Source organism: Mya arenaria, chromosome 4, assembly GCF_026914265.1.
Source record: "Mya arenaria isolate MELC-2E11 chromosome 4, ASM2691426v1".
Taxonomy (NCBI): domain Eukaryota; kingdom Metazoa; phylum Mollusca; class Bivalvia; order Myida; family Myidae; genus Mya; species Mya arenaria.
Genome location: NC_069125.1, coordinates 35,523,114 through 35,634,297, shown reverse-complemented (window position 1 = coordinate 35,634,297; position 111,184 = coordinate 35,523,114). Strand labels below are relative to the sequence as shown.

At 33.8% G+C, this 111,184-nt stretch overlaps 2 protein-coding genes and 1 long non-coding RNA gene across 3 annotated transcripts; 1 reads left to right on the top strand and 2 right to left on the bottom strand.

Moving 5' to 3' along the window:
- Positions 1 to 48,718: 48,718 nt before the first annotated feature.
- LOC128230775 (tenascin-X-like) lies at positions 48,719 to 82,586 on the bottom strand. The gene is made up of 9 exons (XM_052943217.1): positions 82,487 to 82,586; positions 68,008 to 68,148; positions 64,803 to 64,925; positions 63,756 to 63,878; positions 56,071 to 56,199; positions 53,883 to 54,005; positions 51,228 to 51,371; positions 50,552 to 50,677; positions 48,719 to 49,624 (listed from the first exon to the last, which is right to left on the bottom strand). Exons 1-9 carry the CDS (start codon positions 82,584 to 82,586, stop codon positions 49,551 to 49,553), a joined length of 1,083 nt encoding a protein of 360 aa, XP_052799177.1. The 3' UTR covers positions 48,719 to 49,550.
- On the top strand, positions 56,667 to 59,354 carry LOC128229623 (uncharacterized). Its single transcript, XR_008260109.1, has 3 exons — positions 56,667 to 57,227; positions 57,763 to 57,864; positions 58,480 to 59,354. It is a non-coding gene; the product is annotated as an uncharacterized LOC128229623 (long non-coding RNA).
- An 11,979-nt stretch (positions 82,587 to 94,565) lies between the features above and the next one.
- LOC128230774 (uncharacterized) lies at positions 94,566 to 102,210 on the bottom strand. Its single transcript, XM_052943216.1, has 8 exons — positions 102,118 to 102,210; positions 101,781 to 101,906; positions 101,230 to 101,361; positions 99,612 to 99,702; positions 96,885 to 97,016; positions 95,524 to 95,649; positions 95,030 to 95,149; positions 94,566 to 94,639 (listed from the first exon to the last, which is right to left on the bottom strand). The coding sequence occupies exons 2-8, from the start codon at positions 101,802 to 101,804 to the stop codon at positions 94,566 to 94,568; spliced, it is 699 nt and encodes a 232-aa protein (XP_052799176.1). The 5' UTR covers positions 101,805 to 101,906; positions 102,118 to 102,210.
- Positions 102,211 to 111,184: the final 8,974 nt, after the last annotated feature.

Here is a 111,184-nt window from a genome sequence, read left to right as displayed (position 1 = left end):
GTCCGCCATGGTTGGATGCACAAAAATCAGAAAAATTTAGCCTTTTCTTATGTACCTATATTCGAACTGTATTTTATTCCTTTTTATCTCCTTTATTGAAATAAAAAGTAAATTTGGACGGTATAAGGGATCCGATTGGCCCGCAACCCCTTCTCCAACACACCTTATCTCCACCAACCACACATTTCTTTACGCATAATAACAACTTTATTTTATTTTATTTAATGAAGGCTACATACTAAGTGTACAATCATTACAGACATACTACTTATTTCCAGCATGGCCTTTACACAAAAAGTATTACAAAAACACATATACTAACTTACATATTAAGCAACATACAAAACATACAATCACACTATCACTATCATACTTTTCTCATGTAATTCAACATAATTATACATGTATTCAACATTTCTTCGACAAACACAACTCAGTTTAATATGATGATTATAAATTACAATAAATTCATCCTGTAAATAATGTAGATATATTCAGTAAAACCACATTTTATCAATATATTTTCAACATTTACACATTTGGTAGTATCCATTACAAGTTGTTGCAAGAATGTCATGTACGTACATTAACACAATTCATGTAAACAATGAACTTTTAATTATAATGTGAATTAAATAAAGTGTCAAGATTTTTTTTTCATAAGTGATAATATTATTCTGCCAATAAGTAGCCTTTTAATGCATCGTGTATCTGACACTTGTTGTCAACTCTATCTCTATGTAGTACTATTTCTGATACTAGTTATCCACTCCATCTCTATTTAGTACTATGTCTGATACTAGTTGTCAACACAATCTTCATGTAGTTCTATGTCGTATACTATTTGTCAACTCCATCTCTATTTTGTTCTATGTCTGACACTAGTTTTCTACTCCATCTCTATTTAGTACTATGGCTGACACAAGTTGTCTACTCCATCTCTATTTAGTACTATGTCTGACACAAGTTGTCTACTCCATCTCTATTTTGTTCTATGTCTGACACAAGTTGTCCACTCCATCTCTATTTAGAACTATGTCTGACATTATTTGTTTACTCCATCTCTATAAAGTACTATATCTGAGACTAGTTGTTTACTCCATCTCTATTTAGGACGATGTCTGACACTGGTTGTCTACTCCATCTCTATTTAGTACTATGTCTGACACTAGTTGTCTACTCCATCTCTATTTAGTATTATGTCTGACACTAGTTGTCTACTCCATATCTATTTAGTACTATGTCTGACACTGGTTGTCTACTCCATCTCAATTGAGTAATATGTCTGACACTAGTTGTCTACTCAATCTCTATTTAGAACTATTTCGGATACTAGTTGCCCACTCCATCTCCATTTTGTACTTTGTCTGACACTAGTTGTCTACTCCATCTCCATGTAGTAATATGTCGGATACTAGTTGTCTACTCCATCTCTATTAAGTACTTTGTCTGACTCTAGTTGTATACTCCATCTCCATGTAGTACTATATTGGATACTAGTTGTATACTCCATCTCCATGTAGTACTATGTCTGACAATAGTTGTCTACTCCATCTCTTTTTAGTACTATGTCTGAAACTAGTTATCCACTCCATCTCTATTTAGTACTATGTCTGACACTAGTTGTCTACTCCATTTCTATTTTGTACTATGTCTGACACTAATTGTCTACTCTTTCACTATTTAGTACTATGTCTGACAATATTTTTCTACTCCATCTCTATTTAATACTATGTCTGACACTGGTTGTCCACTCCATCTCTATTTAATACTATGTCTGACACTAGTTTTCACTCCATCTCTATTTAGTACTATGTCTGGCTCTAGTTTTCTACTACATCTCTATTAAGTACCATGTCTGACACTTGTTGTCCATTTCATCTCTATTAAGTACTATGTCTGACACAAGATGTCTACTCCATCTCTGTTTAGTAATATGTCTGACACTAGTTGTATACTCCATGTCTATTTAGTACTATGTCTGACACTAGTCGTCTATTCCATCTTTATTTAGTACTATGTATGACACTATTTTTCTTCTCCATCTCTATTTAGTACTATGTCTTACACTGTTTGTCCACTCCATCACTATTTAGTACTATGCCTGACACTAGTTGTCCTCTCCTTCTTTATTTAGTACTATGCCTGACAATTTTTTCTACTCCATCTCTATTAAGGACTTTGTCTGACACTGGTTGTCCACTCCATCTTTATTTAGTACTATGTCTGACACTAGTTGTATACTCCATGTCTATTAAGTACTATGTCTGACACTAGTTGTCTATTCCATCTCTATTTAGTACTATGTCTGACACTATTTTTCTACTCCATCTCTATTAAGTACTATGTCTGACACTAGTTGTCTACTCCATCTCTTTTTAGTACTATGTCTGACACTAGTTGTCCACTCCATCTCTATTTAGTACTATGTTTGACACTAGTTGTCTACTCCATTTATATTTTGTACTATGTCTGACACTAATTGTCTACTCCATCACTATTTAGTATTATGTCTGACAATATATTTCTACTCCATCTCTATTTAATACTATTTCTGACACTGGTTGTCAACTCCATCTCTATTTAGTACTATGTCTGACACTAGTTTTTACTCCATCTCTATTTATTACTATGTCTGACTCTAGTTTTCTACTACATCTCTATTAAGTACCATGTCTGACACTTGTTGTCCATTTCATCTCTATTAAGTACTATGTCTGACACAAGACGTCTACTCCATCTCTATTTAGTAATATGTCTGACACTAGTTGTATACTCCATGTCTATTTAGTACTATGTCTGACACTAGTTGTCTATTCCATCTCTATTTAATACTATGTATGACACAATTTTTCTTCTCCATCTCTATTTAGTATTATGTCTAACACTGTTTGTCCACTCCATCTCTATTTAGTACTATGCCTGACACTAGTTGTCCCCTCCTTCTTTATTTAGTTCTATGTCTGACACTTTTTTCTACTCCATCTCTATTAAGTACTTTGTCTGACACTGGTTGTCCACTCCATCTCTATTTAGTACTATGTCCGACACTAGTTGTATACTCCATGTCTATTACGTACTATGTCTGACACTAGTTGTCTATTCCATCTCTATTTAGTACTATGTCTGACACTATTTTTCTACTCCATTTCTATTTAGTACTAAGTCTGACACTGGTTGTCCACTCCATCACTATGTAGTACCATGCCTGACATTAGTTGTCCTCTCCATCTCTTTTTAGTACTATGTCTGCCACTTGTTGTCTACTCCATCTCTATTAAATACTATGTCTGACATTGGTTATCCACTCCATCTCTATTTATTACTATGTCTGACACTGGCTGTCCACTCCATCTCTATTAAGTACTATGTCTGACACTGGTTGTCCACTCCATCTCTATTTAGTACTATGTTTGACACTCGTTTTCCACTTTATCTCTATTTAGTACTTTGTTTGACACTAGTTGTCTACTCCATCTCTATTAAGTACTATCTCCTACTTTGGTTGTCCACTCCATTTCTATTTAGTACTATGTCTGACACTAGTTGTATACTCCATTTCTAAATAGTACTATGTCTGACACTAGTTGTCTACCACATCTGTATGTAATGCTATGTCGGTCACTGGTTGTCCACTTCATCTCTACTTAGTATTATGTTTGACACTTGTTGTCCACTCCATGTCTATTTAGTACTATGTCTGACACTAGTTGTCCACTCCATCTCTATTTAGTACTATGTCTGACACTGGTTCTGAACTTCATCTCTATTTAGTACTATGTCTGACACTGGTTGTCCACTCCATCTCTATTTAGTACTATGTCTGACACTGGTTGTCCACTCCATCTCTCTTTAGTACTATGTCTGACACTAGTTGTCTAGAAGAATTTAATTGATGCAGTCATGAATGCTGAAAGCTTTTACAGCACCAACTCAGGGGTTTTCCTAACGATTTGACTTTCACTTGCCCCGGGGGCAAGTCAATTTGAACATCTACTTGCCCCCTGTGAAATTGGGTTGCCCGAACTTTGATAATGTTTATAAAATTATGTATACCATTTTAGTCAATCTGTATTTAAGGCAATGATATTTATTAATAAACACAAAAAATAAATTAAGATTTTAACTGCTACATTTTATTTTCAAACAAGCATCATCCAACAACAGTTACACCATAGCCTCACTGTTTAAAAGCATGAGGAATTCATTATTATGCCTTTTTTGCTAATATTAGGCTGTCTTCATACTGAATTCTTTTTTCAAATAGTTTTCTTCACACTGTTGATTCTTCTTCATAAAAGTCACAGTCACTGCTGTAATACATCATCATCCATCACTATTTCTTCAGTACTATTATCATCAGTTTGCCTGCCTTGGCATGTATAACATGGTATTGGAGAGTCACCACCAACTGATTTACTTTTCTTCTCTGACTCATTGTTATTAGCATCATTGTTGATTTCATCATTGTTATTTTCATCTGAGCTATTGTTCAGTTTCGGCCTGTTTATCTCCGTCCGCCATCTTGCCATGTCCGACGAACGCTATATGTTACAATTCGTTTGATTGGCTTTCTAAACTCCAATAACCAATCAAAATAAGTTTATCTTTCACTCGTTAGGAAATATTTTAACCCAAAGAAAAATAAAAAGAAAACTACCAGAAAGCGTTCACAATGAAAGCTCACTTGCCCGGCGGGCTACCTGCTTTGAAAAATCACTTGCCCGCGGCGATTTTAACCCGGCGGGGGCAAGCGGGCGTCCGCTTAAGAAAACCCCTGCCAACTTTTGTCTAACTTTTTTCACCGGCATTAGAACGGGAACCATCAGGCTGCAAAACCACCTATGTACAACCTGACACAATAAATATAAAAAAAAATGTTGGAGATTCGACATTGTCCTCCGTGAACTCGCGTATCACTTAACGTTGATAGGCGGTAATCCCATCATATATCTGTAAATCTATTTAGACGACCGTCTGTGGTGTCTGTATTCGAATATATGTTTGCCTCGTGGTCATTGTTGTTTGGGTTAGTGCGTTTTGTCCTCAAACAGGGTTTATTTTTATGTTTGACTACTGCTTATGCTTATCCCTGTATATTTTATTGTATTATTTGCATGATGTGTTACATGCACACTTATTTGCTTTGAAATTATTTCGATTTTGGTTGGCAGCTGCCGAGATTCACCCTATATAACATGTACAAAAACGTAGAAAAACAATGTTTTGTCTTGGTTTCAAAATAGACAAAAATAAATATAGAAGATGTAAAAAGTGTATATTCATGAACGGGTTTTTATTTTTTTTAAACAGTTTTTTGAAAATTTGATTAATCAGGTTGTGAAGTGTATTTTTGTGACAAACTACATAAACAATAAACTAGTGTTTGAAACGAACAAACCAATTGTATGTGATTATCATTTTAGAAAAGGTGTCACAGCACTTACTTTTAATTTGCCGTAATCCTCTCCGGAAATGTCAAAACACCCGGTTCAACATCCTCTATGCCGTTCTCTTTCTCTTCGTGTGGCTTCATCAAACGTTGATGGATGCTTAAAAATTGTCAACTATAATGTTCAACTTCAATTGTAAAAAAACATTTTGAATGCCGAATAACGTAAAAGTGACATTTTAGCTGTAAAGGGACACAATATAGGTGGATGCAAAAAGAAATGTTAATTTTAATACATTAACAACTTTAAATAGTCTGTCAACGTTAAAAATGGCTGACACAGTTGGTGCTTTTCTCAACAACAGAAGAAAAGAGAGTATTAAATTATTTCTTTCGATCCACATGAAAGTGTTGACTTAGAAATGCGATGCCGCTACTGTTTTGATATCAATGAATTAATTGTACAGCTGCTTGCCGAAGACTTTCAACGTAAGACTTATTGGTCAGAGCAGTGTCAGCACGGGAGCGAGCAAGTGTGGTTCTGAGGTGGTGAATTGATATTTACCTGCATAAATGACCCTGAGGTGAAATATCTCCATGATGACAGATTGGGCTTCCACAAATGCACTGTCAATGTGACAAGTGTGGTAGACCACTCACTTTCCTATTTCCATAGAGGAAGCCACTACAAGAACAGTTTTAAATCCAATTTATCTAATTAAAAAATATTTTCTTCCACTGTTTACATCATCCGAACGCTTGAAATTACGACACAGATAAGTCGGTAAATTAGAAACGGTCGGACGCTTCACCCCACTAATAAATCGCCCCTTTTATGGATCAACCTGTTTCACTTCAATTAACAGGTTAACAGTTTATCTTATCAAAATACAAATAAGCCTGAATATTGCATTAGAATCACCAGCTTTGAACAACATAATTGTGAAAATGCAACATGAAAGTATTGCAAAATTATATTTGAGGAGGTTCCAGTTAAAACTCCCCATACCTGTTTAATAAAGCCTAATATTTTCCATTTCTGTTGTGATCCCCATTTTTATATCATGTTCTGTTTATATATGTAAAGCATGTTTTTGCTCCAATGTTGACATATTTTACAAATTAAGTTTTTTAAGCTGCCCTTTGTGGTATAAATATTGCACATGGGTGCACAAGTTTGGTCTTAAAGCACTGTATATCCCCTGTTTGGTCTATTTAATCGAACACCATTTAAGTGTTTATACTTATCACGCAGATTAAATTAAAGCATTAATCCACTTTACATTTGATAAGTCAATGCAAAGTTAACTAGATTCTTATACTAGTAATATAAAAAAAAATCAATAATAGGACGGTATTAAAAAAGCTGAACTGATATCCTAGTTAAGGGCAAGTAGTTCAGTCAACATGAATATTTAGTGTAATGTAACCTCAAATCATTTTTTCCCCATTTTTTTTCGTTGTGGTTAAAACATGGCCTTGACATTCATGAAAAAACAACAACGGATTTTTAGAAGCAGTTGTAGAATTTTGGTAATATATATAGATATACCAGTGTATATATATCATGTTATATATGCCTTTACGTATAACGGTTGGTTTACAAAACAAAACGCATCCTTAATTTTTATATCATTATTCATTTAATATTGACTAAAAAATAGCAAAGTGATGAAATGAATAATGAAATACACCACTGCCTGTGACTTAGTTATACAAGTTTAACATTTTAAGTGGATTTACCCTTCAAGTGGACAGGGTAAGTGTAATTGTAATTTCGCCGCATCAGACCACAGAAATTGTAAAGGATTATGGAAATACAAACAGGAAGTGAGCTTAACGCTGGTGTTAACGCCAACACGTAAGCGTTACATCAATGTTAGCTAACGCTTACGCCTATAGATTTTTGAATAACAGGATAACGCTGATGGCGTTAGTTAACGTTAACGCTAACGGTTAACGCTAACATGTCAGCATAAGCGTAAGTAATTTAACGAGAGTTTTGAACAACCGGGCCAATAACGTTTAACTCATTTAACTTTATTGATCAATATATAACAAAATATGTGATTTGTGAACAGCTAAAACATAATATTTACACCTCAACTTCCATTTCTTAAATGAACTGGTCCCGTAAAATATAAATCAACATTTTAGAAAGTGCTAAGTTATTATATTTGAAACGTTTTGTTGCCAAAAGTGTTTCAATTTTACGTTTAAAAGTGATTTCAAGTGGTTGATCTTTTCCCGCATTATTGTGACCTCATTTGAAAAAAAAAATTGTTTCCGGTAATAGTCGGGTCGTCCTATTTACAGAATGGGTAAGAAAGGATTACTGAAAGGTAATCCGAAATGAAATGAAATGAAGTGTTTTTTAACGTGTCTTGAATAAAATAATGAACTATTGGTGTAAATATAAGGAATGAATTGCGGGGTTGATGTCATTATCGGGGATATGAACGCAATTGGGCTGATCAAAGTATGCGTGGAGTCATCAACCCCGCAATTCATTCCTTAAACAATATCATTATGTTCACAGGTCAGTAAATTATTTTTGTTTTGATCATTGAAGTCAAATGAGTTAAACATTATAATTCATCTAAATTAAAATATGTCATTTATCCGGTGTAACCTATAGTATGCCCCTGATTTCTGATTTCATGTTCCTTATTTAGACTGACCAACGTGGGGGCATTTTGTTTACAGTAAGTTCGACATATTTGTTTTATAATAAAGTTCCTTTGGCTTTAAATAAAAATGAAAAATGACAACAACTGCCCGTGCCTTGATACTGGCGCCTTAATTTCAAATCGTATAATTAAATTGGAATGCATTCACAATTTTAAATAATTGGTGATTGATACTGGTTATCAAGACTGCAGTCATCTCAAAGTATTTAAACCTTAATATTTACAGTAGTATTTCGAGGAAAATTTTGTTTGTTGTTGTTTGGGGGTTTGTGGTGGAAGGGGGAGGGGCACGTTAGCGAGACGAGCGGTTATAGACAAAAGATGGACAAAGCAAATATAAAAATGCATGGTTAAAATGGCACCCTATTGTATTCCTCCCGATATATTTTAAATCATAACAAAGTTCTGTTCAAATCACACTTCAGCACCACCACTACTCAAAAATGCCAAAACAAGAGCAACAGCGCCACTTTTATAAAAATGTGCATTTTTCCTTTTTAAAAACGACTTGTTAGTTCTTATGTGTGCCGGCGTATGTACTGTACGCAGCAGTTTTATTTGCATGCACTAGAACGTTCCAACGGCCTGGCTATGCAGCAATGTGTAGTTGAAAGTCTCGTATATCTCAAAATATGAATAATTCGGTATCTGGAGAAAAGCTCCTGGCACCTCAGTTCGTAAAATATTAAAACGAAATCGTCGCAAATCTTTTGTAGAGTTTTTACACGGCACCACATTCTCGGATTGTCGCAAGATATCAATTTAATAAAAGATATCAGATAAAAGACAAGTCAAACTAACGTGTGCACAAATAAACAGAAGGCACAGCTCCACCGCGGAAGTGTCGGCTCGTTTTGTTTGGAACGCTGAGAAGTGGTGGAGCTGTTGTTTAGTAAGTGTGGTTCTGTTCTGGTTATTTGTTGCTTCTCAATTTTATAGAACTTTATTCTAATGAATTTGCTTGCACCAATATTCGAGAAATTTCAAGTCATTGGTTTATTTGGTAATAAAATGCCACGGATGCAAACGGCTAAAACACGGTATTTGTCCACCTAAGTGTCTCACCAAGGTGGAAAAATGAACTTCCATGCAGGGCCATGAAATTTTGTCCATTTTTAGTTTAAAGTTTCAGTCATTGGAAATGATATTTGTTTTCCTACAGTCGCTTTTATAAATTTATTTTTTTGGCGACTTTTACATACAGGTCAGTGTAAGGTTACAGACACTACAACAGGCATATAACAACAAAGATTTTAATGGAAACAAGTCTGTATTATTCAGGTTAACACAGAAAACTAACAATTAGAATGTTAACAAACAAATGCATAAAATCTCTGCTTGAGATAAGCATAAAAAAAACATATTTCATCCCAGTTGCGATGAACTCTAAAAATTGACAAAAATGATCACACAACTTTAACTGTAACTTTTAAAGTTTGTAGAACCAAGTGCCCCAAGCACATTGTTTTTCTAAAATAAACACTTTTCCTATCAAGTATAGTCAGTTTCTGCTGTTTATATCAATAGAACATATTTTTGTATGAGATAGAAATAGACTGCACTACGGTTACGGACTCTACACATTGTAAGAACCAACACATGCTCAACATTTTCTATTTGAAATACACATGTTTGTGTATTTTCAACAGATTAACTTTAACTTTGCTGAGTTCCTGTGTATTGAATTTAAAATGACCTCTTTCATTGACAAGTTCAGGAGCTTCTAGCTTTGAAATGATATGTTCTGTTGGCTCCTGAGAAACGTCTGACTTCTCAGGCCACACATATGCGTTTCCAGCTTTCTTCATATATTTAAGCCCATATTCTGTTTCAGATTTACTTGTAATTTCAGCAACGTAAACACTTATGGGTCTTTTTCTCGGTTTGAGCCCAACGGTAACAAAATCACCAGGTTGAAAGGCTGTATCTTGTTGGGATGTTGTTGCTGCTGTCTCTTCTATTTTTCTCCTCTTGGCTTTTGGTTGCTTGGTCTCCGATTTTCTTTTCAAAGTTGTTTGTTTCTGTCCTTTTGTTAGTTCTTTGCAGGTTGCTTTAGGCTGCTCCTTGTTAGATGGTTGTTTCTTCTTTACATTTAGTTTTTCTTGGACTTTACTAATAACATCAAGGTTTCTTTTCTCCCACTTATTAACTATGTCTACATTCTCACATTTTGATGTTACACCATTCACACAAGCATCACAGTAACAACTAAGTTTCCTTGAGTTCAGCTCATAGTCTTTACCAACAGACTTAACAGAGTGCAGCTTCCGTGTTCCAGTTAATGTTTGTACATTTGTTTCTGGTCGGTTTCTATTCACATTTTCAACAAATACAAATTCTCTTCTCGACAGAGTGCTTTTTACAGTGTCCACTACTTCCATATTCAGAGTTTCTTGACAAAATTGGTAAACGTCTTCAGCATTACCAAGAACTTTCCTGTTACTTATTACAGCACGATAACAAGCATTCTTTACAGTTGCACCCAACCCATCACAGACATTCTTTCCATGAGACGTTTCAAAGTAGTTTCGAGTCATTTTGGGCTGCTTTCTGAGACTGATATCAGCAAACGCCTTTTTCCCCTTGTACTGGGCTGCACACCCATCAGTCCACTCGTGGAGTTCACCAATCTTCACCCCTCTGCTTTCTAGTAATTTAATGGCTTGATTCTCGAAGACAATTGCTAAATCCGCATCATGTTTGGTTTCTTCACTTATTCCAATGATGGCATGTTTTACTGTAACATCTTTGTCATCAAGACTTTCTTTATAGTAGCACATCATTGGATGTACAGTTAGCTGGTTTCTATCAAAGAACCCTGACTGCACTTCACTTTGGAAGACACATGCATAGTTCTCACTGAAATCCATTACCATGGCTACAGATCCCTTTGTTAATTTCTCTACACATACACCCATTTGTTTCTGTTGCCAGGATGCTCTAAATGCATGCTCTGGGTACACCATCATGTCTTTCTCTAAAGCTGTCAAAAACACTTTGAAATCAGCTTCTTTGGGCACACAAGAAACGCAGCGTTTTACTTTGTCATATTTCTTTATTTCAATGCTTTCCCATTGATACCATGACACCATCCCATCTCTGTTCTTTTCTTCCATAGTCGCCAAATACTTTTGAAGGCCTTGTACTCCACATTTTTCACAATTTCTTGACACACATTTTAAAGATGGCTCTTGTTCATAGCTGCAGAATGTTGCATCACTCAGACTCTTCTTATCAATCTTAATGTCTTCTGTCATGTCAGTCTCTTTTACAACTCGTTTCAATGTTGTAAGTGCTTCTACTTTCAGGGCTACATTACAACAAGTCTGGCACAGGCATGACCGTCTGCTTGTCTCGGACACTTTCTTTACATTAACTGGTTTTAGTTTGCTGAATGATGTAAGTCCTATTTTATGATTGGGGTTTCTTGTTTTGTAAAACTTGTGTGCTTCTTCTAGTGTCATTGTCATCACATGTTTCTGTAGTGTTTCTTTCATACCAGTCTGAGTTTTGATTCTAACAACATCACGTTTGGATGGCACCTCTCTGCTAATTTCAGCACTCAGGTAGAACTCTTTCACTGATTGTTTCATATGATCACTTATCACATCACATCTTGTTTTTCTCTGTTTCTTTTTCCACCATTCATTTCTCATCTTCCTTGTCTTGTAAGACACATTGAAATATTTACTAACTGTGATCTTTTTGTATTTCCTTAGTACTGATTCACGTATTACATCATATGCATGTTTCTTTTCTCTGTCTTTTCGAACACCAATGTTTACTTCGGAAATACTTTCTTTCAAGGAATTCACTATAGCATCTGCTACTTCAAGTTTCTTCTTACAAGCTGGTGTCATTGTTACTCCTTGGTCAGAAAGTACTTTGGATGTTGAATGTGACTCAATAAGCTTCTTTAAAATGGCGGCTTTCTTCTTTGGTGTCCTAGGCAGAATGCCTTTCACCATTTGCGCTCGTCTGTATACTGTTGCACGGGATAAGTTACTTTTGTTCTGTCTGCTTTCTCCATGACTGTCATTTTCATCAACTGTGTTAACAATTGGAATTGTAGGAGACTTAAGTTTAATTCGCATTCTCCAGGCTTGTGTTCGCTTCACAGCTTTTTTCTTTTTTTCTTCCAGAGCCGGTTTCTTACTCTTTTTAACACCAGGATCTTCAGAAGAACATGTTGTTTTCATCTTTTTTCTCTGTCTGTATCTTTTCATTTCTTCAGCTTTTTTCTTTCTTAAGGAGGCTTTTAATTCAGGATCTGAATTGGCCATGAGTTTCACTTTCATCTGAGCTTCCTTCTTTCTTTCTGTGTCTTTCTTTTTGATTTCAGAATATTTTGTGGAGTTTTCTGTTTTCTGACGCATTCTCCATGCCTTGACTTTCAGCCTGTTTTTCTCCTTTTGCTTCTTTTCTATGTCTTCATTCTTTTCAGCATTCATTTCAGCATTTTTTTCAAATTTCCGGGATCGCAGTGATGATTTTCGGCTCTCTTCTGTAAAAAGACATTCTGAATATTAATTAACCTTAAACGGTTGGGTTCAATGTATACCTTAGAATATTAATATATATGGTATATAAATCTTCATATAAAGACAGGTTTTGTGAAAAGAAAAACCTCAAAAGGTATAAATGTCCCTATATGGTTCAATTGTATTGTTTCTGTTCATAAAAATGTATTTGAACATACTTACAGTAGACTTAGAAACAAGTGGCCGTATTTGTAGAGTCTGTAACCTGAGTACAAGTACAAATCAAATATTACTTAAGCTTCAATTCTGTACATTTAACAAGTATCCACTGTGTCTGTGATCTGTATATTATAACACTGATTGTATTCATTGGCATACACGCCAATCTTTATGTAAAAATATTTCATCTCGGCTCCGTAATAGGCTACACAAAATGAAATTGTGTGTCATACTGTCATAGGATTTCCATTAAACAACCTGTTAAGACCATTTTAGTTTGTTATATGTTGGGCATGGCAATTTCAACAAATAAGCATCACAACATGTGCATTTCATGTGGACAATTGCATTAATTCAGGGCATCATGTACAGACATATGGTTTTGGTTACGGACCCTACGTAACATAGCATGGAATGTTTAGATAAGGATAATACATACCTAGAGCATCACTGGAACCAACACCTTTAGTGTTTTCCATTTGAAAGGACTTCTTGCTGGAATCTGACCGACTATTACCCAAAATAAGCCATTTTCTTAGCTGATTCCATCATTACAGCTGGACTGTTGTATTTCTTAGAAAGGCGGTTGTTTTGGATGATGCAATAATTCATCACAAATATTGTTGCATCAGCCGTTTTATTGGTATTTTCCAATAGTTAAAAGATGATGCAATATTGCACAATAAAAAAATTGCTTTTACCATGAAAAAATAAGGAAATATGCTATTGAAAACAATGGAAATTTCAAATCAAAATTTGAAGGCAGATTTTGTAGTGTCCGTAACATTAAATATGTAAAAAAATGCAACTTAAAATCAAAATATTCCAAAAATATTTCAGCCATTATACATACTCATACAGAGGTTTTTATTTGTGGAATGCCACATTTCTGTCATTAATACATATGTAGATACAAACCCATGGTTACGGACTCTACAGATTTTTTAACCCTGAAAATCTTACAGGTGAACCTCCTTCTTTTTAAGAATGTGAATCATGAATGCCCAAAGCAACAAAAAATTGGAAGTTTGATTAATAATCAGTCTTACAAAACAGTTATCACTTGTAAATGGGTGAATTTTCAATGTTTTTCATGCATATAACAAGGGATACTTATTGTGATTTTGAAAAATTGGCAAAAGCACCACTTTATGTTAATAAGTCATATTTTCTGTAATAATTTGTCTATTTTCTTGATTTACCCACCAAAATTTAGCACTTGAAATTTTCTATAAGCTGAGGTAATGCATTTTTTCCAAATCATCATGCAAAATAGATATATAACAGTTTGAATATATAAAAAAATCAAATGAGACAGCATAACGCTTGAAAATGGCCATTTTTGGGATATGTTTTTTGCTGTTACTCGAATACAAATTGATATTTTCACTTGAAATTTGGAGGCCAGCAGGAGTGGACTAGGTTACATGCTTTGGCTGCAAAGAATTAAGTTTGAAATCACACACTTTCCTTCAATCTATGTATAACAACCAAAAAATATAAAATGGACAAATACCGTGTTTTAGCCGAAACTAAATAGCATACACATGACAAATTTGCAACACGGGAATGCACCAATACAAGCATGTTATATATATTTTACATGCTGTCTTCCCTTAAAAGATGTACTAGTATATAAAATAAGTTTAATGAGTATTGTGTACGTTCATCACTTAAACAGAACTATGTCGATAATCGTGATAATACACGCATACAATAACTTACCTTAGGGTATCATTAAGTCTGCAAACCTCAGATGGTAGTTCATCAGTTGAATATCGAAATTTACACTTTTAGTAGATAATATTCAACATTTAACATAAATTAAAAATGTCTCTAATACAAACATCCACTAGAATTGATTAAAGATTCGTGCCAGTTTTGAATTAAAACAATCACAAAGTCGCTGTTTAAAGAAATGATGTATTATATCTTAACCACCAACGTCTTGAAATATCCTTTTATTAAAACCATACATTATTAAGGGCATGTTTTTAACAGTTGTCAGTAACCCAACAATTTCGTCAAACTTAAGCATCTAATGGCTGTATTATCAACACAGTTCCACTAGCTTTGTGAATGAAATATAAATATATGCAACTTGTCGTGTTATACAAATCTTAACAGGAAATTTAAGATACAAATGCTCAAGTTAGTACAAACACTGATTATTTCCACTAAAATTCCGTGCCCTACAAACACATTTTTTTATTATTTAAAGGGACTCGCTCATGTTTTGGCCCCAAAAATTAATTTCCCGGTAAGCATCTGAAAACAATTAGGTTACATTTTTTAACTCTTTGAATCAGTGTTTGCAGAAAAAAATAATGTAAAGTGGGGATCAAACCCGTAAAAAGTGCTTTCTCCAACCCATGATCGAGCCGCTTTAAGAACTTGATACTTGTCATTGTGCCAATCTTCCTTTTTACTTTTATCGAATTCCATATCTTTCTGTGAGAATAAACGGTTTTGCACCCAACGCGCAATCACTTTCAAGCTTTTCGGCTGATTCAAAAGTGCTTTGTTCCTACTTGAATTTTCCTTTTTCATGCATTACTTCCGGTGGTAAATGGCATACTGTGTCGATTTGGCCTTTTTCTCAGCGTCACGTTCGCAAAGTTCGTAGTCATTCACCCTATGTTCATTAAACTGAGGAATCTTTTACCTGATCTTTCTATCAAAGTGCAGTTCATAGTAGACTGCGGAGTTGTCGTATACGTTTGGCCCATAATGGCAAACTGTGTCTAAGGGTTATGCCATTTCATGCCTAGATAAGTTTTCAGTGGAGAAATACGCCTCGTTGTCAACTTGAAATGATTCGGACAGGCCATTTCTACTAAACATTTTCTTGAGAATAACCAAAAGGTTTCTCTGACGTCACGCACCTTAAAAACACAATACTATAGGCACATATTGATATTCATCTGACGGTCCTATGGCCTTCAAAAGATTACACACTATGTATTATCACGGTGTTGATGGTACTTCAGTTCTGACAATTTGACAACAAAGACAATGTTTTACATTTCTTCCTTGAGTATTGTTCATATTCGTGTATAAAGTAACTGTTTCATTTCAATATCCGAATCTAATACTTTAGCCCGTACTACTTTCGAAACTACAAGTCGGGTGCCTCTCAAAACAAAAATCCTACAGCTGCGAATTTATCCGTCACAGTATCATAATTTTTAGAGTACATATTCTGCCATTGGTTAAGCAATCTCGAATTGCAAATTTTGTTTAGCAATGAATCACGACGTTCAATATATGACAAATTGCGACTAATGTACCTTACAACCCTGTATTGCTCTCCTTGTGTCTGAATTAAAATAGCTGATAGACCTCCGGGGCATGCGTTGCAATAAATTTGCGTCGGCAAAATTGATCATAACTTGGAGCTTCTGAACTAGCGAGGGCATTATTAAACCTTCGAATGACTCCTGTTTTTTGTGACCCCAATTTAACTTTTTTATTTCTTATCGTAAGCCTGCGAGATTGCGAGATCTTGCCTAAAGCGTGAATTGAAATACACTTACTAAAGATTACTTACTTAAGATTAAGAAATTTGACGTCAAAGTTGAAAATTAGGCTAAACGTTTTATTGATTTGAATGTTTAATTGAAAGTGTTTTTTTTTTATTTTTATATGCATTGAAATGATTGTGGTTACTTCTTCACATTGTCATTTATACTTTCATAATATCAGGACAAAGCCTGAGAACTCTTAGATCCAGAGAGGTTTCTGAAAAAACACCGCACACACCTCGAGATATTCTAATAAAATTTGTTTCACATTTCTAAAAACACAAAAGACGAGCGTTGTCGTTCGCTTCACAGCACTCTTGTTAGGTAGGAGGTTAGAGGGTGATGGATCGGAAGTGATTGGTTTCAGTTTATAACAAGTTTTGTGGTGATGAGGGCCAATGCTGTTATGCAAGATACAATTCAATTATATAAGCTTTATGAACTTAGTTTGAACAGCTTTGGTTATATTGCTGCTTACTATGAAAAATATAAAAGTGACAATACTGAAGGTGTTCGCGTTCAAGTTTAAAATTAAAGTAGTCCCGTGCGCTCCGGCAGCGCAATAGCAGAATTTTCAACATGTTAAAATCTTCATACCATCAGCGGCCGTTGTTATTATTATTGTTGATGTTCTGACGATGTCCTGATGATTTACTACCGTTACTGACGATGTGATACTAATGCGCACTAGTACTGATATCCGAAAATAGCCAAGTTTGTGCTCCGGTGTAGCTCCGTTGAAACTAATCCGCAAGGTCTGACAGGCCCTTAGTATAGTCTTCTGTCAAGGAGAGAGTGCTTTTAAGGTTACAGTCTTACTGGGAAAATATTGTTCTCCATTAACAGCTGTTTTAACTCATAATTTGTTTTTTTGTAGAATCTAATCACTAGCTGGATGATGGTATTCATTTGTTCTATTCTTGACATTGATGAGAAACAACTTATTTCAAATATGTTTCAATAGCTCTCATTCGGTCAAGGTTGCCTTCTCATATTTACTCATTGTTGTATGTTAACTATCAAACGCCACTAGACGAGGTTGGTAGACTAATGTTTCTATAAAAGGGTAAAGTGTTAACCCCCTGATTTGGTTAACTCCACAATCTAATGTGAAGTAGAAGAATTGTTTCAACTGTCGTTCTGCTGTCACTCTGTGAAACTGACCTTCTTTTATTTTACTTGTTAGTACTATCGTATTTCAGTAATAAGTATTACCATTTCTTTGTTTATTATCTTATAAATTTGATGACACTCATGTTTCTATGTTTATTTCATGTTTAAATACAACAATTTTAATTTCATGTTCCATCTGATTTGCCTTTATAAAACCGGAACTCTTTATGTTAAACATCTATATTTTTATTTGTAAGAATAAAGGGCCATATTTTCACTGACATCAGGTCGACTGTTTCAACAGGCTTTGGGCATTACTTGCATGATATATTTCCGATTACCTAAGTATGTCACTGATTCGTTTTTAAAACATCATCCTCTACCAATAGTCTTCAAGGGACTCCCAGATTGTATTTCAGGCGTGAGTTATACTTGTATCCCTTTCCATTGGAAGTGCGGCTATCTGTACGAATGCCGATGAATGTTTTCCCCTCGAGATTATTCCTACTTTTAAGAGAATCTCCAGATATTATAATGATCTTAAAGTTGTCCATATTTTAGCCAATGGAACAAGCATGATAATTGGGCCGATTGTTTTGAACTTTGTTAAAGTTAACAACGTGATTAACGTGATCGATCGTTGTTAACATTTAAGCGTGATTTATTTCATGATAAGCTTATATATTTTGATAAAGCAGGTACTGTGAAATAGTTGGCTCAATCTAGAAAAAAAATACTGCAGATCACAGGTGTAGTCATTAAACTTCAAGAGCAGTTAAGATTTCAAAGTTAACAACGTTGTTAACTGCAATTGAATTCTGAATTATAGACATAATATTGTTTCGACAAATGAATAAAAAATGCCCTATAGTGCACCAAAATGTCAGTACTTATTTAGTAATTGGTTTTGTGTTGATTTCATATAATAAATTTAAAAATGTTCAAACAGTGTTAATGAATTGGACTTTTCTCAATAGCGAATAGTTCGGATGTAAATAAAACGTGAAACTACGTTTGGCTAGCGGTATTTTAGCGCTTGTTTAGTGCAGTTTAATGACGACATTATATTGATGAGATTGCGCTTGTTTGTGGTACAGTGAAATCCAAATAGTAAAAAGGAATGAGAAATAACAACTGATGTTTGGTTGGATCATTTAATTGTAAGCTTTAACAAAAAACATATAAATATGCCTAATGGAATATATTTTGAGGTGTTTTTCGTTTAGATCAAAGAAATAAAATATATACATGTACTAGTAATTCAACATACATTCCTAATTTTCACCAACTTCCAAATTTAAAATGAGTTTTTGTACATCATCAACAATTCGACATGTTATCATTTGAAACAATAACCACAGTTATATGTTTATAACACAACTGTTGAAGCACACACACCGCACACAAGAATAAAGAAGGAACACCATCCACGATTCGGGAACATCGGTGTTAACCTGAGCTCGACCAAATCTGAACAATGAAAGTGTAGAACTCTCCAGACTCGATATATCATGACATTCCTTAGCCTTTTGATAATGAAGCCGATGTTTTACTATGCAGGGTATCAGTTGTAAAAAGTGAAGATCTAGTTATTTGTGTTGAAATGAGATGACAGTTGTTTGTCTTTGTTTCAATTTGTTTCACTTAATCGAAACTTTTCAATAAAGTTTTTAACATAGCGGTTTCCTTACGATCATATATGTCATATGTATGATGCGTCTTCTTACAAAGTTGAACAGCGGATGAGCTGTTGGATAAATACATAAATCCCATTTAAAATTTAAATAGAAAACAAAAATATGTTTTAAGTTTACAGATGTTGACCAGAAGCATCAAATGACAACTTTTCTCACGCAGGAATCCCACTTACTTTTGAATTAAAACACGCTTTATTTTATTTATCACATTTTATGAAATGCACGTATATCTGTTTGAAAAGTGTGTCCACAGATAGTCCATTAATCATGTTATTCGTAATCCATAAACGTTGTCGATGTTCAGTGCACCGGAGAAGGAAACTGTGTAGCATTTTAATGCTGTAGAACACTGACTAGCAGGCTCATCAGCATGACAGCGATCGATGCCGTGATCGCATTGCTGCCGCCTATATGAAAAAGATGAACATTTAAAAAAAGATAATAACTATGGAAGGAATGCAGCATCAAAACGATTTGTGTGACTTCTACTATTAATTATGTTTTGATCAACGATAAATTAACTACCTTATGTATTTTGAATCATAAACTAACGAGTCTTTATTCGTTATATTCCAGTGTGTATTATATTTGTATTATACGCCAAATAGATTGAAGGAAAAGAAGTCACTGTAATAGAATTAACATCTTTCCAGCATTAAGATGTTCATAAGCTTGGCATACCATGGTTTCTTTACTTTCTGTTTGACGTTTTCCATATATTTTGTTTTTGTGAACCGATGTAAATATGATTTCAAATTCAAAGCTTGAACGCAAATAATAGAAATAAACCCATTACCTGTCGCAACACACGATTTTGATGTTCTAACAAGTGCGTAGCCTGATTTGCACACACATATGTCCTTTATGCATTCCGAGTTAGCGTCAAGTGTTGTACAGGTTGTATCCGCAGTACAGCCTGGTGTTAATGTGAACATCAACATTAAAACGGGGAGAACAAGTATGTTTTGAATATGAAAAAATATATATTTATTGAGTTTTTTGCGGATAGCGTACACTACGATTAAACAATGGCTTTGGAAATTGAATAAAATGTATTTGAATTTAAGTACTTATACTTTTAAATTTGTCAAGCTACTTTTTTCTAATTTATACGACAATTTATTTTGCTTTTATCTAACCGTCATCGTATTTAATAAACCAATTAAATAGTAGCACATGTGCTTAAAACTGTATGCATGACCCATATAATTGGTTAACCACAACTTAAATTTGATTTAAAATGCAAAGTAACTGTACCAGATGTAAAACAAAACTGATAGGTTATTACTTTTTGTTTCACACATAGTTCCAATAGCCTGCATAATATCGGCACAAGCGCAGACTGTTGTTTCACAATATCCTCCCAGCAGGTACTGACATTCACTTCCTGATGCCGTACAGGTAGCACCAACACCTTGAGTAAAACAGAAAACTTTAGGTACTTCACATAAGGGCAAAACTTCAAAAAAAGATTTTTATTTGGCATCAGTTAGGATATAAAATTTATTGCTTTCATCTTTCACATTTCACAAAATTAACATTAGATGTGATTTTCATAGATTCAAACAATAACTGCATCATATCTTTGAAACTTTTTGCATTAGTTACTCGAAATTGTTTCCTTCGCCTACAGATAAAGTCGGGAGCCCTAATCATAGAAGTATTTGGGGTTTACCTATTAGTTTATTATTATATGTATTATTTTTAAGTTTCCTCAAGTTAATGCATACTTTGATAAGATTTACCATTTGCTTTTATACTTTTTTCAGGATTGTTGGCATAAGAGTGAGGTTATGCACACAAACTGGTTTAAACCCCCAGTAAACATTTGCATTTTACTGACCGGTACCTAACAATCCTTGATAAACACACCTAGTTTTAAAGATAGTAAATTTGTACGGTGTTTTTTGTGGAGTTTTGTTGTTCCATGTGTCTGTCTTGTAAATATGTTTGTGTGTGTGTTGTATGCCTTTGGCGTTTACCCTTTGCTATTAAAACGGGGTTCATGTTTAAACTTTCAGCTACTAAGCTTGTTTCTGTTGCTATAAATATTATTATATCAGTAGTTTATATATTGTTATCAGATTGTTTCAACACGTATTGGATATTATACTATAGTTGATGATTTGCAATGTTACTACCTTCATATCTGAATTATAATATTTCTTTGATATCGCTTACTACATTAAATAATTGTTATGTTGATATATATGTGAATACTGTATATGTAAAGCTTTTACGTGATATCAAATATGAAATGTTATATTTTGTTCTGTTCATTAAAATTTTAATACAATTATTTATTAGAACACCTTGGTAGCTCAATATAATCACTGACTTACAGAAGTTATCAGCGGAAAATCTTTCACTTATTCTAAAGGAACGTACTTAATTGTGTTATATCAGATATCAGTATACTCAAACTTGAAGAAAAATGCTTTTTAATGTTAACTAATAAGAAGTTATTACTGAAAATTAATTGATAGCATAGCTCATATTTTGAGGTTTTTGTATAGGGCTTTTGTACAGGCCTTCGCACAGGTTATCGAATATAGTGGGCCAATCGTTCAGAAATCTGTTCGATTTTACAACAATGGCAATGGCAAAGTTGTAAAAATAAGGGTCATCTTTTTATGATATGCAGCTATATTTAGATCATCGAGAACAGCTGACACATTTATCTAAAAATTTATACAAGTACTGCGGGTTGTCCGTTAAACTTCAAGACTAGTCAAGTTGTGCAAGTTAACAACGATAATGTTAACAAGAACAATCATCTCAATTTTCCTTAGTTCTTTATATTGATTATTATAATTTCCATTACACAAGCTCCTATTGTTATTTAATTAACAACTATACGGTTTCATGCCGTACTGAAAATATTTTCTTTTAGCGTAAAATAGTACTTAATACCTGGCTGACAGTCGCCGCTTATTCCACCTGGAGATATGCCATAGGTCGCTTTACAGGCACATTCAGTAGTTGTTGCATCGCACACAGAGTTGGGGTCCAGCGTTGTACAATCGCCATTGCCGTTGGGACACGCTAAAATGTAAATGTAAAAAGTATAAATTAACATTAAATTGATGTGAATTAAATTAAACTTATACTATATGCTGCCGGGCCACCTCTGACCTCAAATGACATATACTATAACTGTCTTCAAGATGTTTTGATAATAAAAATGCATTGATATGAAAACGATAAGAATATCTACAAATGGTAAACCAATCTTGAAGACATGTACTTGAATACGTTCTTTTAATAATTGGCCTATTATATTGTACACATCCTGCGTTGCTTGAGAAATAAGACCGATCTAATGACACTGTCATTTCACAAACCTTCATTTACCTTCTCAAACACTTTCAAACTACTACCACATGGAAACTGATTCCAGATATTACCAGTCTAGTGATATTTTGTGGAAAGTCAGTTCGTATGATGAAAGGAATAATAAGCGTTTCCGGGCAACCAGTAGCAACAACCTTTTTCTCCCACCTCAGATAAGTAGATCCAATAATTTAACCATGCTAGATATTCTTATCTTGCCCACGGGCGTAGATAAAATGCCCGTATGGAACTCCTTTTACCACATTGTAATTACCTCCCTTGTTGAAGACTGTCGTCAGTAGCATCGAGGAAATCTTGTCTTATGGTAATATTTAGAACGCTAATTAATTATTTCTCGCTTCAAATGTCACCATAAAACAGTTTTCAGGCACCATTCAAGAAATAATGATTCATTCTCCTTAGAACTATTTAAAAATACTGATTTGACTATTAACATTAACTGGATCACTGCGCGTATATCCATGGCAACCACGTGCTAGCGCATATCCATACGCAATTATTTTCACTAAGCAAAAAAGAGTTCCAGCAAAAAATACATTTTCACTTAATTTCGTTTAACTGAGGCGGGAGAAAAAGCATCTACCATAGCCGCTCGTATAAGATAGGTTCATCCCGACCCCCGCGAAAGGTGTTTTACGGAAACTCGGTAAACCTCGTTTCCGCAAAACACCCTACGCTTGGGTCGGAATGAACCTATCTTACACTCTCGGCCATGGAAGATACTTATAATCCAAAGAATGATGATTACGTGTGAGAACTTGATCCATAGGCATAATACCATATCGTCTTAATAACAATGTGGCCTTCTAAAATAGCATTCACACAAAACAATGACACTAAAAGAAGTGATGCAATAATAATCAAACACATATGAGTGAACACATTTCACTACTGCAAAAATACATATTGTTAAAAAGCATCATTACATTTTGCTTAGAATGAAAACGTTAGCATATATTTATGTTATTTCAAAATGGAACTCATTATAAATATAATACGAAAACATAAAGAAACATGAATATAATACATCAGTTTAACGCATCAGTACCTAACAATACATCAATTTGTACCTTAATGTATACAATGAATTTCATTAAAATTAATGAACTGAGTAAGTAGGACAGTCACACATGTATTAACGCCTTACCCGACATATACATAATGTAATAATGTATGGAATAATGTATACGATTCTTAGAACAATTTTTGCAATTGCTAACGTAAAAATAACTCCTTGCAGCAGACTTTAAATGTCTTTTCGTTGTTAGATTTACGTATTCCTTCTGGTAAAAAGTTCAAACTTTGCCACTGTACGCGTGTTTATTGTAATGTGTTTTAGGTTAAATGTGAGCAATGTCTTGTCGGGTAGAAAATAGTAACCATAGATTGTATTGTTAGATATCTTAATAATGTTTCTTATGTAACACGGTGTAAGATTGTTTATATATTATTATTAAATATTTATATATTTATATACCATAACAGCCGTTTGATATTTGCAACGGTATTCAAATTGAAGCCATTTTATTTATTTTTTAGATAATTCATGTGGTGGCGTTCTTATAGTCTTAAAGAGAATACTTTTTGCAGCTCTTTTTTTGAACCAGTGTTATTCGTTTCATATGCGTTTGCTTACTTTCCACCCAAACACTACAGCAATAGTCAAGCATAAGAGGTATATACGATTTATAAAACAATTGTCTCATTTGATCCGTTAAAAAGTCATTGAGTCTTTTTAAAAGGGTTATCTTTGCATTTACTTTCTTGCAGACAAAGTCAACTTGCAGGTTCAATGAAATGCTGAATCAATAACGATTCCAAGCAATTTCTTCGAAATAACATTTTCAATATGTACTTCGTCTAAGAATAATTTCAGTGCACATGCATTTCTTAACTTTGCATTTGAACCCAGCAACATGCAATTCGTTTTTAGTGGATGTATTGCAATATTGTTTATTTTGCACCACTCCGATTCCATATCTAATTTATTTGCAACGCACGTTCAATTTCCTGCGTATTTGAACTTTTTGCATAAAGTGTAGTAGCATCAGCATTTAAGTCAATGACATATTTGTCAATGTCAAAGGTAATGTCATTTATGTATAAGAAAAAAAATAGAACCAAGAATGAATCATTGACGAACTCCAGTATACTCCAGTAACTAAATATTATATCCTTAGCAGTGCATGTACCAGTGACATCCCTCTGTATCAAGTACAATGTATCAAATTTAAATGATTGTGTTTTTCTTTTATCATTTTGTACTGAACAAGGAGTTTTTACCAATTCCAACACAACCAGTCAAGGTGTATACTGCTCCACACGCACATACGGATGTCGTCCCTGAAGTATCGCAGAAGGCAGATCCAGCAGCGATGCATTCATACCCATCTCTTGTACATGTGTCCCCCTCCACTGAAGAAATAGGTGTATTGTGTGTAAGGGTTAGATGCATACCTGATCTATGCAAAATATAAGTACAATACATTATTCTTGTTTGTGTGAAAAACTATTGCGCAGCATAGATGACGTCATCATAAGGTTGCGCGGTCAAAGCACGTAGGTGTAACGAACTAGGCAGATCTTGGTTTCAAGACTGAATTAACTTTAAAACGTGTACGACAAGGAACGTTTGTCATGAACGGCAACGGTTCCAGTGTTATTGATGTATAGTCGAACCCCGTTCGCTCGAACAGCCAGGGACCGGCGAAAATACTTCGAACCTCAGAAAATTCTAGCCAAGCGGAAACGTTTACCTTTAGAATAAAGAACTCGATCCTTTACATCTAGTTCGAGCAAACGAGGAATTCGAGTCAAGCGACTGTACAAAATATATTTTTGTTCATTTTGTTAATTGCAAGTTATAGAAATTTAGAATAGTGTTGCCCTGAAAGTTGAGGTATGATTTCAAATTGCTGCATAATTCAGAATTATACAAATAGAACTTGCACTTCAGGAAATAGTCAATTTCTATAACATTGATAACTTTTAAAGCATTTTTCCACTAAATTTGTCTGCAACATATGTTAACGTAAAATTTAACGGACACATATTAATGTAAAACATCAAAATATGTTTATGGAAAGGTTATCTTCCTTCGTCAACATTAGGTACATTTTATGTATAACAAATTAAACCTTATTTTAAGGGAGCGACACTTCACGTATACATTTGAGCATATCAATGGATATCAAAGGATATTCCTTGTCACTTTTCTTTATAAACAAACGTATTTGAAAGTATAGAAAATGATTATTTATGAATAAAGAGCAAAAGGCAAACAAAAGCTAGCTTACAAATTTACCAACCTCATATAAGAATTCATATCTACAAATGATTAACCGAAGGAGAAATTTCATAGTCAGATTATTAATGTTGAAATTGATTTAATATAATGATTTATTCTTTTGTAAGATAAAAAAGGTAATTATCGAGGGCGGCCTTTTCATTGGTATATTAGTTATGCATTTTATAATAGTTTGGCGTCAGATCAGTTATAAGATACGCCGATTATGTTTATCGCACGCTTTATAAATATAAAACAAATGAAACGCCCAGCCTCTAATATGTCGTCTTCTAACGATACTATTCATGCTTTCATTGTTTTGTCTTCCAATATGCAAAATTGTATAAAAGAGTGCTAGTGCCACAGTGCATACTGTTTTAATGACTTATCTATAATGTGGAGTTAACCCTTAGACATTACTAGTAGATTTATATCTTATAATAATGAGATCGTATCTCGTTCTAACTCGTTAGTAGGAGAAACTAGGTCCAGAGTAGGAGATACTATGAAATAATTATGAGAAATGTAGTCCAAATTAGGAAATAAAGTCTCGTATTCAAGAGATTCGTACTAAGTTCTTATTACGAGATATCATATCATTACAAAATAATCCATTAAGACATTCCATCAGATTAAAATTAACTAAATATCATACCATTAGCAGTGCATGTGCCGCTGGAATCCTTATAACCGAGGGCACATGCGCACACCGGACTGGCCAATGTATTGTCGCATACTTGGCCAGGTGTAACGGAACACTCTCCCAATGCGCAAGTTACGCCGACAGCTGAAATATAAAATTGTGGTAACAGGCTAATTTAGTGTTTTTTTAAAAAAGTATCAAGATTTTCACTGTTATAGGAAACTAATAATCATGTGGCTAAGTTTTATAAATAGTTATTGTACAAACGCTGACAGCTTAAGTAGACATCACATTTAGTGTGTTTTTGTACAATTTGAATTAACTGCAGTACTTTACATGAAACGATTGTGTTTAAAATACATTCACAAGTATACATTCACAAGTAGTACTTAGTACCTATATGACAATAGGCCCAAACAAATGAATATTTAAGGTACATTGATGATACATAGCATTCACTAAATGCGTTAATAAAACAGATTGCTGGTGTTAGGATCATTGATATATGAATACATACCTTTGGCAACACATGTCGTCACATCGTCAGCGCCGTCGAGATAGTATGAATCCGTACACGTACACGAACCGGCGGTACATTTAGAATTGGCATCTAATGTTGTGCATTCACCATCATTGGCACAAGCTGCAAAACATATTAATAATCATACCAAAATCAATAATAACTAAAACTAGCATTATAGCCACCTATTTTCTTAAACGTTTTGCAATTTTAAACGGAAGTAATTGTTAATAAATTCGCTGTTTCCGACGAAAGAGGATAAAACAGTTATCAACTAGTTCCCAAATAAATCGTTTATTGACATTGTTCAAACATGTTTACCTGTTGGGGTGCATGTGCCACTTGAAACAGGGGCTATTGCGGCGCATGTGCAGGTGGTTGTCGATGTATCACAGTACGAATACGCGGTAGTAGCACATTCGTTATTTCCAGCTGAACAGGTAACTGTTGAACGTAAATAATTAGTATTCAAACATAAGTGCAAATACTGATACATTCGTATCATCCGATTCGCTTTTTGAATGATTCATACCCCTTTTCATAAAGATTGTTTGCATCAGATGAATACACCAATCATTACACAAATACTGTCATATTAACTAATGAAGTTGCAATCTTAGATGGTGCTTTTTGAATCATTATTATATTAATTTGGCCTTAAATCATCACCCATTTCCGCTTCACCAAACAAATATTTTCCATCATGCCTAAACGTGTTTGACTATTACACTTTGTTCAATTTAAATTAAATGATCGCTGAATTCAAATTTACATTACAATATTCAGAATGGTTGGATGTCTTCAAAGTCTGATTGCTTTCGTCTAAAGGAGGGTACGACAACAATATGAATATACTGCGGACGAACTAACACATATTTTATAACGCGTTTCAAGTTTGCGGTTTAAAGTTTTTTTATGGTTTTAATCATGAAAGTTTCTATTAAGCTATCCGACGCACAACTTAACAGTAATGTCCATTTGTGATGCCTGGAAAGCCAAGAACTAATTTGATGTCATTTTAAAAGTAATTGCTTGCTAATTTCTTAAATATGAAATAAATGAGCGCAAATACAAAAATCTAAAATAATTGAACGCATAAGCTCAATTACTTTCATTGCATTTTTTTTTTAAATTTTAATTGATATCGGACATAAAGTGACCAATTCTACAATCTTTCAAGGCCAGAAGGGATTGTTGTAATATTATTTTTTCGATATCATGTTTACATATTTGTATACTCATCAAACCCTTTCACATGATACCAAAACAATATATTGGGTCACCAAGCATTGAAAATCCACATTATTGTTCAAAATTATTCAAACAAGTACACGCTTTATTTCCAAAATTCGGTACAACGCCTCCTATCTCCATCGTACCTTGGACCCACCTCCCCTACGTCAGCAGAATGCACTGTAGTTATATAGGATTGATAAGGTTTAGGTTTTGACAATGTTGACCGTAATTCATGCATGAAAAAATACTTGATATGTTTAAACATACCTGCGTCCACTCCAGTTCTTGCCACCAGAAAGTAAACAAGCGTTAAAAGCGTTGCCCGAAGCTGAAACATTGAAGCATTGTTTTATAAACGATAAGACAGTTTTACTTCTATACAAGTATTTGCATTACTCCTAGTTTTGTATTAATCCGTCTTTTAAGCCGATTTTAGCGTGCAAATTCTCATTATAAAAGATGAAAATCAAAGTGACTTATTTGGAAATGAATTTGTTGCTTATTGCTCTAAAACGCATAATAGGGTCAGATATGAAATGCCGAATTTTTGAAACCTTTTGGTCAGATAAAGTACATTGAGGGCAACACTTTCATATGATGCGTATACAGCAATTATACAAATGTAACTATATATTGTTACAATTTACTTTAGAAATTCGCTCCCGCAAAATATGATTATCACTTGAGGGTGATTTGAGCAGAATTTCACGACGAAGAAGAGCACTTGCATCATGACGACATTTCCACGAAATAATTTTGCCGGCGGATACCTGGTAAGCAAAAACTTACACAAGCAAAGATTTTGAAGTGCTTAAACGGAGCTATTGGTGCAAGGAAAATCAAATTAGATTTACCATTAATGAAACCTTTCCTCCGTGTTTCAGTAACGAATACTTCTGGGAATCGCAGTACCGGAAATTTTCGTATTGTGACAAGGAAGTGTTTTGTTGAAAAGTTTGTTTTTGACTTACTTTGCTAAGAACAGTTAATTATTCAAGCGAAATGGCTAGCTAAGGGTCATTCAAGCCAAGATTCTTTTGAAACCGTGCCTAGGCTTGACATGCCCTAACTGAGTTAACATAGTGAAATGAACGTCATAGTCAGCCGTTGTAAAAATGAAATATTTAAAAAATGGAAATATTGCCCTCTTATTCCGAAAACACACGAGAAAATATTTGCTATTTCAATTTCAAATTATTTGCTATTTTAATAGCTCATGTTATTTAAAGCCAATTTGTTCTGGTTCATAGTTTTACCTTGTAGTCTTCATGCTTATCAAAGCCTCTATTATTGAATAATATTATTTTCAAAACCTGTTGAAGTAACTGACTAATGACAAAACATATGTATCCTTGTTATATTGGTATTATAAGTTTTCATTAGACCAAGTATGTTTATAAAATTGTTGAAATATGAAAATAAAAATAATAAATTGTCCATATATATTAAAGAATCCGTAAAACAAAGAAGTTATCTAACTTATGAAAATTAGTATAATATGCTCATCCTCACATTATGTATGTACGTGCATTTATTTGCAGTTTCTCATGACAACTTATCTATTTCCATTTGTATTCAACCTACATCGGCTCTGTATTATGTGACTTGTTGAATTCATATTTGTAAATGTGTTTGCTATTATTTTATTTTTAAACTTTCTTATTTTTTTATTATTATGATTTCGGAAACCACACACTTTAACCAGCCAAACTTTGTTAATACCCCTATAATGACATTATTATTATTATTATTATTATTATTATTATTATTATTATTAGTAGTAGTAGTAGTAGTAGTAGTAGTAGTAGTAGTAGTATTATTTCGGACTTTAAACACTTCAACCAGTCCATTTTCGTTCATACCGAGATAATGACATCAATTACGTAATTCTTTCCGTAAATATTGTAATAAGATAAATGATGAGGATGTTCTCTCTTCAGTTATGTTTAATTGTATATGGAGTGCGAATAAAATATAAACAACCAATGAGGTTCAAGTAATAAAGGTTTACATTTAACAAAGAAACAAAATGTAAAAAAGTTTAAATGAACAATATCCATTGTTTGAAGTTATTCTAGGCACCTTGGAATTAGAAAAAAAACATGGGTTTGTTTCAATCAAATTCAGGGGTTTTCTTTAAGGATTTCTCAGTCTTCCATAAATGATACTTTTTACATGTAATACTTTATTGAAAGGATCACAGTGGAACTTTAACTAAACTTTCAAAATTCATCTAAGTGTAATGACAGTATGACGATAGTTCCTTTTGGCATTTGAATACATTTAAGTCACTACGGAACACACTGCGCGGTTACGCTTATTGGTGCGAAGAGGCCTTGAAAAACAATGTAAGGAATCATTCTATAATTCATTCCTTTACGTATGTGTGGTAGATGGCAACATTATTTTGCCTGATCAAAATAGTAGTGTTCACAATTTTCGATAAGTTATTATTTAAATCAAAGACAAACGGAAGAGTTTTAAATTAAAAGACATTTACAAAGCTTATAGTAATAGAATTTAAAACATGGATATCATCTTTTTTCATATTTTTTTATCTAAATAAAATTACGATTAGTCATAAAATTATTTGCATACAAAATCCGATTTTTATATTTTATTAGATATTTTCCTAAAATAAGTTACCAAAAAAAGAAAACAAACATACCAATGCACCAATTACATCATCATATCAAGAAAGTTTCATCGCAAAATATATTTCTAATGTTCTTTTCCTGCACACCGGAGATACATTTCCCTAGGCAATGCTTGAAACTCCCACTTGGCAAACCCAATGTCAGATTAGTGACGCGCAACAACTTCTTCTTTTTTATTGAATGGTTCATAAAAACTAAATTATGTCATTTCAATTAAGCAAAATTAAATATTTAAGTATTCAAACGTTTTGATTAAAATTAATAATCTTCAAAATTACAATACGCGAGCCTTCGGTCGGATGTTTCTATCCGGACCGAAGCACATGATATATATTATTAATCTTCGCCTGCTTTTGATAGAATAGTATGCAATGCAAATTGGCCACTTTTTTAAAATTTGAACAGAATTGTTAAATTGTAAACGTGAAATATTTGATGATGTACCGACATTTTTCTCAAATCTTATTAGAGATATAAAACTGTCATGGAAGTTAAATCGATACGTTAAATGGATACACGATTTGAACGTTAGCTGTAACGTTAATAACGTTGTTACTTTTACAAAGTTCTGAACAATCGGTCCTTCCTAGTGTACTTCCTTTCTGTTGATAAATGCATTAATGGTTGAATTGCTACAGACAATTTTGCTATTAAACGTCAATATTTCATAATTTTGATTAAAATTAATATATTTTTGCACCATTTATATGGTTTAAAGTGACACTCTTATTCCAAATCAATGCATACACATATATAACAAACATAAATTTTGAGTGATTAACCTTTAACTACTTATTAAACAATGAATTTGTTAAAAAAGTATTGATTACTGATAACAGTACTGTAACCATGTATTTTATAGCCGAAAACGCACAAATATTAAATGATTTATGAGTCCTTAAACATCTACAGTGATCAACTATCGTCTCATACGGTAGAAATACCATGTTTTCTGCACCCTTCTTTCAAATTTAACTCGGTGTCCTTCACAAGAACCATGGTTTTCGATACTTATTCATCCTTTTTGATATATTAAAACAATTGTATTAACTGTGATAAATCTTATTTGGGAGCAAAATCACATCTTTAAGTTTTTATATTTGTTTGAATTATTTTCAGTTCAGTGACATAATGACGATGTTAATAGTTTAGAATATGTGTTTTTTTTGTTCTGATTAACATGAGAAAATATTTCTTTTTCAGTTTCATCCGAATGTCGTATGTTAGTGGATGTCGTATGTTAGAATCAGTATATAATTCATTTAAAGATACAGTTTATGATAATATTTTTTTTTTCTGAAATCTAAATTTTAAAGAATCCAGTTTGTAACACCTGCAATGCGTTCAGTAGGCTGAGCGTTAACCTCACGTTTACAAACTGTTTTGTCTTGTATTCCTGTTGCAACTTAGCGCATACACTTTGATTAGATAACCAAACATCAAACGTTTACCGCAAACGCGTTTAATGACTCCATAGCTGTTTTGTCTATGGTCCAAATGGTATCAAATTTCGCGGAAATATTTCAAAGCTAAAATCACTTTATATGGCTAAAACACCATTGACTCTGGTTTTGTTCTTTTAGGAAAGTATTTTTAATAGTAAAAATTCAATGATTCCAGACGCAATTTTTTAATACTCTGTGAAAAAAATATTTCTGCAAACCGGACAGCACAAAGCCATACCGTTTTCAGGTTGGTACTATCTGTTGCATTTTTATTACAAATAATTATTTAACATTTTTTAAGTGTTGTCGTTTTTCGAGAATCGGGGTTTCGTTAAAATCCGTATAAACCAACATGACTTTATCTGATGCATAAGAAAAGAAGTAGAGACCCTGATTTTATTACAAAATTTGAATAACAATGTGTATTTTTTGTTCTGAAGTATCTGAAAGAAACAATATACGAATCCCAAGTAGTTTCGTAAATATTTCACAGGTTTTCAAAAGTTATAACATTTTAGAAAATTTAGAAAAGAGAATTGAAATAAATTAAATTATGTTGATTTTTCTTCTTTTCGGCTTTATTTATTTATTAAGTTTTTTTTTAAAAATAATTTTTTAATCTTTATGCCACAAAGCAAAGAATGGTTGCATATGCCAACCAGTTTTCAACACAATGAGTAATAAACAGTTATTCATAAAGAAAACAAAAATGCATTTCCTTACCATTGTAGAAAATTTGAAATTTAAATGTTATCCAAAGTGTATCCAAAAAAGTTATGATAATTTTTGAAGCGGGTGCCTTATTTGATGGGTGCCGGGGTATTTATACCCCTTTGGTTATTGTAGCTATTGCCATGGCTATTCAATCGATTACGAATTTTGAAAAGAGTTCCGAATCTTGCCTAACTTTAAACAAGGCCAAGTCTCTCGAATAGAAACTAACGTGAGCTTCCAAATATTAACGAACTTTCGTCGCATATTGTAACTCACTTGTTACGGCAAACACAAGGTGCATGTTCTGTTTGTATACAGTGTCATTGCATTATTTATTGCGTCCATGTACAAATAATCGCTGGGATGGTCTATCTTTTGAAGTATTTTTACTATTATGTAAATAGTGTCTGCGCGTCTGAAATGAACTCAGCTTTGCAAAATGTTTGCAATGCAGATCATTCTTCGGGTTATGTCAAACAAGTATCAACGTGAATGATGAATCATAAAAAAAATAATCATCGAATTTTTTTCACACCAGTGATAATGCAAGCTGTGCAGTTTATACTCGGACAAAACATTTTAAGAACAAAGACACGAAGGCTTAAGACATGCTTTTAAATCGTGGTTTATCGTTAGATACATGACTTATGTCCTTGAAGAGTTGATTTAAATCTGATATGAAGCATGCGCACTTAATGTTTAAGGTTTTTCTCAATGTTTGTCCACATTTAACGATTTAAGTTCAAAATAGAAATCACAAATAAGTAGTATAATGACCACATCAAAAGTGAAGATATAAATAACAAAATCGATATACTTGGACCTGCTAAAAAGAAAGACGGTTCATATAATTAACGCTCATGTAACGGAACGTAACAAACGCCTTGAAAACAATAGATGCAAAAGATCATACTAAATGAAGAAGTCTGGAGCAAAGATCACCAATAGTCTCAAGTTTGGAATCAGACGCAAAAACAGCAAATTTTAAAATGTTTAAAAATCGTTTATATTCCATTCTAGATTGTTAATTATATATTGTATCTATATGCAAGTTGTATTTGTTGGCTGTTCTTTTATATTATATATAGAAAAGGTTATCAATTACAGTTAGACCGTAACTGTAATTTAAAATAATGCTGTAGCTATAAAATACAGCTGCAACAATACATTTACAGCTGAAGCTATATGTTTTACTGTTGTTCACTTTTGAGTCACTTGGTACACCATAGGGTTTGGCATCTATAAATTTTTCTGACCCTGTCGTCAACATATCTCACGGATGATCACGGATAAACGTAGATCGAACATGTTTGAACCGATTACAATAAAACATGCGAGCTCAAAACCATTCCGGTTGCAAACATGTTTTCTATGACGTTCATTACATATTAAAGGTATGAAGAACGTATTTTGCAAAATGCAATGAAAGATTTGACCAAATATGGTAATAACAGGCTTCATAATCACGTATCGACGTAGACGCAATTTGATTGGTTAGGAGTAATCAACTATCGATATGAGGACAACGCGCACTCTCTTGGATAAAGCGTTTGGTTTAAGACGAATTTACGATTGCAATAAACAGTTTTATACTGTTTAAATATGTGATAAAGTTTTGTTTTGAGCTATTGAAAAATTGTTTTAAGAATTTACCTATGGATACTGGAAAGGATTCCATGAAGGCTTAATAATTTGACGGCAAAGAATTATAAAAATATGTCCTTACTGTCGAAATGTACACGCATTTAAATAAACTGGACCACGTCAATTTAATTTCAGAAAGATTGACTTAAACGGTGTCAGAGGTAAGATCTTTTTATGTTCAATAAACCAACGGTAATCTTGCATTTTATGTTTATATGTTTCGAATAACTTAATAAATAGTGTGCTCCTGTCAAATAATTATTCACAAAAACCATGCTTTTTACTGTTCATGTCAAAAAAAGACATGCATGTGCGTTATTAATTTCAGGATGTTCTTTACAAGATTGGTAATAAAAATTGAAATCATATAATGTAATATGTAAAAAGAATATGAAGTATTCCATAACGGCAATGTTCTCTTAGGCTCGAATAACTAATTAAATAGTGTGCTCCTGTCAAAAGATTATTTCTAAAAATAACATGCTGTTTACTTTTCATGTCAAAATGAGACGTGCATATGCTGTATTAATTTAAAGATGTTCCTTACAAGATTGGTAGTAAGAAATGAAACATTAAATGCAATTTTTAAAAAGAATATGAAGTTTTCATAACAGTAATGTTTTCTATCATTTCTATATAATTGGCAATATCTCACAAAATTTCTGTAAGGCCTTGTATTTTTAAATAGGAATTTTGTAACTAGCTTTTCCCCAGAAGTTTTAAATACATTATGTGTATGATTTTGTATGCAAACGTTTTCTCAAAACATGCTTTATTTTAAAACCGTTCCATTTGAACAATCTCTAGCACGTTTCTAAAAAGCAGGTGAAAAAACAAAAACGACGTGTCTTCTATTCTTGATGTGAATATGTATAGGATAGACAATAAGTGGACGTATTTATGACATATATACCCGAGCGTAGCGAGGGTATATTTGTCGTAGATACGTCCATGAGGTGTCTATCATACTTAGACCACGTGAAATAAAGCTAAAGCGAGGAGGTTTGGTTCTTGTTCTTCAATATAAAGACTCATAAAATCCAAATACCATTTAACTTTGTATACCGCAAACAATGCGTATTTGGGTTTGGCTCAATCACTCAAATTGCTATGGTTAGATAATTAATGTTTAACATACACATTGCAAGGAAGGGATTTTAACCTATTTGCCAGAACTGGAATTGCTGTATCGAAATTCCGTTAAGAGTCTAAGGAACGGGTGGTCGAAAAACTAAATTGAATATTATTTTCTGCATAAATATAATTGATATGTAGATCGACATAAAACGTGTCTGTATTTTTTTTACATCAGCAAGGGTTCATGTTTGTTCATGTTATGGCTTTACAAATAAATGCACTATTAGTTTGATTTGTAACTTGTGGGAAATTTTTCATTATTATTAATTGTTGTTTGGATGTATAATTATCGCCATTGAACTAGTTACCAACGCTAGTGCCTGCTAATAGAGATAAGTCAAAAATATCTAAAATGAGAACAGCGTCATGCACAAGTCAGTGTTTTTTTTTAAATATGGCACAGTGGTTTTTGCAGTGGGAGGGGTGTCTTTTGGTGATAAAGTTGACTTGAAATTTATACATCGGACGATACATCCACATTCGGGGCTGAGAACGCCATCCTTGAACTTTCTGTATGAAACAGATACCTACTGATGAACGGTCAAACCATAATGGTGATGAGGACTTGAACCGTAATCGCGTTTATTTTCGCATGGGAACATCCGCAATTCATTATCGGGGACGAATCGGTTAGTTTGAACCATTGGGCTGCGAATACAGTTACGAGTTTTCCCCCTTTCACTTCCGGTTTCAGAATTTCCAAGATTTACTTTCGTTCTCTTGCAAAATTGATAGCAGAGCGCCTGGTTTCAACTCTTCTGACGGTGCCCACCTGTCCCAAGTTGGTTGTCGAATGTATCTTGTCACAATACAGGCAGCTTTAATCAAGTTCCTCAATGATCCTTTGGCAGTCAATTATGTTGAAATTTAGGGTAGAATTTTGGGGGACAAATTTGTTTTGAAGAGCTCCCACAAATTTGCTGAAAATTCTGGGCGGCATGTTTCTGACTTGTGTTGCCATTCATATGATGGTCTTAACTGTGGATAAACCTAGCAAGATTAATCATTCTAGTAATCTATTTAAGGATTTATCTCCCTTGACCATGGAGTTGAACCTGGGTTGGGAGGATGGATCGTGCAGCGGAATATATCCATTAAATGCTGTTGGTTACACTTGCAAAATTTGGAATGTAATTAGGGGCCAGAGTTAAGCCCAAATAGTTGAACATTAGGTTTCTCCCTATTTCTTTGGCTATTTAATAGGAATTTGCGGAATTTGAAGTTTGCGGAAATTGTGAAGGATATAGATAAAGGATATAATTACGGAAACCATTATCGTAACCACAGCATTAGGCATAAGCATTTATTTGGTTAACGCATGTCGTTTGCGTGCCGCTTGGGGTCGTTCCTCCTATTTGCTGACTACGGCATAACCTAGCAGAGTAACATTGTGATCAAATATCTCCACATTATAGTTTCTATGAGTTGTCCCTTTGTATCGATTTACTATTGTAATGTGCCTTGCAAACATAATATGTTTGTAATAGAATGTACCATGCCATTATTATGAACATTGCAGTATTTTTGTATAATGTTTATAAAATATATACAGAGGCGGTAATCACGTGGTACATTGTTTTGATACCAAGCACTAAAAAATGCTGCGCCCAGTGAGACGGTATGTATTTTTATTTATTTTCTCTCAATAATTATACAATCAAATTTCCTAACATCAACCATGTTCCAGCGCCCAATTTCCCCTGTAATATGGTACCTTCATTTTGTCAGACAGTTCTGTGGTCTACTTGGAATGCGTGTCACAAGTTTTCAATCGAGGCGAAATGTGCTGAGGAAATCTTTGAACCAAGCATGAACTGTCCTTTTTTTCTAAATTTTGTCATTTATATACGCAATTTCGTTTACAGAGCTATTTATGAACACTGCATGTAGCCCTGTCGATATCCCCTAAGTTATGTTACGAGAGCAACGCACGCATTTTGCGATAATAACGCTACAACCGTTTTTCGAACAAAGCATTTTCGAAATATTATTCGAACCAAGCACTATATAATTTATGTATTGTTACAGTATATGTTATGCCGACATTGTGGGAAATCATACAAGACCAAATGCGCATTAAGTATACATTAAAGAAAACATACATGCTCAGCACCATACAGATGCTGTGAGCTTATGTTCTTTAGCCAAAGCCACTCAAAACGCCACAGGTAAACTATCCGTTTCAGATTGCCATATTTCGAAGTCGTTACATTTATGTTTATGCATATAAAATATTAACTTAAATATAAATAAATATTTTAAATGTTACCATTTGCAAATACAGGATACAAATATTCTTAAAATAGTTATTAAATCATATTTCAGAGGTTGTGCCTATAGTGAGGAAATGCAGAGCCAGTTTACCGACTGTGACAAAGCGTTCGCCACAAATGGGGATGGTTAAACCATCGGACAATGGTACATACAGACGACCAGATCGAATGTGAAATTTGTGGTGCTAAATACCACATTTGACGAGATCTGGTGGTTCATTTGTTATCCCACCGAGGGGAGGAAATGTAGCTGTGGTAAAGAATACGCTTCACGTTCCGGCCTAAGCTACTATAGAAGCGTCCAGAAGTGCACAAAATAAGTGATTGAGTGAACTGTTTTTTATATTCTTTAAACAGACTAATGTTATCATCTGCTTGCGATGATCGGTTCTTAGCCCAATTGAATGTTCTATCATTCTGTGATAATCTTCAGTTTATGTTTGCGATTTGTTGTTACTATGTTAATGATACAGTTCTCAATTTTTGTTTAATTGCTGTAATATGTTCATGGTTGTATGTATTTGCATAAGTCAGAGTATAATTATACAATATGTATAACATGAATATAGCATGTTCATGTTAACAATGGTTTATACACATTCTATACATACACTCATACTCTTACGTTAGTTATGTGTGTTGTTTTCACACTGCATGCTTTTGTCATAAAAAAAATTGAAAATAATAAACATTTATTCGAATTGATTGTTTGTTCCTCATCCATTTCTCGAAACTAATACTCTTAAAGTATAAGAAATTTATAAGCTAACTGTTATTTGATATAGTTTTGATGCTATAAAATACAATAGTTTAAGGTATGCATATCAATAAGAGACACTTCGACAGACGCATACAATGTTAAGAGCTAAAATGTATAACAACATATATTCTCTTGGTTTATTTTAAACGTTAAAATATGCGAAAATATTGTACTCAGTAGGGATACAATGTACAATGATGTTCAGTACACTTCACAATGAATAAATACTATGGTAAATAGTTATTTATTCCAAGCCTATCCTTTTTGTAGTTACCACTTTCGAGTCATTTCTACTGGCTTTCTCCCAACGCACACCCTGATTGCCCTTTAGCGAGGCGTTTCTATCCCTTGAAACAGCCGTATATTTTCCGGCCTGGCAACCTTTTCCGTGCTGATTAGTCAAATGCATGATACCTGTTAATTAAAAATACATGAGTTTAGTTATGAGTTAAAATAAATGATCACAACAAAATAGTACTTAGGAATGAATTGTTGTGACGTATACAAAGAAATGGCCATTATATTATACGAGTTAATGTATAGACGAAAATAAAATACCGCCAACATGGTGCAGTCATTGCAGAAACATTTTCTGATATATATTTTTTTATATAACTTCAAATCCATATCTTCGACGAATGTTTTAATAGATCATGATTTCCAAATAACTCTGAGCGGAGAAATTGTGTTATAATGTTTTTAAATAAGAGTTTTACCATAAAATAACGATGCTCGGACTGTAAAATAAAATTCTTCTTGAAATTAAATGGTATAGTACATACTTTATAAGAATACATATACAACCTTTATAGTACTATGCTACAGGAGTAGTTTGCGTTTCCAGCTGTTGAACGGCTTGTTTATCAGCCTGAAAAAGAAATATATTAAGCGTATAAAATGATGAAGTGCTTGGTTCGAATAATATTTCGTGAGTGCTTGGTTCGGAAAATGTAGCGTTATATCCGCAAAATGCGTACGTTGCTATGGAAACATAACTTAGGGCTTAGCGATAGGTGTACGGCAATGTTTATGAATAGTTATGTAAACGAAATTGCGTATATTATGGACGAAATTTTGAAAAAAATGGACAGTTGATGCTTGGTTCAAAGATTTCCGCAGCACATTTTGCCTCGATTGAAAACTTGTGACACGCATTCCACGTAAACTACAGAACTGTCTGACAAAATGAAGGTACAATATTACAGGGAGAATTGGGCGCTGGAACATGGTCGATTTTAGGAAATTAAATTGTTTAATTATGGATGGAAATTAAACAAAAATACATACCGTCTCACTGGGCGCAGCCATTTTATAGTGCTTGGTATCAAAACAATGTACCATGTGATTACCGCCTCTGATATATGTCTAGTCAATTAATTATTTTTATGGAAAATGTTAATAAATTTATGTCTAGTTATTTTTTGTTATTTCTCATGTGGTAAAATAGAAATTGAAAACTGTCTAAAGTTTTCATTGTCAGCTTATAAATAAATCAATACAATTGAGGAATGTGACCTGTACGAACTATAATGTAAATCTTGATTAAAAGTATACAGCATTAAACCTTTTTTGAATATGACCTAACCCTCAAGAGGTAACAACTAAATTTAAGCGACCTAAAAAGTGGAAAAACCAACTGAAAATAATGTTTAGATACTCTGGTTCCACTGAATTCGCTTCTTTATATCTCATTTTAGTTTTTGTTCCAGTATGAAAGAGTGTTTCCAGTTTGCTTTTAAAGTATATTCAATGATTATTATTAGATCATGAAAGAAGTTTTAAAAATAGGTGCCTGATCAATTACAGGTCATTTTTCTTGGCCTAAGAATACAGTTTCTTGCTTAACTTCATCGAATGTGATCCATTTTGCCTCGAGGCAAGCATGATTTAGGAGTTGTATATATACTTCTGATAGTATGACATGTATATTAGAAATGGAGTAATGAAATAGCGAATGCCGATTGGTTGGATTAGAGTGAGCGTTGTCTTATTCTATTTCAATTCAAATAGACCACGTAATGGCGCCGGATAACCCGTTGTTTTAAAAAGAATAAGTCCGACTTAACAAAAAGTAAATGCCACCACGTGGGTTAGTTGTTCATTGATTCTGCATGGGACCTATACAAGATCAAATAATTCCATGTAAGTAGTAAGCCATTGTTTTTTATATGTCAAATGTACGATATTCAGAAATGTTTGCTATAGACGTTCTGAATACTATAGTGAACTGTTTATTTTAGCAAACATCAACGCAAACTGCTTCCGTATAAACGGAAGACAGCGTACATGATTCGAGACTGGGCTTTTGTAACTTTTCAAAAAAGATGTAGAGCATTGCGCACTGTATTTATTTAAATGCATTTATTTCTTTATTGCCATTGTCATATTTCCTGTCTTTCATACGCCCTTGTTTTTGTATGCTAACTGGATGTTAAAATGAACATGTTTCAGTTTGAGTTAAAAACCAACTTAATAATAAGCAGAATATCAGAGGTCACGATACCACACGTTGCTCGTATACAAAACATACAGAAATGTGCGTGAAACAGGGGCAAAACGTTAAACTAAGATGTCTGGTTTCTGTCCCTTCGTGTAGGTAGAGTTTGGCTTTTCACCTTCCGGAAGACATGCAAAAAGTTCGCATATGCATATGTGCATACCTCAATGATGAATCCGCGCTAAAATCTGCCAAAGGACGAATACCCGCCATGCGAAAACATGAAAAAGTGAAAATGAAATGAAAACATGAAACATAAATTGTGTTGCTCACTCAATAAACTATATCACGACCTTACACTACAACAAACAATTTTCCTCTATTTACTATTTACAACGTTTGTTTGAAATATTTAGCTGTTAAATGGAAATGGGCGCTGCCCCTTTGAATATTTTGAAAGACCCAATACACAAAAATAACATTACAGTTTTTATTCTGTACTGTCAAAATCTGTCTGTGTGTCACAATGTTATACTTAACCGTTTAGTTAACTGAATGAAGGATTAACAGAATGATTGAAAGATCTTGACGAACATTGCGCAGTTTTTCAGATATTTTCTGTCATCAATGTAATCGGTACTTTTATTGTTGTACAGGGCAACTCGAGCATTAACAATATGATTGTTCATGATTGTGTTGATATGCGAGCAAGTCCAGAATTTTACTTTGTATACTGTACTACCCTGTACTTGAATTGTTATAAGGAGGTCGTCGGGGCAAGTTGCCCCTGTAGCTGGTTCCACGGAGACTGGACAATTGGTGCACATGAAAGACACGCGCATGATCCAATACATGGGAAATGATTTCACTAGTCTCTTTGAAAGAATCGGCCAGTTGCGTACTATGTATACACGATGGTCTAGTCGGAGACATGAGTCCTTCTTTCGTATCTCATGAAACGACTTACGTTTTTCGTTAAAAGACTTGTAAAATCTCGTTCACTCACTCACTCACTCACTCACTCACTCACTCACTCACTCACTCACTCACTCACTCACTCACTCACTCACTCACTCACTCACTCACTCACTCACTCACTCACTCACTCACTCACTCACTCACTCACTCACTCACTCACTCACTCACTCACTCACTCACTCACGCACGCACGCACGCACGCACGCACGCACGCACGCACTCACTCACTCACTCACTCACTCACTCACTCACTCACTCACTCACTCACTCACTCACTCACTCACTCACTCACTCACTCACTCACTCACTCACTCACTCACTCACTCACTCACTCACTCACTCACTCACTCACTCACTCACTCACTCACTCACTCACTCACTCACTCACTCACTCACTCACTCACTCACTCACTCACTCACTCACTCACTCACTCACTCACTCACTCACTCACTCACTCACTCACTCACTCACTCACTCACTCACTCACTCACTCACTCACTCACTCACTCACTCACTCACTCACTCACTCACTCACTCACTCACTCACTCACTCACTCACTCACTCAACCAGCCACCAACCCACCCACCTAAACACCCACCCACTCGTTCGTTCGTTCGTTCGTTCGTTCGTTCGCTCGTTCGTTCATTCATTTATTCATGCATTCATGCATTCATCCATCCATCCATTTTTTACTTTGAATAACTAGAAATTTCTCAAGGCCAATTGGTAAAAATACATTTAGATTATTACCTTTTTCCCCTGAACACCTAAATGCACTAAAAATGTCTGTAAAACAAACCATTTTTTTATTATCAGCGTCGATGCTGAAGCTCTAGCTGAAGCTCAAGGCGAAGTCTGTGTTGGTAAAAAGGTCCTGTCCGGAAATTCTATACCTCCTCCAGATAAAGAAAATGGTACTAGTATGAAGAGATTCTAGGCAGGTCAAAATTTGATTCCTCAAAAATGCTCCGTTGAAGTCAAGCGGAGTTTAACCTTGGAGTTGTTAAAAATCATTGCAAAACATCGAAAAGATAACGTATTTCATACAGATGGTATTCAAATTATTTGATTTCATGACTTTTCTGCTCATTTTTGCAAATTACAACTACTTATAGAGTTGTATATGCCTCAAATGATTGTTTGCACAGTCATTTTGCATACTTAAAGCTGCACTCTCACAGATTGAACGTTTTGACAATTTTTTTTTATTTTTTTTGTTTTGGAACGAGCCAGTTTTTGCGAAAATCCTTAGAAACCAGTTATATCAGACTGCTGACAAAAAATCAGACCGCAGAGATTTATATTTAAGTACAAAAAATGATGTTTTATGCATTTTTCTTAAACCGTTAGTTTAAGCCAAAAAACAATAATTTTCAATCAGAAATATGACAATCTACGATCTGATTTTTGTCAGCAGTCTTATATGATTGGCTTGCAGATACCTACGCAAAACTATGCCCTTTCTAAGACAAAAAATTAAAAAAGTTGTAAAAATGGTAAATCTGTGAGAGTGAAGCTTTAAACAGTAGTAAATAACACTTTTATTCTGTGTTTAACATTACTTTTCTATTATTTGTAGCTTCTAAATCTCAAGAAGATTCTTCAATTTTTAAAGGACAATGACCGGCGGGATGGAGTCAAAATTCTTCCAAACACCGGCGTCGATACTTAAATTAGGAAAGTGACTTAAGTTCAAAAATAACTTAAGATGTTTAATGAGTACACGCCTAGGACATAAGTCTCTTTCCTATGTTAAGTATTTCACTTTTCTTATGATTGAATAACTTAATTATATATACTGGTTAGCGACCCATTTCGGCCGGAAACGGAGGTTTTTCCTGTGTTACTTTTGACACAAGATAGCTCTTGCACAGATAAAACTTTACACACAGACAGGTTAGCTCTTCCTTAAAAACAACAAGGGATTTCGAATATTCCCACGTGCAAACTACCACTCTGATTTCGCCAAAAGAAGCGCCCTACTGTACCAGTTATTCGCCCACCCCATAAATTTGCTCTTCTTACGATGTTATTCATATATTTCATTCTAAACTATATCTTCAAACGTATTATTTGATCAGTCAAGAAACCGTTTTAAATGATTTTTTATATATTTACTACAATATAATATGATTAAAATGACATTTCACCTGTTTTCGGTAAGTCTTTTTTTTTGGCAAAAATTTAAAAAAGCTACTAAGATTCCTTCATGAAACATGACCGACATTATGTATGCTTATTTATAAACTTCCAGTAGTTATATTATAAACCGATAAACTTGAACTCAGTGAGCTTACAACTGTGAGGTCCGAACCATAGTAATTTCTGAAAATATATTTCAACGAAAATATAATCGATTTTTTTATATTCATTCATTCATTCATTCATTCATTCATTCATTCATTCATTCATTCATTCATTCATTCATTCATTCATTCATTCATTCATTCATTCATTCATTCATTCATTCATTCATTCATTCATTCATTCATTCATTCATTCATTCATTCAATCAATCAATCAATCAATCAATCAATCAATCAATCAATCAATCAATTAATCATTCATTTATTCATTCATTCAATCTTTCATTCATTCAATTAATCAAACATTCAGGCATTCAGGCATTCAAGCATGCATTCGATTAAACAATCTACTATGATAAATCCAATCAATAATCATATCATCAATCGATTATTTGCTTACTAAGTTCACCGATTTTATCTACCGATAGATCATCCATTTATACAATTTCACTAGAAACAAGTTTAGCTTAACAATGAAGATTTATCAGGAATCCAATCCTGATAGTGTCGATGTGGATGCGACCCCTTTAAAGGATATTATAATAAATTATAAACCAGTGAATACGTCATAATATATAAATATACATATTTTTCGCGTATTATAGCTACAAAATAACACACACGTTCTAGAGTGTTGCATGTGGATTCATAATATACACGTAACAACGTACATAGAAATTCGTACCGGAAATATAACCAAAGGCGTTAACATACGACCACTTGCAGACACACATAGATGCGCGGTGATATGCTGATTCACCATTGTCTGCTGTCTGTAGGTATGCGCAGCAGTTGGACCTATGACTTTCTGAAAGGAAGTTTCAACATAAAGATAGAAAAAATCGTCAATAGTCTGTTGTCCAGAGTTTAGGCCCTCTTCTCCGTTATGTCTGGATGGCGATCTGTCGTTAGTTCTTGTCCGATGGGTCATCCTTCATATTGAACAATGTAGCCCGGCCTTAATTATAAAAAAAACAACATACGTAATTTAATTTTCAAGTGTTCATGCAAGCATCTAAAATATTCGTACTTAAGAACACGTGTACGCAGGGCAAGTCACCGTTATACATGTGATGTTGGTCAAATGAAAGCGTTATGCATAGTTAATTAAACTTTCGACCACTGTTATGTAACTGAATCAACCAAGATGTCCCGTATGTAACACCTAGCAATGTCTCGTGTATGCGGTATGCACTGGTTAGCCATATAGATCAGGTACGTTACCAGAGCCCGCTCTTCGACATCAGTAAGCATTCTACTTTGACCGGTTTGTGTTCCTTTCTTCTCTTCATCAACGCCATCCCTTAGTGTAGATCTTGGAACACCGTACTGTACGACAGCCGCCCTCTGACTTAATACATTGTGACGCAAGGCCGAAATAGCCTGAGCAAGTGCTGTAGTTTTTGTAAGGCATTCTAAAAAATCAAACTAACATTTAAAAAATCAACCACTGTGCAATTGAGCGATTATTCATCGTGGCTGCCGCACAAATTTGTTTAAAGCCGATTAGAATACATGCAAAGAGGGACAATTCATACGTATAGATATAAAGTAATAAATTTAAATTTGAGTTGTCTTCCTTGGACTTAAAACACTGCATTTTATGGTATAGCGCAATATATTTTATAAGGAAAAATCCTTACAGGGCCTCATGCAAATGAGCTCGCACGTGGTGACTTCATCCCCGGCGTGCTATTTAAAAGGTCAGAAGTGTAACAATGTTTATTTGTGTAGAATTCAACAAACTACTTACCAGTAAATTACTTTATTATCATCAATTCAATGTAATAAACATAGTTTTGTGTTAAAGACACTGTATTTTTCATTAAATCGAACTAAATAAATCTGAGGAAATCGATTATTTAAAGTTAAAAATGACTTAAGATGTTTTATGAATACAGGCCTTGGACGGTAAAATAGAAATACATTGCGATCGAGGGGTTGGCCTTTTGTATTAAAAGGAATGCCATTAAGCAATTACGTCAATTGTTTTAAAAATGCAATAGACCTACAATAACATTCCATTGACCAAAACACATTATTTTACTTACTGTAAGTATATAAAATGCACATGCTTATAAAAATACGCGAGAATGCGTGGAGTTTGGCTTTAACTTCTCCATAAATTTACGTGTGTTCTAAAGCCTTTACCGACATCCTTGGATTCATACTCTTTCATATACAAAACTGTTTAAGTGGTGGATAACTGGATGGCAGAGATAATAAATTCATATAATGCAAACCTGACGCAGTTCTTCTAAGCACGGAAAGATACCATTGCTTGTATTTGACAGGGGAGATAAGAACTGATAAGAACAAATAGAAAATGTTTACAGTTTTCTCCGATGGCATTTTATATTTTCGTCGGTCTGCACTAATTTATTTAAATTAGTAATATAGAGGTCTTATTGATTCCATGTATTTAGGTAAAACATACCTTGAAATAGTGTGAAGTAAATGTCTAGCGCGATTGTTATTTTTCTTTTCCATGTCCGACAAAAATAAAAGTTAAGGTGATTCTATAAATACAGTCTTGATAAGAGATATTTTGAAATCAAAAGGTTTATAGTATGATAACAACAGCCTCGATTGGATTGGGACTATTTTTTGACAGCAATAGTAGATGCAACGATGTCACAACGCCATAGCATCAGCGGTTAGTAGTTATTCAGTACTTAACTATCGTTAAGGACTATTTATTCTAAAGATAACGATAATATGAATATTCACGCAATATGTGGCTGCTTTTTTGAAGATGTGTGTCTTTGTTGATTTGACGTTATGTGTCTGATGTTGTTTTGATGCTGTGCGTCTTATGTTGTTTGACGTAATGAGAATGATGTTATTTTGACGTTATGGGTCTGATGTTGCTTAGATGTTATGTGTCAGATGTTGTTTAGATGTTGTTGAATGTTTTTCCATGAAGATCAAGCGTATGCCAACATTCTTAGCAGTCCATTATGACAAACAATTTTCTTATTTATTACGATAATACAACTAATAGCTACATACACTTGAAACCATTGAAATATAATTAAATGCAATTATAATAGTAAATAATAGTCATAAATGTTTGGGCAACCATCAGAAAGTTCTTCTAAAAGAGAATGTTGACGGTGCAATGGCGATTTCCTTTTTCTTTAACGTTAACGATAGCTTGATATGTTTGCTACAATACGTCATGTGACGTTAGTTGTCGTTTCGAGAGTGTTTGCTTCCATCCCTGTTTCTTGTTTCAATAAGATATATTCCTCGTAACCCAAACGATGGCGTTAATAAGCAAGCTAAGTTACATTTTTGTTTACGTGCGTTTCCAATAAAATTATGTATTAAACATGAAGCATGCTGAGTGGTGTGTTTTCAAGCGAGGTATTATTTTAATGAAATGCTTGTCCCCGTCTAAGTTTCCACTGTCAATCATCATTCATCAATTATCCAGACACAGTAAGTTTATTGCTTAATAGAGATTCTTTCGTTAAATATAAATAATATCAAGGAGTGAAATAAGAGTTTGACATGTTTTCACTAGATTGAAATTTAAGCCCGCTCTTACTTCATTCAAAGGTTAGCGCGCATAGGGCTTGGACACAACTTAAGGGACAATATTTCCGAATTGACGTTACGTTTGCAAACAATAGTTCGCGTTATTCTGGACGACTACCGTTATTTGTCATTTTTTACAATTCCGTGTCCTCTTCAGGCGCAAAATGAAAAGAAACAATGTGTGTTTCCTTGTTAGATTGAAATATATATATTACTTCGTAAACATCAAACAAAAATCACCCTCGATATACCTTTCGTGAAACATAACCTTTGGTACTTATTCGGCAACATATATTACAATCTTACACTGAGACGGTTATCGTCTATTTCATTGTTTATGATAATACATAAATGTACTTTCTGCCTGGAAAGGATCTTCTATCCAGATTGGATTATCATCATTTTGTATGTCCATTGTGCCACTATTGTACTTGTGTCTTGTATTTTTGTATTTGTTGCACTTTCTCGTAAAGAGCCGGTTACCTTAATCAAATAAAAGCTTAGAATACACATGCAATAATGCAGGTATTAGCATAACATCATTATCAGTATCCTTGCAGTTAGCAATAGCTAGATCAGGTAAATTAAAGAGGCCAATAGAGATTAAACGTTTATTAAAACAACACACAAAGACATGGTAAGACAAAATATATCAAAATTCAACAGCTTACCAACAGATTTTATTAAGAAAACTTTATATGAGCACGTATTATAAAGGATTTAGATATTATGTTTTAACATTCTTTGAACAATAGATATAAAGCAGGTTGCTTTAGATTTACCTTTCGCAATCCGAAAAGTGTCACACCCGTAGAATTAGTGGTAATATTTGGAAAAATGTTTGTTAAGATATACATAAATTAAAATCAGGGTGGATTTCGTTGCCGGACTGGAATAGTACGTTTTCAGATTGGAATAAGTGTTATAAAAGTGAGTCTGAAGGTGTTCTGGTCAACCAATGTTTGTTTTCTATAATCCAGTTGTAAGCTGGTATTTTGTGAACAGAAGAAAGAGATAAATTCATTAACATAGCATTTAATAAACCGCCAGGAACTTCAAAAAAGCTCAACCGACTACAATTAACATTGCCATGATAAGTGGGTGTTTTTACTGCATTTGTTTAAATCTTAACATCAATTATCAAAGTTCAGTCCCGTACTTTTTAGTTTATACATGTATACGCTGGTAACAGGCTGTTTTATTCAACACTAAACAACAGTTAACATTGTATTTTCTTCATTCAAACGATTGTTTTATATCTGGTAATTTCAGCATGCTTTATGTGGCTTCTCTTAAGATCATATACGTGCAACTGGTATCAACTTCATATCACATAAAAGAAACATAAGTTGCATCGTTTTATCACGCAAGAGTTGGTATTATAAAGCTTCATTTTATCACAATGTTGGCACTAATTCACCCAAAAGTAAGTTTGCAGTTGATGTTCTGAAATCGGTGTCCATATTCGGTCCAGTCCAGTACTCCTTTACAATCGTTGATTAGATTTGTAGAAAACCAATCACCAGGCATGCCATCACCATGACGAATGATGCTGTGATCGCCTCTGACCCACCTGTAAGAAATACACGAATATGATTTTCATTATTACACACATATTCAGTTTACTTATAAGAATGCAAATGATATCGATAATGCAATGAGATCTACAAAAAAGCCAAAATCACCCGTACTTAACTATTTCAATTAAACACGAACAATTAAGATTATATATTTCTCTTATGCTTTTCGGTGAAATGCCATGTAATTTTCAATGCTCTTATATAGTTGCCTCCCTTATTGCTTACTAAAAGTAACGTATCATTCACTCTACAGGGTTGAAATCCTAAAATGGCGTCACGACTTTATGTTTTATGACTATACATTCCAATTCACGAAAACTTTAATAAGTAATTAGGCTTAAATCTTAGAATAAGAGAAAAAATACATGAAATTCGGTATAATTCCAAAAGTCGTAAAAATATTGCTTTCCGTGATCACTCGGTAAACTAATTTTTGAAATTACAACGAAATTCAACAAATATTGTCCATATCACATGTATAGCGTTATGGGAGAGGGAGAATAAAAAGGTTCTATTGTATTTCAAAATCGGATAGAACTTGCTCGTATTCATACCTCGATGAAAACATTGGTTTTGGTTTTAGTCTCAATGTTAAAAGACAAAACTTAAAAAAATCAAATCTGAGATGTAAATGTCCTAACACGAAAGTGAAGTAAGTACTGCCACTTGAGCAATGCATATACTTTGGCATATATATTGATTTTTGAAGTGAAATGAAACTACATCACAACATTGTATCGACCGCTCTCGCACTATTGTTTATAGATGGGTCTTATGCTATAAAGGTTAACTGTCTTATGAAACCCATTCTTTGGATACCAACCATATGAGCATTGTTAGCCACTATGCTTACCTAGGAGACAAGTAAGAATAAAACTACATGGAAAACTGCATAAAATACTTCTGATGTTTCAACTCACTTTGTTGTTCACACTTATATGACGTCCCCGAGCCATTTATATCATATCCGGATTTACAGAGGCAGTTGCCTTTTATGCACTCTGAGTTTGGATCAAGGGCTGTACACAAAGCGTCCGCGGTACAGGCTGAAAGCAAGAAGTTAATATCGGCGTTGATAACAAAGTTGTCAAGTGAATTATGTATTCTCAAAGTTTAAAAAAAAAAAAAATGTATTCTTAATTGATGGTTTACCCCATTTGGCATACTGTCCAGGCATTTGCATTGCCCATTTTATTATACACCCCATCTGCCAAACACTTACTTTATACTGCTTTTGTCCAAGAATGTATTAATTATTTAAATTTGTATTTATTTATGATTGTTGGTTGCTTTTAGCCTTTTGAAACAAGTTTTTGACCTATTGGATGTATTATTAATATCACTGTTAGTAGTTGGTTCTAGACATTTGTTGGCTATATATTCATTCGTCAAGTCGGCTAAATCAAGGACTTTGTTACGTTGGCCATGCTGTCTTATTTTGCATAGGTTTATGTAGTTTCTGCTTCGGCTTTTTGAAATATATCAGATATTCATATTTTTCGTCGATACTAGCATGTTGCATAGTAATACAGACGTATGTGTTTAATGGTTAGGAACAGGATTATAGATAAACGATTGTGAGTTAAACAATAGTACCTTTAAAGTTACAGGTTTGTGATGCGATGTCGGCGATTGCTGCACATGCGCAGACCGGAGCATTCGCATTGGTTGTAGTGTCGCAGTAGCCTGCTAGAATATACTGACATTCCCCACCGGAAGATGTGCACGTCACTCCAACTCCTGAAGTTAAAGAACTGATTAATGATACATTTATAAAAATAAGTGAAGACGTTTTGTTATCTCTTAAAAGCATATCCTGTATGATTTAGTGTTGTCGATTCTTGAGAATATCCGATGGGCTTTGAGCAATGACTTATAACAACAATAGGAAGTTGAATTGTACAGGGTATGTGTGTGAAAATGAAACTCAAAACCAATACAAAAATGTACTTGATAAGTGCATTAATAAAAGTAACAATATGGACCTTTTTACCAATTGTTAAATAATTGTGTCACACTTTTAAACTGGTAGAAACAAGAAGTAATACTACTAACAACTTTTTCCGGAACAATTTAATGTACTGGTCACGTAAGACACGAACAGTTTGAATCTGCATAGAAGTGTTTTTAATTCAAAACTAAAGGGATCTTGACGCAACGTTTATCTAATACATTTGATTTAAAGATAATTGGTTGTACATTTATTGACAATCTGTATCATTATCTGTAAAATTAACGCATTTTGAGGCAGTTTACGGATGTCCGGAAGCATTCCATCTCTGTATTGTTCTTTCTAGGGCGTCTCTAGTATGTCCATGACAACCTGTTATACCTAACAAAATTCTCATTATTGGCTCTATTCATAGTTTTTTTTTTAAACGAGCGAGAATATATAAATATATATTGGAATTAGGATCCAGGAACAACCTCACCGGTATACAGTAGAGTAAAATCTATGTTCGATTTCTGATAATTGCAGGGCAAATGAAGTATTCAATCACTGAAACAAGATACACCAGATATAGATTCTGAAATAATTTTGCTTTCTGAATCAATAGCCGAAAGATTCCTGCAATCGTGGAATGTCAGGTCTAAGTCTTAAAGCGCTGAAACTGCATTCGCAGTTCGCACGAACAGGACACAACAATGAACAGGTAAGCTTTAAATTAAATAAAAAATGCATTCATGTCGGAGAAGTAGTTTTCGAGACACAGATTAATTTTTAGTTTTTTCATCAGAATGTCTCCAGATTATCATTTCGGTTTCAAATTGGCTTATCATAGAGAGGTCGTTTGAAATTGTTTGATTGATTTTTTTCCTTCGATGTCACACGTAAGCTGGTCATGATTTCCAGGAAACAAATTAGTTGCCTCAAAAACGTTTTTTCTATTGTGCAGGAAAACGAGAAGTAAGGTGCTGTATTACGTGGTCTAAAATGAATTGAGCTTATAATGTTTCATCTCTCATGTATTCCCCCCCCCCCCCCCCCTGTATTTGCCATGTGATTTGTGTTCCAAGGATCCGTAGTAACATTGCCACATTACAACATTATTATACAGCTTTTTTACTGACCTATCACAAATCTTCTAAAAAAGTTGGGTTTGACTCTTACAGTTTTAAAGATATCAGCAAGCCTGTAAGCTTCACAAAATTACTCCATAGCATGTCACACTCGTTAGCTTGCAAGTTCACAGACAGTGGTCTGATAAATGGCATTATATTGAGTCCAAAAAGCCACTACAATGAACTTGAAGCTGTCCATTGACCTCGCATAATTTGACGCATCAGAAGCTGACTTACCAGATGATTCTTTAACAATATGACTTAGTGTGTCGTTTATATTTTCATAATGAACTAACAGGGTGTTAATGGAATCTGTTCTTGATAACCATCTCGTTTCCGAGAGTATAGGGTGTGTGTTTTGAAGCACACTAAAATATGACAGATTCGTTTTCCGCGCAACGATTTTGGTATTTTAACCATCTCCCTCTGAGAGGAATTCCTCGTCGTGAGAGTTTAACAACAAATTCAATTATATCAATAAAAACATATCATTTCGCTTATGTTATCAGAAAAGCATGTGCTCAACGTGTGAACTAATACGTCTTTTGGCGGATCAATTGTACGGAGTCCCAGCAGTGCTAAATGCCCCGACTTGCCTCAGTGTCTTTTGCTACGGCATTTTGCATACTGCATTGTATTATTGTGGTCTTTCCTTGCATCAAGAAGTTGATGTCATTATATTTGTATTGTATTTTATTCTTCTTTTTTATATGTTTTGTTTGCTATGCACATTTTAACTGAGGCTACAGCCTCGTTATGCCTGAGTGTGGCTACGGCGCTGATACTAAGCATACTATTTCCAAGCGGTATAAGCAGTATCAAACACTTTCCGATATCATTACATTTCTTAAGAATCTGTTGATTTTGCATACTTAACATGAAAGGCTTATTTCTGGAAAATTATAAGAATAAAAAGATTATTATACAAAACGTCTTAATTAATGACTGAGCCAGACTCGTTATATATAAATATATATAGTGTAGCACAGACTTTCCTTAACTAAATTCGCGTAGGCTTAAATAGGCGAGGGAGAAAAAAATAAGCGAGAGAGAAAAACTCTTACAAATTAACATCTTTTGTGGGGGACGTTTATCAAACGTTCAACGGTGGTCTCATATATTGTCAATAACAGACCAGAAGGCATCATAACAAAAATAGTGCAAAGAAAGTTTGACAGAATCGATTACCAGGTTGACACATGTCGCTGGTGCCGGTGTTGAAAATTGCATAGGTTGCGGCACAGTCACAAGAACCTCCACTGCAATCAGAGTTCGGGTCAATTCCTGTGCAGTCTGCAGCTGCAGAACAGCCTGAAATTACAAGAATATTGTTGAACATAAACAATGTTACGATGTGTATTTTGTCAAATTTGAATAATTCAAGAGTCTTAACTGCGGTGTTCATTGTATTTTCTTTGGCAGGTTTATCTAACTTAGAATGTATTATATCTCAAAACATTGCAACCAACGTTGATGCAACTTGGAATGAAATTCTCATCGGCAGATTAAAAACATAATCTACAGAGTAAGAAATTGGAAAAATGAAAACAAATCTGTCACGTAGTAGTATCATAAAACATAAACTAAATTTAGCAATTATAAAGCAAATCGATCAATTTTAAACTTGTTATGGTAAACGTATGGTTAGTGCATCAACATGACGTTTTGGTCAAATGTTAATATATTTGCCAGTCATTTTTTGGAATATAGCTTCAAAATTTTTAAGGTGTATTGTATATTAATATATATGTTACTATATATAGTAAAACATTTGTACAGGGATTTCGCGGTTATTTGCATGAATCAGCGATTATCAGTTTTGCGGCCCGGGCCGATTTTCGATTATTTATTTGCGGCCCGTAGAACTTTCGCACGTGAAATCAATTTTCGCCTTAAAATCAATTTTGGCGACTGTAAAATAATGTCTTGACTAAATAATCAAAATTTGTTGTTCTGCTTGAACATATTTATTATAAAAATCCTAAAGGAGACAAACGCAAACGCAGTTCAGGAAGATATGCTAGTGTTTGATGACCACTGTGGACCGTTAGGGCGGCGTTTTTCATTCTGCGTTGACATTCAAAAAACAAAACAAAGGAAGCGGCAAAATTGAATTGAAAAAAAGCAACTGCTCATACATATTGACACCAATAATACGAGGTATTGGTTTCTTTAAGTACAAACAGTCGTTCTAAATGCTAAGTGTTCATGTTATTTAAATTGAATTCAGTTATTCATGACATGAACAGACAGATGTCAGTGATTCGTACAGAAAATTTCGGATAGACGTTGTGGATTGTTCGAGGTGATCAATTGAAATGGGAACATAAAAATGACAACAAAATGTTGTTTGCCTGTTTTTCCCACTCTTAAAAACTAAATAATAAAAAAATTAATTTAATTTGAGAGTGAGTTAACTCATCGTAGTCAAGCCAGTGCGAAATGAGAATGCACAACTGGATTGCAGGTAAACTTTAAAAAGCAAACTTTAAACTTTCAAAATAAGAAAAGCAAATAGATGTATTCAAGAGGTTAATACACGGAGTGAAAATTGGCCCTCGTTCTCATAATCTCTCTCGACTACGTCTCGGGCCATTATGGGTCACTCGGGCCAATTATCACTCAACGGCCCGGCTACGCCGTGTATTAACCTTTAAATATTAATTTGGAATCAAATTATTATGTGAAACAAATGTAAGTCACAATACTTTTCATGCCTACTTGATGAATAGAGACTTTGACTCAGAATTATTCAATGATAGTTTTGCTTAGAAGTGTGAAGTTTTGTATTCGTTTTATGGACATATGGAGTTTTGTTTCCGTGTTAACATTCGGAAGCGAACGACGGATGCAGACAGCAAGAACACGGATTCCGGCTTTAACTGAATTATCGAACTTGGTCAACAAAGCTTATACAATATTATATCAAAAATATTTTTAATTAATTAGCAAATAATTTGAAATTGATGATATTCAAGGGCCATAGTTTAGATTAAATAATTTGATATGGCTCTCCATCACCAATGGTAAAGATATAATGCCAAACAATATTATTTTCATGCTTAGAAAATATTTCACAAGAAATGTTCAAGTTAAAGAAATGACAAAGTAAATTTGGTAAATGGTTGACAGTTCAAGGAACACAAATATGTATCAAAAATTGAGATCTGTCTGTTTTTCGAACCCTTCAAGCATAACAATATATATTGTATCCACATTTGGTATAAATTCCTTGAGAAAAACACTAGATAAAAGGACGAGGACACGGACAACGACGCCGAACCACATGCTCCTAAATGTCTTCTTTTGCCCGCATGCGACATAAGTGCTTTATAAAGAGAATAAAACACTCTTCATACATGTATTTCAAACATACTTTTAGCAGTGCATGAAGTCCCTGAAACGTCGTAGATAGCGCTGCACGCACAGCCAGTGCCTGTTTTGCAGTATCCACCGCTAAGGGCTGAGCATTCATAGCCAGATGCTGCACAGGTGCCTCCAACAACTGAAAATATCATCTCAAATTAAGATATATTTAAGAAAGTATCAAACTTCTTGTGAAAGCAATACACTCGAAGTCAGAGCGTGTACCTGTGTCACTAATGTTTACAAATATTTACATAAACCAAAAATCTGCAAGTCAGCATAATGCGTTCAAATTTCTTTTCCCGACTAAAAGACATTAGAATAAGATTTAAGTTTGAAGCATCGATTGATATTATTGCGCGGGCGCATCGGCGCCCGGCGCATATATTGATTGTTTTAGAAGTGTCCCTGGTGCAATGGGCTTGCGCATGCGGCGTTTTCATTGTTTTGATCGCGCATGCTCCGTTTCTTACCGTCCGCTCTCGGATAATTCCGAAGCAGTTCGCCATTAGACTGGTTCCTGTTCGATGTTGCAATAGAAGATTGGTAATCTTCTAATATGTGAAGCTTTGAAAAATATAAGGCAAATTAAAACCAGAGATTTTTTTAAATAACTCTTTTAGAGAAAAAATATCATAAATGCACAGTTGTTGAGAAAACTTCTCTTTTTTATTTAAATATTTTTACATAAAAGAATAAACCACGAATGCGCAGAATGTATCTTACAATAATCTTAGAAAATCGGTGAACCAGTCTTTTATCTGATTACCGGGTCAGATGCAAGCGTCCAGTAGACTAGGGATATCGAGGTCAACACGCTGGCGGTTGGGGAAAGGTATTTTCATTTTCTTTTTACGTAGTGAACTGAAAAACTATTGTTATTTTATATTTATCATTTTAAAAGCAGGTTTCGTGTCTTTCGATTTAAACAGTAGCACGTTTTTTTGCGGTATTCCTACTTTCATTTTGGACAACATTTGAAGGCTTTTCCAAATTGCGTCATTAAAACCAGGAATGATAGCCGTCCAATGAAAACGCTTCTTGCATTTCAGATATAGGCGAGTGTGCGGTCAAGGTCAAAATTGCGAGAGGGTGATTCGAAGTGAAATACCGCAACAAAAACGTTCGATTTGTACATTAACGCGTCTAACTGAATGAGTCACAATGGTAGGGATGATATTTCAAGCCCTTCTTTGTAATGCATGCGCTAAATTTGCATGTCAGTCTGTATGTAACGAGTTTAAGGTGATTTGTTCGTAGTCATTAAATTTTTGCATCGTTTTCATTATGCACCAGTTATTATTTTAGACTAATGCATCAGTCATTTGAAACCACGCCCCCCCCCCCGGTCATGGGAATAGCGAGGACCCTGACCATAGGCCCAGCCAATATTGGCTAAAATCACGTCCTGCGGGGATGAACTGATGGTTTAATCTCGCCAAATGCCCCGCACCCCAGGGGCCCTAGGTAATGCCCATTCCCTGCTATATTTAAAGCGAGACATAACCATCCCATTCACCCGGCAATGCAGGGCCACCTGAAAGTTAAAAACATGGTCCATTTCCCCGGCTATCCCTGGTATACCCCCGGACCTTGGGGGTCATGGTTGCAATTGACTGGTGCATTAGTTTAAAATAATACATGTTTTACGGGATTCTGTCTCAATAAAATGTATATTTATATTTATCATCCTACATTCCAGTTTCTACCACAAGAGTTGTAAATATTGAAAAACTGAGATAAAAACTGCAAAAAATGGCCACCAACAATAATGGGCCAGGACTGAGGAGTTCCAAGAAATGAGGTTTGTTCTCTTTCTTAGTTTCCTGTTAACTTTATGGTTTCAGAACAATGCTTTTGGTATTAACATTCAACCTTTAATAAAACAAAAACATATGGGTGTTTCAATGCATTTCAATAAATAATTGAATGTATTTACAATTATTCACAATTTCATGTAATGTTTAAAAAAAATTAACTCTACAAGCTTACATTATTTCACAATATTAATCTTTTTTTAGACATCATTTTGATATTTATTTCGCTCAAAATATATGACCTATAAATAAGCCTTCCTAAAAATTAATAACATTTTTTCACTTTTTCTAACAAAATTGCTTAACTCAATAGCTGAATAAAGGAATGAAATCATTACTTGTATATAAATACTTAATCTTAATTATTATTCTGCAATTCATGCATCAATGTTTGATTTGTATAACCTGATTCAGAATTGAAATCAAATTGCAAATTACCTGTCAATTCACATTTCGAATAAAGCTTATGAAATCAACCTTGAAACCTAACAAATTCACCTCAGTTTAATGTTTAGAGTTATTTTATTTCTCATGTTTCATGTTTTCAGGTCTTCAGTGCTACATTCATTTATCATGATATCACTCCTTTCATATCTTTTTAGAGTGTGGCAACAAGTAAATGGACCTTGACAAATGTCCTCTATGTTAGAGCCAGTCCCTTACACAAGTGACCTACTTTTGCACAGCTGAGGTTGTTATCAAACGCAGCAGTAGGTATGAAATGCGGAAACTGTTCCAACTTGATCTTCAACAGTTGAGTTACTCCTCATCACAATACCTGAACTGAAAACAATCGGTGACGATCCTGCACTTCACTTCTACCTCACAGTGCTCTTCCCTATAAACGCTAGAGGAAAGTTTGAAAATGAAAAACTTGTCATTGCAAGAAAGGACCAATTGATTCTTAACAAAACAACCTGCCTCAATGCTTTAGCTGACACTACATCAAGTCAACACAAGGCAATTTGTTTTTCTCCCAACCTGACCGGTATGTTGAATCTGATCAAAATTGTACACAACCACTGGTCAAGAATATAGAAATACAAGTTGTATGATCAGTAACCTAAAATATTCTTGAATATTTGAACATAATTAAAGAGTATATGTTAAAGTTATACATATTGTGTGTAGTGTAGGTAAGATCAATGCCAAGGTTATTTTGGCTAAAAAAAGGAAAATGAGTCTTGATTCATAACATCGATGAAATAGAAAGCCTTTTCGATAAAGTGATACATATATTTTGTGGTGATGTCATAACCTTGTTTCACTGTTTTTGAAGAGAAAACACATGTTATAAATATATTATCACATTTGTGTTTTTTTAGCTCGACTATTTTAAGAATAAGGTGGGCTATACTATTCGCTCTGGTGTCAGTGTCCGGTTCAAGTTTTAGGGCAAGTTTTAGGGCAAGTTGGGATTTTCACTTATAAGTCCAATACCCTTCATTCAATTGACTTAATACCTCTTATAAGTCCAATACCCTTCATTCAATTGACTTAATACCTCACACAGTTGTTCAGGGTCATCATATAATGGGAATAGATAACTCCTTTATACAAGTAATGGCCCCTGATTGACTATCAAACTTAGGTTAAAGTTTTAGGGCAGGTTGGGATATTTATTAATAACTTCTCTACCATTCGTTCATTTAACTTAATACTTGACACATTTGTTCAGGACCAACACACAATGAGGTTGCATAACTCTGTATTATCCTCAATACAAGTTATAGCCCCTGATTGACTAAAGGTTAAAGGTTTAGGGCAGGTTAAAGTTTTAGAACAAGTTGGGATTTTCACTAATAAGTCCAATACCCTTCATTCAATTGACTTAATACTTTACACAGTTGTTCAGTGCCATCACATAATTAGGTAAGATAACTCCATATCATATTTTATTCACATAATGGCCCCTGATTGACTATGGAACTTAAGTTAAAATTTAAGGGCAGGTTGATATATTAATTGATAACTTCTATACCCTTCATTCATAATATCCTTAATACAAGTTATGGCCCCTGATTGACTTAGGTTAAAGTTTTTGGGCAAGTTAAAGTTTTAGGGCAAGTTGGGATTTTCATAAAAAAACTTCTATACCTTCATTCAATACTTAGCAGAATTATGGACGACCATCTTACACTAATGAACATAACTTCATGTTAACCCTAAATACAAATTATTGCCCTTGAATGTTTTTTTTTTCTTTTTAACTCTTCTTTTAATTTCTTTTGAAAGGCACATTTTCATATTCCTAACCACATTTACATAAAGGGAAAACAAGATATTTGAATGACCTGTGTCATTGTTCGGGCGGGCTGGTGTTAGAGCAGCGTCAAAGTCACCTTATGTATCGATTAATTTTAGCTAGGTTTGACATAAAGAGACCAAACTTGGTATATGCAAAGAGTTTATGGAGACCTTTTATGGGAATGCGTTTGAGGCCCCTATGATCAAAGTCAAGGTTACTATTAATAGAAAAAGGGTTGGTTTTGAATACTAGTAACTTAAGTAAGGGTCTTCTAATTGGTACCAAATTTGGTATATAGGAAGAGTTTATAGAGACCTTTCCTGAGATTGTGTTTTTGACCCCGAGAGTTATGGTCTAGGTCAAGGTCAAAATAGAAATATGGTAAGTACTGAATAACTCAAGTAAGGGTTGACATAGTGTGACCAAACTTGGTATATAGGACAAGTTTATGCAGAGCTTTAATGGATGCTTTTTGGCCCCCTAGGGTCGTTGTCACTTTTACTAAAAATAGATTACTGTTTCAGTTAAGGCTGACATACTGTGACCAAACTTGATATATGTAGGAAGAGTTTATAGCGCGGACACGAGTATGTGTAATCTGACATTTAAATATCTCGTGTGACTTTGATCTTTGAGTTATGGACCCTGGTCAATGTCATTGCTTATCGTCTCAATGAGGACAACATTTGTACCAAGCAATATGATAATTCATCAATGCATAAGTAAGTTATAGCACGGACACGAAATGTTACAGCCAGACGGACTGACAGACTGATGAAGTGTTTGTGTAATCCCCTCCCCACTCCGTGGCGGGGGATTTGAAATTTGATATTTATAAAATAGTGTACTTCCATTTTTGCCATTGTTGTGTTTTACCATTCTGTCAATATGTTAAGTTACAGTTGTGCCAATATCTTACAGTCACAATATATGACTTTACAGAATCGAAACATTATTTAATAACCTCATCATAATGATTACTTATCTTCCTATTGTTTTCTTAAATGTTCTGCAATTTCAATAATTATTAACAAAACATGTTCCTAAAATCAGAGACATTTGACAGTATTATAAGACTTCTCATTCAATGTTTTGTCTATCTGAACACTGATGTTTGCATATTGCTCTGTAGATATCACTATGCTTTTGCTAAGTTTAATTCCCATTAATGTTTAAATTAATTTCTCATATGTACATATAATTAACAATGTTCTGTTTTTCAACATCTCACTTCAACAGTTACAAAATGTTAATTTACAAGAAATACTTGTATTTATATCACTATGTCATTTTGCCATGTCACCCTTCTTTACTACCTGTTATGCTTAAAGCTGCACTCTCACAGATTTACCATTTGTACAACTTTTTTTATTGTTTGTCTTGGAAAGCGCAAGTTTTGTGTCAATATCTGCAAACAAATGATTTAAGATTACTGACAAAAGATCAAATCAGATTTTCATATTTCCATTTGAAAATTATTGTCTTATGGCTTAAGCTGTTACTAACAGATTAAGAAAATTGCATAAAACATCAATTTTTGAACTTAAGTATAAAAATCTGCAATCTTTTTTTGTCAGCAGTCTTATATAACTGGTTTCAATGGATTTACGCAAAATATGGCTCGTTCTAAGTCAAAAAATGAAAAAGTTGTCAAAATGTTTAATCTGTGAGAGTGCAGCTTTAACTCTGATGAATATATCATTCAATGTCTCTTTTATAGGCACTGACTCTCCATTTACAAACATTAGAATTCATAATGCTTAAAAAAGTATGCCTGTTTCAACTTCTCAACTTACCCTGCTTTTTTTGCATGACCCTTAACCATTCTATTGTGTGTTGTTGTTTTTCATTTTCGTGATTTATGACTTTTCAAACTTTAAAAAATAATGGCCTTTTGGCTATCAACCATATCAGCAATGCTTATACTGATAATATAAAACTCCAGGCATATCATTTATAGTTTTTGGTTTGACAACTTTCAACTTTTAAGTAAGTAAATCATTTAACAAATATACCTATTTTCAACCCAATTCATTCCAACATAACAACTGAAACTGAGTCTTTTTAAGCCCCCCCCCCCCCCATGTAAAAGATGTAAAAGATATTTATCACCCTATAAATAGTTTCATTCAAATACTGTGCATTTGGATACTAGGTTCATATTACTAGGTTTTCATGCATTTTCATTTATATTCTTTTCTTTCATACCTGTTCTATTTCATTGCTTATGAAATAGTGGCAGCATGTATTTTAGTATTGTATTAATTTGTCTGTGTGCATTCTTATTCCAAGTATTGGTCATAATGTATATGTCGCACTTACACCAAATTATAACAAATATTCTTTCTATTGTTTATTACATTTCAGTACAACTCTACCATTCCCATCATACATACTTACTCTGTATATTTTGTTATCATGCTTATTACTCTTTGTTGTATACAAAATGTATATAAAATGTCATATTGCTCATGTTCTTTCGTGTTTGTACATATGTTCACATTTCAGTAATACTCAATGCAGTATTTATTCTTATATTTCAATATCATATTTTAATGAATTGAGATGTTTTACAGGCATAATAACATTAACACATTTCCACCAAACTTTGTACAAATGCTTCACTTTTCATGTTTTAAAACATATTCCTCACTTCATTTCATTGTAACCTATAATTTTCAGCACTTTCTTCATAAATCTTTTGTGTCATTATATTTCCATACACATTAAGTGATCAACTTCCTAGTCATACCACTATCAACCTGCATCACATTCTGCTCATCATTCTTATATCTTATGCCTTAAATGAGCATAATGCATGATGATTACATATTGTTTATTACCTATAAGTGTCAGTATATGCTAAACTTGTTTCCTTTGTTTAAAACATCATGCATGCCTATAAATCATCTACGCCACAGGGCAAGGAAAATGACATTAATAATGATGATCAGACTTCTTTCTTTCAGCTCATGTATAACCAACTTCTTTAAGTTTATGTTAAATGTATTTTTTTAATTGTGTTAAAATCTGTTACATAAGCAAACAATTTTATTAATTATAACGGTCAACTTGTTTCGCGGATTATTAGCCAAAAGTAAACATTGTCTTAAGCAGATGTCCTTAATTAGTTTTTCGGATAAACCTTTGGTGCTACTCCTGTTTAAAGTCAACATTTCACCAAAGTACTTCAAATTCTCAACGTTTCGAACTTTGCCCAGAATTTACCAAATCATGTTGGCATATTTAACATTTCAGCTATCATATCATCCACTACAAAAGAAAACCACCACTGTGGCCATGTTGTCTTTTATAAATGTGTGTATATTGATACAGTTCATGAATAAAGTTATTTGATACAATTATGGTTTCTGTCATAGATATACCATCAGTTGTACAATTGTTATTGTGTTAAGTTTTATTTTCATTTCAAAACAACAGCCCAATTCTGTCATCTTTTAAGTAACTTCATTTCACTGACATCTACAATCAATGTTAGTCCTTACTTTATTTACTTCGTTCTTACCCTACATATAGACTTGAATAACCAATAGTTGGCCCGCGCTAACATCCAATTGCTGCATCTTGCAGCAACTTTTGTACTTGTTTTGTGTTAGTTGTCATAATTACCGTTTGCAACACAGGCACCGGCTGTCGCGGTATATCCATTATCACAGGCGCATACGGGGCTAGTCAGTGTGGTGTCACACACCTGGCCTGTACCCGAACATTCGCTGCCTCCAGCGGTACAAACTATGAATGAAAATCAACATACACGTGATATATGACGTAGTAGAGAAGTTGCAAAATGCTACTTGTACCCATACGTATACATGTGTAACCCCCTTTGTGCACTCTGTCATCCAGGTATGTATACCATGTACACGTTGCCATTAACATGTACAACGGAACGAGAAAATGATACAGAGGTTTCAAATTAAATTTTGCAAGGAATTCTAAACTGATGCGCAACTTTTACCTGTACGTGTAGCTACGCGTACGCGTACAAGCACACGTCGGGTTTAAAATATCTTATAACCTTGTCAAAGGAGACAAATTTTCGAAAAGAATAAATAGTTTATAGTTCATACTAACTGATGACATTTCGGTGCCTGATGATACCTTAAAGTGACTAGACACCAGATGAGCAATTGCTTGAAAAAAGAGAACTCTCAAAATCTTGCAAAAATTGATATTGTTGTGTACAATGCATTGAATCTTACTTACTGATGTATTACATCACCTACGACAAATATCTTATAATATATATATAAATATATCAAGTATCTTTTGCAGCTTTTGCAGCTTTTCCTTATTGTTCCTAAGCGAAATTCACTGGGGGACACGTAAATCCCAGTTAATTAAAAAAGGGTCGTTAAATGTATACTCAGCTGAGACAGCGACAAATTATTATTTTGATCATGTATGATGTATTATCGGCCTCATACTAGTTTGTTTTGACAATTCTAGGCTTGTTTTGTGGAAATAATGTATGTGCCGATTTTGGGACCATCTGGTGTCTAGCCCCTTTAAGTGATAATGACAGTTTGGTGAGCCTAGATATTAATATTTCTAAATAATTTTAACAGTAATATGCGTGATTAAAACACGGTGATTTCAGCTTACTAAGTGGTTTTATGCGATAATGAGCTTTCTCTGCAATAATTTTTCACATACCTTTTGCCGTACACGCGTTGGCATTGTCGCCGCCACTTAGTTCATAAAGCGCTTTGCAAGCACATGCATTAGTCACACATTCAGAGTTGGTGTCTGTGCACGCAGCAGCCCCTCCAGAACAGTCTGAAATTATGGAATGATCAAATATGAACCTTTTCCAAGTGGCCATTTATAATGTACATATAGTAATCAACAATTACGTATTTGGCACGATACCGGGACGACCGTAGTACTTATACTTGTCGATTGACAACAATGTATACCAAAGCTCGCCTTGAATTCACCAAAGTCGGCCAATACTAGTTTCTGCCGTATTGATTGTATTCCAAACTCACCAAATAGGAATTAGAGGAACGGACCATTTTCATTGTCTGTCGAAACTCGCCTTAATATGAGAATGCTGTAAATTTAATTAAATATTAACATTTTTTGGTTTTCCGACTGTTTTGAAAAGTGTGTGCTTTGTTTAAAACATATTTAGAATTACTAGCCTACAAAATACTGCAACATCTTTGTACGGTTTAATATGACAGGTGAATATTCCCTAATGTTGGATTTTATGACTATTATGTTTTTGAAAAACGACAAAATGGAGGAAGGTGCATGCACATAATTTTGAACTTTTGGCAACCGATTAACGATAAAATCAGGAAAAAGATATGCGTGCTTTCCTAGACTGTACAGTGCAATCGGCTTTAGTCATAATTCTGTGCAATGTCACTATAATGATCCAATGTCAAAATCAGCAAAGTCCTGTCTAGAAAAGCAGAATCCATTAATAAGAAAGGGATGAATACGCTTTAATGATAACTGAAGGTAAGCTATTAGAATGTTTTAACAAAAATCCTAGCATACGTAATAGTTAATGACTAAAATACTCATTAAATAGGTGCATTCACATTGGCCTAAATATTTGCCCTCAGTCAGCACTATTGGGGTGAGCCCGAATACAGCTGACCTCGGACAAATAACTGGGCCTATATGATGAACCTAGTTAGTAACATTATAATACAAATATTTCTTTCAGACAAGATGTTCAAACTTGTATATATAAATAAACTATAAATATCTAAATGGTGGTGGACAGTATTTGCAAAACACATTGTATTTATAAACATTACTAAAATTCAATACTGAATTGATTCATAAAGTCATCATTTATAACATCGTGTTTAATGGATAATTATGTAGAGCAGAGATTGAGTAAATTATGTAAATACGAAACATTTATCTGTTATTAGATTCATCCGATTTCAACCCAAAATGCGAACCGTATACGTTTCTTATTAATAGCCAAATTTCATAACGTATAGGCATATACATTTCTAGATATTTCTATTATTTAGTTATAAAAGTATGTTACAATATATGCAGCCGTAAAAACAAGGCCTCAATATCACATATGTATTTAAGTTTCAAATCTCAATCGCAGTCTCAGCTCATTTTACATCATAACATTAACATAACAAAAGTTTTCGTCACTTTTTTAATGAAAAAATGATGATATAGGTTAAAAGATTTGAAAATGAATGCAATTGATTTTCTGTAAATTGCAATTATTTCACAGACTAAAAACAAATATAAAAGACGGCGCTGTCGGATTTTAAAAAGGGGATATTTGGAATATTCGAGACAACATCGTGATTGGAATATAAATGATGCGGGCTCAGGGTTATGCTCACTATTTGAAAGTAACAACCGATTCTCTTTTAAGTTTTTAGTTCAAGCTATAGAAGAAATATAAAGATAAAATAGATATACGAAAACATAAAAGATATTAAAACATGACCACTCTCTGTACAAATATTATAAAAAAAATTTGAAGTTTATGCCGTGAACAAAAATGGCATATAATAGTACTAGATGTACCTTCATGACACATACATGTACATTGTATACAGCTGTTACCTTAAAAACGAATATCGATTAAACATTCAAACGTATGTCATATTTTACTGTTGTATTAGACATGCTAAGGCAGTAATCACTAGTAACTCTTTGTCGTTGTGAAAACCGTGATCGTTTGTTCGAGCCCTACACCTGGACATACATATATACTTGATAAACTCAGGCTTCGTTTAATAGGTTTGTGCTATTGTAGAGTTTTTGTCTACAATAGCATAAACCCTTTTCCATAAGTCAGTATTTTAACGTATTCCAATACTTTTTTGTTAACTATATTTTATTTATTTTATTTTCACTTCGGAAATAGATGAAAGAGAATAAAACTAACTGCAATGCAATCGACCGTCAAAAACCATCAATATCTCAAAATCAGACCCAACTCATCTTCCAAAATTGGATTAAATCAAGCTGCAAACATAGCAAAATTTTAATAACTCCTTAAAAGTCTTCCTTTTGTAGTACTTTCATTAACAAAAATGTAATCCCTTTTCGCAACTAAATTCCTTAAAGCTGCACTCTCACAGATGCACCGTTTTTACAACTTTTTTATTTTTTCTCTTGGAAAAAGCAAATTTTTGCGTAAATATCTGCAAACCAATGATAAAAGAATGCTGACAAAAGATCAGATCTCAGATTTTCATATTTCCGTTCGAAAACTAATGTTTTATGGAAGAAAAAATGCATAAAAAATCATTTTTTAACTTAAATCTAAAAATCTGCGATCTTATTTTTTGTCAGCAGTCTTATATTACTGGTTTCCTTGAATTTTTGCAAAAATTGACTCGTTCCAAGACAAATAATAAAAAAGTTGTGAAAACGTTCAATCTGTGAGAGTGCAACTTTAAAAGCACGCTACCTTATAGAATTTAGCGATCTTCAAATGACAGGAAGTTCTTCAGTTAATGGCATAAACTATGTCGTCGACTTGTTGCAGTGTTACATTAATTGCCGTTGTAACAAATAAGAAAATCACTTTAAGGTGTTCTACCCACATATGCGAAATTTGAACTATGTTTCCGAATGAGTATGCGTCTTTTTTAAGCCATGTTATTTTAGTCTTCTAACATTTCAAAATAGGTCATTTTCGTTCGTGTTCAGTTGTAGAAAAGAACAGTTATCCTAACTATAACAACTTTATGACTGATGCATTTTCCATCATGATTTAATATTTCCGCCGACAAATAATGATATCAAAGTTGGAGTCACCAAGCATCGAAATTTAACATTAAAGTTAATGGAACTAGCAGGGTACTGGTATATTTGTGGGCCGGATACGTTAAACATTATCATACAGTATTACCTGTGAGATCGCATGCACTATTTGCGGTATCCTCTGTGGCAATGTCAACACACACACAGGTACCAGCTGTGGTGTCACAGAACGAGTTTGTAATGGCGGCACATTCATTCCCACCAGCAGTGCAGGTCGTGTCAGTAACAGCTTGAACAAATAGGGTTGATTTTTAGGATATAACATTTGATAGAAATTGACAATAAATAGAAAGTTCAACGATATGAAGAACTAACATCACGTTCGATTTCAAAAACGTATAAACTGTTCTTACCCGCCTCTGCCCCATGTCTGATAACCAGGAGACACCCGAACACTAGTAATGACCAACGGATCTAAAAAAAGAAGGGCACATGCCAATCACGTGTTTTAAAGAACTATAACAAACAATTTATAATTATAATCGAAAGTCTCTTAAACATGGTTGCATGGTTTGTTTGGTAATACCGTGTAAAACCTTCGACAAATCTGTCAATATCGAAATTGAATTTTAGCAATTATTTTGCATCCGATGTTTGCAAAACACTTATTCGGCTGAAACCGTCTCAATTTCAAAGCATTTTTTTTCTAAAAAGGGGTTGATATGTTTTCTACCATGTTTATCTCTGACTTGCCTATTTTTCAAGTAAGGTAATTTGATATTCATTGAGCTTTATTCTAGTATAAAAACTGAGTGACTATCATTCAACATGCAATTAGTTTAAAAACTACAGCATTTTTATGAAAATATTAATTAAAAAAAATCTTTATTCTTATTTTGTTTTGTTTCCATTACAGTTAAACACCAGCGCAAAGGTACAATTTAAATGGTTTCTGACAGTCTTAAATAAATCTTTGATAGAACACGAATTGTATATAAGATTCCCTAAGTTTCCGCAACATAATATCACTTGCGCAAAGAAAGCGGTATTCAATATATATATATTGACAGGTCTTTTTGATATGCGCACGGCTAAATTTTAAAACTGATGCAAGCAATTGGGGGGGGGGGGGGGGGGGGGGGGCTAACACTAAGTCGGTAAAAATTAGCTCCGCTTCCTTAGGTTACTTATTTCCGAAGAAACTACTTAAAGCTGCACTCTCAAAGATTGAACGTTTTTGACAATTGTTTTTGTTTTGTCTTGGAACGAGCCATATTTTAGTGTAAATCCATGAACACCAGTCATATAAGACTGCTTACAAAAAATAGATCGCAGATTTTTATATTTAAGTTAAAAAAATGATGTTTTATGTATTTTTTTAAACCGGTTTAAGCAATAAAACATTAATTTTCGAACGGAAACATGATTATCTACGATCTGATGTTTTGTCAGCAATCTAATATCATTGGTTTGTAGATATTTATGCAAAAAATTGATCGTTCCAAGCCAAAAAATAATAAAAGTTGTAAACATGGTTAATCTGTGAGAGTGCAGCTTTAGTAAACTCTAACCTGTACATAAACGAGGGTACTACAAACTTCCTATAACTAAGATTAATATGTTGTTACTGTCTCTATCTGAATTAAATTTCACTTTGAATTCTAAACCATCCACGTTTGCATGATCAGCAAACCATACTATTTCAATACATTATATAAGTACTGTTCTGAAAAGGACAAGAGGACCCCGTTGGAATTTTTTTCGGTTTTTAGATCGTGCGCCCGTATTTTTGTATTTTTAGAACCCGTTAGCAAATGACCATTGACTGGTGTTTTTTTTTTATTCTGTTGACAGTATTTCAAAATATGATATGTTTATTTGTGACATACAATGATTTAAACATAAAATGGCCGATATTATATTTCGTCCTACAGAATTGCAATGTCTCAACTCTGCTGTAACTTTATTTAAGTAAATCAGCAGTCAGCCGCAAAATCAGGTGACGCGTTAGATATAAACAGTGGCTGTACCAGTTATTGCGTTGTTTACAAAATTTATTTATCATTAAGACCACTACAAATCCTACAGATTGTTAGCGGTCAACATACATTTTTGTCCAATGAGAAAGCAGTATACATCAAATTAGCCAATAACTTTATTTCAGTAAATCAGCAGTCAGTCGTTTCTTATTTAAATCAAGTGAACCGGTAGATATAAAGAGTCGCTGACCTTGGTTAGTTTACGCCATTAAAAGTATTTAAACAACTAAAAGGTTGTTAGTATGTCCTTACACAAACATAATGGTTATGCGAAATTGTCGCATCAAACTATTTATTTTTGCAAGTACATACTTATTTCCGTTAATTAGTTTGCACATAATAACATACAACGGTTTTGCAACATGAGTCGCATTTAAACCATTTATTAATGTAGATAACCTTTGACCATAACTAAAAGCACATCCAAATAGTATTTAGCAGCGTGTGATTTTGCTACATACCATGTTTACTTATTCAAGGTGAAAAATCTAAATTGAAAGTCGTCGTTAATTAAAATGTTTTTTTATATTTTCACTAAAATACCAGGTAATATTTTATATTTAATGGTTTTCTTATATCGTATATGAAAAGTAAATTATTAGACTTTAAAAAACCTAAAGAAAACATATACATTTCAGGGCATCATAGTTCTTGACTACCAGCTGACTCGCAAACAGTTCCTTACGTGATTGTATATGTTTATAGTATCTGAACGTCTAAGACGTCAAGCTATGTTTTTAAAACATGTGAGTGACAAAATGCTTTTCGAATTGTAGAAATGTATTCATTGCCAAAATAAAACGCTTGTCTGCTTATTTTGTACAGTATTGCCATTCTTGTTATTAATTATTATTTTTTTATAATATGAATAGCACCACATGCAGTGGAAATAAAGATGAGATGATTTAATGTGTTACCGCCTGAATGTTTCAAATACGGTAGAATCAAGCTGGCAATAAACATTGTGTTTATCATTCGAATGTCATAAAATTTGGCTGAAATGTTATGGATTTAGTCTCGCTTTAAATGGCTACAACACTATTTAATGTTTTTGATATGGTTTTTTTTTTAAATATTTTTGTTGACAATATAATTAATTTTCCAGGACATTTTCATTGTAATTATTATTTATTTAAAATACGTAGTAATGAAAAGTAAAGATTCTCCATAACGAAAGGAACAAATTTCTTAAAACTTTCTTAATTTCTTAGTGATATTTCTTGCGTTTATATAGCAAAGAAATCTGTTTTGAGTTTAAAAATGAAAAAAAAAAACAATTCAAGATAATTAGACATATGAAATCCAAGTTTCGCTTACAATCCGTTACAATCATTCTGATGAATAGATATCGAAAACAAGCATAAATTCCAAATTTTAAAAGGCATTTAATAATAGTGGATTTTGCTTAGAAAAAAAACAACTTTTGTATTAAAGTATCTTAAACATACAATATATTAATTACTTTCTAGTTACGTAAAATATGTTACGAATTGTTTTAAGATGATGTAAATAATTTAATTTATAATTTTAGTTTGTTTAATTTAAACACTCTTTTTGTTTATTAATTCTTTACAAACTATGTTTAAGCATAGTTATCTAAACCTCAAAACTTCAACGCATGGTGTCATCTTTTAGTCAGTTTAGACAAAATTAATTACAATAAACATTTCATAAATTAAAACAAAATAAAATATTTCCTCACCATGGTAGAAAATTTGAAATTTTAATGTTATCCAAAGTGTATCCAAAAAAGGTATGATAATTTTTGAAGCGGGTGCCTTGTTGGATGGGTGCCGGGGTATTTATACCCCTTTGGTTATTGTAGCTATTGTCATGGCTATTCAATCGATTATGAATTTTGAAAAGAGTTCCGTATCTTGCCTAACTTTAAACTAGGTCAAGTCTCTCGAATAGAAACTAATATGAGCTTCCAAATATTAACGAACTTTCGTCGCATATTGTAACTCACTTGTTACGGCAAACACATGGTGCATGTTTTGTTTGTATACGGTGTCATTGCATTATTTATGGCGTCCATGTGCAAATATAAGCTGAATCGCTGGGATGGTCTCTCTTTTGAAGTATTTTTTACTATTATGTAAATAGTGTCTGCGCGTCTGAAATGAACTCAGCTTTGCAAAATGTTTGCAATGCAGATCATTCTTCGGGCTATGTCAAACAAGTATCAGCGTGAATGATGTTTCATAAAAAAATAGCCATCGAATTTTATTCACACCAGTGATTATGCAAGCTGTGCAGTTTATACTCGGACAAAACGTTTGTGAACAAAGACACGAAGGCTTAAGACATGCTTTTAAATCGTGGTTTATCGTTAGATACATGACTTATATCCTTGAAGGGTTTAAATCTGATATGAAACATGCGAATGTAATGTTTAAGGTTTTTCTCAATGTTTGTCCATATTTAACGATTTAAGTTCAAAATAGAATTCACAAATAAGTTGCATAATGACCACATCAAAAGTAAAGATATAAATAACAAAATCGATAGACTTGGACTTGCAAAAAAGGAAGACGGTTCATATAATTAACGCTCAGGTAATGGAACGTAACAAACACTTTGAAAACAATGGATGCAAAAGATCATACTAAATGAAGAAGTCCGGAGTTAAGAGTAATCAGCTATCGGAATGAGGACAACGCGCACTCTCTTGGATAAAGCGTTTGGTTTAAGACGAATTTACGATTGCAATAAACAGTTTAATACTTATGCGTTTAAATATGTGATAAAGTTTTGTTTTGAGCTATTGGAATATTGTTTTAAGAACTCACCTATGGATACTGGAAAGTATTCTGAAGGCTTAATAATTTGACGGTAAAGATTTATCAACTATATTTCTTTACCGTCGAAATGTACACGCATTTAAATAATCTGGATAACATTAAATTAATTTCAGAAAGATTGACTAAAATAGTGTCAGAGGTAAGATCTTTTTATGTGCAATAAACCAATTGTAAACTTTCATTTAATGTTTATATGTTACGAATAACTTAATAGATAGTGTGCTCCTGTCAAATGATTATAAATTATAAAAAAGCGTTGTACTGTTCATGTCAAAAAGAAACATGCATGTTCATTATGAATTTCAGAATGTTCTTTACAAGATTTGTAATAAAACTTAAAACCATGGAATGTAATATGTAAAAAGAATATATGGTATTCCATAACGGCAATGTTATTTAACGCTCGAATAACGTAATAAATACTGTACTCCTGTCAAATGATTATTTCTTTAAAAAACATGCTTTTTACTTTTCATCTCAAAAAGTGACGTGCATTTGCGTTATTAATTTTAAGATGTTCTTTACAAGATTGTTAGTAAGAAATGAAACCATAGAATTCAAGATGTAAAAAATATGAAGTATTCCATATCAGCAATGTTTTCTAATGTTTCTATATAACTGGCAATATCTCACAAAATTTCTGTAAAGCCTTGTGCCATTAAATAGCAATTTTGTTACTAGCTTTTCCCCTGAAATTTAAGTTGCATTATGAGTATTGTTTTGCATGCAAGCGTTTCTCAAGCCATTCTTAAAACATGCTTTATTTTAAAACCCTTCCATTTGAACAATCTATAGCCCGTTTCCAAAAATCAGGTGAAAAAAACAACGTGTCTTCTATTCTTGATGTGTATATTTCTATTTCAATCCTATTAGGGCACGTGATGTCGTCTGATAATCCGTTGTTTTAAAGAGAATATGTCCGACTTAACAAAAAATAAATGCCACCACTTGAGTTACTTGTTTATCTATCCTCCATGGGACCTTTACAACATCAACTGATTCCAAGTAAGCAGAAAGCCATTTGTTTTATATTTCAAAATTACGTTATTCAGAAATGTTTGCTATAGACGTTCTGAATACTAAAAGTGAACTGCGTTTTAGCAACCATCAACGCAAAATGCTTCAAAACAGACAGAAGACAGAGTTGAGGATTCGAGACCGGGCTTTTGAACCTTTTATAATAAGATAAAGAACATTCAGCAATGTATTAATTTTAATGCATTTCTTTTTTATTGCCATTGCCATGTGTTCTGTCTTTAATACGTCCTTGTATTTGTATGCAAACTGACATTTTGAGTTTTGAGTTAAAAACAAACATAATCATTCAAAGTGAGAGTTTATTCTTTTTGCTAGATAAAAGAACAACCCTGTTCGAAAATGGTTTGATCAATAAGCAGAATATCAGCAGTCCAGATACCAAACGTTGTTTGTATGAATAATGTAATAAAAAGGTGACATGGTTTTTATCTAATGAAAACATGAAACATGAAATATATATTGTGGTGCTCACTCGGTGAAATATATTAAGATCTTACACCGCAAAAAACAATTATTTACTATTTGATATGAATTCACTACGTTTGTGAGAAATATATTTAGCTATTAAAAGCCGATGGGCGCTGCCATTTTGAATATTCTGAACGACCTATTACACAAAAAGAACATTACAGTATATATTATGTACTGTCTAAATCTGTCTGTGTGCCACAATGTTGTACTGTACCGTTTCATTTACTGAGTGAATGAAGGATTAAGAGAATGATTTAAAGAACCTGACGTTCATTGCGCAGCATTTCAGATATGTTCCGTCATCAATATCAAGTTATTAAAACTCATGTAAACATTCAAAATAGCAATGGTGGAGGTTGACACAGTGCTTGTACTTTCACCATATTACATGGGATATGGTTGTGTTGATATGCGAGCAAGTCCAGATTTTACTTTGTATACTGCACTACCCTGGATTTGAAATGTTCCAAGGAGGTTGTCGCGGCAAGTTGGTCCAGTAGCTGGTTCCACGGAGAAATGGTTGACAACAAGACGGAGTGTGACGTAGGTTATTAAAAAATATCATTTAATGACACACTTAAAAAAAGAATAATTATGCATTTGTTTGATTTATGACGGTCCTCCCAACAATTGATGTACATGAAAGACTCGCATATGATCCAATTAACTATTTTCACTATTCTCTTTGGAAGAATCGGCCAGTTGCATACTTAATATAAAATCATATCTCGTTAAATCTCGTTCATTCATTCATTCGTTCGATCGATCGTTCGTTCGTTCGTTCATTCGCTCGCTCGCTCACGCTCACTCACTCACTCACTCACTCACTCACTCACTCACTCACTCACTCACTCACTCACTCACTCACTCACTCACTCACTCACTCACTCACTCACTCACTCACTCACTCTCTCTCTCACTCACTCACTCACTCACTCACTCACTCACTCACTCACTCACTCACTCACTCACTCACTCACTCACTCACTCACTCACTCACTCACTCAAATGGGATAGTAATACATTACAATGACCGGAGGGATGACCGCCGCGATCTTGGTTACGGCCGATCGCCGACAATTGCGTGCTCGTTGACGTTGTAACCCCCCTACATCGCCGAGCCCTGTTTCTGTCATAAATTGGTTTATATTTCTTATTACAATTCTGATAATAAAAGGGGCAAAACATATAAGAGGATGTATTAAGATGAATGTATGTTTATGCAGAGATGATCGATGCAGGTGATTAGCAAATACTTCGTATGTAGGTGATTGACACGTCAGGGCCGGTATTGATTAAAACATCTCAAGTCATTTATTTGCTTTAGTCATTTTTCTAAGTTAAGTATTCCACTTGTCTAATGATTTAATAACTTAATAATATCTTAAATACGTTATCTTCATTAATTCAATGTATGAACATACTTTTGTGTTAAAGTCACTGGAATATTTCTTTAAATTTGACTACAAATATCTTAGGAAATCGACAAAAAGCTAAGAAATGACTTAAGATGTTTCATGAATACAGGCCTATGAAGGTAGTACAGACCATTGACCAAAACACATCCTTTTATATTGCTTACTGTAAGAATACAAAATGCACATGCTTATAAAAGCACGCACATATGCGTGGGGTTGGGTTAAACTCAACCATACACTTACGCATGTTCTTAAGCGTTTACCGACATCCTTGAACATGGATTCATACTTTTTAATATACGAAACCATTGAGAACATGAATTCATAAACAAGCAAACCAAACGCAGTTCTTTTATGCACCGAAAGTAACTCATTGTTGGTATTTGACAGGGGAGATAAGTTCTGATAAGAACATACCAGCAAATGTTCACAGTTTTCTCCCATTGTATTTTTGTATCATCGGTGTACACTAAATGTATTTAAATATAAATTGATAAAAAAGAGGCCTTTTCCATTTCATGTCTTAAGGTTAAGCAAACCTTAAAATAGTGTGAAGTAAGTGTCTAGAGCGATTTTAATTCTCTTTTAACGGTCGACAAAAATAAAACTTAAAATACTTCCATGAATACGTTCTGGACGAGACGAGAGATCCTACGGAATCAAATGGTCAGGGTATGACATCAATATCCTCGGTGAGATTGGGATTGTGTCTTTGACAGCAATGGTAGATGTAACACTGTCACAGCGCCATAGCATCGGCGTAAGTCGTTATTCAGTTTCTAGAATAACCTACTAATAATTCATCTGTGACTGTTCTGGTTTTGACGATGTGTGTTTTTGTCGATTTGCCCTTTTGTGCCGGTTTTTCTTGTTTTGACGTTATGTGTCTGGGTTTTTCCTGACGCTGTATTACAGTTGCTGTTTCAATGTTGTATACCTCATGTTGTTTTAATGTTGTGTGTCTCATGTTGTTTTGACATTGTGGGTCGGATGTTATTTTGACGTTGTGGGTCTAATGTTTTATTGACGTTATGGGAATGAAGTTGTGCAGATGTAATGTGTCTGTTTTTGTTTTGACGTTGTAAGTCTGTTTTTGTTTTCACGTAGTAAGTCTTAAATTGAACAGAGGTTGTGTGTCTGATGTTTTTTGGACGTTGTGGGTTTGACATTGTTTTCAGGCTGTGGGTCTGATGTTGTTTTGACGTTGTGGGTCTGATGATGGTTTAACGTTGTGTGTCATTCAAATAGGATGACTAGAACGTCTGTTTTTCGTTTTGACAAACTATTAAGTTAACTCTTGGTTTCAATCAGTTTGGTCATTGATTCAGTGGTATGTCTGCAAACGTTTGAATAAGCTTCGGATTTATCTAGGTCTACTCTGGGTTTCAATGAGTTGGGTAAATGAGTCATTGGTATGTGGCTAAACGTTTGAGTATACTTTTGGTTTACCTAGGTTTCAATGAGTGGGGTATGTGAGTCAGTGGTACGTTGTTTAACGTTTGAGTATTATTTTGGTTTAATCTGGGTTTACATTAAAATATGCGTCCACATATTTTTTAAAAATCAACTTAATCTAAAATCGATTATAATTACCTTTCAATTTTAAAAACATCTAATTTTAGTGTGAAAATAAATTTTGGTCAACATCATCATCATCGATATCATCATCGATATCATCATCATCATCATCATCATCATCATCATCATCATCATCATCATCATCATCATCATCATCATCATCATCATCATCATCAGTAGCAGCAGATGCAGCTGCTGCAGCAGTGGCAACAAAAACAGCAACAGCAGTAACTGCAGTCGTTTGACTGTATTTTGAAAATGCTCATTTGGTTTAACGCATATCTTCAACCCTATTTTTATTTCCTAATCGTCACTAGCAATAGCAACAACATCACCGTTGGCATCTTTATAATCATCGACACAAAAGAAGTCATCCTCCTTATATTATTTCATTATTGAACTTGTCAGCCAAATCGTCATCAGCAACTGCAAAACCACCACTGTCAGCATCATTATCAACATCATCATCATCTCATGATGAAATAACACGAACAAATATCTTTTTTTCATCAATCTAAAACAAAAGATAATAACAAAATTGAACACTTTAAGTCTTAATCCAATAAAAACATAATTCCTTTTAAGGCGAACTAAACAAAATTCATCAATACATAAAGTACGCCTACTCTTATTCATATATATTGCGATTATGAAAACGAGCATGTGCTTTCACATTAAAAGCGATATGATTCAGTCGACCAATCATATTATCGCAACCGTCATCTTTGTCATCGCCATTTTTGTCATATAACGCTCTAAACCTTACCCTACATAGAACTGCAACCTGAAACTAGTTTTCCAATCCATCTCAACAAAGAACTGCAGCTTGACACTAGATGTCCACTCCTTCTCAACATAAAACTGCAGCATGACTCTAGTTATCAGCTCAATCTCTACATAGAACTATAACTTCTGACTGAAAGTAATTGTCCACGCCTCAACATATCGGGCACTTGTCCATTCAATTTCTAGATAGAACTGAAGCCTGACACTATTCATTAACTTCAACTTTACATGTAACTAGAGCCGGACACTAGTTGTTCACTCTATCTCTACATAGAACTTCAGCCTGACGCTAGTTGTCTACTCCATCTCTATTTAAAACTATGTCTGACACTAGTTGTACACTTCATTTTTACACAGAACTTCAGCCTGACACTAATTGTCTACTCCATCTCCATTTAGTACTAAGTCTGACACTAGTTTTCTACTCCATCTCCATGTAGTACTATGTCGGATACTAGTTGCATACTCCATCTCTATTTAGTACTATGTCTGACACTAGTTATCTACTCCATCTGCATGAAGTACTATGTCTGACACTAGTTGTCTACTCCATCTCCATGTAGTACTATGTCTGACTCAAGTTCTCTACTCCATCTCTGTTTAGTACTTTGTCTGACACTAGTTGTCTACTCAATCTCTATTTAGTATTATGTCTGACACTAGTTGTCTACTCTATCTCTATTCAGTACTATGTCTGACGCTGGTTGTCTACTCCATTTCTATTTAGTACTATGTCTGACACTGGTTGTCTACTCCATCTCTATTTAGTACTATGTCTGACACTAGTTGTCTACTCCATCTCTATTAAGTACTATGTCTGACACTGGTTGTCCACTCCATCTGTATTTAGTACTATATCTGACACTGGTTGTCCACTCCATCTCTATTTAATACTATGTCTGACACTGGTTGTCCACTCCATCTCTATTCAGTACTATGTCTGACACTAGTTGTCTACTCCATTTCAATTTAGTACTATGTCTGACACTAGTTGTCTACTCCATCTCTATTTAGTACTATGTCTAGTACTATGTCTGACACTATTTGTTTACTCCATCTCTTTTTAGTACTATGTCTGACACTATTTGTCTACTCCATCTCTGTTTAGTACTGTGTCTGATACTGGTTGTCAACTCAATCTCCATGTAGTTCTTTGTCGGATACTAGTTGTCTACTCCATCTCTATTTAGTACTATGTATGACACTATTTGTCAACTCCATCTCTATTTAGTACTATGTCTAACACTAGTTGTCCATTCCATCTCTATTTAGTACTATGTCTGACACTAGTTGTCTACTCCATCTCTATTTAGTACTATGTCTGACACTGGTTGTCCACGCCATCTCTATTGACACTAGTTGTCTACTCCATTTCAATTTAGTACTATGTCTGACACTAGTTGTCTACTCCATCTCTATTTAGTACTATGTCTAGTACTATGTCTGACACTATTTGTTTACTCCATCTCTTTTTAGTACTATGTCTGACACTATTTGTCTACTCCATCTCTGTTTAGTACTGTGTCTGATACTAGTTGTCAACTCAATCTCCATGTAGTTCTATGTCGGATACTAGTTGTCTACTCAATCTCTATTTAGTACAATGTATGACACTAGTTGTCCACTACATCTCTATTCAATACTATATCTGATACTAGTTGGCAACTCAATCTCCATGTAGTTCTATGTCGTATACTAGTTGTCTACTCCATCTCTATCTAGTACTATGTCTGACACTGGTTGTCTTCTCCATCTCTATTTAGTACTATGTCTGACACTAGTTGTCTTCTCCATCTCTATTTAGTACTATGTCTGACACTAGTTGTCTACTCAATCTCTATTTAGTACTATGTCTGACACTAGTTGTCCACTTCATCTCTATTTAGTACTATGTCTAGTACTATGTCTGACACTATTTGTTTACTCCATCTCTTTTTTAGTACTATGTCTGACACTATTTGTCTACTTCATTTCTATTAAGTACTATGTCTGATACTAGTCGTCCACTCCATCTCTGTTTTGCACTTTGTCTGACATTATTTGCTGCTCCATGTCTATTTAGTACTACGTCTGACACAAGTTGTCCACTCCATTTCTATTAAGTACTGTGTCTGATACTAGTTGTCAACTCAATCTCCATATATTTCTATGTCGGATAATAGTTGTCTATTCCATCTCTATTTAGTATTATGTATGACACTAGTTGTCCACTCCATTTCTATTTAGTACAATGTCGGACACTAGTTGTCTACTCCATCTCTATTTAGTACTATGTCTGACACTAGTTGTCTGCTCCATCTATATTTAATACTATGTCTGACACTAGTTGTCCACTCCTTCTCTATTTATAACTATTTCTTACACTTGTTGTCTACTCCATCTCCATTTAGTACTAAGTCTGACACTAGTTTTCTACTCCATCTCCATGTAGTATTATGTCGGATACTAGTTGCATACTCCATCTCTATTTAGTACTATGTCTGACTCTAGTTGTCTACTCCATCTGCATGAAGTACTATGTCTGACACTAGTTGTCTACTCCATCTCCATGTAGTACTATGTCTGACTCAAGTTCTCTACTCCATCTCTGTTTAGTACTATGTCTAGTACTATGTCTGACACTATTTGTTTACTCCATCTCTTTTTAGTACTATGTCTGACACTAGTTGTCTATTCTACCTCTATTTAGTACTATGTCTGACTCTGGTTGTCTACTCCATTTCTATTTAGTACTATGTCTGACACCTGTTGTCCACTCCATCTCTATTCAGTACTAAGTCTGGCACTAGTTGTCTACTCTATCTCTATTCAGTACTATGTCTGACGCTGGTTGTCTACTCCATTTCTATTTAGTACTATGTCTGACACTGGTTGTCTACTCAATCTCTATTTAGTACTATGTCTGACACTAGTTGTCTACTCCATCTCTATTAAGTACTATGTCTGACACTGGTTGTCCACTCCATCTGTATTTAGTACTATATCTGACACTGGTTGTCCACTCCATCTCTATTTAATACTATGTCTGACACTGGTTTTCTACTCCATCTCTATTCAGTACTATGTCTGACACTAGTTGTCTACTCCATTTCAATTTAGTACTATGTCTGACACTAGTTGTCTACTCCATCTCTATTTAGTACTATGTCTAGTACTATGTCTGACACTATTTGTTTACTCCATCTCTTTTTAGTACTATGTCTGACACTATTTGTCTACTCCATCTCTGTTTAGTACTGTGTCTGATACTGGTTGTCAACTCAATCTCCATGTAGTTCTTTGTCGGATACTAGTTGTCTACTCCATCTCTATTTAGTACTATGTATGACACTATTTGTCCACTCCATCTCTATTTAGTACTATGTCTAACACTAGTTGTCCATTCCATCTCTATTTAGTACTATGTCTGACACTAGTTGTCTACTCCATCTCTATTTAGTACTATGTCTGACACTGGTTGTCCACGCCATCTCTATTGACACTAGTTGTCTACTCCATTTCAATTTAGTACTATGTCTGACACTAGTTGTCTACTCCATCTCTATTTAGTACTATGTCTAGTACTATGTCTGACACTATTTGTTTACTCCATCTCTTTTTAGTACTATGTCTGACACTATTTGTCTACTCCATCTCTGTTTAGTACTGTGTCTGATACTAGTTGTCAACTCAATCTCCATGTAGTTCTATGTCGGATACTTGTTGTCTACTCAATCTCTATTTAGTACAATGTATGACACTAGTTGTCCACTACATCTCTATTCAATACTATATCTGATACTAGTTGGCAACTCAATCTCCATGTAGTTCTATGTCGGATACTAGTTGTCTACTCCATCTCTATCTAGTACTATGTCTGACACTGGTTGTCTTCTCCATCTCTATTTAGTACTATGTCTGACACTAGTTGTCTTCTCCATCTCTATTTAGTACTATGTCTGACACTAGTTGTCTACTCAATCTCTATTTAGTACTATGTCTGACACTAGTTGTCCACTTCATCTCTATTTAGTACTATGTCTAGTACTATGTCTGACACTATTTGTTTACTCCATCTCTTTTTTAGTACTATGTCTGACACTTTTTGTCTACTTCATTTCTATTAAGTACTATGTCTGATACTAGTCGTCCACTCCATCTCTGTTTTGCTCTTTGTCTGACATTATTTGCTGCTCCATGTCTATTTAGTACTACGTCTGACACTAGTTGTCCACTCCCTTTCTATTAAGTACTGTGTCTGATACTAGTTGTCAACTCAATCTCCATATATTTCTATGTCGGATAATAGTTGTCTATTCCATCTCTATTTAGTACTATGTATGACACTAGTTGTCCACTCCATTTCTATTCTATTTAGTACAATGTCGGACACTAGTTGTCTACTCCATCTCTATTTAGTACTATGTCTGACACTAGTTGTCTGCTCCATCTATATTTAGTACTATGTCTGACACTAGTTGTTCACTTCATCTCTATTTAGAACTATTTCTTACACTTGTTGTCTACTCCACCTCCATTTAGTACTAAGTCTGACACTAGTTTTCTACTCCATCTCCATGTAGTATTATGTCGGATACTAGTTGCATACTCCATCTCTATTTAGTACTATGTCTGACTCTAGTTGTCTACTCCATCTGCATGAAGTACTATGTCTGACACTAGTTGTCTACTCCATCTCCATGTAGTACTATGTCTGACTCAAGTTCTCTACTCCATCTCTGTTTAGTACTATGTCTAGTACTATGTCTGACACTATTTGTTTACTCCATCTCTTTTTAGTACTATGTCTGACACTAGTTGTCTATTCTACCTCTATTTAGTACTATGTCTGACTCTGGTTGTCTACTCCATTTCTATTTAGTACTATGTCTGACACTGGTTGTCCACTCCATCTCTATTCATTACTAAGTCTGGCACTAGTTGTCCACTCCATCTCTATTTGGTACTTTGACTGATACTAGTTGTAAACTCAATCTCCATGTAGTAATTTGTCTGACACTAGTTGTCTACTCCATCTCTATTGAGTACTATGTCTGAAACTAGTTGTCCACTCCATCTCTATTTAGTTCTATGTCTGACACTAGTAGTCAACTCCATCACTATGTAGTTATATGTCTGATACTAGTTGTCCACTCCATCTCTGTTTAGTACTATGTCTGACACAAGTTGTATACTCCATCTGTATTTAGTACTATGTCTGACACTATTTGTTTACTCCATCTCCATGAAGTACTATTTCGGATACTAGTTGTCTACTCCATATCTATTAAGTACTCTGTCTGATACTGGTTGTCTACTCCATTTCTATTTAGTATTATGTCTGAAACTGGTTGTCCACTACATCTCTATTTAGTACTATGTCGGACACTAGTTGTCCACTCCCTCTATATTTAGAACTATTTCTGACACTAGTTTTCTACTCCATCTCTATTTAGTACTATATCTGACACTGGTTGTCCACTCCATCTCTATTTAGTACTAGTTTGACACTAGTTGTGTACTCCATCTCCATGTAGTACTATGTCTGATACTAGTTTTCAACTCGATCTCTGTTTAGTTCTTTGTCTGATATAAGTTGACCACTCCATGTCTATTTAGTACTCTGTTTGACACCAGTTGTCTACTCCATCTCTAAGTAATACTATGTCTGACAGAGGTTGTCCACTCCATCTCTATGTAGTACTATGTCGGATACAAGTTGTCTTCTCCATCTCTATTAAGTACTATGTCTGATTCTAGTTGTCAACTCGATCTCTGTTTAGTTCTTTGTCTGATATAAGTTGACCACATCATGTCTAATTAGTACTATGTCTGACACTAGTTGTCCACTCCATTTCTATTTAGTTCTATGTCTGACATTTTTAGTCTACTCCATCTGTATTTAGTACTATGTCTGACACTATTTGTTTACTCCATCTCCATGTAGTGTTATGTCGGATACTAGTTGTCTACTCCATCTCTATTAAGTACTCTGTCTGACACTGGTTGTCTACCTCATTTCTATTTAGTACTATGTCTGAAACTGGTTGTCCACTCCATCTCTATTTAGTACTAAGTCTGGCACTAGTTGTCTGTTCCATATCTAATTAGTACTATGTCTGACACTAGTTGTCCACTCCCTCTATATTTAGACCTATTTCTGACACTAGTTTTCTACTCCATCTCTATTTAGTACTATATCTGACACTGGTTGTCCACTCCCTCTCTATTTAGTACTAGTTTGACACTAGTTGTGTACTCCATCTCTATGTAGTACTATGTCTGACACTAGTTGTCTACTCCATCTCTATTTAGTACTATCTCTGTAACTAGTTTTTTACTCCATCTCAATTTAGTACTATGTCTGGTACTGGTTGTTTACTCCATCTATATTAAGTTCTATGTCGGATACTAGTTGTCTACTCCATCTCTATTTTGTAATATGTCTGATTCTAGTTGTCAACTCGATCTCTGTTTAGTTTTTTGTCTGATGTAAGTTAACCACTCGATGTCTATTTAGTACTATGTCTGACACAAGTTGTCTACTCCATCTCTAAGTAGTACTATGTCTGACAGAGGTTGTCCACTCCATCTCTATGTAGTACTATGTCGGATACTAGTTGTCTGCTCCATCTCTATTAAGTACTATGTCTGACACTAGTTGTCTACTACATCTCTATTTAGTACTATGTTTGACACTGGTTGTCCACTCCATCTCTATTTAGTACTATGTCTGATACTAGTTGCCCTCTCCATCTCCATTTAGTACTTCGCCTGACACTTGTTGTCTACTCATTCTCTATGTAGTACTATGTCGGATACTAGTTGTCTACTCCATCTCTATTTAGTAATATGTCTGACTCTAGTTGTCTACTCCATCTCCATGTAGTATAATGTCTGACATTAGTTGTCTACTCCATCTCTATTTAGTACTATGTCTGACACAAATTGTCTACTACATCTATATTTAGTTCTATGTCTGACACTAGTTGTCCACTCCATCTCTATTAAATACTATGTCTGATAATAGTTGTCAACTCCATCTCTATTTAGTACTATGTCTGACACTAGTTGTCCACTCCATCTCTATTTAGTACTATGTCTGATACTAGTTGTCAACTCCATCTCTTATTAGTACTATGTGTGGCACTAATTGTCTACTCCATCTCTATTTAGTTCTATGTCTGACACTAGTTTTCCACTCCATTTCTATTTAGTTCTATGTCTGACACTAGTTGTCTACTCCATCTGTATTAAGTTCTATGTCTGACACTAGTTGTACACTCCATCTCTATTTTGTACTATGTCTGACACTAGTTGTCTACTCCATCTGTATTTAGAACTTTATCTGACAATATTTGTTTACTCCATCTCCATGTAATACTATGTCTGATACTAGTTGTCTACTCCATCTCCATGTATTACTATATCTGACACTTGTTCTCTACGCCATCTCTATTTAGTACTATGTCTGACACAAGTTGTCTACTACATCTATGTTACTTCTATGTCTGACACTAGTTGTCCACTCCATCTCTATTAAGTACTATGTCTGATAATAGTTGTCAACTCCATCTCTATTTAGTACTATGTATGACACTAGTTGTCCACTCCATCTCTATTTAGTACTATGTCGGACACTAGTTGTCCACTCCCTCTCTATTTAGAACTATTTCTTACACTTGTTGTCTACTCCATCTCCATTTAGTACTAAGTCTGACACTAGTTTTCTACTCCATCTCCATGTAGTATTATGTCGGATACTAGTTGCCCACTCCATCTTAATTTATAACTATTTCTGATGCTAGTTGTCTACTCCATCTCTATTAAGTAATATGTCTGACACTAGTTGTCTACTCCATCTCCATGTAGTACTATGTCTGACACTACTTTTCTACTCCATTTATATTTAGTACTATGTCAGACCCTAGTTGTAAACTCCATCTCTATTTTGTACTATGTCTGATTCTAGTTGTCAACTCAATCTCCATGTAGTACTATGTCGGATATTAGTTTTCTACTCCATCTCTTTTAAGTACTATGTCTGACACTAGTTGTCCACTCCATCACTATTTAGTACTATATCTGACACTAGTTGTCTTCTCTTTATCTATTTAGTACTATATCTGACACTAGTCTCTATTTAGTATTATGTCTGACACTAGTTGTCTACTCCATCTCTATTTTGTTCTATGTTTCACACTAGTTCTCTACTCCATCTCTATTAAGTGCTATGTCTGACACTAGTTGTCCACTCCATCTCTATTTTGTTCTATGTTTGACACTAGTTCTTTACTCCATCTCCATGTAGTACTATGTCTGACACAAGTTCTCTACTCCATCTCTATTTAGTACTATGTCTGACACAAGTTGTCTACTTCATCTATATGTAGTTCTATGTCTGACACTAGTTGTCCTCTCCATCTCTATTTTGTACTATGTCTGATACTAGTTGTCAACTCAATCTCCATGTAGTACTATGTCGGATATTAGTTGTCTACTCCATCTCTATTTAGTTCTGTGTCTGACATTAGTTGTCCACTCCATCTCTATTTAGTACTATGTCTGACACTAGTTGTCCAGTCCATCTCTATTTAGTACTACGTCTGACACTGGTTGTCCACTCCGGAACATTGCACCATCAGGCTGCAAAACCATGTACAACCTGACACAATAAATATAAAAAATTGGTGGAGATTCGACATTGTCCGCTGTGAACTGGCGTATCACTGAACCTTGATAGGCGGTAATCCCATCATTTATCTTTTAATTTATTTTGACGACTGTATTGTCTGTGGTGTTTGTATTCGAATATATGTTTGTCTCGTGGTCATTATTGTTTGGGTAAGTGCGTTTTGCCCTTAGACAGGGTTCATTTTTATGTTTGACTACTGGGCTTATCCCTGTATATTCTATTGTATTATGTGCATGATTTGTTAACATGCACACTTTTTTCCTTTGAAATTATTTCGATTTCGGTTGGCAGCTGCCGAGATTCACCCTATATAACATGTACAAAAACGTAATGGTAGAAAACACAATGTTTTGTCTTGGTTTCAAAATAGACAAAAATAAATATAGAAGATGTAAAAAGTGTATATTCATGAACGGATTTTTTTTTAAACAGTTTTTTGAAAATTTGATTAATCAGGTTGTGAAGTGTATTTTTGTGACAAACTACATAAACAATAAACTAGTGTTTGAAACGAACAAAACAATTGTAGGCGAATATCATTTAAAAAAAAGTTTTACAACACTTACCCTTTAATTTGCCGTAATCCTCTCCGGAAATGTCAAAACACCCGGTTCAACATCCTCTTTGCCGTTCTCTTTCTCTTCGTGTGGCTTCATCTAACGTTGATGGATGCTTAAAAATTGTCCACTATAATGTTCAACTTCAATTGTAAAAAAACATTTTGAATGCCGAATAACGTAAACGTGACATTTTAGCTTTAAAGGGACACAATATAGGTGGATGCAAAAAGAAATGTTAATTTTAATACATTATTACGTTTAACTCATTGAACTTCACTGATCAATATAAAACAAAACATGTGATTTGTGAACAGTTAAAACATAATAATATCATTATGTACACAAATCAGTTGCTTATTTTTGTTTTGATCATTGAAGTCAAATGAGTTAAACATTATAATTCATTTAAATTAAAACATGTCATTTATCCGGTGTAACCTATAGTATGCCCTCTAACATAAACCTCTGGATCATTGCCGTCTAAATATTATCATTTAATTGGATGTTCTGATTTCATGTTCCTTATTTAGACTGACCCACGTGGGGGCATTTTGTTAACATTAAGTTAGACATATTTGTTTTAGAATAAAGTGCCTTTGGCTTTAAATACAAATGAAAAATGACAGCAACTGTCCGTGCCTTGTTACTGGCGCCTTAATTTCAATTCGTATAATTAAATTTGAATGCATTCACAATTTTAAATAATTGGTGATTGATACTGGTTATCAAGACTGCAGTCATCTCAATGTATTTCGACCTTAATATTTACAATAGTATTTCGAGGTAGATTTTGTTTGTTGTTAGTTGGGGGATTGTGGTGGAAGGGGGAGGGGCACATTAACGAGACGAGCGGTTATAGTCAAAAGATGGGCAAAGCAAATATAAAAATGCATTGTTAAAATGGCACCCTATTGTATTCCTCCCGATATATTTTAAATCGTAACAAAGTTCTGTTCAAATCATACTTCAGCGCCACCACTACTCAAACATGCAAAAACAAGAGCAACAGCGCCACTTTTTATAAAAATGTGCATTTTTCCTGTTTAAAAACGAGTAGTTAGTTTTGATCTGTGCCGGCGTATGTACTGTACGCAACAGTTTTATTTGCATGTACTAGAACGTTCCGACGGCCTGGCTATGCATCAATGTGTAGTTGAAAGTCTCGTATATCTCAAAATATGAATAATTCCGTATCGGGATAAAAGCTCCTGGCACCTCAGTTCGTAAAATATTAAAACGAAATCATCGCAAATCTTTTGTAGAGTTTTTACACGGTACCACATTCTCCGATTGTCGCAATATATCAATTTGATAAAAGATATCAGATAAAAGACAAGTCAAACTAACCTGTGCAGAAACAAACAGAAGGCACAGCTCCACCTCGGGAGTGTCGGCTCGTTTTCTTTTGAACGCTTAGACGTGGTGGTGCTGTTGTTTAGTAGGCGTGGTTCTGTTCTGGTAATTTGTTGCTTCTCAATTCTATAGAACTAAAGTTCTAATGAATTTTCTTTCACCAATATTCGAGAAATGACAAGTCATTTGTTTATTTGGTAATACAATGCCACAAATGCAAATTAAATAGCATACACAATACAATTTTGCGACACAGGAATGCACCAATACAAGCATGTTATATATATTTTACATGCTGTCTTCCCTTTCAATCTTAAAAGATGTTACTAGTTTATGAAATAAGTTTAAGGAGTATTGTGTACGTTCATTACTTAAACAGAACTATGTCGATAATCGTGACAATACACACATACAATAACTTACCTTAGGGTATCATTAAGTCTGCAAACCTCAGATGGTAGTTCATCAGTTGAATATCGAAATTTACACTTTTAGAAGATAACATTCAACATTTAACATTAATTTAAAATGTCACTAATACAAACATCGACTTGAATTGATTATAATAGATTCGTGCAAGTTTTGAATGAAAACAATCACAAAGTCGCTGTTTAAAGAAATGAAGTATTATATCTTAACCACCAACGTCTTGAAATATCCATTTATTAAAACCATACATTATTAAGGGCATGTTTTTAACAGTTGTCAGTAACCCAACATTTTCGTCAAACTTAAGCATCTAATGGCTATATTATCAACACAGTTCCATTAGCTTTGTGAATGAAACACAAATGTATGCAACTTGTCGGGTCATACAAATCTTAACAGGAAAATTTAAGATACAAATGCTCAAGTAAGTACAAACACTGATTATTTCCACTAAAAGTCGGTTTCCTACATACACATGTTTTTATTATTTAAAGGGACTCGCTCATGTTTTGGCCCCAAAATTAGTTTTCCGCTAAGCATCTGAAAACACTTAGATTACATCTTTTACTCTTTGATACCGTGTTTGCAGAAAAAAGAGTAATATATTAGTGGGGATCGAACCCGTAAAAAGTGCTTTCTACAACCCATAACAGAGCCCCTTTAAGAACTTGATACTTGTCATAGCGCAAATCCTTCCTTTATACTTTAATCGAATTCCACATCTTTCTGTGAGAATAAACGGTTTTGCATCCAACGCGCAATCACTTTCAAGCTTTTCGGCTGATTCAAAAGTGCTTTGTCCCTGTTTGAATTTTACTTCCGGTGGGAATTGGCATACTGTGTCGATTTGGCCATTTTCTCAGCGTCACGTTCGCAAAGTTCGTAGTCATTCACCCTATGTTCATTAAACTGAGGGATCTTTAACCTAATAGACTGCGGAGTTGTCTTATACGTTTGATTGTACGCGCATAAAGCATTTTTTCAGTCGTGTTTTTTACACGTGTTTTTTTTTTACTTTTGCGATTCGGATCCTAATACCAGACATTTGTCTTTCAACAAGATCGTTTGCTTTGAATCGGATACCTGGATTTTTTTTCTACAAGCCCATAATGGCAATTTGTGTCTAAGGGTTATGCCATTTTCATGCCTAGATAAGTTTCTATTGGAGAAACACGCCTCGTTGTCAACTCTGAAATGATTCAGACTGGCCATTTCTGCTAAACATTTTCTTGAAAATAACCAAAGGTTTCTCTGACGTCACGCAGCTTGAAAACACAACACTATAAGCACATATTGATAATCATATGACGGTCCTATGGGGTTCAATAGATTACACACTATGTATTATCACGGTTTTGATGGTACTCCGGTTCTGACATTTTGACAACAATGGAAATGTTTGACATTTCTTCCTTGAGTATTGTCCATTTTCGTGTATAAAGTGACTGTTTCATTTCAAATTCCTGGACGACCTTTGTGGGCCGAATCTTATATTTATGCCGTATTTCTTTCGAAACTAAAAGTCGGGTGCCTCTCAAAACTAGGAATCCTACAGCTGCGAATTTATCTTTAACAGTATCATAATTTTTAAAGTACATATTCTGCCATTGGTTAAAGAATCTCGAATTGCAGATTTTCTTCGTCATTTGTTTGCGGATCTTTTTCATTTCGCGTGTATTGACTGCTTTCACTCTGCCGATTTAGCAATGAATCACCACGTTCAATATATGGCAAATTGCGTCTAATGTACCTTACAACTCTGTATTGCTCCCCTTGTGTCTGAATTAAAATAGCTGATAGCCCAACGAGATATGCATTTCAATATATTTGTGTCGGCGAATTTGATCTTAACTTGCAGCTTCTGAATTAGCGAGGACATTTTTTAAGTCTTCAAATGACCCTTGTTCATTGAAACCCCAATTTAACTTTTGATTTTTTCTCGTAAGCCTGAGAGATCGTGAGATCTTGCATAAAGCGTGAATTGAAATACACTAATTGAAGAAGTGACCTACCTTCGGGCGAGGTACGCTTTACGGTGTGTTCAAAACATCCCAGTTCTTAATCGAAAAACATATTTACAACTTGGTTATGTTCAGTACTTAAAAAAATATAAAATAATATCGACACATTTTTTTCTGTATCAATATGTCTAACTTTAGTATAGCACAAAAGTAGCTGATACTGAAAACTTTCAGTCTTACACTGTGTGTGTCACGTCGAGCTTTCTGCAAATTATGGACCCATTGAGATCTTGCAGAACCACTTCCACAGTTGAAATGCCGTACCTGTTTCACCGCCTGGTTGGGAACGACAGCGGCTGACAAGAACTACTTACTAGGTATGTCGACTACCTTAATGATATCCATTTGTATCAGGTTTTGAATTTTAAATTCCAATTTGTCCTTAAGATTTAGGAATTTGGCGTTAAAAGTTGAATGATAGGCTATTGATATGAATGTTTAATTGAAAGTGTTGGTTATTTCCTATGCCTTGGAACGATTTAGATACTTCTTTACATTGCCATTTATAACGTTGTAAATATTAGGACCGAGCCTGAAAACAATAAAATGCAAAGCGGTTTCTGAAAAAGCACCCCACACACCTCGAGATAATCTAATTAAATGTGTTGCACATTTCTTAAGAAATACAACAGAAAAGCGTTGGCGTTTCACTCCACAGCGCTCTTATAGTAGGTTCGAGGGTGATGGATCGGAGGTGATTGGTCTTAGGTTATAACATTTCTGATTAGAAGTTTAGAGTTTATGAGGGTCAATGTTGTTATGCAAGATACAATATAATTATAAAAGCTTTATAAATTTAATTTGAACAGCATTGGTTTAAGTTTATCATGTACTAAATTGGTAAAGGAAAAAGTGAGTTTGCTCTTCTGTCACTTTATAGTGGGTCAGCTTACTCTTATACTGCTGGTTACTATGAAAACTGTAACGTGACAATACTGAAGGTGTTCGCGTTAAAGTTTAAAATTAAAGTTGGAACATATTCAAAACTTCATACCATCGGCGGCCGTTATTTTCGCCGAAGTTCTGACGATTTACTTCCGTTCTTAACGATGTGACACTTGTGCGCTAACACACTAGTACCGATCCCCGAAAAAGCCATGTTTGTGCTCCGATTTTGCTCCGTTGAAACAAATCCGTTAGGTGTGACAGGCCCTTAGTGTAGCCTTTGAGGTTACAGTCGTACTGTGAAAAGTATTGTGTTCCATTAACAGCTGTTTTATTTTATAATTTGTTATTTGTAGAATCAAACCACTAGCTGGATGATGGTTCCTAATCTTGTGTTATTTTCTTCTTCTTTTGACATTGATGAGGAACGACTTATGTCAAATATGTTTCAATGGCTCTACTTCGGTCAAGGTTGCCTCCATATATTTCCTCATTGTTGTACGTTATTCATCAAACGCCACCAGACGATGTTGGTACAGTAATGTTTCTATGAAAGAGTAAATACTTAACCCCCTGATTTGGTTACCTCCACAATCTAATGTGAAGTAGAAGAATTGTTTTAACTGTCGTTCTGCTGTCACTCTGTGAATCTGGCCTTCGTTTATTTTGCTTGTTAGTACTAGTATTTCAGTAATAAGTATAACCATTACTTTGTTTATTATCTTTATTAAATTTGATGACACTCATGTTTCTATGTTTATTTCATGTTTAAATACAACAATTTTAATTTCATGTTCCATCTGATTTGCCTTTATAAAACCGGAACTCTTTATGTTAAACATCTATTTTTTATTTGTAAGAATAAAGGGCCATATTTTCACTGACATCAGGTCGACAGTTTCAACAGGCTTTGGGCATTACTTGCATGATATATTTTCGATTACCTAAGTATGTCACTGATTCGTTTTTAAAACATCATCCTCTACCAATAGTCTTCAAGGGACTGCCAGATTGTATTTCAGGCGTGAGTTATACTTGTATCCCTTTCCATTGGAAGTCCGGCTTTCTGTACGAATGCCGATGAATGTTTTCCCCTCGAGATTATTCCTACTTTTAAGAGAATCTCCCGATATTATAATGAACTTAAAAGCTGTCCATATTTTAGCCAACGGAACAAGCATGATAATTGGGCCGATTGTTTAGAACTTTGTTAAAGTTAACAACGTGGTTAACGTGATCGATCGTTGGAAACATTTAAACGTGATTTATTTCATGATAAGCTTATATATTTTGATAAAGCAGGTACGGCTAAAATAGTTGTCTCAAATCTAGAAAAGAAACTGCAGATCACAGCTGTAGTCATTAAACTTCCAGAGCAGTTAAGATTTCAAAGTTAACAACGTTGTTTACCGCAATTGAATTCTGAATTATAGACAGAATATTGTTTTGACAAATGAATAAAAAATGCCCTATAGTGCACCAAAATGTCAGTACTTATTTAGTAATTGATTTTGTGTTGATTTCATATAATAAATTTAAAAATGTTCAAACCGTGTTAATGAATTGGTCTTTTATGAATAGCGAATTGTTCGGATGTAAATAAAACGTGAAACTACGTTTGGCTAGCGGTATTTTAGCGCTTGTTTAGTGCAGTTTAATGTCGACATTCTATTGATGAGATTGCGTTTGTTTGTGGTACAGTGAAATCCAAATAGTAAAAAGGAATGAGAAACAACAACTGATGCTGGGTTGGATCATTTAATTGTAAGCTTTAACAAAAAACAAATAAATATGCAAAATGGAATATATTTTAAGGTGTTTTTCGTTAAGATCAAAGAAATAAAATATAAACATGTACTAGTAATTCAACATACATTCCTAATTTTCACCAACTTCCAAATTTAAAATTAGTTTTTGTACATCATCAACTTTGACCTTGTCAATTCGACATGTTATCATTTGAAACAACAACCACAGTTAAGAATATGTTTATAACACAACTGTTGAAGCACACACACCGCACACAAGAATAAAGAAGGAACACCATCCACGATTCGGGAACATCGGTGTTAACCTGAGCTCGACCAGATCTGAACAATGAAAGTGTAGAACTCTCCAGACTCGATATATCATGACATTCCTTAGCCTTTTGATAATGAAGCCGATGTCTTACTATGCAGGGTATCAGTTGTAAAAAGTGAAGATCTAGTTATTTGTGTTGAAATGAGATGACAGTTGTTTGTCTTTATTTCAATTTGTTTCACTTAATCGAAACTTTTCAATAAAGTTTTTAACATAGCGGTTTCCTTACGATCATATATGTCATATGTATGATGCGTCTTCTTACAAAGTTGAACAGCGGATGAACTGTTGGATAAATACATAAATCCCATTTAAAATTTAAATAGAAAACAAAAATATGTTTTAAGTTTACAGATGTTGACCAGAAGCATCAAATGACAACTTTTCTCACGTAGGAATCCCACTTACTTTTGAATAAAAACACGCTTAATTTTATTTATCACATTTTATGAAATGCACGTATATCTGTTTGAAAAGTGTGTCCACAGATAGTCCATTAATCATGTTATCCGTAATCCATAAACGTTGTCGATGTTCAGTGCACCGGAGAAGGAAACTGTGTAGCATTTTAATGCTGTAGAACACTGACTAGCAGGCTCATCAGCATGACAGCGATCGATGCCGTGATCGCATTGCTGCTGCCTATATGAAAAAGATGAACATTTAAAAAAAGATAATAACTATGGAAGGAATGCAGCATCAAAACGATTTTTGTGACTTCTACTATTAATTATGTTTTGATTAACGATAAATTAACTACCTTATGTATTTTGAATCATAAACTAACGAGTCTTTATTCGTTATATTCCAGTGTGTATTATATTTTTATTATACGCCAAATAGATTGAAGGAAAAGAAGTTACTGTAAAAGAATTAACATCTTTCCAGCATTAAGATGTTCATAAGCTTGGCATACCATGGTTTCTTTACTTTCTGTTTTACGTTTTCCATATATTTTGTTTTTGTGAACCGATGTAAATATGATTTGAAATTCAAAGCTTGAAAGCAAATAATAGAAATAAACCGCATTACCTGTCGCAACACACGATTTTGATGTCCCATCAAGTGCGTAGCCTGATTTGCACACACATATGTCCTTCATGCACTCCGAGTTAGCGTCAAGTGTTGTACAGGTTGTATCCGCAGTACAGCCTGGTGTTAATGTGAACATCAACATTAAAACAGGGAGAACAAGTATGTTTTGAATATGAAAAAATATATCTTTATTGAGTTTTTTTGCGGATAGCGTATACTAAGATTTAACAATGGCTTTGGAAATTGAATAAAATGTATTTGAATTTAAGTACTTATACTTCAGAAATTTGTCAAGCTACTTTTTCTAATTTATACGACAATTTATTTTGCTTTTATCGAACCGTCATCGTTTTTTAATAAACCAATTACATAGTAGCACATGTGCTAAAAACAGTATGCATGACCCATATAATTGGTTAACCACAACTTAAATTTGATTTAAAATGCAAAGTAACTGTACAAGATGTAAAACAAAATTGATAGGTTATTACTTTTGGTTTCACACATAGTTCCAATAGCCTGCATTATATCGGCACAAGCGCAGACTGTTGTTTCACAATATCCTCCCAGCAGGTACTGACATTCACTTCCTGATGCCGTACAGGTAGCACCAACACCTTGAGTAAAACAGAAAACTTTAGGTACTTCACATAAGGGCAAAACTTCAAAAAAAGATTTTTATTTGGCATCAGTTAGGATATAAAATTTAATGCTTTCATCTTTCACATTTCACAAAATTAACATTAGATGTGATTTTCATAGATTCAAACAATAACTGCATCATATCTTTGAAACTTTTTGCATTAGTTACTCGAAATTGTTTCCTTCGCCTACAGATAAAGTCGGGATCACTAATCATAGAAGTATTTGGGGTTTACCTATTAGTTTATTATTATATGTATTATTTTTAAGTTTCCTCAAGTTAATGCATACTTTGATAAAATTTACCATTTGCGTTTATACTTTTTTCAGGATTGTTGGCATAAGAGTGAGGTTATGCACACAAACTGGTTTAAACCCCCAGTAAACATTTGCATTTTACTGACCGGTACCTAACAATCCTTGATAAACACACCTAGTTTTAAAGATAGTAAATTTATACGGTGTTTTTGTGGAGTTTTGTTGTTCCATGTGTATGTCTTGTAAATATGTTCGTGTGTGTGTTGTATGCCTTTGGCGTTTACCCTTTGCCATTAAAACGGGGTTTATGTTTAAACTTTCAGCTACTAAGCTTGTTTCTGTTGCTATAAATATTATTATATTAGTAGTTTACATATTGTTATCAGATTGTTTCAACACGTATTGGATATTATACTATAGTTGAGGATTTGCAATGTTACTACCTTCATATCTGAATTATAATATTTTTTTGATATCGCGTACTACATTAAATAATTGTTATGTTGATATATATGTGAATACTGTATATGTAAAGCTTTTACGTGATATCAAATATGAAATGTTATATTTTGTTCTGTTCATTAAAATTTTAATACAATTATTTATTTATTATTCACCTTGGTAGCTCAATATAATCACTGACTTACAGAAGTTATCAGCGGAAAATCTTTCACTTATTCTAAAGGAACGTACTTGACTCGAATTCCTCGTTGACTCAAACTTGAAGAAAAATGCTTTTTAATGTTAACTAATAAGAAGTTATTACTGAAAATTAATTGATAGCGGGTCTCAAGTTTGTCCATTAAACTTCAAGACTAGTCAAGTTGTGCCAGTTAACAACGATAATGTTAACAAGAACAATCATCTCAATTTTCCCTAGTTCTTTATATTGATTATTATTTTCATGCCGTACTGAAAATATTTTCTTTTAGCGTAAAATAGTACTTAATACCTGGCTGACAGTCGCCGCTTATTCCACCTGGAGATATGCCATAGGTCGCTTTACAGGCACATTTAGTAGTTGTTGCATCGCACACAGAGTTGGGGTCCAGCGTTGTACAGTCGCCATCGCCGTTGGGACACGCTAAAATGTAAATGTAAAAAAGTATAAATTAACATTAAATTGATGTAAATTAAATTAAACTTATACTATATGCTGCCGGGCCACCTCTGACCTCAAATGACATATACTATAACTGTCTTCAAGATGTTTTGATAATAACAATGCATTGATATGAAAACGATAAGAATATCTACAAATGGTAAACCAATCTTGAAGACATGTACTTGAATACGTTCTTTTAATAATTGGCCTATTATATTGTACACATCCTGCGTTGCTTGAGAAATAAGACCGATCTAATGACACTGTCATTTCACATGACTGCTACCTTCTCAATCACTTTCAAACTACTACCACATGGAAACTGATTCCAGATATTACCAGTCTAGTGATATTTGGTGGAAAGTCAGTACGTATGATGAAAGGAATAATAAGCGTTTCCGGGCAACCAGTAGCAACAACCTTTTTCTCCCACCTCAGATAAGTAGATTCAATAATTTAACCATGCTAGATATTCTTATCTTGCCCACGGGCGAAGATAAAATGCCCGTATGGAACTCCTTTTACCACATTGTAATTACCTCCCTTGTTGAAGACTGTCGTCAGTAGCATCGAGGAAATCTTGTCTTATGGTAATATTTAAAACGCTAATTAATTATTTCTCGCTTCAAATGTCACCATAAAACAGTTTTCAGGCACCATTCAAGAAATAATGATTCATTCTCCTTAGAACTGTTTAAAAATACTGATTTGACTATTAACATTAACTGGATCACTGCGCGTATATCCATGGCAACCACGTGCTAGCGCATATCCATACGCAATTATTTTCACTAAGCAAAAAAGAGTTCCAGCAAAAAATACATTTTCACTTAATTTTGTTTAACTGAGGCGGGAGAAAAAGCATCTACCATAGCCGCTCGTATAAGATAGGTTCATCCCGACCCCTGCGAAAGGTATTTTGCGGAAACTCGATAAACCTCGTTTCCGCAAAACACCCTACGCTCGGGTCGGAATGAACCTATCTTACACTCTCGGCCATGGAAGATACTTATAATCCAAAGAATGATGATTACGTGTGAGAACTTGATCCATAGGCATAATATCATATCGTCTTAATAACAATGTAGCCTTCTAAAATAACATTCACACAAAACAATGACACTAAAAGAACGATGCAATAATAATCAAACACATATGAGTGAACACATTTCACTACTGCAAAAATACATATTGTTAAAAAAGCATCATTACATTTTGCTTAGAATGAAAACGTTAGCATATATTTATGTTATTTCAAAATGGAACTCACTATAAATATAATACGAAAACATAAAGAAACATGAATATAAAACATCAGTTTAACACATCAGTACCTAACAATACATCAATTTGTACCTTAATGTATACAATAAATTTCATTAAAATTAATGAACTGAGTAAGTAGGACAGTCACACATGTATTAACGCCTTACCCGACATATACATAATGTAATAATGTATGGAATAATGTATACGATTCTTAGAACAATTTTTGCAATTGCTAACGTAAAAATAACTCCTTGCAGCAGACTTTAAATGTCTTTTCGTTGTTAGATTTACGTATTCCTTTTGGTAAAAAGTTCAAACGTTGCCACTGTACGCGTGTTTATTGTAATGTGTTTTAGGTTAAATGTGAGCAATGTCTTGTCGGGTAGAAAATAGTAACCATATATTGTATTGTTAGATATCTTAATACCATAACAGCTGTTTGATATTTGCAACGGTATTCAAATTGAAGCCATTTTATTTATTTTTTAGATAATTCATGTGTTGGCGTTCTTATAGTCTTAAAGAGAATACTTTTTGCAGCTCTTTTTTGAACCAGTGTTATTCGTTTCATATGCGTTTGCTTACTTTCCACCCAAACACTACAGCAATAGTCAAGCATCAGAGGTATATACGATTTATAAAACAATTGTCTCATTTAATACGTTAAAAAGTCATTGAGTCTTTTTAAAAGGGTTATCTTTGCATTTACTTTCTTGCAGACAAAGTCAACTTGCATTTACTTTCTTGCAGACAAAGTCAACTTGCAGGTTCAATGAAATGCTGAATTAATAACGATTCCAAGCAATTTCTTCGAAATGACATTTTCAATATGTTCTTCGTCTAAGAATAATTTCAGTGCACATGCATATCTTAACTTTGCATTTGAACCCAGCAACATGCAATTCGTTTTTAGTGGATGTATTGCAATATTGTTTATTTTGCACCACTCCGATTCCATATCTAATTTATTTGCAACGTACGTTCAATTTCCTGCGTATTTGAACTTTTTGCATAAAGTGTAGTAGCATCAGCATTTAAGTCAATGAAATATTTGTCAGTGTTTAAGGTAATGTCATTTATGTATATAAGAAAAAAATAGGACCAAGAATGAATCATTGAGGAACTCCAGTATACTCCAGTAACTAAATATCATATCATTAGCAGTGCATGTACCAGTGACATCCCACTGTATCAAGTACAATATATCAAATTTAAATGATTGTGTTTTTCTTTTATCATTTTGTACTGAACAAGGAGTTTTTACCAATTCCAACACAACCAGTCAAGGTGTATACTGCTCCACACGCACATACGGATGTCGTCCCTGAAGTATCGCAGAAGGCAGATCCAGCAGCGATGCATTCATACCCATCTTTTGTACATGTGTCCCCCTCCACTGAAGAAATAGATGTATTGTGTGTAAGGGTTAGATGCATACCTGATCTATGCAAAATATAAGTACAATACATTATTCTTGTTTGTGTGAAAAACTATTGCGCAGCATAGATGACGTCATCATAAGGTTGCGCGGTCAAAGCACGTAGGTGTAACGAACTAGGCAGATCTTGGTTTTAAGACTGAATTAACTTTAAAACGTGTACGACAAGGAACGTTTGTCATGAACGGCAACGGTTCCAGTGTTATTGATGTATAGTCGAACCCCGTTCGCTCGAACAGCCAGGGACCGGCGAAAATACTTCGAGCCTCAGAAAATTCTAGCCAAGCGGAAACGTTTACCTTTAGAATAAAGAAATCGATCCTTTACATCTAGTTCGAGCAAACGAGGAATTCGAGTCAAGCGACTGTACAAAATATATTTTTGTTCATTTTGTTAATTGCAAGTAATAGAAATTTAGAATAGTGTTTAATGAAAGTTGAGGTATGATTTCAAATTGCTGCATAATTCAGAATTATACAAACAGAACTTGCACTTCAGGAAATAGTCAATTTCTATAACATTGATAACTTTTAAAGCATTTATCCACTAAATTTCTCTGCAACATATGTTAACGTAAAATTTAACGGACACATATTAATGTAAAACATCAAAATATGTTTATGGAAAGGTTATCTTCCTTCGTCAACATTAGGTACATTTTATGTATAACAAATTAAACCTTATTTTAAGGGAGCGACACTTCACGTATACATTTGAGCATATCAATGGATATCAAAGGATATTCCTTGTCACTTTTCTTTATAAACAAACGTATTTGAAAGTATAGAAAATGATTATTTATGAATAAAGAGCAAAAGGCAAACAAAAGCTAGCTTACAAATTTACCAACCTCATATAAGAATTCATAACTACAAATGATTAACCGAAGGAGAAATTTCATAGTCAGATTATTAATGTTGAAATTGATTTAATATAATGATTTATTCTTTTGTAAGATAAAGAAGGTAATTATCGAGGGCGGCCTTTCCATTGGTATATTAGTTATGCATATTTATATCAAAATAGTTTGGCGTCAGATCAGTTATAAGATACGCCGATTATGTTTATCGCACGCTTTATAAATATAAAACAAATGAAACGCCCAGCCTTTAATTTGTCGTCTTCTAACGATACTATTTATGCTTTCATTGTTTTGTGTTCCAATATGCAAAATTGTATAAAAGAGTGCTAGTGCCTCAGTGCATACTGTTTTAATGACTTATCTATAATGTGGAGTTAACCCACATTACTAGTAGATTTATATCTTATAATAATGAGATCGTATCTCGTTCTAACTCGTTAGTAGGAGAAACTAGGTCCAAAGTAGGAGATACTATGAAATAATTATGAGAAATGTAGTCCAAATTAGGAAATACAGTCTCGTATTCAAGAGATTCGTACTAAGTTCTTATTATGAGATATCATATCATTACAAAATAATCCATTAAGACATTCAATCAGATTAGAATTAACTAAATATCATACCATTAGCAGTGCAGGTGCCGCTGGAATCCTTATAACCGAGGGCACATGCGCACACCGGACTGGCCAATGTATTGTCGCATACTTGGCCAGGTGTAACGGAACACTCTCCCAATGCGCAAGTTGCGCCGACAGCTGAAATATAAAATTGTGGTAACAGGCTAATTTAGTGTTTTTCAAAAAAGTATCAAGATTTTCACTGTTATAGGAAACTAATAATCATGTGGCTAAGTTTTATAAATAGTTATTGTACAAACGAAACATTTCCATTACAAAAGTGTTGTTTAAATTTATAATGGAAAAGACTGAAAGCTTAGGTAGACATCACATTTAGTGTGTTTTTGTACCATTTGAATTAATTGCAGTACTTTAAATGAAACGATTGTGTTTAAAATACATTCACAAGTATACATTCACAAGTAGTACTTAGTACCTATATGACAATAGGCCCAAAAAATTGAATATTTAAGGTACATTGATGATACATAGCATTCACTAAATGCGTTAATAAAACAGATTGCTGGTGTTAGGATCATTGATATACGAATACATACCTTTGGCAACACATGTCGCCACATCGTCAGCGCCGTCGAGATAGTATGAATCCGTACACGTACACGAACCGGCGGTACATTTAGAATTGGCGTCTAATGTTGTGCATTCACCATCATTGGCACAAGCTGCAAAACATATTAAATATCATAACAAAATCAATAATAACTAAAACATGTAGCATTAAATTCACCTATTTTCTTAAACGTTGTGCAATTTTGAACGGAAAGTAAATGTCAATAAAAGCGCTGTTTCCGACGAAAAAGGATCAAACAATTTATTTTTTTATGAACTAGTACCAAAATAAATCGTTTATTGACATTGTTCAAACACGTTTACTTGTCGGGGTGCATGTGCCTCCTACATCAGGGGCTATTGTGGCGCATGTGCAGGTGGTTGTCGATAAAACACAGTGCGAATTCGGGGTAGTAGCACATTCGTTATTTCCAGCTGAACAGGTAACTGTTGAACGTAAATAATAAGTATTCAAACATAAGTGCAAATACTGATACATTCGTATCATCCGATTCGCTTTTTGGATGATTCTTACCCCTTTTCAAAAAGATTTTTTGCATCAGATTTGCATGAATACACCAATCATTACACAAATACTGTCATATTAACTAATGAAGTTGCAATCTTAGATGGTGCTTTTTAAATCATTATTATATTAATTTGGCCTTAAATCATCACCCATTTCCGCTTCACCACACAAATATTTGCCATCATGCCTAAACATGTTTGACTATTACACTTTGTTCAATTTAAATGATCGCTGAATTCAAATTTACATTACAATATTCAGAATGGTTGGATGTCTTCAAAGTTTGATTGCTTTCGTCTAAAGGAGGGTACGATAACAATATAAAAATACTGCGGACGTACTAACACATATTTTATAACGCGTTTCAAGTTTTCGGTTTAAATTTTTTTTTTATGGTTTTAATCATGTAAGTTTCTATTAAGCTATCCGACGCACAACTTGACAGTAATGTCCATTTGTGATGCCTAGAAAGCCAAAAACTAATTTGATGTCATTTTAAAATGAATTGCTTGCTAATTTCTTAAATATGAAATAAATGAGCACAAATACAAAAATCTAAAATAATTGAACGCATAAGCTCTATTACTTTCATTGCATTTTTTTAAATTTTAATTGATATCTGACATACAGTGACCAATATTACAATCTTTCAAGGCCAGAAGGGATTGTTGTAATATTATTTTTCGATATCATGTTTACATATTTGTATACTCATCAAACCCTTTCACATGATACCAAAACAATATATTGGGTCACCAAGCATTGAAAATCCACATTATTGTTCAAAATTGTTCAAACAAGTACACGCTTTATTTCCAAAATTCGGTACAACGCCTCCTATGTCCTTCGTACCTTGGACCCATCTCCCCTACGTCAGCAAAATGCACTGTAGTTATATAGGATTGATAAGGTTTAGGCTTTGGCAATGTTAACAGTAATTCATGCATGAAATAATACTGAATATGTTTAAACATACCTGCTTCCACTCCAGTTCTTGCTACCAGAAAGTAAACAATCGTTAAAAGCGTTGCCCGAAGCTGAAACATTGAAGCATTGTTTTATAAACGATAAGACAGTTTTAATTCTATACAAGTATTTGCATTACTCCTAGTTTTGTATAAATCCGTCTTTTAAGCCGATTTTATCGTGCGAATTCTCATTATAAAAGATGAAAATCAAAGTGACTTATTTTGGAAATGAATTTGTTGCTTATTGCTCTAAAACGCATAATTGGGTCAGATATGAAATGCCGAATTTTTGCAACCTTTTGGTCAGATAAAGTACATTGAGGGCAACACTTTCATATGATGCGTATACAGCAATTACAAATGTAACTATATATTGTTACAATTTACTTTAGAAATTCGCTTCCGCAAAATATGATTATCACTTGAGGGTGATTTGAGCAGAATTTCACGACGAAGAAGAGCACACTTGCACCATGACGACATTTCCACGAAATAATTTTGTCGGGGGATACCTGGTAAGCAAAAAATTACACAAGCAAAGATTTTGAAGTGTTTAAACGGAGCTATTGGTGCAAGGAAAATCAAATTAGATTTACCATTAATGAAACCTTTCCTCCGTGTTTCAGTAACGAATACTTCCGGGAATCCGCAGTACCGGAAATTCATATTGTGACAAGAAAGTGTTTTGTTGAAAAGTTTGTTTTTGACTTACTTTGCTGATAACTGTTAATTATTCAAGCGAAATGGCTAGCTAAGGGTCATTCAAGCCAAGATTCTTTTGAAACCGTGCCTAGGCTTGACATGCCCTAACTGAGTTAACATAGTGAAATGAACGTCATAGTCAGCCGTTGTAAAAATGAAAAATTTAAAAAATGGAAATATTGCCCTCTTATTCCGAAAACACACGAGAAAATATTTGCTATTTCAATTTCAAATTATTTGCTATTTTAATAGCTCATGTTATTTAAAGCCAATTTGTTCTGGTTCATAGTTTTACCTTGTAGTCTTCATGCTTATCAAAGCCTCTATTATTGAATAATATTATTTTCAAAACCGGTTGAAGTAACTGACTAATGACAAAACATATGTATCCTTGTTATATTGGTATTATAAGTTTTCATTAGACCAAGTATGTTTATAAAATTGTTGAAATATGAAAATAAAAATAAAAATAATAAATTGTCCATATATATTAAAGAATCCGTAAAACAAAGAAGTTATCTAACTTATGAAAATTAGTATAATATGCTCATCCTCACATTATGTATGTACGTGCATTTATTTGCAGTTTCTCATGACAACTTATCTGTTTCCATTTGTATTCAACCTACATCGGCTCTGTATTATGTGACTTGTTGAATTTATATTTGTTAATGTGTTTGCTATTATTTTATTTTTAATCTTTCTTATTTTTTTATTATTATGATTTCGGAAACCACACACTTTAACCAGCCAAACTTTGTTAAAACTCCTATAATGACATTATTATTATTATTATTATTATTATTATTATTATTATTAGTAGTAGTAGTAGTAGTAGTAGTAGTAGTAGTAGTAGTAGTAGTAGTAGTATTGTAGTAGTAGTAGTAGTAGTAGTATTGTAGTAGTAGTAGTAGTAGTAGTAGTAGTAGTAGTAGTAGTAGTAGTAGTAGTGTATTAGTAGTAGTATTGTAGTAGTAGTAGTAGTAGTAGTATTGTAGTAGTAGTAGTAGTAGTAGTATTGTAGTAGTAGTAGTAGTAGTAGTAGTAGTAGTAGTAGTAGTAGTAGTAGTAGTAGTAGTAGTATTGTAGTAGTAGTAGTAGTAGTAGTAGTAGTAGTAGTAGTAGTAGTAGTAGAAGTAGTAGGTGGTGGTGGTGGTGGTGGTGGTGGTGGTGGTGGTAGTAGTAGTAGTAGTAGTAGTAGTAGTAGTATTGTAGTAGTAGTAGTAGTATTGTAGTAGTAGTAGTATTTCGGACTTCAAACACTTCAACCAGTCCAATTTCGTTCATACCGAGATAATGACATCAATTACGTAATTAATTCTGTAAATATTGTAATAAGATAAATGATGAGGATGTTCTCTCTTCAGTTATGTTTAATTGTATATGGGGTGCGAATAAAACATAAACAACCAATGAGGTTCAAGAAATAAAGGTTTACATTTAACAAAGAAACAAAATGTAAAAAAGCTTAAATGAACAATATCCATTGTTTGAAGTTATTCTAGGCACCTTGGAATTAGAAAAAAAAACATTGGTTCGTTTCAATCAAATTCGGGGGTTTCTTTAAGGATTTCTCAGTCTTCCACAAATGATACTTTTTACATGTAATACTTTATTGAAAGGATCACTGTGGAACTTTAACTAAAATTTCAAAATTCATCTAAGTGTAATCACAGTATGACGATAGTTCCTTTTGGCATTTAAATACACTTTAAGTCACTACGGAACACTCTGCGGGGTTACGCTTATTGGTGCGAAGAGACCTTTGAAAAACAAACAAAACACATAAGAAAATACTTGGTATGGAAGCATTCTATAATTCATTCCTTTACGTATGTGTGTTAGATGGCAACATTATTTTGCCTGATCAAAATAGTAGTGTTCACAATTTTCGATTAGTTATTATTTAAATCAAAGACAAACGGAAGAGTTTTAAATTAAAAGACATTTACAAAGCTTATAGTAATAGAATTTAAAACATGGATATCATCTTTTTTCATATTTTTTTATCTAAATAAAATTACGATTAGTCATAAAATTATTTGCATACAAAATCCGATTTTTATATTTTATTAGATATTTTCCTCAAATAAGTTACCAAAAAAAGAAAACAAACATACCAATGCACCAATTACATCATCATATCAAGAAAGTTTCATCGCAAAATATATTTCTAATGTTCTTTTCCTGCACACCGGAGATACATTTTCCTAGGCAATGCTTGAAACTCCCACTTGGCAAACCCAATGTCAGATTAGTGACGCGCAACAACTTCTTCTTTTTTATTGAATGGTTCATAAAAACTAAATTATGTCATTTCAATTAAGCAAAATTAAATATTTAAGTATTCAAACGTTTTGATTAAAATTAATAATCTTCAAAATTACAATACGCGAGCCTTCGGTCGGATGTTTCTATATTATTAATCTTCGCCTGCTTTTGATAGAATAGTATGCAATGCAAATTGGCCACTTTTTTAAAATTTGAACAGAATTGTTAAATTGTAAACGTGAAATATTTGATGATGTACCGACATTTTTCTCAAATCTTATTAGAAATATAAAACTGTCATGGAAGTTAAATCGATACGTTAAATGGATACACGATTTGAACGTTAGCTGTAACGTTAATAACGTTGTTACTTTTACAAAGTTCTGAATAATCGGTCCTTCCTAGTGTACTTCCTTTCTGTTGATAAATGCATAAATGGTTGAATTGCTACAGACAATTTTGCTATTAAACGTCAATATTTCATAATTTTGATTAAAATTAATATATTTTTGCACCATTTATATGGTTTAAAGTGGCACTCTTATTCCAAATCAATGCATACACATATATAACAAACATAAATTTTGAGTGATTAACCTTTAACTACTTATTAAACAATGAATTTGTGAAAAAAGTATTGATTACTGATAACAGTACTGTAACCATGTATTTTATAGCCGAAAACGCACAAATATTAAATGATTTATGAGTCCTTAAACATCTACAGTGATCAACTATCGTCTCATACGGTAGAAATACCATGTTTTCTGCACCCTTCTTTCAAATTTAACTCGGTGTCCTTCACAAGAACCATTGTTTTCGATACTTATTCATCCTTTTTGATATATTAAAACAATTGTATTAACTGTGATAAATCTTATTTGGGAGCAAAATCACATCTTTAAGTTTTTATATTTGTTTGAATTATTTTCAGTTCAGTGACATAATGACGATGTTAATAGTTTAGAATATGTGTTTTTTTTTGTTCTGATTAACATGAGAAAATATTTCTTTTTCAGTTTCATCCGAATGTCGTATGTTAGTGGATGTCGTATGTTAGAATCAGTATATAATTCATTTAAAGATACAGTTTATGATAATATTTTTTTTTCTGAAATCTAAATTTTGAAGAATCCAGTTTGTAACACCTGCAATGCGTTCAGTAGGCTGAGCGTTAACCTCACGTTTACAAACTGTTTTGTCTTGTATTCCTGTTGCAACTTAGCGCATACACTTTGATTAGATAACCAAACATCAAACGTTTACCGCAAACGCGTTTAATGACTCCATAGCTGTTTTGTCTATGGTCCAAATGGTATCAAATTTCGCGGAAATATTTCAAAGCTAAAATCACTTTATATGGCTAAAACACCATTGACTCTGGTTTTGATTCTTTTAGGAAAGTATTTTTAATAGTAAAAATTCAATGATTCCAGACGCAATTTTTTAATACTATGTGAAAAAAATATTTCTGCAAACCGGACAGCACAAAGCCATACCTTTTTCAGGTTGGTATTATATGTTGCATGTTTAATACAAATAATAATTTTACATTTTTTAAGTGTTGTCGTTTTTCGAGAATCGGTGTTTCGTTAAAATTCCGTATAGACCAACATGACTTTATCTGATGCATAAGAAACGAAGTAGAGACCCTGATTTTATTACAAAATTTGAATAACAATGTGTTTGTTTTTGTTCTGAAGTATCTGAAAGAAACAATATACGAATCCCAAGTAGTTTCGTAAATATTTCACAGGTTTTCAAAAGTTATAACATTTTAGAAAATTTAGAAAAGAGAATTGAAATAAATTAAATTATGTTGAATTTTCTTCTCTTCGGCTTTATTTATTTTTTTTTTTTTAAATTCTAAACTCATCTGATTTCGTAAATAGTTTAAAATAATTTTATGATCTTTATGCCACAAAGCAAAGAATGGTTGCATATGTCAACCAGTTTTCAACACAATTAATTGTAAACAATTGTTCATAAAAAAAACAAACAGCATTTTCTTACCATTGTAGAAAATTTGAAATTTAAATGTTATCCAAAGTGTATCCAAAAACGTTATAATATTTTTTGAAGCGGGTGCCGTGTTTGATGGGAGCCGGGGTATTTATACCCTTTTTTGTTATTGTAGCTATTGCCATGGCTTTTCAATCGATTATTAGTTTTGAAAAGAGTTCCGAATCTTGCCTAACTCTAAACTAGGTCAAGTCTCTCTAATAGAAACTAAGGTGAGCTTCCAAATTTTAACGAACTTTCGTCGCATATTGCGGCAAACACATGGTGCATGTTCTGTTTGTATAAGTGTCATTGCATTATTTATAGCGTCCATGTGCAAATATAAGCTGAATCGCTGGGATGGTATCTCTTTGAAAGTAGAAATTCTATGTAGCACAATGTGAAATAACATCTTTTTACTATTATGTAAATAGTGGCTGCGCGTCTGAAATGAACGCAGCTTTGCAAAATGTTTGCAATGCAGATCATGTTTTCGGGTTATGTCAAACAATTATCAGCGTGAGTGATGTTTCATAAAAAAATCACTCCGGTGATAATGATTTTTTTCACACCGGTGATAATGCAAGCCCTGCAGTTTATACTCGGACAAAACTTTTATGAACAAAGACACGAAGGCTTAAGACATGCTTTTAAACCGTGGTTTATCGTTAGATAGATGACTAATGTCCTTGAAGTGTCGATTTAAATGCAATATGAAACATGCGCATTAAATGTTTGAAGTGTTTTTCAACGTTGGCCACATTTAACGATTGAAGGTCAGAATATAAATCACTTATAGTAATGACCATTTAAAAAGTGAAGATATAAATGTATATAAACAAAATCGATATACTTGGACTTGCAAAAGTTGAGGGTTCATATAATTAACGCTCATGTATCTGAACGTAACAAACGCCTTGAAAACAATGGATGCAAAAGATCATACTAAACGAAGAAGTCTGGAGCAAAGATCACCAATAGTCTCAAGTTTGGACTCAGACGCAAAAACAGCAAATTTTAAAATGTTTAAAAATCGTTTATATTCCATTCTAGATTGTATATTGTATATATTGTATCTATATGCAAGTATGCAAGTATTTTTTGTATGTTCTTTTATATTATATATAAAAAAGCTATTAATTACAGTTAGACCGTAACTGTAATTTAAAATAATGATGTAGCTATAAAATACAGCTGCAACAATACATTTACAGCTGAAGCTATATGTTTTACAGTTGTTCACTTTTGAGTCACTTGGTACGCCATAGGGTTTGGCATCTATTCATTTGTCTGACCCTGTCGTTACCATATCTCACGGATGATCACGGATATACGTAGATCGAACATGTTTGAACCGATTACAATAAAACATGCGAGCTCAAAACCATTCCTGATGTAAACATGTTTTCTCTGACGTTCATTACATATTAATGCTATGAAGAACGTATTTTGCAAAATCTAATTAAAGATGTTACCAAATATGGTAATAACAGGCTTCATTATCATGTATCGACGAATACGCAATTTGATTGGTTAAGAGTAATCAACTATCGATATGAGGACGACGCGCACTCTCTCGGATAAAGCGTTTGGTTTAAGACGAATTTACAATTGCAATAAACAGTTTGATACTTATGCGTTTAAATATGTGACAAAGTTTTGTTTTGAGCTATTGGAATATTGTTTTAAGAACTCACCTATTGATGCTGGAAAGGACTTCATAAAGGCTTCATAATTTGACGGCAAAGATTTATAAACTATATTTCTTTACCGTCGAAATGTACACGCATTTAAATAAACTGGATTATATTAATTTAATTTCAGAAAGATTGACTTAAACGGTGTCAGTGGTAAGATCTTTTTATGTTCAATAAACCAACGGTAAACTTGCATTTTATGTTTATATGTTTCGAATAACTTAATAAATAGTGTGCTCCTGTCAAATGATTATTCATAAAAACCATGCTTTTTACAGTTCATGTAAAAAAAAGACATGCAGGTGCGTTATTAATTTCAGGATGTTCTTTACAAGATTGGTAATAAAAATTGAAACCGTAGAATGTAATATGTAAAAAGAATATGAAGTATTCCATAACAGCAATGTTCTTTTAGGCTCGAATAACTTATTAAATAGTGTGCTCCTGTCAAAAGATTATTTCTAAAAATAACATGCTGTTATTTTTCATGTCAAAATGAGACATGCATGTGCGGTATTAATTTAAAGATGTTCCTTTCAAGATTGGTAGTAAGAAATGAAACATTAAATGCAATTTGTAAAAAGAATATGAAGTTTTCCATAACAGCAATGTTTTCTATCGTTTCTATATAATTGGCACTATATCTCACAAAATTTCTGTAAGGCCTTGTGCTTTTAAATAGGAATTTTGTAACTAGCTTTTCCCCTGAAGTTTAAGTTACATTATGAGTATGATTTTGCATGCAAGCGTTTTCTCAAAACATGCTTGATTTTAAAACCGTTCCATTTGAACAATCTCTAGCACGTTTCTAAAAAGCAGGTGAAAAAAACGACGTGTCTTCTATTCTTAATGTGTATATGTGTAGGATACACAATAAGTGGACGTATCTATGACATATATACCCGAGCGTAGCGAGGGTATATTTGTCATAGATACGTCCATAAGGTGTCTATCCGACTTAGACCACGTGAACTAAAGCTAAAGCGAGGAGGTTTGGTTCTTGTTCTTCTATATAAAGACTCATAAAATCCAAATACCATTTAACTTTGTATACCGCAGACAATGCGTATTTGGGTTTGGCTCAATCACTCAAATTGCTATGGTTAGATAATTAATGTTTACCATACACATTGCAAGGAAGGGGTTTTAACCTATTTGCCAGAACTGGAATTGCTGTATCGAAATTCCGTTAAGAGTCTAAGGAACGGGTGGTCGAAAAACTA

Bases quoted from the DNA above. Each gene is read 5' to 3' on its own strand.
- LOC128230775 (XM_052943217.1), bottom strand. From the start codon at position 82,586: ATGGAGTATGCAACTAGTATCCGACATAATACTACATGGAGATGGAGT. The intron at 56,200-63,755 runs GTAATTATGACA...TGATATTTTCAG, and splicing joins CGGTGCCTGTGTTGCAAACG to TTGTTGGAGGCACCTGTGCA. The intron at 50,678-51,227 runs GTACTATTGTTT...TCTTGCTTTCAG, and splicing joins ACAAACCTGTAACTTTAAAG to CCTGTACCGCGGACGCTTTG.
- LOC128230774 (XM_052943216.1), bottom strand. From the start codon at position 101,804: ATGTGGCGACATGTGTTGCCAAAG. The intron at 99,703-101,229 runs GTATGATATTTA...CTATTTCTTCAG, and splicing joins CGGCACCTGCACTGCTAATG to TGGAGGGGGACACATGTACA. The intron at 95,150-95,523 runs GTAATAACCTAT...CATTAACACCAG, and splicing joins AACTATGTGTGAAACCAAAA to GCTGTACTGCGGATACAACC.